General features: G+C 45.4%; 1 protein-coding gene across 3 annotated transcripts; it reads right to left on the bottom strand.

The window, feature by feature from the left end:
• Nucleotides 1-1,043: 1,043 nt before the first annotated feature.
• On the bottom strand, nucleotides 1,044-109,169 carry dpp6b (dipeptidyl-peptidase 6b). 3 transcript variants are annotated; one of them, XM_062993757.1, is made up of 26 exons: nucleotides 108,669-109,169; nucleotides 53,445-53,559; nucleotides 43,966-44,064; nucleotides 38,878-38,972; nucleotides 38,268-38,342; nucleotides 36,346-36,398; nucleotides 35,536-35,617; nucleotides 33,215-33,335; nucleotides 27,057-27,211; nucleotides 26,788-26,885; nucleotides 26,384-26,510; nucleotides 25,638-25,676; nucleotides 25,276-25,383; nucleotides 25,053-25,144; nucleotides 24,188-24,235; nucleotides 23,995-24,107; nucleotides 21,770-21,823; nucleotides 11,401-11,499; nucleotides 11,218-11,287; nucleotides 10,298-10,492; nucleotides 10,113-10,167; nucleotides 8,596-8,713; nucleotides 7,562-7,620; nucleotides 7,376-7,448; nucleotides 6,043-6,116; nucleotides 1,044-5,165 (listed from the first exon to the last, which is right to left on the bottom strand). In XM_062993757.1, exons 1-26 carry the CDS (start codon nucleotides 108,834-108,836, stop codon nucleotides 5,016-5,018), a joined length of 2,535 nt encoding a protein of 844 aa, XP_062849827.1. In that variant the 5' UTR covers nucleotides 108,837-109,169; the 3' UTR covers nucleotides 1,044-5,015. The 3 variants fall into 3 exon arrangements, with proteins under 3 accessions (XP_062849827.1, XP_062849829.1, XP_062849828.1); XM_062993759.1 differs by lacking the exon at nucleotides 108,669-109,169 and adding an exon at nucleotides 68,854-69,130; XM_062993758.1 differs by lacking the exon at nucleotides 43,966-44,064.
• Nucleotides 109,170-115,018: the final 5,849 nt, after the last annotated feature.

Below are 115,018 nucleotides of genomic sequence, written 5' to 3'. Positions count from 1 at the left end.
AGAGGAGTTCAGTGTCGATAGGGTTGATGTCAGAGCTGTTAATGCAGTCGTGTCTTAATAGATATTACATCAGACTGACAGATAGACGGATAGAGAGATAGATAGACAGATGGATGAATGGATAGACAGATATATAGACAGACAGACAGATAGATTTTATTAATCCTGTAGGGAAAGTCAGTTTTTACTGCAGCTCAAGATACATTAAAGCAAATCAGAGTACATAAGTATTATTGTACAACACTGTAATTAATTAAATAAATAGAATCAAAAATGTTTGTAATATAAAAAAATGATTAAAAAGTGTCACTGCAGTAAATATTATCGGATGAGATGTGTAATATATAATAAACTGTTGTAAGGACTGTAATGTAATATACACCGATTAGGCATAACATTATGACCACCTTCCTAATATTGTGTTGGTCCCCCTTTTGCTGCCAAAACAGCCCAGCAACTGTGCTGCTCTGTGTATTCTGTATATCCACCTTTCTATCAGAACCAGCATGAACTCCTTCAGCAGTCTGATCTACAGGAGCTCGTCTGTTGGATCGGACCACACGGGCATCGATGAGCCTTGGCCGCCCATGACCCCGTCGCCGGTTCACCGCTGTTGTTGGTAGATACTGACCACTGCAGACCAGGACACAGTTTTCTAGCCATCACAATCTGGCCCTCAGATCCTCACGTTCGCCCATTTTTCCTGCTTCTAACATCAACTTTGAGGATAAAATGTTCACCTGCTGCATAATGTGAACAGTGACCACTAACAGGTGCTGTGTCACTGGAGCGCCCTCTGGTGGTGGAGCAGTGTCTCTGCAGGACAAACAGACGGGTACATGGTCTCTGTACGTGGTACAGCTCTCCGAGAGAAGTCCATGACCAGTGTGGGGTGGTGCAGGCAGCAGAGAATTTGTGATGGGGAATTGGAAGTGACTTAAAATCCCCGTACGTGGCAGTAAAAAATATACGTGAGATGAAGGACCAGGACTGAATGTGGGATTGAATCATTGCAGGTGGTAAAAAACACACGGAGACGAAAGTGAAGCTTTGAAAATGTTTTATGTACAAGTCACACAGAGTTCCGTCATTTACACGCCTGCACATGAGCGGACCAGACGAGGAATCACGACAGTAATTACACAACAGAACCACACACACACACGTTCAGTCTGTCCCACGTCACAACACTCGGACACGTGATAGAAATCAAAAGAAAATACAAGCGTTTCCATCTCCAGCATGCCTGAACAAACGAAGAACACGCAGAGGAGCTTCATACCGAAAATACAGACGTGTACATCACCTGCTGGGTTCCATCAGACTGTTCAGCCAAAAGTATGTGGACGTGACACACTTTATGACCATTCATATGAAATCCGTCGGATCGTTTGAGTTCCTCCACATTAAACTCATCCGAATGGAATTTGAACGCCTCGCGAGGAAGGGCGTGGCTGAACCACCCGAACTTAATAGTCACAGGAGTGTCCACATACTTTTAGCTTCAATGCAACACTGATAAACAGACACCGAACACGTCCTGCTCGATTAAATACACAAAATACTGAACGGATGATTTTACCAAACTGAAGTAGGGCTTAGTCAGTAGGGCTGGCCGATACGATAACACGATATTATCATGATATATATGTAGCCAGTTCTTATGGGAGGAGCTTTACAAATGTGCAGGATCAAGTACTCTCGGTCATGGACCACATCACGGAAATACATGAATGCAGTTGTAGTGGCGAGCTAATCGAAGTACCTGGAGTTAATTGCGGTTTCATTCAGCAGTGCCACACGTCAAACAATCCTTCCCAAAGCAGCAGGACTCACAACTAAGGGCAATACAGGGCAGCCAATCCACCTTCTACATGCTTCCGGAAACGAGTGGGAACCCAAACTTCTACATTTACATTTTCATGTTCATTTTATCCAAAGCGACTTACACAATGATCTGAACACGATGAGCAATTGAGGGTTAAGGGCCTTGCTCAGGGACCCAACAGTGGCAACTTGGTGGTGGCGGGGCTTGAACCGGCAACCTTCTGTTTACTAGTCCAGTACATTAACCACTGAGCTATCACTGCCACTAGTCCAGACCAGCGTTTGCATCGACAGTCCCACATATAGAACGTGTCCACATTCAGTGCAGGAGGGCGGCACGGTGGCCTCACAGCAAGAAGGTTCTGGGTTTGATCCCCAGGTGGGGCGGTGCGGTGCGGGGTCCTGTCTGTGTGGAGTTCCTGTGGGTTTCCTCCGGGAGCTCCGGTTTCCTCCCACAGTACAAAGATACAAAATTGTTCATGACTGTGTTTGATGAATCTACCAAAGTGTGTAAAACATGACGTTAAAATCCTAATAAATAAATAAATAAATAAGAAATAAACATTCAGCGCAGGGCAGAGATGAAACACTCAATCTGGAGCCTATCCCAGCTTTTCAGTGGGCGCAAGGCACACAGTAATACCCTGCCAGTCCATCGCAGGGCACACACACATTCACCTGTAGGGCAATTCAGTGTCTCCAATTAACCTGACTGCACGTTTTTGGACTGTGGGAGAAAGGACCCGGACCGCCCCGCCTGGGGATCGAACCCGGGACCTTCTCGCTGTGAGTCGACAGCGCTACCCACCGTGCCACCCTTAGAGATGAAACGGTCTGAATATTTAATTCACTTCTGTAATCGATCTAACTGGATATTGTTGACGTTGTGTTACGGTGATACCGCGGCAGTATCAGCCAGCCCTGCTCCACAGCCGAGCGGATGGAAAACACCGAGACGCCGCAATACTGTCGCTCGCCGCGGCGTGACGTAGTCGTAGCGCTTTCTGTTCACGTCCAGCTTCCGTAAGGCACAGTGACTAAAATAATCACGTCGTCGTTATGAGCTAAAGTTCCACCTCACACGGTTCAGTCACTAACGGAACAGAACACAGAACGTCATTAGTTACTCGTTCAGGAAGCTAATTAACACGGACGGCTCGTTTATTACAGGGGATTAAAGCTGCTGCGCTGGAACGGAAACGCTCCACCCGACAGGAGGTTCCACGTCGTTTGGCTGGGATGGAGTTTTAGGATCCAAAAACGGCGCCTGAATTTATTCAAATTTTATTTTCCAGACTATAAAACACACCAGAGCACAAAAACATCCAAAACCTTCAACACTTCGGTTCATACGGACGGAGCAGCAGTGAGGAATCAGGGATTCGGACCGGTGCGACGGCATTCATGTCGATTTCTGCTCACCATGCCAACTCATCCACAGATTCAGTGGAATTTAGATTTGACTCAGTTCACCAAAGTGATTCGCCCTTTTTTTTTTTCTATTGTATTGATGCATTTTCTCCCATTTTCACCCCAATTGATCGTAGTAAATTTTCCTTCCGCTGCTGAGGATCCCTGATTGCAGTCGGGTGGGTATATCGCCGCGCTCTATCTGCTAATCAGGGTCCTTACACAGCGTTCGAAGACCCCACCCGCATAGTCCGGCCATCCCAATCGGCAGGCACTGCCAATTATGCCCGCTAGATGGCGCCCAGCCAACCGGTGGCAACGCCGAGTTTCAAACCGAGGCGCTGGTGTAGACAGCACTTCTATTTCTCAATCATTCACATATGACGTGTGTATAATGAAGTGAGTAATTTGATGTTACAAGTCAATCATCTCGGGTAAAATACACTGCAGTGGACACCAGAGCGTTATCCACAACCAAAGGGATTTACACCGAGCAGGCATAACATTATGACCATTAACAGGTGAAGTGGGGATATATTACGCAGCAGGTGAACATTTTATCCTCAAAGTCGATGTTAGAAGCAGGAAAAATGAGCGAGCGTGAGGGCCAGATTGTGATGGCTAGACGACCGGGTCAGAGCATCTCCAAAACTGCAGCTCTTGTGGGGTGTGTCCCGGTCTGCAGTGGTCAGTATCTATCAAAAGTGCTCCAAGGAAGGAACAGTGGTAGTAAACCGGCGACGGGGTCATGGGCGACCGAGGCTCATTGATGCCCGTGTGGTCCGATCCAACAGACATGCCTCGATGGGTCAGGTCAGCAAAAGGGGGACCGACATAATATTAGGAAGGTGGTCATAATGTTATGTTCCACAAGACCTCGACGTGTCAGGCACTCGTGTTGGAAAGCCTGGCTCACCATCAGTGCTCCGATTCACCCCAAAGGAGTGGTGTTGAGGTCATGACTTTAAGGATCTCGTCTTGCTAGAACAAGTTATAATAAATATAATTAATATTTTACACCCAAACTGACCTACTGAGAATTTCCTATGAATGAAAAGCTAATGGTTTTTTTTTTTTGAGGCACTGAGACACTTCAGGTGAAAAAAACAACAATCAAACAACCATCAAATAATAGATCAGATCAACATACACACAACACACATGAACATCGTCTCCAGAATGCACCCATCCAAACACCTGATCCTGTTTTTGCCTCCGAATGTCTCATTTATGCTTATTTATTTATTTATTTATTTCTGGGTAAACGTGCAGGTCTGAGAGCGGCTTTATAGTCTGGAAAACATGCTAAAGTTCTGACACCCCTCGCTAAATTCAGTTCTGCTCATTTTTAGATTAAATAAAGCAAAAGTCACATGTCAGGGTTACGCCGAGAGGAGCAGTGAAACGAGGGGTGTGAGAACTTTGGTCAGTATCAGGCGTTACAGTCGGACGCACGACGCTGAACGTCGTCATGTGATCACATTTGATTTTCCTATCGTACATCTTGTGCTATATACTGTATATATAAGTTTGTACCGTTCGTGTGAGCTGAGCGAGCGCCAGGGAAGGGCGTGGCTCAGTCCACACGAGGCCGCTTTACCAGCCGGGCAGCTCGCCCGGAGGGTCGGATGAAGGAGAGACGTTCGCCTCTTGGTTTCGGCGTGTCGGACGTGACGTGGGCTCGGTCCATGCAGATGCTCTGTCCCAAATCGAGATGAAATGAAGGGAAATGAGGGGCAGTTTGCGCGCCGAGCGGGTCGGGGTTTGTTTTTTTGTTTTTAGCCGTCGTCCTCGTCCTCCTGCGCCTCGTCCTCCTCCGAGACCATCTCCGGGGGTCTGAAGCACTCCTCGAAGAAGTTGACCAGACTCTGACCCAGGTGCTTGTGCGAGCTTTCGGAGCGCAGGTGGTGCCCCTCGTCTGGGTAGATCTGAGTCAGAGAGGGGGGCAGAAACGTGTGAGACTCCGCTCGGGTCAATCTATCTTCTCTACACCTGAGATACAGGGTCTGTCCCAAACCTAGTGACCCCTACCTGATCAGCTCCTCAGTACAGAGGATCCTAATAAGACCTGGAGCTCATGAGGCAGATTATTAACACAGTCGGCCTCAGGACGTCCGATGTACCGAAAACGCTTAAACCGTCCCTGACGAGCCCCAATTTACAAATAAACGAGACTTGTGCACCTTTATACAAATTAAACACCGATGAGAATTTATTTACCGCATTTATTTATCCTCTATATTCATGTTTGTCGTTGTTTGTGAGGAAAGTCGTGCCGCACTGAATGCTGGGATTGATTCAGTCAGATCGTCACTTAATGGAGCTAAGGATTTAGACACGCCCTCGTCTCGGGAGTGTGTGTATAGAGACAGACCCTCAGTGTGTAGGACTCTACTGTGCACGCTCTACCAGAAAACCGGACGACCTGCAGTAACCCCGAAGTTTACGAGACGTCATGTCACTTTGGGTCAGAAATATACACGCAGCACTTAAAAACGAAGCGTCAGCGTGTAGCTCTTTATACTTTTTGATAGCCGACAGGTTTCTAAAGAGAACAGACCCGAGCTTTCGGTCCAGCGTAAGTTCTGGACAGTGGAAGGACCAGCTCCTGTATTCATTTAATGGTCCAGGTCTACTGGTACTGGTATCAGAACAGCCCCAAAGTACAGCACTAGCAGCGGTATGTTTAACAGTAGGCACAGTGTTGTTGGGAATGAACGCCTCAGCTTTCTTGCTCATCGAGGTGACATAAATGAACCTTTGTTAGGTCTGTCAGTGTAGTAAAACATGAGGAATGATGGGTACCTGTAGCGTGTAGTTAGCGTTGTCGTTTATTAGATGAGTGATAAATCTGGCCGTGTGCTGGAAGTGAACTTTCTCTGCAGGGAGGAGAGAGAAACATCAGGAATCAGGAGATGCTCAGAAGTTTACATACACCGGTCACTGATGTTCTATTTTTAACCCTTTAACCGCCTCACCAGGAACATGATGTTTAAAAATTAATACTTTGAATTTCTTAGTTTCTTGGGATGATACCAACGACAAATAATGATTATTTTATTACTAGTGCACACGGCATTTGTTAATAAGACTCTACTAAACAGTTCATGCAACTTCTCATGGATGATTTTTCAGCTGCAGCTTCAAGTTGACATTTAGGTTAAAATCTTCTACTAATATTTTTAATACACACACGTCAAACAAGCAGTAGATACGACCCAAACAAAATCATTTAAATACAGCTTATTTTACCCAAGTGTTTAGACTCAAAGTAAGACCATTAAAGGGATAAAGGAATTAAAATCACTTTGATTATTAATTTTGAGGTGTCGAAAGGCAAGTTCATGCCGTGTGGAGTTTTAAAGCTTATTATACAGACCATACACCGATCAGCCATAACATTAAAACCACCTCCTTGTTTCTACACTCACTGTCCATTTTATCAGCTCCACTTACCATATAGAAGCACTTTGTAGTTCTACAATTACTGCCTGTAGTCCATCTGTTTCTCTCTGCATGCTTTGTTAGGACCACCACAGAGCAGGTATTATTTAGGTGGTGGATGATTCTCAGCACTGCAGTGACACTACCATGGAGGTGGTGTGTTAGTGTGTGTTGTGCTGGTATGAGTGGATCAGACACAGCAGCGCTGCTGGAGCTTTTAAACACCGTGTCCACTCACTGTCCACTCCAGCAGCGCTGCTGTGTATATGGTAAGTGGAGCTGATAAAATGGACAGTGGGTGTAGAAACAAGGAGTCAATTTAGCCTTATTTGTATGGGCACAGAGAAGCAGGAATTTAGTCACCAGTGCACAAAGCTTCCTGCAGTGGAGAACTGAGGGTTTTTCTAAAACAATAATAATGAAATTATTGTAATAATTATAAATAATAATAATTAAATAAGCGTGTACGTGAACGCCCCCTTGTGGAGACTTCGTGTTATATTTTGTATAAAGAGAAATAGATGCATTGTTTGTGTTGCCTGGGTGGCTAAAATGCCTCAACAAACTTTAAAAACCCCTGATGTACATCACAGTACGTTTGTTTATAATATATTCAGTCACAGAAAGAAAACGGTTGCAGAAAAGTCATGGAAAAACACTCGGCTTATCACGACAGAAACAGAACTGGACCCACCGTCGGCTGTGGGGTGAACGAGCAGGAACTTCTTGTCTCCTAGTTGGCTTGTACGATGAGCTAAACTGGACATCTGAACACACAGAGCATTCACATGGGTGTGAGTTCACGAGAAATCACTCCGTGTGTGTGTGTGTGTGTGTGTGTGTGTGTGTGTGTGTGTGTGCAGTGGAGGAACAGAATCACCTCATAAACCCTCCGATTGGTCTGCGGTGACCCTAAATATCGCTCCGAAAACGCCGAGGCTGTGAAAACAGAGATAACCGGACAGAGTCAATAAAACCACACGCAAGATTAACTCTATACTACGTGGCAGAAAGTATATGGACACCCACTTAAAGACGCATAGGCATTTATAACAGGTGAAGAAAATCAAGCCGTGTGCCCTCTACAGACAAACCATATAAGTAAAGGTCCATGCAGACCAGTTTAACCATTTCAGTGTGGACAAACTCCACCTCGACCCTATTGGGACTCTTCGGGATGAATTGAAACGCTGGCTTTCTCGTCCCGAATCTATGCCAGACTTTACAAATGCTGGGTGCAGATCCCCACAGACCCACTCCGAAATCTTGGGCAGGTGTGAGCAGAATGCTACCTGCCAGAACGCATCTGTGTGCAATGCTGCATAATGATCTCAAGCTGCTTAGTTCCAGTAAATATAGATCATACTGCAGGGTTTATGGAAACACTTTAGGGAAGGACCCTTCCTGTCTTGAGCACTAAGCTGCTTTTCTGATGGTTCTTGGATTACATTTGACCATCTGAATGGGCAGTTGTGGCTCAGTGGTTAAGATACAGGACTAGTAATCAGAAGGTCGCTGGTTCGAGACCCACTGTTGGGCCCTTGAGCAAGGCTCTTAACCCTTAATTGCTTGAACTGTATGTAAGCTGAAAATGTAAATGATGGGTTCTCCTGAGGACCTTGGCAGGAGACCACTGTTGCACAAACCAAACTAGCCTTATTTATATGGACGCATGGTCCTAAAGGAGGAATTAATTCAGCGTAGAGGGACGTGATTGAACCGAGCTAAAGTGAGCTAATGAAAACACTGAGCTAGTGTACGTCTACAAGCTACACGGTGAGAAACGTGCATCAGATTAGTATCCGCCCTTCAGCTACTTCACTCATTAAAAAGCAGGATATTCCACTAGCACACCAGCGCCGAGATTCTAAACCCCTCGGTTCGAAACTCGGTCAGAGTGAGTGACGACGTTACCGTAGAGGCTGAAGTCGGTGATGGGAGACACGGCCGCTCCACATTTAAATCTGAAGTTGTACTTGAGCGGCGTGTCTTCGTTGCTCAGCAGCAGGCTGGCCAGGTACCCGCCGTACACCTGCGCCCGAAAACAAAACAGGGTCAGAAATATACACACACCACCAGAGACATGATCAGTTCACAAACACTCGACCTGTCTGATCCGCTGCTCCCCGGGGTCCGAGTCCCCAGCGGTGTTATCATCATCATCCTCATTACACGTTTTATATTCTGGGTAATGAGACACACTGGGTGGCACACAGCTTTTGGTGCACCTGGCACATCAAGTGCCTTAAAGTACCAGGGTCCTAAAGACCAGCGCTTGTTCTTTTCCTATCCATGTGTGTTTCGTTTCCTGTCCTTTTATGCGGTAAGGTACAGGACTAGAAATCAGAAGCTTGTCAGTTCAATCCCCACCATCGCCAATTTCCCACTGTTGGGCCCCTGAGTAAGGCTCTATATCTTCAGTTGCTATAGTTGCATTAAGTCATACTCATAAGTAAATGCTGAACATGCCACAAAAACCACTCCCATCACAAATTAGTGAGCTAATTAAAACACTGAGCTAGTGTACGTCAACAGGCATGGTGAGAGACGTGCATCAGATTAGTATCCGCCCTTCAGCTACTTCACTCATTAAAAAGACCTGATTCAGGTTGCGCAGCGGGATATTCCACTAGCACACCAGCGCCGAGATTCTACACTCCTCGGTTCGAAGCTCGACATTGCCATCAGCTGGGCGCCATCTAGCGGGCATAATTGGCAGTGCCTGTTTGTTTGTTTGTTTATTTATTAGGATTTTAACGTCATGTTTTACACTTTGGATCCATTCATGACAGGACCGGTAGTTACTCATTACACAAGGTTCATCAGTTCACAAGGTTATATCGAACACTAACAGTCATAGACTGTGGGAGGAGACCGGAGCACCCGGAGGAAACCCACGCAGACACGGGGAGAACATGCAAACTCCACACAGAAAGGACCCGGACCCACTTGGCAGTGCCTGCGGCAGACACTAATAAAGCAGGCACCGTGTCTGCTGGGGTGGGATGACCGGACTACGTGGGTGGGGTCTTCGAACGCTGTGTAAGGACCCTGATTAGCAGACAGAGAGGCGCCTGGGCGAATAAGAAAGTGTGCGCTGGGGCTGCGTGTGGGTCGGAGGAGGCGCGAGCAGCAATATACCCTCCTCGAATGCAATCAGGGATCCACCAGCAGCGGAAGATAATTCAGGATAAAATGAGAAATAAAATAGAAAAAAGACTATCGTATCTGGACGTATTTGGATCATAACGGTGCGTCACTCTCCAGCTCACGGCACCTTAGAGGAACGTTTCAGTCTGACGGGACTCCTGGCTGTAAATCCCCAGTGTGTTTAGTCTCCGAGTAAGAGCTTTTTGTGCTGACGGATGAGGACAGGGATGAGAGGCGCTCTCTGAAAGCGCTGAGTGAGCGTCCGCGTGTGCCGAACTCACCCGTCCGTAAACTCCCATCCTGGTTTTGTCGACGTACGGCTTCTTAGCTATGAGACTGAAAATAAACAAAAGTAGATTTTAATATTGGGGTTCATGTGAATCTATCATTCACTGTGTGGACAAAAGTATCGGGACGGCAGTAGCAGAACCGGGACGTGCAGGCTGTCCTGTTCATTAGTGCGTACCTGAGGGCCTCGCACTGGTCGTGCTCCTCAAACACCCCCAGCTTCCGGTAGATCCGGTGTAATAGGTTGGTGCCCTGAAATCCGCTGCCACGCCCATCGAAGCGCATCACGACGGCGCTGTAGGAGCTCACCAGGACTGTCGCCCAGTCCATCTGGAACTGCTCCGTCACCACCTGACCACCAGGGGTGCCATCCCTAACACACACACACACACACGACCAGATCTGAACAAATCTAAACACACCTCATCATTATTCATCATTTTATTTTCATTTAGACATGTCTACTTCCCTAACCCCAGCACCCTGTCATTGTAGTAGATTCCTACACAGAGCTGTAACATGCATGGCACACTATACTTTGATATCCCTCCACCACTTGTACAAGGGCCTTGACTGACTGACAGTAGGGGTCGCTGTTGCACTGGCACTTTCCTCCCTCAGACACAGTGGATCGTGTCTGTAGAACACTTGACTGACAGTAGGGGTCGCTGTTACATCAGCATTAGGCGATACCACGTCCGGCCTTTCCTCCCTCAGACACAGTCGAATGCGTCTGTAGAGCGCCAGACCGAGTCGGTCACACTTAAGACTCCGGGTTCGTATCTCAGCGGTGCTATCCGCCAGCTGGGCGTCTACACAGACATCACGGCTATGCTTGTCACCCTGTCCTGGGTGCTCCTGCCTTGTGCCCACTGTTTCCCAGTAAAACCAGACCGGCCACGACCCTGACCAGTATAAAGCGGCCGATAAAAATGGGGGAAAACTCCCATGTCCCACGTCTTCCTAATTCCACATTATTAATTGTATGTTGACCTACAGCTGGTGACTCCTCTGTGCCCACATAAACAGGGCTAGTCTGACAGCAGTACTCATTAAAAACGGCTGCAGAGATCCTAATTCCCGGGGTGTAGGGCTTACACCAGCAGCAGTAGGGGGTAGTGCGCCGTCTCCACGAAGCCTGCAGGTTTCAGGATCTGGATGGTCAGAGCTGTGGAAGGAGAACATCATGCAGTAAACGTGAGTCCCGTCCTGACCTCTCTCTCTCTCTCTCTCTCTCACTCACTCAGAAGCTCTAAGGTTATAACAGGAAGCAGAACCTACAGTAATCGTCGATGGTGATTTCTTCATACTCCACTTTGGGCATCTGCACGTTGCTGATGGTTATGTTCAGGAAGTCGTTCGTCTCCACGTCCAGCAGCTCTGAGCACAGGCGAAGCAGAAAGAGAATCAGCGCGAGCAGAGCAGAGGTTCTCAACCTGTTCTGATCCACCTCATAACCACATGAACAGAACAAGTCTGGGATCTAAGGTATCGTCTGGATGTTGTTTTCTGCACATGTGAATCACGCAATCACGTTTAATGCCTCTCTCTATTTCCTCGGCTGCTCCCGTTCGGCACAGTTGTTACGCCGGATGCCCTTCCTGATACGACCCTCCCTATTTATCCGGGCTTGGGACCGGCACTACAATGCACTGGTTTATGCATCCTAGTGGCCGGGTACCTATAGGACGATTCAGTGTCTCCAATTAACCTAACCTGTGGGAAGAAGCCTACGCAGACACAGAAAGGACCCAGACTGCCCCACCTGGGGACCGAACCCAGGACCTTCTTGCTGTGAGGCGACAGTGCTACCCACCGATCCACCGTGCCGAGTTAGATGTGCATGTCCAAAACAAACAGATCTCCCTTAACAATGCTGAACTCAAATATCTCATCCTACACGATTTTATTACGATGAAAATGTGCAGCAGTCTTCACCACCTAGTTATTATGTGCTGTGTATTTACACCGCTCTGCCACTAGATGGTGCTTAATGCACTGCGGCTGTTTGGGACCCGGTCGTCTGTTCATAACAATCTGGTCCTTATTAATGTCAGATCTGCTGCACTACTGTTATTAAATAAGCATCACCATGCACTTCTTGGGTGGTACGAATGGTTTTTGGTTGACTGTGTGACTGATCAGTGAATCCAGTCATTTTTGTCTTCTCTATGCACCCAGAACAGGAATCTGAGATTCCAGTTAACATGTTCTAATAATAAATTCTAATTATTGTTCCTAAATATTAACGGGCATTAGCGGAGGTGAGCAGTACCATGGTGCATCATTTCCATAAACGTTACAGCGCTGGGAACCAATCATCTCTTCTAATTTTGCATTTACATTTTTAGCATGTAGCAGACGCCTTCATCCAAAGCGAGTGACAGTAGAGCGACAGTGTACAGTACGAGCAATTGAGGGTTAAGGGCCTTGCTCAAGGGCCCAACAGCAAGCAGCAACCTGGAGGTGGTGGAGCTTGAACCAGTGACCTTCTGATTACTAGTTCAGTACCTTAACCACTAGGCTACAACTTGGCTTTTGCATGTTACACTTATTTTAGATCAGGTAGAACAGAATAGGGGCGGCACGGTGGCTCGGTGGGCACAGCGAGAAGGTCCTGGGTTCGATCCCCAGGCGGGGCGGTCCGGGTCCTTACTGTGTGGAGTTTGCATGTTCTCCCTGTGTCTGTGTGGGTTTCCTCCGGGTGCTCCGGTTTTCTCCCACAGTCCAAACCAGTACAGAGCGCTTATAACCAGTACAGAGCGCTTATAACCAGTACAGAGCACTTATAACCAGTACAGAGAGCTTATAACCAGTACAGAGCACTTGTAACCAGTACAGAGCACTTATAACCAGTACAGAGTGCTTATAACCAGTACAGAGCGCTTATAACCAGTACAGAGCACTTATAACCAGTACAGAGAGCTTATAACCAGTACAGAGCACTTATAACCAGTACAGAGCACTTATAACCAGTACAGAGTGCTTATAACCAGTACAGAGCACTTATAACCAGTACAGAGCACTTATAACCAGTACAGAGCGCTTATAACCAGTACAGAGCGCTTATAACCTGTACAGAGAGCTTATAACCTGTACAGAGCGCTTATAACCAGTACACTTATAACCTATACAGAGCATTTATAACCTGTACAGAGAGCTTATAACCTGTACAGAGCACTTATAACCAGTACACTTATAACCTATACAGAGCATTTATAACCTGTACAGAGAGCTTATAACCTGTACAGAGCGCTTATAACCAGTACAGAGCGCTTATAACCAGTAGAGAGCTTATAACCTGTACAGAGCACTTATAACTAGTACACTTATAACCTATACAGAGCATTTATAACCTGTACAGAGAGCTTATAACCAGTACAGAGCACTTATAACCAGTACAGAGCACTTATAACCAGTACAGAGCGCTTATAACCAGTACAGAGCGCTTATAACCTGTACAGAGAGCTTATAACCTGTACAGAGCACTTATAACCAGTACACTTATAACCTATACAGAGCATTTATAACCTGTACAGAGAGCTTATAACCTGTACAGAGCGCTTATAACCAGTACAGAGCGCTTATAACCAGTAGAGAGCTTATAACCTGTACAGAGCACTTATAACCAGTAGAGTACTAATAACCAGTACAGAGCACTTATAACCAGTACAGAGACACTTATAACCAGTACAGAGCGCTTATAACCAGTACCGAGCACTTATAACCTGTACAGAGAGCTTATAACCAGTACAGTGCCCTCATAACCTGTACAGAGCACTCATAACCAGTACAAAGAGCTTATAACCTGTACAGAGAGCTTATAACCTGTACAGAGCACTTATAACCTGTATAGAGTACTTATAACCAGTACAGAGCACTTATAACCTGTACAGAGCACTTATAACCAGTACAGAGCTCTTATAACCAGTACAGAGCGCTTATAACCAGTACAGAGCGTTTATAACCAGTACAGCGTAGCACTGTCGCCTCACAGCGAGACGGTCCTGGGTTCGATCCCCAGACGGGGCGGTCCGGGTCCTTTCTGTGCGGAGTTTGCATGTTCTCCCCGTGTCTGCTCCGGTTTCCTCCCACAGTCCAAAAACATGCAGCCAGGTTAATTGGAGACACCGAATTGCCCTATAGGTGAATGGGTGTGTGTGTGTGTAACTGCCCGGCGCCCCGTCCAGGGTTTTACTGTGTGCCTTGAGCCCATTGAAAAGCTGGGACAGGCTGGGATACTGATTTTGGGTTCTGGGATCAGGGAAGGGTTTGGGTTGCTGTTATTAATCGTAACTTGTTGCTGTGGCCGTGTGGATGTGAGACTCTCTGTCTCTCTCTCTCTCTGTCTCTCTCTCTCTCTCTCTGTCTCTCTCTCTCTGTCTCGCTCTCTCTCTCTCTGTCTCTCTCTCTCTCTCTCTCTGTCTCTCTCTCTCTGTCTCGCTCTCTCTCTCTCTGTCTCTCTCTCTCTGTCTCGCTCTCTCTCTGTCTCTCTCTCTCTCTCTCTCTGTCTCGCTCTCTCTCTGTCTCTCTCTCTCTCTCTGTCTCGCTCTCTCTCTGTCTCTCTCTCTCTGTCTCTCTCTCTCTCTCTCTCTCTCGTGCGCATGTGCGGGTGTGAGCGGTGGAGCGTGGTGAGCGGCGTGGTGAGCGTGAGTGGCGTTATTTGCCAAAAACTTTTTCTTTAGTTTGTTTTGATTAAATTAATTTTGAAAGTTGCGTGTAAGTGTTTGAGTGAGAGCGCGCGTGAGTGTTTTGTGTGTGTGTTTGTGTGTGTGTGCGTGAGGTGCACGGGGAGTCTGCTACCGGCATTTTTGCTGGAAGCATGGCTTTCCCAAACACCCGGTGCTTTGAAAACTTGACACGCCGGCACGGTGTTAAGGTGGAGTGTCGGGTGAATGTGGAGGAGTGCTGTCTGGCGGCGGGGGTCGCAGTAGGCTATAATAATGTATTGTCTGCATCACGAATGAACAATGCAGTGGTTATGTTTCTGTCTTCTGTGGAGAAAGCAAGTGAGCTGGTTCAGAATGGAATTGTGATTAATGAGAGACTTGTGCCTGTTTTACCCCTCAGTACCCCATCTAAAAAAATTATCATCTCCAATGTACCCCCGTTTATTTCTGATGCGCTAATAGCACAGGAACTGTCAAGGTTTGGTAAACTTGTCTCCCCTATTAAAAAATTACCCCTAGGCTGTAAATCACAACTAGTTAAGCATTTGGTGTCATTCAGAAGGACGGTGTTCATGGTGTTAAGAGATGGTGAAGATGAACTAGATCTGGTTTTAAAATTCAGAGTAGATGGTTTTGATTACACTGTGTTTGTAACTTCTAACACTAGTATGAAGTGTTTTAGGTGTGGAGAGTTTGGACATCTTGTCCGTAATTGTCATCATAGTGCTAGCAATAATGGTAAAGATACTGAGTTAGGGGATAGGAGTACTGGTGAAACAGGGCCTAATGAGACTGAACTGGCAATGTCTGTTCCCACTACGGCTGCTGAAAGGATGACAGTGCAGGACACAGAGACGTTGTCGCCAGCTCAGATACCTGTAGGGGATGAACTGGTCGAGGTTGAGAATGCTCAGGAGATGTCCGCTGAGGCTGCACCGGCCGAGGGTGAGCCTGTCCAGGCATTACCAGCGGCAGGAGAGCCCGTTGTGGAAAGGGCCCCTGTGGAGCAGGAGGTTTTGAACTTAAGGAAACAGGGTGATCAGATTTGTGATGACTGTAATGAGAACACCTCAGTAGAATCAGTAGTGAAGGATGGAATGGAGGTACAAATGGAGGAAGAAAATGTTTTTAAAATTCCAATTAAAAGAAAAAAGCGAGCTCGAGGAGAAGGTAATAAACAAGCTAAAACCGAGGTTAAAGCAGTGAGTGAAATGGAATCAGAGAGTGACGGATCTCTCTCAGACTCAGGCTGGTCCGTGTGCTCGCAGGAGGAGAGCATGCCTGTACTGTACAAAGTTGAAGAAATTAAACAGTTTTTAAAAGTCACTAAGGGGCGAAGAGGTATTCGTGTTGAAGATTATTTCGCAAACTGTGCTCAATTTGTACATGATGTCAAGTATTTTAGGAAGGAAAAGGCTTTTACTGAATTAGAGTTTTTTAGGTTGAAAAAAATACTGACTAAATGTAATAAAGAGAATATTGAAGCGGATGTATAAGATGAGCTGCTGTTCCTGGGTCCGAATGACCTTTATTTTAAGCCATTTTTATTTAATTTTATTAATGGGTGATATTAGAATTGCAACTCTAAACATGAATGGGGGAAGAGACTGTGTAAAGCGAGCGAAGCTGTGTGAGCTGGTGAAAATGAAGGGGATTGATGTTACCTTTCTACAAGAAACACACAGTGATGCTAGTAATGCCAATGACTGGGCTAAAGAGTGGGAGGGGCTTGTGTTTTTAAGTCATGGCTCTTCTACCAGTACTGGTATTGCTATTCTTTTATCTAAAAATTTTATACCTTGTTCTTACAAAGTGGAAGAGATTTTAAATGGTAGACTTTTAAAGGTGACAGCAGACTTTGAAAATGAAACTTTTGTTTTTATTTGTATTTATGCTCCAACTAGGGGAGTGGATAGGATGCTGTTTTTAAACACACTGAACACTGTCATTGCAGGCTGTAATTCTACTGACTTTTTAATACTGGGTGGGGATTTTAATTGCACAGCAGACAATATAGACAGAAATCATTCAGAACCGCATGCCGCATCCCGTAAACGTTTGTGTGAGCTGTTAGAGACTCATGACTTGTGTGACATCTGGAGGAACTTTCACAGCAGACAAAGACAGTACACATGGGCTCATTCTAAAGACAATGTACTCTCATTGGCAAGGCTGGACCGTTTTTATGGTTTTAATTATCAACGTTCTGCTTTTACACACTCTTTTATCTCACCAGTTGGTTTTTCGGATCATTCTATGGTCCAGTGTACAGTACAGAAAAGTAATGTGAAGCCACAGAGCGCGTACTGGCATTTTAACACTGCACTTTTAAATGATGTTAATTTTATAGAGTCTTTTACTTTTTTTTGGAAGGTTTTAAGCTCACAGAAAACAGCTTTTACCTCAATTCAACAGTGGTGGGATGTAGCAAAAATACAAATTAAAATGTTTTGTCAGCAATATACTTTTAATGTCACTAAAGATACAATCAGATCGCTTAAAGCTCTGGAGTGTGAAATAGTGGAACTGCAGTCTTTAGCAGAGACCACAAGAAATAAGGAACACATTGAAGCATTAAAAACAAAAAAGACAGCTCTAGCTGACTTTTTGGACACAAGAGTGCAAGGGGCTCTGGTCCGATCAAGATTTCAGTGTGCGTCGGAAATGGATGCTCCTTCTAAGTTTTTCTTTGGTCTCGAGCGGAGTAACGGACAGAAAAGATTTATGCATGCAGTGCGAATAGAATCAGGAGATCTCTTATTAGATCCTTCTGAAATTCGCAGGCAGACAGTACAGTTTTTTTCAAAACTGTACAAGAGCGAGTGGACTGAGGTTAAACAGGTCGAAGAACGATTCTTTAACGAACATAACCAGCTTACACAAGAGTCTGCTGAATGGCTTGATGAGGAGCTATCCCTAGGAGAGCTCTTTGAGGCTCTCCAGGGAATGGAGAATGGTCGGGCGCCAGGTATCGATGGCCTCCCAGTCGAGTTTTATAAAAAGTTCTGGTCAGTGTTGGGTCAGGATGTCTTGAAAGTTCTTCAGAGCAGTATAAGGGACGGAGTGCTACCGTTGAGCTGCCGGAGGGCAGTCCTGACCCTGCTGCCAAAAAAGGGGGACTTGACTGAATTAAAAAACTGGCGACCTGTCTCCCTGCTATGTACAGACTGTAAGCTGCTGTCAAAAGCGTTAGCCTCGAGACTGGGTAAAGTAATGGAGCAGGTGGTACATCTTGATCAGACATATTGTGTGCCTGGAAGGTCAATTTTTGATAATGTGTATCTAATTCGGGATGTTTTGGAAGTCTCCAGACTGTTGGGCTTGAAAGCTGGTCTAATTTTTTTAGATCAAGAAAAAGCATTTGACCGAGTTGAGCATGAGTACCTGTGGAAAGTATTGGAGTACTTCGGTTTTAACTCAGGTTTTATAGCAATGATTAAAGTTTTATACAGTGACATTGAAAGTGTAATTAAGGTTAATGGGGGTTTATGTGCTCCTTTTAAAGTTTTTAGAGGTATAAGACAAGGCTGTTCCTTGTCAGGCATGTTGTACTCATTAGCAATTGAACCACTATTGTGTAAAATAAGAGAATGTATTTCTGGACTGGTGGTGCCTCCTTGTACTGTTCCTCTATGTGTTTCAGCATATGCAGATGATTTAGTTGTAATAACAAGTACCCAGACTGATGTGGACATTTTAACTGAACTTTTAAATGATTTTAAGGTTTTATCATCGGCTAAGGTGAACTGGAATAAAAGTGAAGCAGTTTTAGTTGGTGAGTGGGATGGTGCAGAACCTACACTCCCATATGAGTTGATGTGGAAGAGGGGTGGTTTTAGATACCTGGGAGTGTACTTGGGGGACAATACTTGTACTGAAAAGAACTGGGATGGCATGGTTGAAAAAGTTAAAGCACGTTTAAATAAATGGAAATGGATAGTCCCCCAAATGTCCTATAGAGGAAGGGTACTTGTTATTAACAACCTGGCAGCATCATCACTATGGCATAAATTAGCATGCTTGGACCCCCCAACAAATTTTTTAGCAAAACTGCAGGCTGAGTTGGTGGATTTTTTTTGGGACCGCTTGCATTGGATCCCACAAGGAGTTCTATACCTGACAAAGGATGAAGGAGGACAAGGACTTATTCATCTGGCCAGTAGGGTTGCTGCTTTCCGTCTCCAGTTTATTCAGAGACTCCTCATGGGACCCAAAGAACTGGTTTGGAGGGCAGTGGCTTGCAGGATTTTGCACACAGCGGGAGGTCTAGGGTTGGACAGAACTTTGTTTTTAATGAACACTAAGGCACTGGACTTTTCTGGGTTGCCTGTTTTTTATCGTGGACTTTTTAGAGTTTGGAATTTTTTTAAAATACAAACAAAAAATGACTCGTCTTTGCACTGGCTTTTGGAAGAACCTCTGGTTTATGGAACACGGCTGGATTTAACTGGAGGAAACACCCCTGCACTGACTAAAACCCTTGTTTCAGCAGGAGTCACAACTCTACGTCGGCTGGTGGACATTGCAGGACCTGATTTCACGCAAGCAGAGAATGTGGCCACACGTTTGGGAGTAAAGTCCATCCGTGTTGTGAGTAAGGTCCTCGAGAGATGGAAGTCTGTCCTTTCACCTGAGGAGCGGGAGCAGATGCAGGAGTACAGTGCGGGGGTGGTTTGCCCTACAGAAGACGACCCCTTCCCAGACATCACAATCATGCCAGATTTACAGGACTGTGAAGGCCCTCTGTTGGAGTCTAAGGAGGAATCCAGCATAGATTTAAAGACTGCATCTGGTAAAATGCTGTACAGAGCCTGTGTAAAGGTTCTAAACAAGAAAAAACTGAATGGAAGGACTGACACACCATGGCGTGATGTTTTTAAGTTAAGTGATGATGTTAAGCCAGAGTGGAGAGCACTATATAAACCCCCATTAACTAAGAAAGTTGCTGACATGCAGTGGAGAATTTTACATGGTATTATCTCAGTTAACGCTTTTATCTCTGTTTTAAACCCGGAGATTTTACCACACTGTCCATTTTGTAATCAGAGGGAAACAGTGTTTCATGCTTTTATGCACTGTTTTAGGCTGCGTCCCTTGTTTGAGGTTTTAAAGAATGTTTTTAGGTATTTTAATGTGACTTTTACAATCCAGACTTTTATCCTTGGTTTTAAATATGTTAAAAGAAAAAAGTCTGAATGTCAGTTGATAAATTTTATCCTTGGGCAGGCAAAAATGGCAATATATATCAGTCGTAAGAACAAGGTGGAGACTGGTAATGACTGTGAAGCCACGAGGATTTTATCAAGACTTGTTAGATCAAGGATTTTAATTGATTTTAAGTTCTATAAAAGTATGAAAAACCTGGAGACTTTTAAAGAAGTGTGGTGCTGTGAAGAAGCAGTGTGCTCAATTAATGATGATGAGCTCTGCTTCACACTTGATTTCAGTTAAGCCAAAATTGTTTGATTGTACAAATGCTTTTTATTTTTACACAGTGAATTATTTTGAGGTGTTTTAATATGATAGAGTGGTTCAGATAATTTTTGTACTGAAAAGACTGGTTTAAATAAAGAAGTGTAAAAAGTCAAAAAAAGTCTCTGTCTCGCTCTCTCTCTGTCTCTCTCTCTCTCTCTGTCTCTCTCTCTCTCTCTCTCTGTCTCTCTCTCTCTCTGTCTCTCTCTCTCTGTCTCTCTCTCTCTGTCTCTCTCTCTCTCTCTGTCTCTCTCTCTCTCTCTCTCTCTCTCTCTGTCTCTCTCTCTCTGTCTCTCTCTCTCTGTCTCGCTCTCTCTCTGTCTCTCTCTCTCTCTGTCTCTCTCTCTGTCTCTCTCTCTCTCTGTCTCTCTCTCTCTGTCTCGCTCTCTGACGGTGTGTGTCCCTCAAGGAGGGCGACCGTAACCTTGTTTCTATGGCGACCGTATCTCGGCGCTCCCGTGCCTCTGTACAGGTGATTGGAGGAAATGAGATGGACTGGGCTGAGAGAAGCCATCAGAGATGTTCGTCATGGTGCTAGAATGAGGAGGTGTGTCTGAGCAGTGATTAATAAGAGCAGCTAATCACACACACACACACACACACACACAAAGCGCAGTCCAAACCACCTCCTAATCCCATTTATCCCACTACACATTTAGTGTCTCCAGTTCACCTCACTTGCACGTCTTTGGACTGTGGGAGGAAACCGGAGCACCCGGAGGAAATCCACACAGACACGGGGAGAACATGCAAACTCCACACAGAAAGGACCCGGACCGCCCCACCTGGGAATCGAACCCAGGACCTTCTTGCTTACCCACCGAGCCAGTGCAGACACTTCTCTTAAAAGCAGCAGAGCGATAGTACTAGTAATCAGAAGGTTGACGAGTGAAGGTTCGAGCCCCATCACTGCAAAACTGACACTGCTGGGCCCCTGAGCGAGGCCCTTAACCCTCAATTGCTCGAGTTGTATTTGGTCACACCTGTAAGCCACCTGTGCTTTAGCTCTCCATTACACACTCACTCACACACTCATTTACATTTTCGGCATTTAGCGGACGCTTTTATCCAAAGCGACTTACGTTACAGTTACATTATACAGTCTAAGCGAGTGAGGGTTAAGGGCCTTGCTCAAGGGCCCAACAGCAGCAACCTAACCCTAACCAGCGACCTTCTGATTACTAGTCCAGTGCTTTAACCACTAGGCTACAGCTTGCCTACAACTCATGCATGTTATGGAGGGTAAAAGGCTACAGACGCAAGGAGAACATGCCAAACTCTTTACATGACTCTAAAAACACTATAGATCCAAAAGTAAGTGGACACCCGACCATTCCGTTCTAAAACCACGACCACATGATGTGGGAGTGTGTCTGTGGGAATTAAATCAGATGAGTATCTGCATGGATTTGGCCATGAGCGTTCCGATTCATCCGTCCAGTGGGGTTTGGGTCAGGGCTCTGCGAACCAAATGCTTCATGCGTGTCCACTATGAAGCGTACACTCACTCTGATAGAGTCGGTCCTCCATGCTGTAGACGGCTGTGTACGGCACTCCTGCACCTGTAGACAGAACACAGACGCCTCAGTTTCATTACCCACATAATTCCACAGAATTAATGATCAAACCGCTGATGAAGCGTCCAGGTCAGACTGGCGTAATCCGAATCCCTGATTCGCTCCCGGTCTGTGATTAGCACGCACCACAAGCAAACATCTTAAACATCGCTGATACACCACCTCCTCGTTTCTATATATAGAAGCACATTGTAGTTCTACAATTACTGACTGTATGCTTTGTTAGGACCCCCACAGGACCACCACGGAGCAGGTATTATCTGGGTGGTGGATCATTCTCAGCACTGCAGTGACACTGACATGGTGGTGGTGTGTTAGTGCGTGTTGTGCTTGTATGAGTGGATCAGAACACCTCACTGTCACTGCTGGACTGAGAATAGTCCACCGACCAAAAACATCCAGCCGACAGCGCCCCGTGAGCAGCGTCCTGTGAGCGCCGATGAAGGTCTAGAAGATGACCGACTCAAACAGCAGCGATAGATGAGCGATCGTCTCTGACTTTACATCTACAAGGTGGACCGACTAGGTAGGAGTGTCTAATAGAGTGGACGGTGAGTGGACACGGTGTTTAAAAACTCCACTCATACCAGCACAACACACACTAACACACCACCACCATGTCAGTGGTCCTGTGGGGGTCCTGACCCTTGAAGAACAGCGTGAAAGGGGGTAACAAAGTATGTAGAGAAACAGATGGACTACAGTCAGTAATTGTAGAACTACAAAGTGCTTCTATATGGTAAGTGAAGCTGATAAAAAGAAAGGGCCTTCCCTAAACTGTTGCTACAAAGTTTTAGCTGATTTATTACACGTGTTTGCATGTAAATCCATCATAAATCCTGTTTTCTGACAGACCCCAATAATGAGAGTGTGTGTGTGATGTGTGTGTGTGTGTGTGTGTGTGTGTGTGTGTGTGTGTGCAGTAATTTAATTACTCCAGCACAATATTAAGGTGAAGCCCTGTGGAAGAGCACACAGGCCGTGATACAGCGTGCACCGCTTCACACCCCCTGATTAACTCCACGCCGTGCTCGTCTTCGTCTCCGAGGGGCCTCGGATGGTCCAGATTTCAGCTGAGCGGCCCATAATCGTTAGCGAAAGGCGGCGCTCGGGGCTAATCCGATTAATAAACCCGACCGGGGGGCGGCAGGTCCTGCTAAACAGATCAGCAACCATGGCGACCGGGCTTTATCGTTCCGATGAGAACCAGAGCCCAGCCGAAATGGTTGTGATTGAGGTCGGAGCCAGACGGGCCATCCATCCATCCAAGACTCGTGCTGTAAACGTAAAGCCTGCTTGACTGCTGACATTATAAAGAGAACAATATAAGAAATTCTCACTTTAAATGGAATTTGGCCAGCGGGGGGGGGGGGGGGGGGGGGGGGGGGGGGCATTAAACTATATAAAAATAACATTTATTCCCCTGACTTTAACTTCGAGTCCGGATGGCGGGCGCATGGATTATCGCCTTGCTGCCTGTGCAACAGCGACTCCTACTGTCTGGTCGAGGATACTCACGAGCACATTATTAGGAACACCGATCTGGTACATACATGTTACCTTTTCTAAGCTTCACCTACCGTACAGGTACAGATGAACTTTGTGGGTATACAATTACTGACGCACCATTTATGAACTGAAAGTATCTCAGGCAATGCTCAGGTAGTGTGTGTTGTTCTGGCGTGAGTGTAGCAGGTACAGCAGTGTTGTTGGGATTTTTAAACATCTCGGTGTCGATGCTCCAACCAAAAATACAAAGCCAGCAGCGTCATGTGATCAGAAAAGACTAGAGGAAGATAAACACACACTGTGTCTATATTGGATGAACAAATAAGCAACAGTCAGTAATTGTACACCCACAAAGTTGAACTGTAAGGCAGGTGTAGCTTATAAATGAACGAATGAATGTCGGTACCAGATACGCAGTGGAACCTCAATTTAACGGACTTCCATTGAACGGATTTACCGGACGAAATCTGGACAACCGAATGTCCGGTTCGATTGTCCACTCGGAGGCACATGACCAGTGCTCCCCCCTTTTAGTCCATTAAGTCGAGGTTTCTCTCTCTCTAAATATACATACATATACTGTATATATACACCTCTGCACTACACGTTGCTTATATTAAAGTGTGTTTCGCTCTGAACTCACTGACCTTTACAGTTGAGGAGGAAGTAGTTAGCGTGCGAGCTGAAGGAGCCGCTCACGTAGCTGCAGCTGAACTCGCAGGACAGGCAGCGGCGATTGAACGAGCCCGTGGTGTCCGCGCTGAAACACACAGCGGAATTACACACAAACGGACGCTCAGGAGTGACCGGACAGTGACGGAACGGAGGGGTGGGACGTACCTGTAGAGGTGTCGTAGTTTCGGGTTGTCCTCGGTGCTCAGGAAATATCTGCGAACGCAGCAAACCGTGTTAGAACCAAGTCGAGGCAAGGGTGAGCACACGTCTGCACCTTTCAATGCACAGTTACTGCTTATGCACTACATTATGAGGCTGCGCATAAATGTGCTTTTCTGGTACATATCTATGTGGTTGTTTTTCTGGTTTAAAATCCCACATAGTGCGCCACCTTCAGGCTGTTCCAGATGTACTGAACTGCCCTTGAAGGGGCCAGACGTGCATTTTCAGCATTTAACGGACGCTTTTATCCAAAGTGACTTACAGTACTGTGACAGCATTTGAGGTTAAGGGCCTTCCTCAAGGGCCCAGCAGTGGCAGTGGTGGGGTATGAACCCGTGTCCTTTTGATTACTACTCCAGTATCTTAATCACTAGGCTACAACGGTCCTAGATCTTGAGGTCTGGCCAGGAAGGGCTTGAACCAGCGACCTTTTGATTACTAGTCCAGTATCTCAACCACTAGGCCAGGCTACAACTCAAGGTCTGGCCAGGGGGGGGATTAAACCAGCGACCTTTTGATTACTAGTCCCATACCTTAACCACTAGGCCAGGCTACAACTCAAGGTCTGGCCGGGGGGAATTGAACCGGCGACCTTTCGATTACTAGTCCAGTATAACGAGGTCTGGCCAAGGAGGGGCTTGAACCAGCAACCTTTCGATTACTAGTCCAGTATCTTAACCACTAGGCTACACCAGCCCTAGATCTCAAGGTCTGGCCAAGGAGGGGCTTGAACCAGCGACCTTTCGATTACTAGTTACACATGAGAAGATGCAGATCACCGATTAAAACGTCCGTGATGGACACTCACATCAGCTGTTTGTCCTCATCGTAGGCCAGAATCTCGGTAACGTCCCAGTCTCCAGAGGTCAGCGACTGCAGCGTGTCTGAACTACTGTTGGCCTGGAACACACACACACACGCACACACACACACACACACACACACACACGAACACACACAGTTTGTTTGACTGCTCGACTGTTAATAAATAATTACTAGCTTCAGGGAGGTAGAGAAAGAAGCTGAGGTACCTGTGAGGTGGACATGGAGATGTGGAAGAACTTTCCTCGACCTCCCTGTGGCACCGCACGCGTGAAGAAGAACCTGAGGCCGTCTCTGGAGAACAGCGGCGCTTCGTTCTGTACAGAGAATGTGGACGGTAACAGGATTAACCTGGACAGGTGTCATCTCCGAGACCGGACCGTTATGTCCCGAGGTGTCCCGATACTTTTGTCCATGTATTGTACGGACTAAACATTGTGCTGTTCTTCATAAAGAAGGAAAAGAACGCCACCCCTTGAAGTACTAAATCCAATGCTAAGCCTATTTAAGAAGCACGTAATTTAAGGACATGGTTGTTAATGTAAATAAGGCTAATGCGCCTCTGACTCACCTGTCTGTGCAGCCAGCTCTCACTCTCGTCCTCATGTTTCTGAAAACACAACACGCTGTTAGCAGATCGTCCTCTAGACACACATTTTTCCCTACCGCACACAGCGCAGACGCAGCACATGTGCAGACTCCCTACACGGAGCGCAATACTCGCTGCATTTCTTCAACCAGACAGTAGGAGTCGCTCTCGCACAACTCGGACCCCCAGGACTTTGTCAGAACCATCCAAAACCACATGAATTGTCAGGCGGAATCACAGAACTGCTTCCAAAACTGATGAACCCTCAGGCAGTCTTGGTTCTTCTTGGCGTTGCTGGGTTTAAATGCTTTAACTATTTTCCTCTCCAGCCAAAAGGTCTTTCTTGTGAACGGAGCCCTACAATGGATTTGACACCCTGTCCAGGGGAAAAGGAAAAGGGGTCCACCGTGACCCTGACCAGGAAAAGCGGGTTAATGCGCGTCAATACACTCAAGCTGGTATGAAATGTCATGCAGACTTGTAATGGTTTGGAATAGAGGTATTGGTATTGTATAAACACTGACTGTCGATGGACTGGCGCCCCGTCCAGGGTATTACTGTGTGCCTTGCGCCCATTGAAAAGCTGGGATAGGCTCCAGCAGGGCCGACCCTGATTGGATAAGCGGTTAAGACAGTGAGTGAGTGTTGAATAAATGACCAGGAGTGGCTTGTTTACATGAACATGATGATCTTGGTGTGTGTGTGTGTGTGTGTGTATCTATACTCACCTTGGTACAGATACCTGTGGTGGCCTCACACAGGGTGAGGATGGAGTTGTTCTGTGCCCGGTTCAGCCAGTTGACGGCCAGTTTGGTGCTGGTGGCCCATTTCACCATGGTGATGTAATACTCCTTCCTAAAACACACCCAACAGTTATAGGTGAGGGCCCTTCATTATACATTGACGGGCCCTTGGGTGGCACAGTGGTTTGTTACACCTGTGTTATAGTGTTTTCCCCACAACCCTGACCAGGATAAAATAGTACTGATTTAGAGGCCCCTGTACTAAGAGAGGGCTTTTTAAAATAGATTAGATCAAGCAGGCCTCCGTAAACCCACCCACTCACCCACCCACCTTTAAGCTTTAGGTTGTTTTGTTAAGTTCCACAGGACCGGACGAGGATGGTACTCACCCGATTCTGGGATCCTCTGGTTTCTTCATCCTGACGGTGTGGAGAGGACCGTTCAGACTCACCACTGACAGGTAAATTTCAGGGTTCTCCTCACCGGCCTGCACACATCACCAGGGAGCGGCATGCGCATTTCCAGAACATTGAACATTTATTCAGTCTAACACAGCATTATTTGGGCTCGGGACCTGGTCACATGATCATCAGCCACCTAAATGATGGTTTGAAATGCTAGTTAGCCGTGTGTGAATGTGTGTGTGATCCTGACTTACTTTAGGGTAGCGGTACTCCTGGGCACTCGGGTACAGGTTGCCAGTAAACATGGGCATCTCCATCTTGGGCACCAGAGTGTCGTCGATGGTGGCGTAGGCGAGCCTGAGGCCGTCCGGTGACCACCAGTGAGCCGTGTAAGACTGGAAGATCTCCTCTGCAGGACAGACAGCGGTACGGTAAATACATTTAAGTCGCCGACCGCATGTTTTCACCTGTCAGCGGTAGAGGACCGCACCCCATGACTAGTGCAGGCGCTGTTGATTTGATGCACCTGTTAGCAACTGGTGTATCTGAACCCAATGAACTACAACGATTCGTCGCGGTGTCCACATACTTTTGGCCACACAGTGTACTTCTGGCTGTGAGATTTGTGAATGTGGGCCTGAAGCTGATACCTGGTGTTTTGGGGACTGATTATTTTCTCTAAGCGGACGACCTTTAGACATCTGACGTGGCATTTGGAGCCAGCGCCAGCAGCAGGTGTCCTCCTGAAGGTCAGGGTTTCTGAGGATCTCCAGAGCTCCTGACTCAGTCCTGCACCCCGCTGTGTGTGAATCAGAGGAGGATGCAGCCTGTAAACACGGGCGGAGGCGCCAGGAGCCGGGAGGGTGTGATTTATGGTGGCTGTTCGATATTGCTCCTTTGCCTCAGGAGTGCCATCCATCACTCTGTAAGCCTGAGTGCTTGGCAGCAGCCTTGGCCACACGCCCCGGTCTGTAAAACACTACTGTGTGCATCACGGGCAGCGCGGCGCCGTGCAGCTTGTCAGGTAATTATGGACCGATTAAGGTTCAGAGAGCACTGAAAAAGCTCGGCTCGGGAAAACGTCCGAGGAGTAAAACGCTTCGGTTCTGCTTCACTGGTTCTGCGTCAAACACTGAACACTGGTGCTTCATTTCAAACACTGGTACTACTTCTGACACTCACTAAAGATCCTAACATTCAGTACTGGAACTGGGTTTAAGGGTGGTGGCCAGCCAATCGAGTATTATGGTGCCATAACTAACCAAAAACTATTCACCTAGCTGCCAACCTACCTACTTACAACACCTACAACCAACACACAGAGTGATCTACCTACCTTTCAAACTCCCATCCCACCAGATTAACAGTAGTTTAAAAGCAGTTTAGCCCCAGTTTAACACCAGTTTAGCCCTGGTTTAACTCCAGTTTAACACCAGTTTAGCCCCAGTTTCACTCCAGATTAGCTTCAGTTTATCTCCAGTTTTGCCCCGATGTAACCTTGGGTTAACTTAACCCCAGTTTATCCCTGGTTTAACTTCAGTTCAACACCACCTTAACCCAGGATTAACTCCATTTTAACCCCAGTTTAGCTCCGGTGTAACTACAGTTTAACCCCAGTTCAGTTAATTACAGTTTAACCCCAGTTTAGCCCCAGTTTAGCTCTGGTTTATTTACAGTTTAACGCCAGTTTAGCTCCGGTGTAACTACAGTTTAACCTCAGTTTAGCCCCAGTTTAGCTCCGGTGTAACTACAGTTTAACCCCAGTTTAGGTCCGGTTTAATTACAGTTTAACCCCAGTTTAGGTCCGGTTTAATTACAGTTTAACCCCAGTTTAGCTCCAGTGTAACTACAGTTTAACCCCAGTTTAGCTCTGGTTTAATTACAGTTTAACCCAAGTTTAGCCCCAGTTTAACCCCAGTTTAGCTCCAGTGTAACTACAGTTTAACCCCAGTTTTGCGCCAGTGTAATTCCAGTTTAGCCCCAGTTTAACCTCAGTTTAGCCCCAGTTTAGCTCCAGTGTAACTACAGTTTAACCCCAGTTTAGGTCCGGTTTAATTACAGTTTAACCCCAGTTTAGCTCCAGTGTAACTACAGTTTAACCCCAGTTTAGCTCTGGTTTAATTACAGTTTAACCCAAGTTTAGCTCCAGTTTAACCCCAGTTTAGCTCCAGTGTAACTACAGTTTAACCCCAGTTTAGCTCCAGTGTAACTACAGTTTAACCCCAGTTTTGCGCCAGTGTAATTCCAGTTTAGCCCCAGTTTAACCTCAGTTTAGCCCCAGTGTAACTACAGTTTAACCCCAGTTTAGGTCCGGTTTAATTACAGTTTAACCCCAGTTTAGCTCCAGTGTAACTACAGTTTAACCCCAGTTTAGCTCTGGTTTAATTACAGTTTAACCCCAGTTTAGCTCCAGTGTAACTACAGTTTAACCCCAGTTTAGCTCTGGTTTAATTACAGTTTAACCCAAGTTTAGCTCCAGTTTAACCCCAGTTTAGCTCCAGTGTAACTACAGTTTAACCCCAGTTTTGCGCCAGTGTAATTCCAGTTTAGCCCCAGTTTAACCTCAGTTTAGCCCCAGTGTAACTACAGTTTAACCCCAGTTTAGGTCCGGTTTAATTACAGTTTAACCCAAGTTTAGCTCCAGTGTAACTACAGTTTAACCCCAGTTTTGCGCCAGTGTAATTCCAGTTTAGCCCCAGTTTAACCTCAGTTTAGGTCCGGTTTAATTACAGTTTAACCCAAGTTTAGCTCCAGTGTAACTACAGTTTAACCCCAGTTTTGCGCCAGTGTAATTCCAGTTTAGCCCCAGTTTAACCCCAGTTTAGGTCCGGTTTAATTACAGTTTAACCCCAGTTTAGCTCCAGTGTAACTACAGTTTAACCCCAGTTTAGCTCTGGTTTAATTACAGTTTAACCCAAGTTTAGCTCCAGTTTAACCCCAGTTTAGCTCCAGTGTAACTACAGTTTAACCCCAGTTTTGCGCCAGTGTAATTCCAGTTTAGCCCCAGTTTAACCTCAGTTTAGCCCCAGTGTAACTACAGTTTAACCCCAGTTTAGGTCCGGTTTAATTACAGTTTAACCCAAGTTTAGCTCCAGTGTAACTACAGTTTAACCCCAGTTTTGCGCCAGTGTAATTCCAGTTTAGCCCCAGTTTAACCTCAGTTTAACTCCAGTTTAGCCCCGGTTTATCAGCTTGTTTAGCATCTCAGCATGAAGACGATAATACACAACACTACAAAGGGAAACACTCTCCTCACATACAACATCTACAGTAGAAGTTCTGACTCTAACTCCACCTCGATCACATCTGAGAACATCCAGGACCTTCAGTCAGGCCTGATAAAGGAGACGTGAGCAGAGAGCAGTTCCAGCCACAGGGTGGCAGTAGAGATGTGTTATGGTTTAATCCTGTGGCAGTGACGTGTGAAGAGCAGGATCAAAACAACTGTACACATTAATAGATCCGGGGGAGAGGGGGTGTGGGGGTGTGGGGTGAACCCTCGGTGGTGTATTATTACATAAGAACTGTCTTCTGTGCCCCTCAGTCCCAGTAAAACACATTTAATACTTTCATTTATCATTTCTTACTGTTTGATGCTTTAAATGTGCGTTTCCCAAAGTTTATGGACACCTGAACATCACCTTCAAACCCATGGGCATCAATATCTATTTCATCTCTCTTTTTCTGCTCTCACTCCTCTGGAGATGACCTTTAGGCTTGATTTAGCAAGGTTTGGCTCTTAATCTTGGGCTGATTCATCCCAGAAGCCCTGGATGAGGTTACGGTTATGTTACCACTGCTTCAGAGTCCAGCAGTGGTGTGCTTTACACCAGTGATCCCCAACCTTTTTAGCACCACTATAAGATATAATGTCACGCACCCCTGGGGGTCGAGGGATTTAAAATGGAATAACGATACTACTCACAAATGATGGAAAACGAGACACGGCTCCCACCTAGTGGTGATAGGAGGGAATAACATCCGGAGTGTGTTGGAAATTGAAGTGTTTTCACTGCTCTTGTATTGTTATCTAATTATTCATTCATTCTGTGCATCCTGGTAATAAATGGAGCACTGCTTTACACCATTCCATCCAAACTGCAGCGCTGTACAGAATTGTGTGTGGCTGCTTTAGCATAGAAAGCTAATCTATGAAGCTCCTGATGAACAGTTCTTGTGCTGATGGTGGAACTGGGTAGAGAACTGGGTTCACAACAGCAGCTCTAACCAACCGGGCGGCTCTAGGGGCTCTCCTAGTATACAGAGGTTACATGACTGGATGCTTGGTGATTACCCAAAAAGGTCACCAAAGTTTGTTCCACAACAATACGTCTTTATAAATGTGCTTCAATATTAACTAGGGATGTAACGATACACTCTACCCACGATGCGATACTATTTACGATACTGGGCTCACGATACGATTATTTAAACAAAATGAAATTTAAAACTTATTATGACAAAGTTCTTTTTATTATTTCTCTTTAAAAATGAAATAAAATCTTTTATTTATCTAAATACTGAATGCCCTTTTGGCCGGCACAGTGGCTCGGTGGGTAGCACCGTCGCCTCACAGCAAGATGGTCATGGGTTCGATCCCCAGGCAGGGCAGTCCAGGTCCTTTCTGTGTGGAGTTTGCATGTTCTCCCCGTGTCTATGTGGGTTTCCTCCCACAGTCCAAAAACATGCAGTCAGGCCCTATAGGTACCTGGCTGCCAGGATGCATAAACCAGTGCATTGTAGTGCCTAGGGAGGGTCGTGTCAGGAAGGGCGTCCGGCGTAAAAACGGTGCCAAATCAATAATGCGGATCACGATCCACCGGCAACCCCAAACGGGAGCAGCCGAGGAAAAAGAGAGAATAAACGCCCTTTTATTTCTGAGGTTAGTACAAACTATGCAAAACAATGCTGCACATTTCCCTTTTTGAGTAAAAACAATTTTATATACTGTATATATATATATAAATAAATGAATAATACAAATAAAGAAAGTATCCTCACATAAATACATTTGGCTGGAAAATTCAGAACCTGGCAACCCTGTAGTGACGTCAACCAGGCAAGGTGAATAGCACCAGCGCCCTCTGCTGTTTAAAGTGAATATCGATTCATTATACATGAATTAGCTATTCGAATCGTGGCACATGTGCACTGATTTTTAACTGTCATGTGGTGCATCGTTACATCCCTAATATAATAATACAGTTATTGATCTGCAAAAAAAAAGGATTTGATTCATGGGATTGATTTATTCCCCCTAACGCAGCATCAGGATTTTTGCAGAGGATCCGAGAGCCATCGTTTACACTCAGCCTTTAAAAAAACGGCCTAAAGAAACGATACAAGGCACCCGAGGTCCCGGCTGATCTGGTTTGTGTCTCTAATAAAATCTGGATGGTTTCCGACGCTGCGGTGCAACGAGTCCAGGCTGCGGTGTCATTATTAAGGCCGAGGAACGAACCTCTGAAATCCTTGACATTTGAGTGGTCTGCTGTAAGTGCGGGACAGGAAGAGCAGCAGATCCTCTGTAATCCCGTCTCGGGGGGTGCGTACAGAGGCCAGAAGTGCGATCGAGAGAGGGGGGACGGGGGGAAACTGAGTGAGTGAAAAAGCTTCAAAACAGGAGGATTTATGAGGCGTGTCTGATCAGATGAGAGCCGCCGGGGGGGGGGGGGGGGGGGGGGGAGAACAGGAGGGTGCACCCCGGGGGCTCGGATCGGGACCGCTGGGCCGAGTGATGAGAAAAAGAGGACGGAGAGATTCAGGGGGCGCGTTTGGGATGCTCGTCGTGCCTCGGATGGCTCTCGCTCCCCTATTTCGGAAACGACACGTGAAATATGATAAATAAATCAAAGAAATGAAACGATTTTTTACTGAGATTTATTAGACTGGTTACAATCCAGCGCTGCTCACACCGGTGATCTACAGAGAACACAAGGCGGAGCAACTGGTAGCTACGTGAACAGCACCCCTGCTGGCCAAGAAGAGCCGCGGACTAGCGCGAGACGCCCTGTGCTCTTCATATTCCACTGCAGGCGACTCCCAGTCCAGCCTTTTCTCCCTCTCAGACCTGAGTGTCCACGTATACAGTATAACTCTGAGTTTAATAAGAGCAGTATTATCAGCACGCCATCGATACCAACAACACTGCTGCACCTGCTACCGTCAAACTAACTCGGTGGCATCGCAATGCTGAAAATGCCCACCATCTGGTCCTTAAGGGTCCTGTTGGGATTCCTTCCGACTGATGAACGGGGTACGGTGGGGTGTCAGATTGTACATTACAGATGGGCTCCAGTCAGTAATTGTATACCCACAGTTCATCTGTATGGTAGGTGTAGCTTTATTAAAAATATTCAATGAATGTACATATCAGATAGGTGTTCCTAATAAAGTGCTCGTGACTTCCTACCTTCGTAGAGCCAGTCGCCGAGTCCGTTAAACACCACGCCCTCCTTCCCGGTGGTGACCAGGCGAATGGGTTTGTCGGTCACCGTGGCCTGGTAGTAGATGTTGTTCTCAAAGATGAAGATCTGGACGGAGGCACAGACATCAATCAACGTTATTCAAACATCAAGATTCTTCTTTATACTGGTCAGGGTCGCAGTGCTTTCTGCTCAGCTGTTTTGTAGTTTTGATAAGCTGGAGCCTATCCCAGCTCTTCAATGGGCGCAAGGCACACAGCAACACCCTGGACGGGGCGCCAGTCCATCACAAGGCACCAGATCTCTTAGCGCGTCCAATTTCTACCCAATTGCGTTATGCTTCGTCTCTACTGGTGCTGACCCCCGCCCTGATTGAGGAGAGCGAACTGACACACGCCCCCTCCGACACGTGCGCAGTACCCGACTGCATCTTTTCACCTGCACGAGGCGAGTTCCTAAGCGGAGAGCCACACCCTGATCAGCATTATTCCTCGACTCTGTGCAGATCTGTGCCATCAATCAGCCAGCAGAGGTCGTAATTGCATCGGTTATGACATTTACATTTACATTTTCGCCATTTAGCTGACGCTTTTATCCAAAGCGACTTACATTACTGTGACAGTATACAGTCTGAGCAATTGAGAGTTAAGGGCCTTGCTCAAGGGCCCAACAGCAGCAACCTGGCGTGGTGGAGCTTGAACCAGCGACTTTTGGATTACTAGTCCAATGCCTTAACCGCTAGGCTACAACTGCCCTGTTATGAGCTCCCTATCCGGCTCCCACCCTGGATGAACAACAGCCAAACTTTGTTCATGTAGTCGCCCAACCCAGCCGGATGGCAGAGCTGAGATTCAATACAATGTATTCGAAATCCCAGCTCTGGTGTGCTGGCGTATTTTACCGTGCGGCACCTAAGCGGCTCGATGGACCCACATAGATAGGCTTCTAGTTTTTTTCTAAAGCCAGTCTGGAGTCATTTAGTTTCTCTCAACCCTACGTGTAAGATCAAATCCCCTCTAAAAACCAGTCACAATGCATAAAGGATCAAGATCGCACACTGTGCGACCCGTGTGGCACAGTGGTCTAAGGTCTAAGACCTAGGTCTAAGTCCCAGCTGTGCCACCGGCATGGTTGGCGCTTTATGGGGAGTACAGAGAACATAGTGTGCAGGTTATTCTCCTTTGCACGTTTGCACCACTTTCCGGTGCAGAGGAAAGCAAGGTTGTGAGTACAGTGGGGAATTGGGTATGACTAAATAATGCAAAAAAGAAAGAAAGACAAAAAAAAAAGGTGTGTTTCTTTCAGCAGCACTGGTGCCGGGACAGAATGTCGTTTTCTTTCATTTGTTTGCATAATTACTGAAGCGTTATGAGACAGACGAGGACCAGATGCTGAGAGCGAGTGAATATTACGGAGTGAATTTTTTCTAATGAGCTGATCAGAGGGACTGAAGTTTATATGACGATAGCTTTATCGTTAGATCCAAACGGAGGCGGAGGGCTGCACGAAAATAACGAGCAGGTGCAGAACACCTCCACCGACATCATGGAAACACTCTGTGTGTGTGTGTGTGTGTGTGTGTGTGACAATGGCATTAATCAGAGCTAACCGGACCTCCTCAGTCGTTTGATGTGCTGACGGTGTGTGTGTGTGCGTGCCTGCTCTGCATTTCCAGCGTGCGCATGTTGACCTCCAGGACAGCAGGGGGCAGAAGCTGCTAATCAAATTCTCATTGCAATCTAGGCCTGATTTCTCTAGTTCTTTCTAGTGCCCCGCCCTGCTCGTTCTACTCCCTACCTGATCAGCTCCTCAGTAGAGGATTCTAATGCGACATGGAGCTCATGAGGCAGATTATTTAGACGCTCTACTTCTACGTCACCGCAGTTTTAGCTTACTAAGCGTCTCCCTCCGTGTCCCGAAAACACAGAGGGGTTAAACCGTCCCTGACGCCCCAATTTACAAATAAACGACACTTGTACAATTACACCTTTATATACGTAGATTAAACATCAATCAGAATTTATTTACATTTGAGAAGAACTCTGTTGGTTGCTCCACATTTATTCGTCCGCTATGTTCACATTTGTCGTTTTGGTGAGGAAAGTCGTGCCGCACTGAATGCTGGGATTGCCTTCAGCGCTGAGGAGGCGTCAGGTGCCTCAGTAGGAGCATTTTAAGGGATCTAGGACTTTAGCCACGCCCTCTTCTGTGTCCGTGTACAGACCGTGTGTCACTGTCTGCTATTCTGTGTCCACATAAATAGGGTTTGGTTAAAAGTCCATTAAACCGATGAAACCATGACACGTACCAGCTGCTGGCCTTTGGGTCCCCACCCAGCGTACTGCAGTGTGGTGATCTCCACTTCGGGTGCAGTAAGAACCCTGGTCTCCCTGTGAGGAGAAACACACCAAACGTGGATGGTAAGATGAACCTTATGGCCAGGTCACACCACAAACCTGCCATTCACGTCGTTTAGCAACACCCTGAAGCCCGATCTAAGTCCCTTGCTGATCACATGGACAAAAAGAGCAGGACTAGTGGTGGAGTGTTGGAACACGCCTGGTCAGGCGTCCATACAAACACAGCTGGGGATGAGATACGAGAGTTCTGGGACCGGTCTGGGCTGGGATGGAAGGAAGCGGGGTAGGTGATAACCCAACACTGGTAGGTGATAAGAAGCGTCTGGTGACTGAATCCAGGAGACAGAAACAATCTAGTCCCACTGTGGTTTACAAGATGTAACATAAAGCCTCCACAAGGGGGCGTTCATGTACAAGTTAATTCAATTATTACTATTACTATGTTTCAGCGCTCACTGGCCAGAACGGAGTTACAATCAGGACTCGACTGGGAAAGAACAGGTGGAATTAGGAGCCGAGGCTTCTTCCTTCTAAAGCTTGTCTGACTGTGGACAGCAGCGCCTTCTAGACACAGGAGAAGCCGCACGGGCTCCTTAGAATAAAATGCGTCTCTGATCACAGCTCGGGCCTCTCTGTGGCCAGCAGGTGGCAGCACCAACCGCACAGTACCCTGAACCAGCCTCCATCCTCATCACCCCCCCCTGCTGAGAGATGATTTGGTTTGATTAGATGAATTTCATGCTTTACGATTCACTTACGGAGTTTTCAGGCTGCAGATGATGTACGAGGCCGTGTAGGAATACTGATACATCTGGAACAGAGAGAACAAACCAAAACACCGTCCAGAAGTGTTAACACCCCTCAGCGTACTCACAACAAGCTCAGATATTGATCAGAGAGACGAAACAAACCAGTGTTATATATATATATATACACTGTATATAGCCATAACATTAAAACCACCTCCTTGTTTCTACACTCACTGTCCATTTTATCAGCTCCACTTACCATATAGAAGCACTTTGTAGTTCTACAATTACTGACTGTAGTCCATCTGTTTCTCTACATACTTTGTTACCCCCTTTCATGCTGTTCTTCAATGGTCAGGACCCCCACAGGACCACCACAGAGCAGGTATTATTTAGGTGGTGGATCGTTCTCAGCACTGCAGTGACACTGACATGGTGGTGGTGTGTTAGTGTGTGTTGTGTTGGTATGAGTGGATCAGACACAGCAGCGCCGCTGGAGTTTTTAAACACCTCACTGTCACTGCTGGACTGAGAATAGTCCACCAACCAAATATATATCCAGCCAACAGCGCCCCATGGGCAGGGGTGGTGGCCAAGGCCACCATAAATAAATCTTCGGTCCCCCCCACCACTTTGCCGGCAACTTTTTATTGCGGAAGCATTTCTGCACGCAGGTGTTCCCACAGGGACGCAATTCAACAGCGCACCTCAAACAAGTAGTTCTTCACCAAAACAGCGTAGTAATACACTCACATAAATGTCCACCACCAACACAATTACAGAAGAAGTACTAGTACATAGTAGTACTACTACTTACCACTACTACTACTTAGTAGTAAATGTGGCGCACTACAAGTACAGGCGCCAACGGGCTCTGCGCGTTCCAGTGTTGCCAGATTGGGCAGATTTTGTTGGAACACAATTTAATAGCAGTTAAATAACACTTCTGTTTAAAAGAAAATATTCAGTTTTAAGAAGCTCCAGCATTGTAGAAGGCTATTAAAAGTAAAGCCAATTTCAATGCTGATTTGGCTTAATAGTGTTGGTCAGTCTGTATCATATTGTTGAAAGAAAATTAAAATTTGTTTTCCAGTTGTTTTCACACTAGCATGTTCTGGGGTTCAATTGAGTGTCATCATTACACACAATTTGGCAGCCAAATGATAAAGTACTGCAAAGGAATATCTTTAAAATTCTGCCTCATAATGTTAAGGCTGCTATATTTTGGTTTTTCACTTGTCAGGGAAAATGAAGAGAGAAAAGCTTGTTATGCAGGTCTTTGTGATGTAATTCTACATGGCAGTGAGTGAGTGACCGCATAAAAAAAGGTATCAGTTTCTGCGCCACCCCTGTGTGAGCAATGGTCTCAGTCTGGCCACCGCTATGAAAATTGTCTGGCTGTGACCACTGATGAAGGTCTAGAAGATGACCGACTCGAACAGCAGCGATAGATGAGCGATCGTCTCTGACTTTACATCTACAAGGTGGACCGACTAGGTAGGAGCGTCTAATAGAGTGGACAGTGAGTGGACACGGTGTTTAAAAACTCCAGCAGCGCTGCTGTGTCTGATCCACTCGTACCAGCACGACACACACTAACACACCAGCACCATGTCAGTGTCACTGCAGTGCTGAGAATCATCCACCACCTAAATAATACCGGCTCTGTGGGGGTCCTGACCATTGAAGAACAGCGTAGAGAAACAGATGGACTACAGTCAGTAATTGTAGAACTACAAAGTGCTTCTATATGGTAAGTGGAGCTGATAACATGGACAGTGAGTGTAGAAACGAGGAGGTGGTTATAGTCTTGTCTTGTGAGAAGCCTTCTCATAAAAGTAGCTGATCACACACTACTTTAATGCTGTTTAAAATGGGACGTCCAGCAGGCTTGTGGTCGGGCGTCTACATACTTCTGTACCTGTACTCACCTGTACGACGTTGTAGACCAGCAGCACGTGGGTCAGATCAGGAGACACCTGGTATTTGGTGGCTTTATAGGTTTCCTGAAAACAAACATACATAAGATTTTGTAGTAACAGTCAGTAACTGTTTGCTCATCCAGGGTGGCACTAATGTGACGGTTAAAAAAGTGGCGCAATAATCGCTGAATTGCCCAAAAAGGATAAAGAGTGCCGGCATCTGCACTGGCATCACAGTTTCAAACCAAGATATATAGAAGAGCTTCCACCTGGAGCGGATCAGCACTTAACGAGGTGTTAGAATAACCTAACCGACATGTCAATCATCTGCGCCTCCATGCCCCATCTAACCACCATACATGGTAGGGCAGAAGGACATCATGTTCTGTTGCCTTCACAAAGTCCTGAGACGTGTGGACTAAAAACCAACGTGTACGTTGGAACGCTAACAATTTGAAACAGCTTGAAAGGCCGGATTGGTGTTATCTCAACAGCGACCCCTACTGGCTGGTCAGGTGTCGAGAATTCTGCGTTCTGTATCGATGCAGAGGGAATGCGAAGGGCATTGGGAACTGGATATATCCAAACAGGGACGAAGTTAAAATGATGATAAACGTACAAACATCTTGTTCTCCACCAGAACCTCGGTGGTGTTGCTCTCCACGTCGAGTTGGACCACATCGCCGTCGCGGTCCCGGTACATCAGCTCAGTGTCTGTGGTGGGAAAAGGAAAACCTAGGGTTGAGTGACAGCAGTGTTCACAGCCAAGCAAGCTTTACATCTCCATGCGTTTAGGGACATTCAGGCAGAAAAGACAGATAGAATTGAAGCTGGAGGAATTTGGGGTTGAAGTCACGCCGGATGTTTATGATTTTAATAAGCTCATGGTCATGTGTCCACATATTTTTGGTCACTGGCAGTAAACCCACCTCTCTTAATGTTTTCTTTATATTTAATATTCATTTAAGGCTTCAAATCAGGACTATATTGGATCCTTGTCCTGCTGCACGAGCCAATTACATCTATGCTGCAGCTTATGGACAGATGACCTCACATTCTTCATACTAGCTAAGTAATTACCGCCTGGACCTCTGAACCTGTCGGTCCCTGTGAAGGGGGGTGTATCCTCCGTACCTGCATCAATTATTATGTATCAGATTTTGTAATAAAAAAAAAAGTACATGGGCATTATTACACCATTATTACAGGTAGTTCTGAACCTCATGCAGTTATAACAGCCTCCACTCTTCTCTGAAGGCTTTCCAGGAGATTTTGGAGTGCCACTGTGAAATGTCATGCCTATTCAGTAAACAGGGCGTCTTTACGGACCTCGCTTTGTGCTAGAAGGCATGTCCACATATTTTTGGCCTTCTACGAGACCTGGAGGTAAAAAAAAACCCTGAATGAGAGTCTGAATGGCTGCTTTCGTGCAGCACAGGTGAACACCGCCCTCATTCACTCCGGAGTAAACCCGACCAGCTTCTCTCCTCCAGTTTCACGCTTCAGGTTTGTTTATTTCACGTTGGTTTCTTTTATTTCCTCCCGTGTGAGGCGAGTGCCAGTTCTGCGCCTCTGTTTTGTTTGAGTAATGTTGTTCGCGCACAGCGAGTGCACCACGGGGCCGCTGCAGATGCTTTTCACGCTGATAAATAATCCAGACGAGTGATTGGTTCCAAAAAAACACGCCGGGCGCTACAATCAGAAGCTGCCGAGCGTGACGGGCTGCAAATAATAGACTGATACAGACCGTGCAGCTGAACTCGCTCTCGGTCTCTCGGCCTCACGGTTCGTTTTACTCACTCGACTCGTACCGATCGAACCGCCCGAATCACGTCCTGCTACCGTAGAGAACCGATGCGGGGGGTGGTCACCTCGGGCCGAGGCTCAGGATGGAACACGGCGGCTAAGAAGATAATGAGATGAACCCGAGTGCAGAAAACTTTAAAAGAAAAGAAAAGAAATAAAAGCTACAGAATGAAACGAGAAAACAAGAACTAAACTGTCCAGATCAATCAATAAAGTGGGGCTCGAACCGCAGCGGGAGAGAACTAGAGACCAGCGCACTAGAGACAGGACTAACAGACATCACCGACACCAAGGGGAGGAAAGAACCAGAAGGTCGGCTGAATTACAGGAGCTCTGAACACCAGCTACTCAGTCCACCGGCAAGTTAGAACCCAGAAGATGTGAATTCTCTGCAGGTAAGAAGGTGTGGCACCACTTTGGACACAACCGTTACCATATTTGGACTTGGTGCAGTATATAAATGCAGCGTTCACTATTCAACAATCAAAATTGTGCATATCAGCATTTAGCAGACGCCTTTATCCAAAGCGACTTACAGTACTGTGACAGTACGTTATCTAAGCAATTAAGTGTTAAGGGCCTTGCTCAAGGGCCCAACAGTGGCAACCTGGCTGTGGTGGGGCTTGACCCAGCGACCTTTCGATTACTAGTCCAGTACCTTAACCACTAGGTGATGGCAGTGGATGGAGTCACGTACTGCTGTCATCCAATACGTTCATTCATTCGTTTTCTTATCTGCTTATCCAATCAGGGTTGTGGGGGGTGCTGGAGCCTATCCCAGCTTCTCAATGGGCGCAAGGCACACAGTAACACCCTGGACGGGGCAACAGTTCATCTCAGGCCAGACACACGTACACACACACATTCACTTATAGGACAATTCCTATTCCAAGTCTCCAATTAACCTGCCTGCATGTTTTTGGATTGTGGGAGGAAACCGGAGCTCCCGGAGGAAACCCACGCGGACACGGGGAGAACATGCAAACTCCGCACAGAAAGGACCCGGACCGCCCCGCCTGGGGATCGAACCCAGGACCTTTTTGCCTCGAGGCGACAGTGCCGCCCTCATCCAATACAGACTCTTTTAAACAACCTTATGAATGTTCATTTGACTAAATGGACACAGATTCCCACAGACATACTCCAATATGTTGTTACCAGTCGTAAATAGGGGGCTGGGAATGATATGGTGCCCAGACTCCTGGGTTCGTTGCCAGCGGTCGTCTGGGCGCCACCTGGTGGGCATAATTGGCAGTGCCTGCAGCAGATACTAATTGGCTACCGTCTCTGCAGGGTGGGGCCCGGACTATGTGTGTGGAAGGGGGGGTGGGTGTTCATACGCTGTGTAAGGATCCTGATTGGCTGAAGAGGCGCCTGGGCAGAATGCAGGGGCGAGAAGAGGAGGGCGTGTACAGCGACGTGCTCTCCTCGGATGCAAACGGGAGGAAAACGCATTAAAAAATAAAATAAAATAAATAATAAGGTCTAACAAAGTCTATGTGTCCGTATACTTTTGGCCACATAACTAATGACCTTTGTTTACATTTGGTTTTGGTTTTCCAACACTTAACTGCCTGATTGTTCCTTTGTGAAGTCGTGCATTTGAATCACTGAGTATTTAATCCTCTATATGTTTGAGATGTGGTTTGTAGATCTGGGTGGACTTAGCCTCATCCCCGACCCGCTGCGGGCTCTCGGGAGAATTCGAGAGACCGCGCGCGCATCCTCGGGCCCGCCCCTCTCCCCCGCGCGTCGTGCGGAGCTCGGCGCGAGATGCTAATGCGGACGCGCTGTGCCCGGGTGCTGCCAGAATGCTAATGCGGCGTTAGAAAGGAAATGCTAATTCCCGGAGCCTCGGGATCCCGAACGTCCTTGTGGAGGATTTCGGCGGGCTGAACGGAGGCGTGAACTTCCACTCCGGTGGTTAATTATCTTGACCCATCTGGTAGGGCACGGGCTCACCGTTTCCTCCTGATCAGCCCGGAACATCTGGCTACAGCTGGAACATCTGAATCGGCCGGAAACTAAAGTTCTGCCGTTTCTCCCCAAACTGATCAAATTACCGTTCCAGTTTATAAGAACAGGGGTGAGAGCAGGAGGAGAAGTTCTCAGAGGGGCCATTACATTAGCATGTAAATGTACATGGCAGCGCTTATCAGTAGCACTGGTGCACGTGAGGGTGAGGGATCTAACGGATGTTGGGCTGATGATGGTTCCTGGGCGTCTTTATGGACCTCGCTTTGTGCTAAAAGGCATGTCCACATATTTTGATTCAGATTTTATTCTAATTAGACCCATTCGCTTACACTGAGGAGCCAAAACATTAGAACCACTCCCAAAAAATGTGTGCGTGAGGGTGTGTGGTCTAATGTGTGTTGGGCTGATGATGGTTCCTTCCTGACCAGCACAGAGATCTGAAGACTGTGATTAGGACCAAACTGTTATGGCCAGACGACTGGGTTGCAGAAACAGCAGGGTGATGGTGAGTACCCCCCGACACTGGTCAGAGAATGTTAGGCAACCAAAACTCATCGAGACTCAACTGTGTGAAAACAGACAAGAAGCGGGCGTGTCTAAATTCTTAGCTCCCTTAAAATGCTCCTACTGAGGTGCTTTAATTCTGAGTGATGATCTGACTGAATGACAAGGGAGCGTCCGACGCCTCCTCAATCCCAGCGTTCAGTGCGACGGTACACGAAGGGAGACGTTAGCCGGCGTGCTAGCTGGTCGTGAGGCTAACTGTGTAATCATAATCGGTGTATCTCTGTATGAGTAGAGCGTCTAAATAATCTACCTTACGAGTTACAGAGGCAGCTGATCAGGTAGGTAGTGGGGAGCAGGTCTGGGGACAGACCCATAGATGCCAGAGGACATAATAATGATGCATGATGACTTAAGTCTGTAATTACTGACATGACAGAAAATAATCAGGTGTTTCAGCCACGCCCATTGCTAACAGGTGTATAAAATCAAGTCTGTAATTACGACGGCAAGACTGTGCCCGTGCGCGCAATGGTTTAGGAGGGCTGGTGTGGAGTAGCTTGTTGATGAACTTGGACACTGATTGCGATTTGTGTAGAAATTCCCACAGACATGCTCCAAATTCTTCCCAAAAAAAAAGGTTGTTAAGAGCAGGTGAGAACCTGAAAATAAATGCCTGTTCATTTTGAAAACCCGGGGACGGCGACGCTCAGATGGCGCAGCGGTAAAAACACACCGGAACACCAGAGCTGGGATCTCGAATACATCGTATCGAGTCTCAGCTCCGCCAACGTTTGGCCCGTTGTTCAGATAGGGGTGGGATATTAAGCCGGATAGGGTCTCCTCGTAACTGGTGCAACTACGACCTCTGATCAGGGTGTGTCTCTCCGTACACAGTGCAGTGTAGGTGATGAGATGCATACGTGTCGGAGAGGGCGTGGGTTAGCTTCGTTCTCCTCGATCAGAGCCGGGGTCGGCATTAGTGGAGAGGAAGCGTGACGCAATCGGGCAATTGGACGCGCTAAAGTCGGGAGAAAACGCATAAAGAAAATATAAAAAACACCACAGGGACGTGTTCGGGTCCAGGCTCGTGCTGTCGGCTTTACTGTGCTTTTATTCGGCGCTTTGATTTGATTTCATATTTAATAACCCAGGGATAAATGACCTTCTGTAATAAATAACCCAAACGGAGGTGGTGGCCGGCAGGAACCGAGCTCGGTGCGGCTCGGCATCTCGATCAATAACGATTTCACCTTCCGTCTGAAACAGCAGCTCCATCAAGAGCAGGATTCAGCCGTACAAGTGATGCAATCACTCACATCACCTTCATACAGCGATCAAACACACACACACACACACACACACACACACACACACACACACACACACACACACACACACACACACAGGGAGCACGTACCGCTGAGCCACTTGGCCCGGGGGTCGTGAACCTGCAGCTCGGCGCTGAACAGATCCTCGATGGTGACTTTCTTCTTGGAGGCCAGACTGTCATCTTCACCTAGAGCAACACAAACACATCAGCATGTGAGACAGAGCACAGCGGCGAGGGTTCATCTCACACAGAAATCAAACGAAAAGGAGAGTGGAGTGGAGTGGTGCGCACTAAGAACAACCTACAACCAACCTACAGTACTGATTCCACTTCTAGAAAAGACTCAACAGTGACTCCTGCTGTCTGATTAAGCAACTGCTACGAGCGGCGGAGGAATACATTTGACATTTTCAGCATTTAGCGGTCGCTTTTATCCAAAGCGACTTACACAATGAGCTGAACACGATGAGCATTTGAGGGTTAAGGGTTTTGCTCAGGGACCCAACAGTGGCAACTTGGTGGTGGTGGGGCTTGAACCAACAACCTTCTGTTTACTAGTGCAGTACCTTAACCACTGCGCTATCACTGCCCTAGTCCAGAGAACTAAAACACCAGAGAATTTAGTGTGATCCTCTGTAGGCATTAAAGCCTACAGTTGTAGCCTAGTGGTTAAGGTACTGGACTAGTAATCCAAAAGTCACTGGTTCGAATCCCACCACTGTCAGGTTGCCACTGTTGGGCCCTTAAGCGAGGCCCTTAACCTTCAATTACTTAAACAGTATACTGTCACAGTACTGCGAGTCGCTTTGGATAAAAGCGTCCACTAAAAGCCGAAAAAGGACGCTCGTGTGGTAAGTGTTGTAATAGGGCGGGTAGCACTGGTGCTTCACAGCAAAAAAGGTCCTGGGTTCGATTCCCAGGTGGAGCAGTCTGGGTCCTTTCTGTGTGGGGTTTGCATGTTCTCCCCGTGTCTGTGTGGGTTTCCTCCCACAGTACAAAGACATGCAGTGAGGTGTAGAGGAGATACAAAATCGTCCATGACTGCGTTTGATGAATCTTGTGTCCGTCTCTTTTGCACTTCACGATAACCTTCGGGACCAGGCTCATGGAAAGGCATCATCCAATCACAATCTTTCTTTTACCGTCACGTCTGTGATGATGATGTTTCGGGTTTAGTGAGATCGGAAGACGCCTGACATCAGCGCATCATCTGCTGCTCATGATAAACCTCCAGCCTTCCACTCACGCTTCATCTGAGACAGACTGAGATCCTCAGCGTGGAGATCTTCCTCTCAGATCTCAGATCTCTGTCTGACATCAAATCCCTGCTTCCTGTCTTGTTTTTACTCTGAGTTTCCTGTTTCCTGTCTGGAGTTGTGAGGTGGAGGGAATATTGCAGAGGGTCTCAGAGCTGATCTCTGTCACAACTGACGGATCCACACGGAACTGAAACTGAAATTACATTCACGCTGCTGCACGACGTACACAGAGTTTCTGTTAGCATGATCACACAACAATTACACAACAATTACACACACCTACACACAATTACACAACAATTACACACACAACAATCACACAATTACACACACACAATTACACACACACAACAATTACACACACCCAATTACACACACCTACACACAATTACACAACAATTACACACACAACAATCACACAATTACACACACACAATTACACACACACAACAATTACACACACCCAATTACACACACCTACACACAATTACACAACAATTACACACACAACAATCACACAATTACACACACACAATTACACACACACAACAATTACACACACACAATTACACACACCTACACACAATCACACACCTACACACAATTACACAACAATTACACACACAACAATCACACAATTACACACACACAATTACACACACACAACAATTACACACACACAATTACACACACCTACACACAATTACACACACCTACACAAGACAAGTTTCTGTCAGTGTTTCACCTGTGTGATCACTGTGCAACACACAATTACACATAATTACAGTTACACAACAATTACACACAATTACACACACACAACAATTACACACAATTACACACACACAATTACACACAATTAACAATTACACACAATTACACACACAACAATTACACGCACAACAATTACACACAATTACACACACACAATTACACACAATTAACAATTACACACAATTACACACACAACAATTACACACAAAACAATTACACACAATTACACACACAAAACAATTACACACAAACAACAATTACACACAATTACACACACACAACAATTACACACAAACAACAATTACACACAATTACACACACACAACAATTACACACAATTACACACACACACAACAATTACACACACAACAATTACACACAATTACACACACACAACAATTACACACACACAACAATTACACACAATTACACATAATTACACACACTCAACAATTACACACAATTACACACACAATTACACACAATTACACACACAAAACAATTACACACAAACAACAATTACACACAATTACACACACACAACAATTACACACAATTACACACACACACAACAATTACACACAATTACACACACAACAATCACACAATTACACACACACAACAATTACACACACACAACAATTACACACAATTACACATAATTACACACACTCAACAATTACACACAATTACACACACAACAATTACACACAATTACACACACACAACAATTACACACACACAACAATTACACACAATTACACACACACACAACAATTACACACAATTACACACACAACAATTACACACAATTACACACACACAACAATTACACACAATTACACATAATTACACACACTCAACAATTACACACACACAATTACACACACTCAACAATTACACACAATTACACACACAACAATTACACACAATTACACACACACAATTACACACACACAACAATTACACACAATTACACACACACACAACAATTACACACACAACAATTACACACAATTACACACACACAACAATTACACACACACAACAATTACACACAATTACACATAATTACACACTCAACAATTACACACACACAACAATTACACACACTCAACAATTACACACAATTACACACACACACAACAATTACACACAATTACACACACAACAATTACACACACACAACAATTACACACAATTACACACACACAACAATTACACAAAATTACACACACACAACAATTACACACAATTACACATAATTACACACTTTCACAACAATTACACTTTCACAACAATTACACACAACAATTACACACAATTACACACAATTACACACACTTACACAACAATTACACACACAACAATTACACACAATTACACACACTTACACAACAATTACACACAATTACACACACTTACACAACAATTACACACACAACAATTACACACAATTACACACACACAACAATTACACACACACAACAATTACACACAATTACACACACACAATATCACACAACAATTACACACAATTACACATAATTACACACTTTCACAACAATTACACAATTACACACAATTACACACTTTCACAACAATTACACACACTTCTAACAGTGCCGGAATATGAACACAATCTATCATGGAACACCCGTGTTAGTAGCATGTAGAACACACTCCCCTGTGGAACACCCGTGTTAGTAGCATGTAGAACACACTCCCCTGTGGAACACCCGTGTTAGTAGCATGTAGAACACACACTCTTGTGGAACACCCGTGTTAGTAGCATGTAGAACACACTCCCCTGTGGAACACCCGTGTTAGTAGCATGTAGAACACACACCCCTGTGGAACACCCGTGTTAGTAGCATGTAGAACACACACCCCTGTGGAACACCCGTGTTAGTAGCATGTAGAACACACACCCCTGTGGAACACCCGTGTTAGTAGCATGTAGAACACACACCCCTGTGGAACACCCGTGTTAGTAGCATGTAGAACACACACCCCTGTGGAACACCCGTGTTAGTAGCATGTAGAACACACTCCCCTGTGGAACACCCGTGTTAGTAGCATGTAGAACACACACCCCTGTGGAACACCCGTGTTAGTAGCATGTAGAACACACACCCCTGTGGAACACCCGTGTTAGTAGCATGTAGAACACACTCCCCTGTGGAACACCCGTGTTAGTAGCATGTAGAACACACACCCCTGTGGAACACCCGTGTTAGTAGCATGTAGAACACACTCCCCTGTGGAACACCCGTGTTAGTAGCATGTAGAACACACTCCCCTGTGGAACACCCGTGTTAGTAGCATGTAGAACACACACCCCTGTGGAACACCCGTGTTAGTAGCATGTAGAACACACACCCCTGTGGAACACCCGTGTTAGTAGCATGTAGAACACACACCCCTGTGGAACACCCGTGTTAGTAGCATGTAGAACACACACCCCTGTGGAACACCCGTGTTAGTAGCATGTAGAACACACACCCCTGTGGAACACCCGTGTTAGTAGCATGTAGAACACACACTCTTGTGGAACACCCGTGTTAGTAGCATGTAGAACACACACCCCTGTGGAACACCCGTGTTAGTAGCATGTAGAACACACACCCCTGTGGAACACCCGTGTTAGTAGCATGTAGAACACACACCCCTGTGGAACACCCGTGTTAGTAGCATGTAGAACACACACCCCTGTGGAACACCCGTGTTAGTAGCATGTAGAACACACACTCTTGTGGAACACCCGTGTTAGTAGCATGTAGAACACACTCCCCTGTGGAACACCCGTGTTAGTAGCATGTAGAACACACACCCCTGTGGAACACCCGTGTTAGTAGCATGTAGAACACACACCCCTGTGGAACACCCGTGTTAGTAGCATGTAGAACACACACCCCTGTGGAACACCCGTGTTAGTAGCATGTAGAACACACTCCCCTGTGGAACACCCGTGTTAGTAGCATGTAGAACACACACCCCTGTGGAACACCCGTGTTAGTAGCATGTAGAACACACACCCCTGTGGAACACCCGTGTTAGTAGCATGTAGAACACACACCCCTGTGGAACACCCGTGTTAGTAGCATGTAGAACACACTCCCCTGTGGAACACCCGTGTTAGTAGCATGTAGAACACACACCCCTGTGGAACACCCGTGTTAGTAGCATGTAGAACACACACCCCTGTGGAACACCCGTGTTAGTAGCATGTAGAACACACACCCCTGTGGAACACCCGTGTTAGTAGCATGTAGAACACACTCCCCTGTGAAACACCCGTGTTAGTAGCATGTAGAACACACACCCCTGTGGAACACCCGTGTTAGTAGCATGTAGAACACACACCCCTGTGGAACACCCGTGTTAGTAGCATGTAGAACACACACCCCTGTGGAACACCCGTGTTAGTAGCATGTAGAACACACTCCCCTGTGAAACACCCGTGTTAGTAGCATGTAGAACACACTCCCCTGTGGAACACCCGTGTTAGTAGCATGTAGAACACACACCCCTGTGGAACACCCGTGTTAGTAGCATGTAGAACACACACCCCTGTGGAACACCCGTGTTAGTAGCATGTAGAACACACACCCCTGTGGAACACCCGTGTTAGTAGCATGTAGAACACACTCCCCTGTGGAACACCCGTGTTAGTAGCATGTAGAACACACTCCCCTGTGGAACACCCGTGTTAGTAGCATGTAGAACACACACCCCTGTGGAACACCCGTGTTAGTAGCATGTAGAACACACACCCCTGTGGAACACCCGTGTTAGTAGCATGTAGAACACACACCCCTGTGGAACACCCGTGTTAGTAGCATGTAGAACACACACCCCTGTGGAACACCCGTGTTAGTAGCATGTAGAACACACTCCCCTGTGAAACACCCGTGTTAGTAGCATGTAGAACACACTCCCCTGTGGAACACCCGTGTTAGTAGCATGTAGAACACACACCCCTGTGGAACACCCGTGTTAGTAGCATGTAGAACACACACCCCTGTGGAACACCCGTGTTAGTAGCATGTAGAACACACACCCCTGTGGAACACCCGTGTTAGTAGCATGTAGAACACACACCCCTGTGGAACACCCTGGTTGGTGGAAATCAGATTTGGTCCCCTGTAGCTCGCAGTACAGACACTCGGTCCAGAAATCGAATGTGGTAGGAAGTCCAATCTGGCCTGCAGTCGGAACCATGTAGCGTTTATCACCAGGAGCGGGACGCTGGATGGAGCTACCGCGCCCAGCACTATTAGCACTGAATTAAGTGGGAGGCGTGACGCGGTCGATATTCTTTTAACTGAAACGTTTCTTCGTCCTAAAGCTGAATGAGCCCCCGAGGAGGAGGAGGAGGAGGATTTGGGAATGAAGAGTCGGACTGAACGTCAGGGAACATGCTGCTAAATAGCTAATGATGCTAATCCAACCGTCCTAACCTGACCAAGGCTAATGAGTTCCCGGGTTCGAGACGTCTGGGACGTGGAAGTGCAGCAGAATCTGCAGAGTGGAGTTCCACAGGAGCCACTGTTGGGCCCCTGAGCGAGAGCCTGAAGGGCTCGGCTTTAGATCTGTACCCATAAATCTCTCGTGTAAAGCGAAGGAATGAAAGACTTACTGGCATGCTGAGCGAGCAGCGCCCTGAGGAACACATTTCACCCTTCAGTTATTTTAGCTTCTTCTGGTAGATGGGCCACATGTTTCCACCGGTGAGGCGACGCTGACGAGGCCGCCGATGGAAACGTGGAGGAACGAGGCGTCTGCAGCTCGGAGCTGGAGGTGTGAAGGACGGGTACGTGAGGGGTAACTGTGGGTATTTACGCCTCTTAAAGGGGAACGGTCGTGTTGGGGGATTTTTAATGCTACAAAAGCTTTAAAGAACGTTCAGGGAAAACAGACCAGTGACATCACTGTGTCTATACCAGGCAGTGGAAAAACTATATTGGACCCTGATTGGATAAGCGATTAAGACAGTGAGTGAGTGAGTGAGTGAGCATTCCTCAAATGAATTAGGCCTGGATCTGGCTAATAGTTCGGACCGCAGACGGGTCAGCCACAGATCCACGCCGACCGCTCCGAGCGACACGGACGTTAGAATTTAATAGACACGACCGTGTCGGTCCGGACGAGACAAACGACATCAAATCTGCCCTAATAAATCAGCGGCGTCCTGCAGTACGGCGTCACTTCTGAGGTTCCTTCCTCTCCGACGGGTTCTGCATCAGACTCGCATCCCAGAATAATGAAGCCGGCGCCGATATCATTAAAGAGCCGCTAGATTTACCAGATTAAAGATTAATGTTCCGTCACGTCGCTCTTTTAATATTAATCAGACGTCGGAGGCGTCGCTGCTCTTAAATCAGCGCATTCACACCGTCGCTGCTCGCTAACGTCTCAGCTCAGTTATACTGGGGGGGGTTTACATGCTCAAAAATATATATAATTCCTGTTATTAATTGGGTTCTTGTACCAGTTCCACCTACTACACAAACATCCAGGGCTCACTGTATGCCCAAAAGTATTTGGACGCCTGACGCCTGAGCTCTCAACAACAAACGCTATATCATTTAGGTCAAACCGACTTACAATTGTGACTAAATACAGTTCAAGGGCCTTGCCCTCAGGGGTCCAACAGTGGCAGCTTGACAGAGGTGGGGCTTGAACTGAAAACGCTCTGATTACTAGTCCTCAGATCACTTTAACCACTGAGCTACCACTTCTCCTGACACACTGAATTTGAGGTACGTCTGTGGGAATTTGTGCCCATTCAACAGAGTCAAACGAACGTCTGTACGGCTGGGCGCTGATGTCGGTGTTCCGGTTCATCCCAGAGCTGGTGAAGAGCTCAGAGCTTCGTGTCTTTATGGAGCTCGATTTGTGCACAGGGGTGCGGTCACGCCTGGAATAGCCGTTTTGGTCTTCCCTAGACTTTTGCTTCAAAGTCGGACGCATATTATTCCCTTTATAGAACTGATTCATCACACAGGTTAGCAATTCTGCCTGAAACGTGTGAGTTCCGTGATTAGAAGGGGTGTTCCGATATATATTTTTCCTGTATAAATGAGCTGTAATTACGTCCGTGCTCTTCACTCGTACGGCGGAGAACACCTGAATTAAGAAATCGCTTCATCCGCTCCAGGTTGATGCAGATTTTGATCTACGGCGCATGATCGCACTGCTGCGGCGGACCAAATTGCCGATGAAAATGATGGACTGTGGTATGATTACACCCGGGATCAGGACGAGCGCCGCTCGGACCGCCGGACGTCTCCGGTCACTGACCATAAAACACGAGGGAGGAAACGACACCCGGCGAATGGGACCCGCCAATTTCATAAATTACCCCGACTATTAGAGCGCGATCATGGACGGCGCTCGGTCGCGCCGGATCGTTACCGCCATCGACATTAAAGCACCGTTAATGCAGGAGGGACGAGAAAAACCCCGACCCAGAACGTCCAGCTTGTTCTGAGAGCACGACTGACGTGTCGTCGGGTGCCGGGTGCATTTTTGCACCTCACGCTATAATATCCACGCTGTTCTTCAATGGTCAGGACCCCCACAGAGCAGGTATTATTTAGGTGGTGGATGATTCTCAGCACTGCAGTGACACTGACATGGTGGTGGTGTGTTAGTGTGTGTTGTGCTGGTACGAGTGGATCAGACACAGCAGCGCTGCTGGAGTTTTTAAACACCGTGTCCACTCACTGTCCACTCTATTAGACACTCCTACCTAGTCGGTCCACCTTGTAGATGTAAAGTCAGAGACGATCGCTCATCTATTGCTGCTGTTTGAGTCGCTCATCTTCTAGACCTTCATCGGTGGTCACAGGACGCTGCCCACGGGGCGCTGTTGGCTGGATGTTTTTGCTTGGTGGACGACTCTCGGTCCAGCAGTGACAGTGAGGTGTTTAAAAACTCCAGCAGCGCTGCTGTGTCTGATCCACTCATACCAGCACAACACACACTAACACACCACCACCATGTCAGTGGTCCTGTGGGGGTCCTGACCCTTAAAGAACAGGGTGAAAGGGGGTAACAAAGCATGTAGAGAAACAGATGGACTACAGTCAGTAATTGTAGAACTACAAAGTGCTTCTATATGGTAAGTGGAGCTGATAAAATGGACAGTGAGTGTAGAAACAAGGAGGTGGTTATAATGTTATGGCTGATCGGTGTATATAGACGTGTTTGCTGAATTCCTAATGGAACTGTCCTCCACTCGTCTTGAAGGACGAGGTTACGAGTGTGAGCTCAGAGCCGGGTGCAGTTCTTGTTCTGACGCTGGTTTGTTGCACACGTTTGGGACCCCACAGTCCTGCTGTTTGATCTTGTGTGGCTTTGTGACCGAGCTGTTGTTGCTCCTAGACAGCACCAGCAGTAGACCTGAGCAGCTCTGACAGGATAAGGAGCAGCCGGTTCTGACTTTCACTTTGATGGTCCGTTATTAAATAGATCCGCAGGCTGAACGGGTTTGATCGAGTGCTGCCGGGTGGAATTGGAACTCACCTGGAGTGAGGAGGATAACGGAGGTGATGATCAGGGAGCAGATGAAGAGGATGACCAGCAGGGCGATGGCGATTCCTTTCCAGTTCCTCTGAGGGGGGGCGCTTCCCACCAGCTCCTGTTACACACACAATTATGAAGCAGTTTAACATCATACAGAAGGAAAGAACACAAATCACGCAGTTACAGTACAAATTCCCTAAACTCATCTACAGAGTGGAGAGCAGATCTCACAGTTAATCATTTCAAACGGAGCTTTAAAAAGCCAAAACAGTATGCCATGCCCAAAAAAGGCAGTGTCTAACTGGTAGCACTGGTACGTGTGGATCTGATGGTGAGGGTGAGGGATCTATTAGATGTGGATCTGATGGTGAGGGTGAGGGATCTATTAGATGTGGATCTGATGGTGAGGGTGAGGGATCTATTAGATGTGGATCTGATGGTGAGGGTGAGGGATCTATTAGATGTGGATCTGATGGTGAGGGTGAGGGATCTATTAGATGTGGATCTGATGGTGAGGGTGATGGATCTATTAGATGTGGATCTGATGGTGAGGGTGAGGGATCTATTAGATGTGGATCTGATGGTGAGGGTGAGGGATCTATTAGATGTGGATCTGATGGTGAGGGTGAGGGATCTATTAGATGTGGATCTGATGGTGAGGGTGAGGGATCTATTAGATGTGGATCTGATGGTGAGGGTGAGGGATCTATTAGATGTGGATCTGATGGTGAGGGTGAGGGATCTATTAGATGTGGATCTGATGGTGAGGGTGAGGGATCTATTAGATGTGGATCTGATGGTGAGGGTGAGGGATCTATTAGATGTGGATCTGATGGTGTGTGTGAGGGATCTATTAGATGTGGATCTGATGGTGTGTGTGAGGGATCTATTAGATGTGGATCTGATGGTGCATGTGAGGGTGAGGGATCTATTAGATGTGGATCTGATGGTGAGGGTGAGGGTGAGGGATCTATTAGATGTGGATCTGATGGTGAGGGTGATGGATCTATTAGATGTGGATCTGATGGTGAGGGTGAGGGATCTATTAGATGTGGATCTGATGGTGAGGGTGAGGGATCTATTAGATGTGGATCTGATGGTGTGTGTGAGGGATCTATTAGATGTGGATCTGATGGTGAGGGTGAGGGTGAGGGATCTATTAGATGTGGATCTGATGGTGAGGGTGATGGATCTATTAGATGTGGATCTGATGGTGAGGGTGAGGGATCTATTAGATGTGGATCTGATGGTGAGGGTGAGGGATCTATTAGATGTGGATCTGATGGTGAGGGTGAGGGATCTATTAGATGTGGATCTGATGGTGAGGGTGAGGGATCTATTAGATGTGGATCTGATGGTGAGGGTGAGGGATCTATTAGATGTGGATCTGATGGTGAGGGTGAGGGATCTATTAGATGTGGATCTGATGGTGAGGGTGAGGGATCTATTAGATGTGGATCTGATGGTGTGTGTGAGGGATCTATTAGATGTGGATCTGATGGTGCATGTGAGGGTGAGGGATCTATTAGATGTGGATCTGATGGTGCGTGTGAGGGTGAGGGATCTATTAGATGTGGATCTGATGGTGAGGGTGAGGGATCTATTAGATGTGGATCTGATGGTGAGGGTGAGGAATCTATTAGATGTGGATCTGATGGTGCGTGTGAGGGATCTATTAGATGTGGATCTGATGGTGAGGGTGAGGGATCTATTAGATGTGGATCTGATGGTGAGGGTGAGGGATCTATTAGATGTGGATCTGATGGTGAGGGTGAGGGATCTATTAGATGTGGATCTGAGGGTGAGGGATCTATTAGATGTGGATCTGATGGTGCATGTAAGGGTGAGGGATCTATTAGATGTGGATCTGATGGTGCGTGGGGGGTGAGGCATCTACTGTATTAGATGTGGATCTGGTGGTGCGTGTGAGGGTGAGGGATCTATTAGATGTGGATCTGGTGGTGCGTGTGAGGGTGAGGGATCTATTAGATGTGGATCTGATGGTGCGTGTGAGGGTGAGGGATCTATTAGATGTGGATCTGATGGTGCGTGGGGGGTGAGGCATCTACTGTATTAGATGTGGATCTGGTGGTGCATGTGAGGGTGAGGGATCTATTAGATGTGGATCTGATGGTGCGTGTGAGGGTGAGGGATCTATTAGATGTGGATCTGATGGTGCGTGTGAGGGTGAGGGATCTATTAGATGTGGATCTGATGGTGCGTGTGAGGGTGAGGGATCTATTAGATGTGGATCTGATGGGGCGTGTGGTGGAAGAATCCTCTCTTTGGGGGGTAAAACTAACAGAATTGCAGCCTTTAGCTAACAGATAAAAATAGCTGGTTAATGTCAGCCAGGTCCATTAGATGCTTCATGATTAGCCTTTAGGCGGAGAGGAGAACAGGATAACCACGAGCTGTCTGTCTGTCTGTCTGAGCGAGGGCCGCGGGACATCGGAAGCGCGCCGGCTTATTTTAGAGACGAGAGCGAGCACGCTGAGAGGAGATTGGATTGACGTGAACGAATCAGCGGGGAAAAGGGAAATGGAAAAGCAGGAAATGTGCTATGTTTATATTCGGAGCCGCTGGTGTTTACAGCAATCATCTAGTTCACTGAAACGGACTAAAGTGAACCTGCGGGGTCTCACCCGAATTACACAGGCACTTATTACTTTATTCAGTCGGCTGGCAAATCTGAGCCCCGAACGTCCACGATCTCAGTCGTCATGTGATAGCTGGAGACTGAGCTAACGTCGCTCTGAGGCACCAGATGTAACCACGTAGCTCCGGCCCCGCTAACTTCACGGGAAAATGTCTTTAAATTCATGAACCTCGTTTTCAAGAATCACAAAAATCTCATTTTTACGGATTTTTTAATTAAAGAGCCACATTTCACGTTATTAAATTACACTCATAGATTTAATGATTGGGCGGCACGGTGGCTCGGTGGGCGGCACTGTCGCCTCACAGCGAGACGGTCCTGGGTTCGATCCCCAGGCGGGGCGGTCCGGGTCCTTTCTGTGCGGAGTTTGCATGTTCTCCCCGTGTCTGAGTGGGTTTCCCCCGGGAGCTCCGGCTCCCACAGTCCAAAAACGTGCAGTCAGGTTAATTGGAGACACCGAATTGCCCTATAGGTGTGTGTGTGCCCTGCGATGGACTGGCGTCCCGTCCAGGGTGTTACTGTGTGCCTTGCGCCCATTGAAAAGCTGGGATAGGCTCCAGCACCCCCCCCCCCCCCCCCCCGACCCTGAATGGATAAGCGGTTAAGTGAGTGAGTGAGTGAGTGAATGAATTAAACGATAGAATGAATAGAAGCTACAACAACAGGACAGCGACCTGTAGACCATGTAGAGAAACAGATGGACTACAGTCAGTAATGGTAGAACTACAAAGTATGGTAAATGGAGATGGTTTTAATGTTATGGCTGATCGGTGTATTTGCTTGTATTGTATTTATAGGCTGCTTATCTCCTAAATGAGTTAAATGTGTCCATATTAATAAAGAAAATGAGCTCGTACATTAAGGACACATAATCTGAACAAGCTGGTTTCTTCTAGATTTATGTTGAGAAGATTAGATGAGACAGATGAACCTGATCGTTCTCCTTCATCTCCTCGGGTTACAGGCTGCGTGTTTCCTTACCGGTTTAGATCCTATTAGAACTGGTGTTAGCACCCACAGCTATGAGGTGTAGCAGTAATCCTGTGGGATCCTAATAAGATCATCCCATGATCCCAATAAAGCTGTGAGATTAACAGGTGCTGGATTAAACCTATTTAGAGGTTAGAGGTGCATGAAGGTCTCGGTCTGGATCCTTCAGCGCCTCTTTGGTTACAGTAAACTGATATTTGTCCTTTTGTCTCTCACGTCGAGCGTCGTTACTGTTTATAGACACGTTACAGAACGAGATCCGCACTCTTAGGTTGCAAGAAAAGTGAAACCATCAGCTGCAGTGAAACTTTTCACTCTTTGCTTCTGTCCCAACTTTACTGGAATGTGTTGCTGAAATCAAATTGTAAATGTGTTTAAATCAAGAAACTACAATGAAGTTGATCAGTGAAAATATTAGAAATCAGGGCTGAAACGATTCCTGGAGAAACTCGAGTGATTCGATGACTAAAAATCTTTTTTCGCATCGAGGCGTCGTTTAATCCACACGACTATATACAGCTCACGGTGTTTCACACGGACGACTTTACGCAGGTGACGCGAAGAAGCCGCTGGGCTCCTCTCGGCCTGAATGATCTGGAAGAACTCCTGAAGCGAGACGAGATCCGCGGACGAACCCTCTCGGGGCGGTAACGTGATCCTCCCAACAGCTGCTGGACCATAATTGAAAGTTTATAGATTGTGCAGATGACCTTTCCGCGAGCTAATTGGACGGTTTGACAGACGCTGGAGGGTTTCGCGTGGCCTTTCCTCTGGCATTCACAGGAGATTCTGAACCTTGTCTTGTGGATGTTTTGTGCTCTGTGAGGTGAGATGTGTGACGGTGAAACATTCTAATAGAGAGAATTCTGAATTCATGCCCTGCTGTCACTTCCTGTTATATCAGGTTTACATTAAGTCACTTCCTCCTGCTTGGACATCCTCTCTGTTTTTGGAATCATCAGTCAGTAAGAGCTTCACACAAAGTCAAAGTCGGATGAGAAGGTCCGGCTCACAACCGACGTTCCAGTTCATCATATTTAATTGGGTCGAGGTTCTGGGCTCTGTGCAGGTTATTTGACTATGTCTTGATGGACCTTGCTTCGTGCACAAGGGGCACAGTCATGCCGGAACAGGAAACACGACCATCAAATTTAGAATTATCGTGTAGCATTAAATCTAGAAATGTATCAACATTTTGTCTTTTAGGCACCCAGGTGGCGCAGCGGGATATTCCACTAGCACACCAGCACCGAGATTCTGAACTCCTCGGTTCGAAACTCGGCTGGGCGCCATCTGGTGGGCATAATTGGCAGTGCCTGCAGCAGATACTAATTGGCCACCGTATCTGCAGGGTGGGTGGGTCCTCATACGCTGTGTAAGGACCCTGATTGGCGGAAGAGACGCCTGTGCAGGATGCAGGGGCGAGAAGAAGAGGGCTGTGTACGTGTCGGAAGAGGCGTGTACAGCGACGTGCTCTCCTCGGATGCAATCTGGTATCTCTCAGGAGCGGAAGACAAAAAATTGAGTCGCTAAATCAGGAGAAAATGCGGAGAAAAGGTATTAAAAAATGAATATTTCGTCCTTTAAATGCAGGTTAAAAAGAATTTGCGCATCATCGCTGTCGGTTTTTATTTACATTTCTTCTACCGTCCAAACTTTTTTTGGGATTAATATCCACTATATTTTATTCATGACTGAACTATTGTGCCTACACTGGTGCCCTGACTTCATGGCTTTGAGCTTTTGTTTTGGAAAACGACTCACTTCAGAATTTCATATCGAAGCGTCTGGAGCTTATTAAAAATAAATAAACACAGTCGGCGCGTCGGCACGGCTGAATCTTAACGAACGGATCAGAAGCTCATCCCGCCAGACTGCAGTGTTTATAAATAACATCTCTGCCAGCGTTGGCACCGGCGGGCGTTATCTCTCCTCTCACTGTTGGGAGTTCGTCCGTGTCCGTCAGGAGGGACCGTACGAAGGAAATGAAGCTTCTCGGTTGACAAGATCTCGCTCCGCCGCCGCTCGTCTGAACGAAACGTTTCACGCTCGCGGTTTAGAGGGACTGACAGAGACGTCTCTGAAAAGGGACGAGGGCGACTGGGGCGACCGGGGCGCTGAAGGGTGCTTGGTAAGCACGACGTCGAGTTAAGGCTTTAATAGACCGATTAGTGTCCTTCGACTCTAGTCTCAACTGTGAGCCGGCGAATCAGCAGCCGCTTCAGCACCACGGTCAGAGCTCACAGACCCAAACTAAACAAACGTACACGTGGACGAGACGAGACCGGAGCTCTTCAAAATAAAAGAGTCACATTTCACGTCAGGCATTAAATTACCATCTTAAACTGAATAACAGAATAAATGAAGCTAGGAGACACAGCACAGCGACATTAATAATCGAATGTAGAACCCAGAACATCCAGCGACGGTGCGAGGCTTCATGTTTTGTCTCAAATACCAAAATTCTCCTCCGTGTTTTGACGTCCACAGAATCAGTCGTTAGTTTCCAAACTAGTCGTGTTTTCTGCTGCTTTACACTCCACATCTTGGACGTTTTGACTAAACGATTGCTAACTGAATTGCCGTAGGATTGCTAGGACGCCTCATAGTGCAGATTAATCAGTAAACGTGAGGCGCTTGAACACTACACAGATGAATAACGTTAAATCGATAAACACAAACCGTACATTTTAAATCGCGTATCACACAGGAAACGCCTCATTTTACGACCTTAAGTGTGACTATTGGGTGTGTTCGAAAACCTAGTGAGCTGCCTTGCTGCCTAGAGAGGATTCTAATAAGTCATGGACTCATAAGGCAGGTTATACAAACGCACTACTTAAGAACACAGTTAGTCTCATGCCATTCAAACACCAATGGGATGAGGTGGCACAACGTGCTAGCATGTCAAATAACGTCTCCCTCTATGTACCGAAAACGGTTAAATTCGCTGACGAGCCCGAATTTGCAAATAAAAACACTTGTGCAAGTTTATACGAATTTACAATCAATAATAATTTGTTTACGTCTGAAAAGAATATTTCGCTGTGTAAGGACCCTAATCAGTGTCGCCACCGGTCAGCTGGGCGCCATCCAGCAGGCTTAATTGGCAGCGCCTGCAAAGATACTCCCTCATTATTCTGTCCAAATACCGTTCAATACCGAGCATATTAAGGCATCTAAGAATTCGAACTGCCTCCTTTTTGGGAACACGTGTAGGATGACGTAAATGCGTCTATGTAGAGAGATCACTAGGTTTTCGGACACACCCCATGGGACAGGGCAAGATGAGGACGAATGATCCGCTGTGGCGACCCCTAATGGGAACAGCCGAAAGAAGCAGAAGTAGAGCCCTTTTTCTGATTATAGATTATTAATGAACCCTGACTGCCTGTGTTTTCACGCTCAATACGACCTACATCCATGATTCTTGGATTAGTCTGAAAACCAGAACATTCTGAACAGCCTTCAGCCCTGCTGTAGCGTCTGCATGATGATGGACTTTCTTTAGGAGCACTACGCAGATCTAATGTAAAGACGAACAGGACATAAAGGCACGTGAGGAAACGTGAACACGGATCTCAGGATCGGCACGGACATCCGGACGTAATTACAGCTTCGTTAATACAGCATGATCACAAAGTAAATGAGGAAGAGTTTCATCAAGAAGATCTAAACGTTCTCTCTCTCAGTCTTGTATTTGTACTTATATAGAGTAATAACACAACATAAATGATATCAGTTTTCTGGTTGAACTGACCTTTGGGGAGAACATGTTATGGTTTTAATAAACTGCTACCAGATCCTGAGCTACAGAGGATCTAAATATAGATGTGTGTATTAGTGGAAAATCGAACACTCGCGCTCTCGCTCTATATGTGGAGTTTTTTCTCACTTCAGTCCTCACTGTGCTGCTGATAGACGTGAGGAATATCCGGCGGTAACGATGAACCCACAAAGACGTGGTTGTTCTGGTTAAGACGGCGATGGTCGATCGGATCTGAGAGCGAACACGCCAACACACCCGTCCTCCGTCAGTGCTCATGCTCCAGGGACGTCTAGAACCTCATTCGGAGAATAAACGCTGTTCTAATTCAAACAGTCGTGTGTAAATAACAGTTCCTGGCCAGGCTGATAGCACCGCCCGGATTAGAGTGCTGAATTTCCTCCAGCTACAGGCGGCGGAACAACAGCGCTGTACAGAAACGCCCGCGTGTCATTTCTCTTCCCTCGTTTCATTACGGCTCTCCCGGTGGAAACATGAACAGGTAGAAACGAATCCACAATAAAGTCCATCATCCGTGATCACGCCGGGCCCGAGGGAACGCGCGCCGGCTGGTATTTTAAGCCGGATACGGTTATTATGGTATGGAATTGAAACCTGGATTCTCGATCTGCCGCAGTTCTCGTGTTTTGTAAGAAATCCGAACCTGTTTTTATTCTGTTCACACCACAGTGATGTACGGCAGGTTTCCATCGCTCTTCCTTTCTTATTACATCTGGGAGATCTTCGCTCCGTTTGAGCTTTCTGGGTCTTTCTGCTAAGCTCACGTCTTCTCTTCCTACGATCTGCTGTAATCCCACAATCTGGTGTTGACCGGGGGAGGATGCACCTCCTTTTTTCACTCTTTGTTCCTGTCAGATTTAGGATTTTAGTCCTGATATTTGTGGAAGGTTTTATTTCTCACTAGGGGTCCAGACCTGGATTCATGTGGAGCTGTTTTGTCGTGAGGACTGATATCAGAGCTGTTAGGAAATAAAATGTCAACTATTGTGACCATCACCCCTCTTTATTTTCACATCACTAGGGACGGAGCGAGCAGACATTTGGAGGTCGATCCCAATTGCAGGATTATCTTCAGAAAGATCGGACGATGCACGATCCCTCAGTTGATGAGAAGCTTTGAGGTTGCACAATGTGAAGATCTTGCAACAAACAACAAACAAACCCGTAGGACGTAGCGCAGTGTCTCCGTTCTGTGCTGAAACACTGCAGGGTTTGAACCTGTGCAACACCCACACACTCCTGCTCCATCGGCTTTGCATTGTTTTATACACCGATCAGCCATAACATTATAACCACCTCCTTGTTTCTATCAGCTCCGCTTACCATATAGAAACACTTTGTAGTTCTACAATTACTGACTGTAGTCCTTTCATCCTGTTCTTCAATGGTCAGGACCCCCACAGGACCACCACAGAGCAGGTATTATTTAGGTGGTGGATGATTCTCAGCACTGCAGTGACACTGACATGGTGGTGGTGTGTTAGTGTGTGTTGTGCTGGTATGAGTGGATCAGACACAGCAGCGCTGCTGGAGTTTTTAAACACCTCACTGTCACTCCTGGACTGAGAATCGTCCACCAACCAAAAATATCCAGTCAACAGCGTCCTGTGACCACTGATGAAGGTCTAGAAGGCGTCTTGAGATGTCAGCACTGGTGTGCTAGTGTGTTTTACCGCTGCACCATCCGACCAGACGTCAATACAAAAATCCCACATCGGTCGTGATCTGACACACTAACGCTGACGTAAGCTGCAGCTCCCAATGAATTCAGGCTAGTGGACTTACTTTATCAGCACGGCACTCCAAATATAGCCACGTCTCTCGAACCGATTCCGTCGGCGCCTAAACCCCTAATCGCTATCATCGCCGAGACCTACTTTGGGGCTTGAGGGCGAGGAGCAGCTTGAGAGGCTGTGATGAGCTCGGCTTCTTTTAATCACTGTGTGTGTGTGTGTGTGTGTGTGTGTGTGTGTGTGTGTGTGTGTGTTTTATCCCCCGTGCTCATTAATTCCGTTCCAGACGTGTACGACTGTGCACCAGCTTTCCGTCCCACGCTAACGTCGGTGGTTTCGGAGGACGCGCTCGTTCCGAACAGACGAGGGGTCAGGTTCGAGAGCAATAAGAACAAGGCCGATCTGAGTGGTGATTAATCGAAGGTCCAAAAATGAATCAGCCGACGACAGATGCGCCGGTTTGGGTTAATTGATTTTAATGAGGAGAGGAGCAGGTCGCCTCACTGTAGCGCTGATGCTCATGCTAGCTGGTGAGTGGGGTGAAGTAGCGAAATAAAGAGCCGCGGTTTATGTTCGCCATCTGTCCGGTTTAGCTAGTGGGTGCTCATGTGCGGAGTCGGACGTTCTGTGTTAATATTTCAAGTGGAAATGGACTGCTGGCGGGGCGTTAAGCTGCTCGCTAACGGCGCATTCGCATGAGAGGCGGCTAAACCGCGAGCTTCAGTGCAAATCACCGCTTTGTTCAGCGCTCGGCTTGTGCAGCGCCGTAAAACGTCATTAAAGTGTGAATGTGAGAATAAGCGTCAGATCCAGGGTTACAGCTCCACGTGTATCTGTGTGTATCTGGATTCTCCTCCCTGTTTCACTTTTAAACTTGTGTTACAGCTCCAGCTTCTGAGAAACGCTGAGAATCAGAATCAGCTTCTCCCAGAGTCTAAAACGCTTCTGGTTGAAAATAAAGCTTAACGTGGTTTAATGTAGTAAAAGAAGGAGACAGGAGCACTAAACTTCTCTTCATTATTACTGCTCATAAGTTCCTCCACTAGTTTTGTTCACGTTAAGCCTGAGTCGCAATCTGGCCTTAGCTACATGAGCATGTTTTATCTGTCTGAACCTTCATGTGAAGGACACGGTAACTAAGACGCTGAGGTAAAGTCACGAGGAATTTATTCTTCTCTTATCGTTTATCTGAATATGATGCACAAATGACCTCGAGTCGTTGTGGAAGGAGCTGCTTAATTGGCGCATCACGAACTGTGGCTGAATCTAACAGCCCTGCGTGATTCTAATTTAACCCAACAGCCCCACATAATTATGACTAAAACATTTCTTTTCACCTTTCACCTCATATTAGAGCAATTATTTTTTCGTCGGATAACTGACAGCCCTTCTAAAATAAAACTACAGCCAATTAAATACACTAATGCAAAACCGAGCTCATGCGGTACAACTGTAAATCGTGTCCCTCCCTACACGCAAGAACTGAAAATAAACCCAACATGCAGGACGCTCAACAATCCTGGTGGAACAACACTGAGGCTAAAAAGCTCCAAATGAAGAAAAAAAATAACAGCGTTGGCCAAAATAACCCAAACAAACAAAGTACCGAATGAAAAACACAAACATCCGAAACAGCAGCGGAGAAAATGAAGAAAAATGCTTCTCACAACATGGCGGCTGCTCAGAGCGTCTGAACCAACCAAGATCTAAAATAAAGGAAATAAAGGAAATCCAGAAGAACATCTCCAGATAGGGGAAATGAATGGTGTTCCATGGGGGTTGAGGTCAGGGCTTTGTGCAGGCCACTGAAGCTCCTCCAAACCAACCTCATCAAACCAAACCATGACCTTGACACGCTGAAACTGTTAACACAACACTGGGAGCATTTACTTAATAAAAAACGGCTCTCCTGGTGTTTAAGCATCGCCATCATGGATCTGGTCAGCTACCCTGATTTAGACACCCATCCTGACACAACCCTTCTTGTTTTAGCCTTGGGCTTGGGACCAGCACTGAGAGCTGTGTAGAAGCCCGGCCGGTTGATAGCACCACTAAGATCCCAACCCCAAATCTCTTAATAGATTTGTCTTAATAATATTTAACTTGAATGAATAAAAGTTGATTGATGTGACGTTACGGCCGTGTAGAATCCCGACCGGCTGATAGCACAGCTGAGAATCAAACCCCAGCAGATGTCTCAGCAGTTGTTGGCTTGTTCGTTTTACCACTGCACAACCCGAGCGCCTGGGCGGGCACGGTGGCTATGTGGGTAGCACTGTCGCCTCACAGCAAGAAGGTCCTGGGTTCGATCCCCAGGCGGGGCGGTCCGGGTCCTTTCTGTGTGGAGTTTGCATGTTCTCACCGTGTCCATGTGGGTTCCCTCCCACAGTCCAAAGACGTGCAAGTGAGGTGAATTGGAGATACTAAATTGTCCATGACTGTGTTGGATATAACCTTGTGACCTGATGAACCTTGGGTAATGAGTAACTACCGTTCCTGTCATGACTGTAACTAAAGTGTAAAACATGACGTTACAATCCTAATAAACAAACTTGAGCACCTGGTAGCATGTAATATTTTATTTTATTTTATTTAATAGATTTGTCTTTTTCATTTTGATTATGTTCGCATTGTAAAATAAATGAATGAATAACAGTTGACTGATGTGATGCTACTTCGTAGCCGCTTGGTTTGGTTCGATGCTTTACGCTACGTATTTGAAAACGAATATGAAACTGACTCCAGAAGCAGAGCTGCGTAAAGCTTCACTTCAGAGATTTTAAGACTAACACGTCCATGAAATTGGGTTGAACCGACGTGCACGGGCGTGGGGAGTGAGTGGCCGGCGTGGCCGGCGTGTCTGCGGCCCTCTATAACTCGAGCGAGCAGAGAACGTAAGAAACGTCGACACTCGGTATATAAAATGATTAAATGGAAAAGGTGCCCGACACGTTTATATCAGCGGGAGCCTCGCAGCGTACAGGCTGCACACCCAGCACACCCAGCACAGCAGAGCAGAGCTGCCGGCTTCCAAAATCACTCCCGTATCCTGCACAGTGTGCTCAATTTCATTTCAAAACCAGCCGTGAAGCTTCGATTCTGAGAGGACCGTATGGGATTTTGTGCACTGCCGTCCATCTTGCCTCTCCGCTCCGATGCAGTCAGATTTAAATCAAATATTACAAGTCCAGTTGATTTGATTTGGATCATTTTGTTGCCAGTTTCTTCAATCGGACGTCGCTTTAGAGCCCAGATCAAACACGGTGTTAAAATATGTGTTTAATTTATAATAATTCTGTTTAATACAGTATTGTTTTGTATGTACTGTAGGGGCAGTTGTTTATTTGGTTACGTACATGACAGGAACGGTAGTTACTCATGACACAAGATCCATCAGGTCACAAGGTTATATCCGACACAGTCATGGACAATTTAGTATCTCCAATTCACCTCACTTACACGTCTTTGGACTGTGGGAGGAAACCGGAGCACCCGGAGTAAACCCACGCAGACATGGGGAGAACATGCAAACTCCACACAGAAAGGACCCAGGACCTTCATGCTGAGAGGCGACAGTGCTACCCACCGAGCCACCGTGCCGCCCTTAGGGGCAGGTGTAGCCTAGCGTTTAAGGTACTGGACTAGTAATCGAAAGGTCACTGGTTCAAGCCTCACCACTGCCGGGTTGCTGCTGTTGGGCCCTTGAGCGAGGCCCTTAACCCTCAATTGCTTAGACTGTATACTAGTGTCACAGTACTGTAAGTCACTTTGGATAAATGCCGAAAATGTAAATGTAACAGTAAACAGACCAATCAAGGATGATCACGCCTACAGTGCCCAAGTGGTTTCTGCAGTGTTTACAGAGGTTCAGATAATAGTGACTTCAAACTTCATTGTAAATCACTTGAATACAGTAAATATTTTAATTTCTTATCAGTCACTTTATCCCGGTCAGGGTCACAACAGGTCCACCAGGAAACCCTAAGTGCGAGGCAGCAATACCCTGGATGGGGCGCCAATCATGTCTGTGTGGACACCAGGGTACACAATAGCAGTGCTGAGATTTGAACCTTGATCCCAGCGGTGGTGGTGGGTGGGTTAGCATAGTACTGTAGATTAACTGTAATGCGAGTGCACCGTAAACATGCTGAACAAACTGGATAGAACATCCATCTTTAGAAGCTTTGTTAACAACAAAGCACAGCACCAGTGTTTATGTGTGTGTGTGTGTGTGTGTGTGTGTGTGTGTGTGTATTGCATCGTATTGCTTCCCTACTTAAAACATCTTCCTGCCCACCCACAAACAAGTAAATAAATAAGTGTGAAATGAATGTTGAAGGTCATCAAATGTCATCAAATAATTATAAATATTAGTAGGTTTATTTTATTTATATACACAGTTGATTTTAACGTGACATGTTTTCACCATGGCAACCTTCATTCATTTATTTATAATAACCACTACATCTCCGGCGGGTCACTGGGTGCTGGACAGGGTGCCTGCCCATCGAAGGGCAACCACACACACACACACCACACACTACACACTACACACACACATACAATACACACTACACACACACAAACACACACTACAAATACACACTACACACACACATACAATACACACTACACACACACACACTACAAATACACACTACACACACACTACACACACACATACAATACACACTACACACACACTACAAATACACACTACACACACACATACAATACACACTACACACACACTACAAATACACACTACACACACACATACAATACACACTACACACACACTACAAATACACACTACACACACACATACAATACACACTACACACACACACACTACAAATACACACTACACACACACTACACACACACATACAATACACACTACACACACACACACGCACTACAAATACACACTACACACACACATACAATACACACTACACACACACACACACTACAAATACACACTACACACACACTACACACACACATACAATACACACTACACACACACACACTACTCACACTACACACACGCACTACAAATACACACTACACACACATACACACACTACTCACACTACACACCACACACTACACACACGCACTACAAATACACACTACACACACACATACAATACACACTACACACACATACAATACACACTACACACACACACATACAATACACACTACACACACTACACACACTACAGACACACACACACCACACACACACCACACCACACACACACACTACAGACACACACACTACACACACACTACAGACATACACACTACACACACACTACACACACTACACACCACACACTACACACACGCACTACAAATACACACTACACACACACATACAACACACTACACACACATACAATACACACTACACACACACACACACTACACACACTACAGACACACACACACCACACACACACCACACCACACACACACACTACAGACACACACACTACACACACACTACAGACATACACACTACACACACACTACAGACACACACACCACACACACACTACACACACCACACACTACACATACACTACAGATACACACTACACACACACTACAGACACACACACACACCACACACACTACAGATACACACACACTAGACACACACACACTACAGACACACACACACCACACAGACACACACACACTACAGATACACACTACACACACACTACACACACGCACTACAAATACACACTACACAAACACACAACTCACACTACACACCACACACACACACTAGAGACACACACACTACACATACACTACTCACACACACATATACACACACATAATCGTTTAATCACCAACATCTAGGGGCAATTAAGAGCTTCCAATCCACCTGCTGCGCGTTTTCTGGGGCAGGCGAAAACAGAGCACCTGGAGAAAACTCCCACCAATACAAGAAGGAACTGGCAGGCATTGGCCAGAGGCAAGGATCGAACCCTGAACACTGCGTTGCGCCACTTCAGAACCGAACACAAGCACATAACGTTACAGTACAAAAGTACCTTTATAGCGGTTAGTTTTCGCGCATGCGCACCGCCACTTTCCAGCGAGAAGGTAATGACAGGTTATCACCAGGCTAACGACTAACGTTACAGTCACATGAACGCGTTATAACGCTGATAAAACGAGAAATAAAGCTAAAACGACTGATTTATTTCCTACCTGATCCTGCTGCTGAGAGGGTTTAACCGTCCCGCTGCGATCCTTAGCCGAAGTCATCGAGATAGGGAGCGAGGTGAGAGGAATACAGACGGGAGAGAGTGTGTGTGTGTGTGTGTGTGTGTGTGTGTGAGTGAGTGACTGACCGACACGGACAGAGAAACGGACGGACGGACGGACGGAGGAACCGACAGAAAGACCGACCGACCGACCGACTGACTCCGTGTCAAGGCGCTGAGGCGATGTGACCGTTATCCCTCCCTCCGTCTCGAGCCGAAATGGAAACGGCGCGTGGGCTCACGCTTGAATGCTTGGTTGCCTAGCAGAGCTGCGCGAGCTGAAGCTGCGCTCCTGCAGGTGGGCGGCGCCAAAACGGTTCCCACCGTTCCCGCGCTTTTTAAACCGTCGTTGTGGTCAAAAGTTTACATACATGTACATAATATAATCAAAAGTTTACATACATGTACATAATATGATCAAAAGTTTACATACATGTACATAATATGGTCAAAAGTTTACATACATGTACATAATATAATCAAAAGTTTACATACATGTACATAATATGATCAAAAGTTTACATACATGTACATAATATGATCAAAAGTTTACATACATGTACATAATATGATCAAAAGTTTACATACATGTACATAATATGGTCAAAAGACTACATACATGTACATAATATGATCAAAAGTTTACATACATGTACATAACATGATCAAAAGTTTACATACATGTACATAATATGGTCAAATGTTTACATACATGTACATAATATGATCAAAAGTCTACATACATGTACATAATATGATCAAAAGTTTACATACATGTACATAATTTGGTCAAAAGTTTACATACATGTACATAATATGATCAAAAGTTTACGTACATGTACATAATATGATCAAAAGTTTACATACATGTACATAATATGGTCAAAAGTTTACATACATGTACATAATATGATCAAACATTTACATACATGTACATAATATGATCAAAAGACTACATACATGTACATAATATGATCAAAAGTTTACATACATGTACATAATATGATCAAAAGTTTACATACATGTACATAATATGGTCAAAAGTTTACATACATGTACATAATATGATCAAAAGTTTACCTACATGTACATAATATGATCAAAAGTTTACATACATGTACATAATATGATCAAAAGTTTACATACATGTACATAATATGATCAAAAGTTTACATACATGTACATAATATGATCAAAAGTTTACATACATGTACATAATATGATCAAAAGTTTACATACATGTACATAATATGATCAAAAGTTTACATACATGTACATAATATGATCAAAAGTCTACATACATGTACATAATATGATCAAAAGTCTACATACATGTACATAATATGGTCAAAAGTTTACATACATGTACATAATATGATCAAAAGTTTACATACATGTACATAATATGATCAAAAGTTTACATACATGTACATAATATGATCAAAAGTTTACATACATGTACATAATATGATCAAAAGTTTACATACATGTACATAATATGATCAAAAGTTTACATACATGTACATAATATGGTCAAAAGTTTACATACATGTACATAATATGATCAAAAGTTTACATACATGTACATAATATGATCAAAAGTTTACATACATGTACATAATATGATCAAAAGTTTACATACATGTACATAATATGATCAAAAGTTTACATACATGTACATAATATGATCAAAAGTTTACATACATGTACATAATATGATCAAAAGTCTACATACATGTACATAATATGATCAAAAGTTTACATACATGTACATAATATGATCAAAAGTCTACATACATGTACAGTGGGGGAAATAAGTATTTGATCCCCTGCTGATTTTGTAAGTTTACCCCCTTACAAAGACTTGAACAGTCTATAATTTTTATGGAAGGTTTATTTTAACAGAGAGAGACAGAATATCAACAAAAAATCCAGAAAAAAAACATTAAATAAAAGTTATAAATTAATTTGTATGTAATTAAGGGAAATAAGTATTTGATCCCCTACCAACCAGCAAGAATTCTGACCCCCACAGACCGGTTATGTGCCCATGAGGCACACAAATTAGTCCTGTCCCTGTAGAAAAGACTCCAGTCACAGAATCAGTTTCTTCCGTTCAAATCTCTCGACCACCATGGGCAAGACCAAAAAGCTATCAAAGGACGTCAGGGACAAGATTGTAGACCTGCACAAGGCTGGAATGGGCTACAAGACCATCAGCAAGAAGCTTGGTGAGAAAGAGACCACTGTTGGTGCGATCATTCGAAAATGGAAGAAATACAAGATCACAGTCAATCGCCCTCGCTCTGGAGCGCCATGCAAGATCTCACCTGGTGGGGTAAGAATGATTCTGAGAAAGGTGAGGTCAGTCCAGAATTACACGGGAGGAGCTTGTCAATGATCTCAAGGGAGCTGGGAGCACAGTCACCAAGAAAACCATTAGTAACACACTTCGCCATAATGGATTGAGAAGGCTCATGTACAGGCCCGTCTGAAGTTTGCCAATGAACACCTGAATGATTCAGAGAAAGCTTGGGAGAATGTGATATGGTCAGATGAGACCAAAATTGAGCTCTTTGGCATAAACTCCACTCGCCGTGTTTGGAGGCAGAGAAATGCCCGGTGGGGATGGTGTTCTTGGGGTCATATCCAGCATTTCTCTGCTCCCAGCTCCCTTGAGATCATTGACAAGCTCCTCCCGTGTAATTCCTTTCGCCATTCCTGCTTGACTGTGCACAATGCAAGGTCCATAAATACAGCGGTACCTGGTTCTGTGGCGTTGAGTTTCAAGGTATTTTTTCCCATAAGGATGTTTGGGAAACCTGTTAATGCGTCCATGGTCCCGTGGAGCTGCAGATATTTTAGTCTCATGTAAAATAATGAGGTTGTTTTTGACACTTAAACACTGAAAATAACACAAATATAATATAAACACTGAAACATAGTAAACAGACATAAACAGTTAAAATCAATAAAAGTACAATAAAAGCTGCACTGTAGCTTTACTTCTTTATTGTTTCCTTACGCTTCTTAATCATGGAGATGCTTGTTCTTGGAATACCGCATTCCGTTCAGCACCGGCGCATTCACACGAGAAGTGACAAAATAGCTTTTGCGCCAATGCACCTTCAGAGATCAAGCATCTACACGATTAAGAGGTGTCAGGAAACAATAAAGAAGTAAAACTAAAGTGCACCTTTTATTGTATTTGTATTGATTTGTAACTGTTTTTCAATTGTATTTCAGTGTTTACACCGACCAAACATAACATTCTGAGCACTGACAGGTGAAGTGAATAACACTGATTATCTCTTCATCACGGCACCTTTTAGTGGGGGGGGGGGGGATATATTAGGCAGCAGGTGAACATTTTATCCTCAAAGTTGACGTTAGAAGCAGGAAAAATGGGTGAGCGTGAGGATATGAGAGAGCTTGATGAGGGCCAGATTGTGATGGCTGGACGACCGGGTCAGAGCATCTCCAAAACTGGTGTTCCCGGTCTGCAGTGGTCAGATCTCAATCCAATCGAGCATCTGTAGGATGTCCGATCCATGGAGGCCCCACCTCACAACTTACAGGAGTTAAAGGATCTGCTGCTGACATCTTGGTTGACCTTCACCTGACTGAACACTTCTGGGAATAGTTTGAGCGTCAGCCCCAAGTCATGCTCCAAAACCTTGTGGAAACCTTCTCAAAACAGTGGTGGCTGGTCATGAGCACGGGGAATTCAGTTCTGACTGATCTGGCCTACATTCCCCACAGATATACTCTTCATACTTCATACTCTTCATTTCTGCCTTTACTTACAGCTGGAGAGAACTATTATTATCGTACAGGGTTTTAAAATGGGATGTCCAACTAGATCATGCTCAGGTGTCCACATACTTTTGGTCATGTACTGTATTTCAGAAGAACTATGTTTTGATTAGAAGTAACGCACATCAAAACCAACATCAGTAGCAAAGTGGGGTCCTGAAGGTCTGTGTTGTTCTACCATGAGGACGTAATTAACGTCAGTGCACATTGATTTCCACACGATCACTGTTTGGCTCAGTAAAGCACCCAGATCCCTAATTTTAGCACGGATGCCTGACACCCCCCCCCCACACACACACACGTTCCTCTTCCTGTGATGTGTCACCGCACCTTCCTTCTTCTCTCCTGCACAAATTAAGTGAACCCTGACTAATGAACGACGGCGTACAGTTTACACCACGGTATCCAACCCCACGACAGACGAAGGGTCTGTCCATCAAAAAGTAATTCCACCAGCCCAGTCACTGATTCGACCTCCGCCGGCTCCGATTCGACCGGTAATATCGGCGCTGTGGTATCACGGCGTGTTAATGAGAGCCGGGCGGCGGCGTGACGACAGAGCCGTTCTGTCACATCTTCCGTTTTAATGATGAACAGCTGACAGTTTCACGCCTCGTGAATCAGATTCCTGGAGACCATGAGGAACATCCTGTCTTCTGTCTGAACATCCTGTCTACGCTACATGGTCTAAAATATTGGGACACCATAACACACGCTAGCACACCAGAGCTGACATTTCAGACTCGTCCGGCTGGGCTAAGCAGCTACATGAACAACGATTGGCTTGTTGTTCATATAGGGAGGGAGCTGGAGGGGACCTCATAACTGATGCAATAAATGTGATCAGGGTGTGGCTCTCCGTACACAAAGCTGATCCGCATATGAACTCGCCTCATGCAGGAGAAAAGATGCAGTCGGTACTGCACATGTGTCGGAGGTCAGAAGTGGAGATCAGCATCAGTAGAGAGGAAGTGAAATGCAATCAGGTAATTGGATATGACTAAATTGGGATAAAAATGCAAAAATAAATAAATAAATAAAGTATTGGGACACCTGACCATGAGCTTGTTGGACATCCCATTCCAAAACCACAAATGCTTATATTGATTTGCTTCGTCTTTCCTTTGTAGCTTTAATATCGTCCACTCTTCTGGAAAGCTTTTGTGTCTGTGGGAATTTGTGCTCATTCAGTCAATAGAGTAAGTCACATCAGGCACGGATTTCAGAAGAGAGGAGAAGGCCTAGCTCACAATCTGAGTTAAATTCATACCCAAAAGTGCTGAGTTGGGTCAAACCATGTCTTATTAGAGCTCGCTTTGTGCTCAAGGGCGTAATAATGCTGGAAGAGTGAGAAGACTTCCCCAGAGGGTACTGTACCCACAATGCTTACAGAATAATATTTACCTTTTATCATGAATGTGGCAGGAACCACTACATATAACAGAGATGTTCACAAGTCACAAAATACGAGTCTGAGTCGAGTCACGAGCCAATATAATCTAAACAAATCATATATTGGAAATGTAGCGACAACAACAACAACAACAGATTAGCCGTTTTACTTCATGCCTTTACTTTCCTAGGTTCAAGTTAAAAGCTTCAACTGATACGTTTTGTTTTCATTACAGAACAAAAGCGCTCAATAAATACCGGCACAGCGGCCAAAATCCCAAACACAGCAAAAACAATCATAACCGCTGCTTACCTTAGCTTCTGTTCTTCCAGATGCTATTACATTTATAAGCGTGCGTCCCATTAGGAATAGAATCCGTTATTTTGTAAATGTGCTTATAATTAAAAACCTCCAAACTTTTCCCGGTGGTGAAGTAAAACAGGAAGTCGTTAGAAAGCCGATCGACCGTTTCATTACCCCGTCATCTGTGTGACGCAAACTGAATAAATGCAAATAACAGCATTTCTTACTAACAATTACAATCAGACGCTCTGATTGGTTCAGAAAGCGGTTCTTACAATCATTAGCACCGATTCTGTAGGAGCAATCCATTCACCCCGGCTGTTCCTGTGAAGTGCACTAGGTAGGGTATTCCACCATTTTAAGTGAGATTCCAATCCAAAAGAGGGAGTAGGGAGCGACGCTTCATCACTACGCCGGAAGCTGGCGGGAACATTTACACATTGTGTGTGTTGTGGGTTAAGACGGCCGGAGTGTTACTATTATTAGAGAGCAGAAATGACTCTATATATATAAAATTATCACACGTAACTAATGCTGCTGACACAGTGACTTGTCCACAAGTCATTTTTTGCGAGTTCGAGTCGAGTCTGAAGTCGCTGTGTGTGCGACTCTGGCTGGAAGAGAGAGAAGGCTTCCCCAGAGGGTACTGTACCCACAATGTTTACAGCATTATATTTACCTTTTATCATGAATGTGGCAGGAACCACTACATATAATCATTATAACAGAACAGCTACGTTTCTGGCAAATATTTGCACTAATAGATGTGATTTTATTTGCATCACCTAACTGATAAAAACGTTTTTATAAAACGGATAGTTCCGGTCCTAAAATCTGATTGGCTGAGCCGAGTCCGAAGCCGTTGTAAAATCCCCGATAAACGCACACCTATAGGACCACCTCACATCATTCCATATTAATACGCCACTGAATCGAAAAAGTTAATGTTATTTTCGCCCTCATGTTGCCTAGCAACACCGTTAATCGAACTATTTTGCGTTGCGGAAGAATGCTTTATTGTAAGTTTATACACATTTATGAATTAAACATTGTTGTATTTATTATATTTTTTGTTGACCGCCGTTTTATAAAAGCAAAAAGCCACTCGAGACCGTGCATTACTGTTATGATTTTAGCACGGGGAAAGAAGTTTTAGGCACTCCGCTTCGCGTCGTGCCAAAAACGTCATCCCCGTGCTAAAATCACAGTAATGCACGGCCTCTCGTGGCTTATTGCTTTAGTTTGACTGTTGTCTTGGTTTCACTCATCATTTGTAAAGAAATATAAGTACATGTACCCAAGACGTTCCAGTTCCTGGTACTGAAATGAGAGTCTTTTATCGGCATGGTGTATAAACTGCTTCGAAAATATGTTTTTGCTGCCAACCAGAGCTTGGATCTGGAATACATCGTATCGAGTCTCAGCTCTGCCTACCGGGTGGGCTGAGCGGCCACATGAACAACGATTGGCCTGTTGTTCAGATATGGGCGGGACTAAGCCGGATGGGGTCTCTCTCTCTCCCATGACTGGTGCAATTATGACTCTGCTGGCTGATTGGTGGAGCCTGCACAGAGACGGGAAAAGAGTGCTCTCTCTCAGGGTGTGTCTCTCCGTACACAACACTGAGCTGCACTGCACTCATCAAAGTGTAGGTGATGAGATGCACATGGCATGCTGCCCATGTGTCGGAGGGGGCGTGGGTTAGCCTCGTTCTCCTCAATCAGAGCGGGGATCGGCATTGGTGGAGAGGAAGCATGACGCAATCGGATGACGTTAAATGCGTCTATGTAGAGAGCTCACTAGGTTTTCGAACACACCGCATGTTACGTGTTTTATAACCAATGTTTATGTACCAGCGGTGCTCAACTACCTACATGAACTGACTGTGCTCATCTGATACACACCAGACCAAGCTTTATGGGTCAGACTGCTCCAGAGAAAGTGTCTTTTTCTGCTCCGGAGTCCAACAGTGCCTTGCTTTAAGCCACATGTTGATGTGAAACCCTAACCATGACGTTCTCATGAGTTCTGGTACTGATACAATAACAAAAATACAGCCGCCAGAGACACAAAGGAAACAATTCAGCGTAACGTTGGGTCTCAGGGTAGTTTTATATCCATATGTGCATACACACACACACACACACACACACACTCGCGTCTTCACACGTACTGAACAAATAATCAATTTCACACAATCCATCAAGCTGTTTTCTCAGCCAGGGTGAACAAACAGGAAATTAGAATCCCATCCGAACAGGCTAATTGATTCCCAACACCTACAGCTATGCGGTGTTCATTTGGCATGCTAATTGAGTCCTAATTCCTTTTAATAGAACGCTACTTCATTTTCTCTATTACTTTACAACGCCGGTCGTCATGGCAACTAAATGCGGAACGGCTCGGCTGAAAAGAGCAGGAGAATCAATCCCATCTCTCCTCTGGTTCTGCTATATTTATGTAATACGCACCAAGGGCACGAGGAGTTACTCAGTAATGTAGAAACACTGATGCACCTGGCAGCCGTGCAACGTTCAGCAGAAATAACTGAGACGATACGGCGGAAATCAAAAGTTTACATACACATGTACATGGGGGGGGGGGGGGCTACTGTTCACAGTCAAGCAGGCATGACATTGCCATGGTCCCTGGAGGCTCCTGCGCAAGAAAGACGCTCCTGCTCCAGAATCAGCATCTTAAAACACGACTAAACAAGAGGAAAGCTAGCTCGCATAACATCATGACCACCTTTCTAATATTGTGTTGGTCCTCCTTTTGCTGCCAAAACAGCCCTGACCCGTCAAGGCATGGACTCCACTAGACCCCTGAAGGTGTGCTGTGGTATCTGGCACCAAGATGTCAGCAGCAGATCATTTAACTCCTGTAAGTTGTGAGGTGGCGCCTCCATGGATCGGACTTGTTTGTCCAGCACGTCCCACAGATGCTGGATTGGATTGAGATCTGGAGAATTTGGAGGCCGAGTCGACACCTCAAACTGGTTGTTGTGCTCCTCAAACCGTTCCTGAAGCATTTTTGCTTTGTGGCTAAGAGGAAAGAGGCCACAGATATCAGGGAAGCGTCTCCATGAAAGGATGAACATGGTCTGCAGTAATGCTTAGGTAGGTGCCACGTGTCAAAGTAACATCCACATAGATGGCAGGACCCATCGCAGAACATCGCCAAAAGCATCACACTGCCTCCACCGGCTTGCCTTCTTCCCATAGTGCATCCTGGTGCCGTGTGTTTCCCGAGGTAAGCGACGCACACACACCCGGCCATCCTGGGCACCCTGACTGGTCTGCGGCTATGCAGCCCCATATGCAACACACTGTGCTGCTCTGTGTATTCTGACACCTTTCTATCAAAACCAGCATGAACTTCTTCAGCAGTTTGAGCTACAGTAGCTCGTCTGTTGGATCGGACCACACGGGCCAGCCTTCGCCCCCCACGTACATCAATGAGCCTTGGCCACCTAGGACCCTGTTGTCGGTTTACCATTGTTCCTTCCTTGGACCACTTTTGATAGATACTGACCACTGCAGACCGGGACACACCCCACAAGAGCTGCAGTTTTGGAGATGCTCTGACCCAGTCGTCTAGCCATCACAATTTGGCCCTCGTCAAACTCGCTCAGATCCTTATGCCTAATATATCCCCCCCACTAACAGGTGCCGTGATGAAGAGATATTCAGTGTTATTCACTTCACCTGTCAGTGGTATATCCACTTCAGACTTGGTGGTGGGGCTTAAACCAGCTACCTTTAGATTACCAGGCCAGTACATTAACCACTGATTCACCACCACCCTAGTGCACCAATCTGAGCACTGATTTGACATACCACTTAGTACAGATCAGCATTCGCATGTTTTCTTTTTTTAGATTTACGGAAAAGTCAAGATGAAAGGTCCTGTCTTATGAAATATGATGCTTATCTCAGTACATTCCAAAATAAAGAGTCGGTCGTCAGTCTAATATACACTATATTGAGGTCAGGACTCTGTGCAGGTCAGTCAAGTTCTTCCACACCAAACTGGCTCATCCACGTCTTTATGGACCTTGTGCTTTGTGCACTGGTGCGCAGTCATGTTGGAACATGAAGGGGCCATCCCCAAACTGTTCCCACAAAGTTTGGAGCATGAAATTGTCCAGAATCTCTCGGTATGCTGAAGCATTAAGAGTTCCTTTCACTGGAACTAAGGGGCCGAGCCCGACTCCTGAAAAACACCCCCACACCATAATCCCCCCCTCCACCACACTTTACACTCGGCACAATGCAGTCAGACAGGTACCGTTCTCCTGGCAACCGCCAAACCCAGACTCGTCCATCGGATCGCCAGACGGAGAAGCGTGATTCGTCACTCCAGAGAACACGTCTCCACTGCTCTAGAGTCCAGTGACGGCGTGCTTTACACCACTGCATCCGGTGATGTAAGGCTTGGATGCAGCTTCTCGGCCATGGAAACCCATTCCATGAAGCTCTACACACTGTTCCTGAGCTGATCTGAAGGCCACATGAAGTTTGGAGGTCTGTAGTGATCGACTCTGCAGAAAGTTGGTGACCTCTGCGCACTATGTTCCTCAGCATCCGCTCTAACACTTGGTGGCTGAGTTGCTGTCGTTCCCAATCGCTTCCACTTTGTTATAATAGCACTGACAGTCGACTGTGGAATATCTAGTAGTGAGGAAATGTCACGACTGGACTTGTTGCACAGGTGGCATCACGGTACCACGCTGGAATTCACTGAGCTCCTGAGAGCGACCCATTCTTTCACTAATGTGAAATGTTGGTGGTGTTAATCTGGGTTATTTCTGACCAAAAGATGCTGCTGACTGGACATTTATGGCAGACAGATCGATACCGCTCAACCCACAGGTGACATAAAGGTGGTAAAAGAACCCAGCATCACATTCACCACCACAATACCTACAGCTAATCCTCAACCTGTGAGCCTGAGTTCAACTCCACGTCCTTTTACGATAAGCAGTTATCGGGAACGTTTACCACCTAACTCTATTAAAGAATAAAATGGGGAATCCCAGCAGGAAATGGACCTGGACATTCAATAATCAGATCTCCTCATTAGACCTCTTTGATTCAGCATGTAACCTTTGAGAAGAGACCCTGCAGCAGTGATTTAAAATGCTATTATCCGGCCTGCTAGCTAAATAAATTCAAAGGTGGACGGAATTGCTATTGATTGTGAGATGACCAGAGTTAAGATCGCCGCTGAGATGAGAGAAAAATCATCAGAGGAAAAAATCAGAGCCAAAGAGCGAGCAAAGGGTCATCCGAGTGTACGGGATTCCACTCCTGGGTGGTGTCTGAATCTTCTTCCTGTCCCAAAAGTTTAAAAACATGCAGTCAGACCAACTGGAGCTGCTGGATGAGAAGATCTGGCTCCTAATTAGAGTTTCCAATTCATCCCAGTGGTGTTTAAAGGGACTAAGGTCGCCGCTCAGGTGGCACATCGGTAAAAACACACGCTAGCACACCGGAGCTGAGATCTCAAATACATCGTATCAAATCTCAGCTGTGCGGCCACATGAACAACGATTGGCGCCGACGAGGGGCAGGGAAGGAGTGTGGATCAGGGTGTGTCTCTCCGTACACAGGTCTGATCCCCATTAGCACTCGCCTAGTGCAGGTGAACAGATGCATACTGCAGCTGCCCACATGTCGGAGGGGGCATGGGTTAGCTTCGTTCTCCTCAAATCAGAGCGGGGATTTGCATTGATGAAGAGGAAGCGTGATGCAATCGGGCAATTGGACGAATGCGTAAAAAAAGGAACTAAGGTCAGGTCTGTGTGCAGGCCACTGCAGTTCATTAACACCAAGGGGTACAGTGATGCCAAAACAGGAAACGCTCGCTCCCAATCCGCTGCTACAAAGCTGGAAGCATAATTTATTTCATACGATTGCTTCTATACACCTGCTAGCTCCGAATGCTCCCGAGGTCTATAATCAGAAGGGGTGTAGAAATACTCCCGGTCCTGTGCTGTGTTTCCAGCGGCGTCAGTGCTAACATTAGTCCGAGCTGTGGACAGAACATTGGAGCTGACAGGGCAGTAAATCGTGTCCAGAACCCGAGCCCAGCTTCAGGTCTCTAAGGGTCGACCGCCCACTACAACAATCTGAACCAAAATAAAGCCAATCTAGCTCAGTGTCGTTCAAGGGTAGCTTTATTAGCCGCGCTTGTTTGTGGTTGTGAGTGAGGCTGCTTCAAACTGCGAAAAGAAGCAAGAAAATTGGTCATTAAAGCGGAAAGGTGACCGGAGCGCTCGTTCCCTGCTGCCCTTCAGGAGACCTCTGAAAGATTCATCGTATCAACGTCTCGCTCAGAAACGACCACAGAGAATCAACCACAAACGTCAGTAAATTATACACCATATAAACGAAAGTATTGGGGCTGGAAAAGCTCGGTTTGAGTCCCGACCTCAGGTCCACTCAACAGCTCTGGAATGAACCAGAACATCAACTGATCGATCAGTGCCCAGACATACAAACGCTGCCATCTTTTGACTAAACAGGCACAAATTCCCATACACAGACACACTTCAAAGTCGTGTGAGAAGTCTTGTCACAGTCAGCCCTCCATTTCATCCCAAAAGTGCTGGATGGGCTTGAGGTCAGGGCTTCGTACTGGGTGTTTTTAAGTGCCTCCATAAATGCTGGATGGGCTTTAGGTCATGTGACTGTGTCCCTTACTAAATCTAGCTCTGTGTGATGTATAAACCGATCAGCCATAACATTAAAACCACCTCCTTGTTCCTACACTCACTGTCCACGTTATCAGCTCCACTTACCATATAGAAGCACTTTGTAGTTCTACAATTACTGCCTGTAGTCCATCTGTTTCTCTGCATGCTTTGTTAGGACCACCACAGAGCAGGTATTATTTAGGTGGTGGATGATTCTCAGCACTGCAGTGACACTGACATGGTGATGGTGTGTTAGTGTGTGTTGTGCTGGTATGAGTGGATCAGAACACAGCAGCGCTGCTGGAGTTTTTAAACACATCACTGTCACTGCTGGACTGAGAATAGTCCACCGACCAAAAACATCCAGCCAACAGCGCCCCGTGGGCAGCGTCCTGTGACCACTGATGAAGGTCTAGAAGATGACCGACTCAAACAGCAGCAATAGATGAGCGATCATCTCTGACTTTACATCTACAAGGTGGATCAACTAGGTAGGAGTGTCTAATAGAGTGGACAGTGAGTGGACACGGTATTTAAAAACTCCAGCAGCGCTGCTGTGTCTGATCCACTCTAAATAATACCTGCTCTGTGGTGGTCCTGTGGGGGTCCTGACCTTTGAAGAACAGGGTGAAAGGGGGTTAGCAAAGCATGTAGAGAAACAGATGGACTACAGTCAGTAATTGTAGAACTACAAAGTGCTTCTATATGGTAAGTGGAGCTGATAAAATGGACAGTGAGTGTAGAAACAAGGAGGTGGTTTTAATGTTTTGGCTGATCAGTGTACATGCAGATTAACTAGATCCAACCCCAAAAACGGTCCTCAGACCAAGCTTTGAGGAATGCCAAGAGTCTAGGGTTTCATTCCTGTTATGCCGCCATATTTAGGACGAAATTTTTGTCTTTGCTGCTCTGCATGATCATAAATCGAGGTGAAAGCCGGCTACCTTACTTTCAAAATGGACAAAATGGACTGTGATCCTTAAACGCTTTCTCCGAACTCCTGATCGGACTTAAACCAGCAGAAAATCCAGCAGATGCGCCTCTTCCTGGAGTTTATATTTATCTCAGATATACACAAAACCTCGCTCTGTACTCCGGAGAGTCTCTCAAAGAATCTAGAAGCCCAGAAGCTGAGCGGCTCTTCACGTCCGGGGGGTTAAAGGATCCCGGAGTGTTTCATACAGAGAACGAACTCTTTATTTTTCTCATCATAAGAAGGGTTATCATTTAGCAAACTCTCTTATACAGAGTGACGTACAGAAGAGCTTCCATAGTGAACATTATATTACTCTAGTTTAAGTAAAATAACAGTCCAAGAACACAAATCTGCTGAAACCTGTTAGAACCAAAGCTTTTTTTTTGTTTGTTTTTTTGAATAAGAAATGAAAAAGAGCATTAGTTAGTAAGTCAGTACAAGTCAGCTTAAGTGTTTGGTAAAGAGGTGATGAAGGTTTTTAATAGTTTTTTAAAGACAGCAAGAGACTCAGATGTTCGGACAGACAGAGGAAGTTCATTCCACCACTTGGGTGCTGGTACAGAAGAAAACCTTGATGCTCGTCTTCCTCGAGTCCTGGGTGGAGGATCAAGTCGAGCGAGACTAGTGGCTCGGAGGTTGCGTGGTACAGAGCGGGGTTTGACTAGACGTTGAAGGTAGCTTGGGGCTGGTCCATTTTTGGCTTTGTAGGCGAGCATCAGTGTTTTAAACTGAATGCGTGCAGCTACAAGGAACCAGTGAAGAGAATGCAGCAGTTGGGTGATGATGTGGCAGCAGTGGGGTGATGATGTGGCAGCAGTGGGGTGATGATGTGGCAGCAGTGGGGTGATGTGGCAGCAGTGGGGTGATGTGGCAGCAGTAGGGTGATGATGTGGCAGTAGTAGGGTGATGTGGCAGTGTTTAGGTTGGTTAAAAACCAGACGGGCAGCTGCATTTTGGATGAGTTGCAGGGGTTTAATAGTGGACATGGGAGCTCCTGCCAGGAGGGAGTTGCAGTCGTCCAGCCGTGAGATTACAAGTGACTGGACCACAATCTGAGCGGCTTCCATGGAGAGAAATGGTCGAATCTTCCTGATGTTGTAGAGGAGGAACCGGCACCATCTTGTCATGTTGGCTACATGAGGAGAGAAGGTCAGCTGGTTATCCAAGGCTTCTTACATTATCAGATGGTCATCAAGAGAGATCAGCTAATCACAAAGACGTGAACAATGTTAGCAGTTAGATAACTCAGGCTAATGTTATATAATGCAGCCGAGAGATAAACCGTTGTGCTAAAAACGTAGCTATTTACGGTTTCTGGAGATTTATGTCGTCTGAATGGAGAATCGTGGAGGTTAAATATAAAACTGAGTATAAAAAGCTGTTTGTACAGGATGTTAGTGAATACCCGAGTTCCACACAGCACCAATCCTGCAACCGCTCGATCACACTGCATTATTTTGGTCTCTCTGATGAAAATGTCGTATATTATTAGCCGCTGAGCTGTACGAGGTGAAAAACACAGAGAAAAACACTCAACCTGGTGATTTAACCCTTTGCTGCCCATCCATACAGCGATCTGAAGGTGTTAACGCAGTCCGTCCCCAATTCAGTCCTCACAACAAGCCGATTACACAGTGCAGATTTGTTAATCACATGACTCCAAATCATTGAATTCAGGTGTTAAAATCACTTCCATGGCCACAGGTGTATAAAACCGAGCACCTCGGCATGCAGACTGCTTCTACACACATTAGTGAAAGAACGGGTCGCTCTCAGGAGCTCAGTGAATTCCAGCGTGGTACCGTGATGCCACCTGTGCAACAAGTCCAGTCGTGAAATTTCCTCACTACTAAAAATTCCACAGTCGACTGTCAGTGCTATTATAACAAAGTGGAAGCGATTGGGAACGACAGCGACTCAGCCATCAAGTGTTACCACATAAAATGACAATGGGTCAGCGGATGCTGAGGAACATAGTGCGCAGAGGTCATCAACTTTCTGCAGAGTCGATCACTACAGACCTCCAAACTTCATGTGTGTAGAGCTTCATGGAACGGGTTTCCATGGCCGAGCAGCTGCATCCAAGCCTTACATCACCGGATGCAGTGGTGTAAAGCACACCGCCACTGGACTCTAGAGCAGTGGAGACGTGTTCTCTGGAGTGACGAATCACGCCTCTCCGTCTGGCGATCCGATGGACGAGTCTGGGTTTGGCGGTTGCCAGGAGAACGGTACCTGTCTGACTGTATTGTGCCGAGTGTAGAGTGTGGTGGAGGGGGGGATTATGGTGTGGGGGTGTTTTTCAGGAGTTGGGCTCGGCCCCTTAGTTCCAGTGAAAGGAACTCTTAATGCTTCAGCATACCGAGAGATTCTGGACAATTTCATGCTCCTGACTTTTGGTAACAGTTTGGGGATGGTCCCTTCCTGTTCCAACATGACTGCACACCAGTGCACAAAGCACAAGGTCCATAAAGACGTGGATGAGTGAGTTTGACCTTAAACTGATAGAACACCTTTGGGATGAATTAGAGCGGAGACTGTGAGCCAGGCCTTCTCGTCCAACATCAGTGTCTGACCTCACAAATGCGCTTCTGGAAGAATGGTCAAAAATTCCCATAAACACACTCCTAAACCTTGTGGAAAGCCTTCTTGTTGAAGCTGTTATAGCTGCAAAGGGTGGCCGACATCATATTAAACCCTATAGATTAAGAATGAGAGTCACTCAGGTTCATATGTGTGTGAAGGCAGACGAGCGAATACTTTTGGTAATATAGTGTGTGTATATATTTTCAGGATTAATGCTGGACTCGGTGCTTCTTCAACACTTTGTGCAACTTATTAATTGGTCGTAACATCAAACCTCATCACAATCATCGGTCTGTCATTTAAAAACACACCTAGCTGAAGAGAGGACTGATGTTTTTTGCTGCATTTGCTCGTACTGGCACATTTTTTATACCTTCACATTGTGTTTTATTCATGAATCTTATGCGCACACGCAGGTCCTGAACGGAGCCCCGAGAAACGCCAAACGTGACAAATTGGTTTGGCAGTTGCCAGCAGAAGCCGGTGTTAGCCTCTCATATGAGCAGCATTTATTTATGATCCATTCTGAACTAAATCTGGTTCTGTCTCCTCTGGATGGATGATGAGCTGATTATCAGGTTTTATTGTTGTTTTGAGGTTGATTCTGTTAGAAACTGGAATTAAACGCGGCTGATAAAACGTCATGGCGTATTAGCGGATTAACTTTATTTTATATCCACAACTGGCTCTGTTCCTGCTGGCGATGAGCGAAAACGGGCCTCCGGTCCAGCCCTGAGGAACGCCAAGTATTGCTGTTTGTCCAGCAGTTGCCAGCTGCCGTAAATCCGGTCCTTATATTGAACCCTGAGGGACATCAAGTCTTGCAACAATAGTTTAGATTTTATCTGCACATGCTGTGATTTAATTAGTCATCTGTTGTCTTACTGGAATAGTTTGGGTGGCGTGGGGTGATATTACACCTGCCCTCCATACCCAGATTGGGCATTAAATGAACAGAATTGGGGCTATTAGCCAGACATGTTTGGCTGTCTGATGTGACCCTGACCAGAATAAAGCTCTTGATGAAAATTAAATAAACATAAATGTTTGCTTACTGTTAGATCAGTGGCTGAATCTACAATTACAAAATAAACAAAAAAGGTCCTTGAATCGAACCCTGAGGAACGCTGACTGCTGCAAATCTCTAACAAAGTTATTCGCTCCTCAAGGCCCCTCGGCTAAGTAAACGAAGCACCCAGATCCCAGAAGGGAAGTCACGAACGCTGAAAAAGTTCCCCTTCTGGAATCCGGATGATTCGGCTCGCATTAAACAATCATTAAGTCCGACGCTGCCGTCACGCAGTCTCAGGCATCGATCGCTCTTTATTATTATCGTTTCCCAATCAATTCTCCTCCTGATGGCTTTACAGCAGGGACAAATGGACTCGGAAATAAAAAGGCATTAGCGTTAGCAGTCATAACCACTGCAGTCTAGCAGCAGCAGGCACGGACACAAACCATAATAAAAGATGAATTAGGCACAGGCGGCCAATCTCAGAGCAAATTCCGTCTACACCAGAGTCAAAATGATGCTCTCCGGTGAGGAGGAGGAAAGCAAGCGTGACATACGGAGGCAGAAACGAGTGTAATTTACACAAAGTATGAAAAAACCTCTTTTAATTATTAAGTTCAGATGATTTAGCCACACAACTTTATCAGTTCTATCAATATACACGGCAAACATCAGGCATAACATTCTGACCACTGACAGGTGAAGTGAATAACACTGATTATCTTTTTATCATAAACTGGGGTATATAAACTGCTGAAGAAATTCATGCTGGTTCTGATAGAAAGGTGTCAGAATACACAGAGCAGCACAGTAGCAGGGCTGTTTTGGTAGCATAATGGTCATAATGTTTTGGTCATAATGTTATGCCTGATCAGTGTAATCACACATGTAACCCCTTCTGACCAAAATGGAACGGGTTCTATTCCATTTTACACATCTTATGAGGTTTTGATCCAGAACTGGATGGGGTTTTTTTTAAACAGGAGGGTTTCGGTAAGTTGGATCAGCCAGACTCCTCCGTATCGATGTGTCGACGCAGCGCATTATTATTGCATATTGACCCACGTGCATTTACCAGCGCGGCCTGGAAGCCAAACAGCCGAGTAAGCATCGTCCGACTCCGCTTAAATACAGCGAGCGTTAAGTGGAGGCTTCTCGCTCACAGAATACTGCAGGAAGTGTGTCGACGTGAGCCATTAGAGGACATCCTTAAGAGCTAATGGAGACGAGATAAACACACACACACACACACACACACTCACGTTTCACAAAGATTTAACTAAAACAGTGAAACTGAAGCGCTGAACTAAATACAGAGGGGCTGGAAAACAGATCCGTCTCACTCTCACTCACTGTCTTAACCACTTATCCAATCAGGGTCACGGGGGGGGGGTTGAGCCTATACCAACTTTTCAATGGGTGCAAGGCACACAGTAACACCCTGGACGGGGCGCCAGTCCCTCACAGGGCAGACACACAAACTCACCTATAGGGTAATTCAGTGTCTTCAATGAACCTGACTGCATGTTTTTGGACTGTGGGAGGAAACCGGAGCTCCTGGAGGAAACCCACACAGACACGGGGAGAACATACAAATTCCACACAGAGAGGACCTGGATGCTCCGTGTGTAAGGTCTAGACCTGGCGTACTCACACTGGCCAGCAGGTAGGGGACAGGTTGCCAGAAAGTGTAGTTCTACACTTTGATCTACACTTCAAAGCATTCCCTGCACCCAGTTAGAGTTACTCACTACACCTGGAGTCAAAGCTTCAAAAGTGTACCTGGACTCAGCTCAGGGCTCCGAGTCCTCTGATGTCCTACTGACACTTAGACTCCTACTGAGCATTTCTTCAGCTTAGGTTTCCAGGAACTCAGTTGGTAAACTTTAGCTTTTTTTTTTTAGTAGAAGTTCCAAGTGTTTCGGGTTTTTAGACCCCACTGGAGCTCCTCTGTCCTGTTCCTCTGGTGAGCGTTTGGGTTCCACCTCAGCATTCTTTTGGTTCGGTTTGTGTCTGCCTTGTGTCCAGCCTCCTGATGATGGCTTTCAAGCCACAGTGTTGTTCTACCTTGGGTAAACCTGCCGTTGGGTTCATCATCCATTATCACAGGGTTACACCCGGTTCCTCGCCCATTGATGTTGTCCTGACTTATATCATTAAAAATATAATTCTGTAAAGTTTTGACCTTTATATATTTTATGCTTTTTTCCCTATTTTCTCCCAATTATAGCGTAGTCGATGTGTCTTCCACTGCTGGGGATCCCCATTTGTTTGCAGTCGAGGTGGGTATACTTGCTGCTCACGCCTCCTCCGACCCTTTATCACCCATGCACTCTGTACAGGCGCCTCTCTGTCCAATAATCAGGGTCCTTACACATCATTTGAAGACCCCGTCAACATATTCCGGTCATCCCTCCCTGCAGGCACTGCCAATTATGCCCGCTAGATGGCGCCCAGCCGACCGGCGGCTCAGAATCTCGAGTTCAGAATCTCGGCGCTGGTGTGCTAGCGGAATATCCCGCTGTGCCACCTGGGCGCCCTTGGTTCGGGTTTTTTGACTTGCTTCTTGGGTTTGATTATTCGTTTTGATAATTCGATAATTGTGGTTGCTCTTTCTTTTATTGGTGTGGCTTTCAAACCACAGTATTGTTCTACCTCGGTTAAATCTCCAGGCGTTGGGTTCAGCACCCATTATCGCAGGGTTACACCCGGTTCCTCACCCAGTTACATTGTCCTTCAAAGTTCTGACCTTTAATATATCGATTATCATGGACTGTATTGGACAGTTTTGTCCTTCAGAGTAGATCCTTCACATAAAAAACAACCAAAACGATCTAACCACGCATCAAGCCTTTTTTCTGTACCAGCACAGAAAACGAACTTCCTCGGTCTGTCATCCGAGTCTCTTAACGTCTTCAAAAGACGATTAAAAACCTTCATCACATCTTTACTGAGCACTAGTGGTGTGCAATACTGCAAAATTTGGTATCGATCCGATACCAAGTAAATGGAGGGCCAGTATCACCGATACTGATACCGATACTTTTTACTTATAAAGCAGCTTATTAACTTTCATGTAGAGAAGAGCAGTGTGTCATGATGTATGAGGTGAGTGTATCATCAGTATGCTTTGACGACTAAATGATTTTGTGTTAATTAGTGAATCATGTGAAGTGAAAACACACTACAGGTTTTAGGCGAATAAAAAGTAATTTTATTAGTGTAATAAACTATAATGAAGTCTTGGTTTTTGTTTAGAAACAATTATATAATCCTAAAACATAATCCCCCCTCTCATTGCACTCTCTGGCTTTTTGTAAAATAAATAAAGTACACAAAAATATTAAAGAACGTCAATTCTTTTTTCAGAGTAAGGTTTTTGTTCATAAACAATAATATAATAAAACTACATTTATTTCCTTTTCATTGCACTTCTCTGGCTTAAAACAAAGTACAGTACAACATTATAACTGAAGAACAAATGTATTAAATGTATTAAAACTTTAAAACTCTTTTTTTTATTTAATTAAATTATTTTAATTAACTGACGGAAAATATCCACTTTTTCTCTCTGCCTTTCACTTACCGCTACAGTACATGCACGACAATAATACACAGCGGAGCAGGGAGGAGCGAAGTGTGCATGTTAGATGTAAAAGAGCGGTGTTTGCACACACACACACACACACACACACACACACATCTACTTTTTGATAAAACGGGAGGAACGTACTGAATGTAGCGGAGAAAAAACTGAAACTATAGTATCAATCTCATCACGCTAGTGTCGATCCGATTCCAATACCAACGTTGGTATCGATACTATGGATATTTGGATCGATCCGCTCACCACTAGAGCACTTAAACTGAGAACCTTAAACTGAGAACCTTAAACTGAGAACCTTAAGCTGAGAACCTTAAGCTGAGTTCTAACAGGGTTCTAACAATTGTGTTCTTGGACTGTTGTTTACTTAAACTAGAGTAGAGTAAGGTAATGTTTACTATGGAAGCTCTTCTGTAAGTCACTCTGGATAAGAAAATCTGCTAAATGCAGCTGGTTCAAGCCCCACCACTGCCAGCTTGCCACTGTTGGGCCCCTGAGCAAGGCCCTTAAGTCTCAGTTACTTAGACTGTATACTGTCACAGTACTGTAAGTCGCTTTGGATAACAGCGTCTCCTAAATGCTGAAAATGTAAATGATAATGATTCAGTTTGCATTAAATGATCATTAAGTCGGACGCTATAATCACGCAGTTTGATTCGTCTTTATTATAATTGTTTCCCAAGTCATTTATTTATGGACTGTATTTGAAAGTTTTGTCCTTAAAAGTGGTTCATTCACCAACAAACAAACAAACAAACAATCAAACTACTTTCCACTCGGGGTTTTGCACTATAGTCAGTAACCGATACTGAATTAAGGAGGCGTTCCAAACGTACGTGCATCCTACCTACTAAGAAGTGAGTACTAAGAGTTCTAGAGAGAATATTCCCAACATAAATGCTAGTGTGAATGAAGCTGAATGATTCAGTAAGATAATGAACTTCTCTGAGGATCGAGACGAAGCCGCCGTCTGCTTTTAAATAGCAAAAATAATGAAGTGCAAATCATTCAATTCATTACTGGTCAGGGTTGCAGAAAACCCTGGACCCACAACCCACAGCACCAATCCCTCCGGCCCAAACACAGCCGTTCGTGTCCGTGTGGATGCCCGTGTGGATGCCCGGCCGGTCGGTGGGTAGAGTAACGGACCGCTGCGCCACCCAAACACCCCGAGTACAGAAAAACAAAGTGACTCTGAATCTGAAGATGAAACGTCATAATAAAATAAGACAGACTTACTCTCCACAGACGGGCGGCCCGGGACAGCTTGCGTCTCTTCATGTCGTGTCCGGACGAGAGCGAGCGGAGGACTGGACGAGTGTGTGTGGTGGACGGTCCGGGTCGAGGATGATGATGGCTTTTTTATGGAGATGCTTTAAGTGCACCTGGTCAGGATCCTGACCACACACACGGCGACTCAGCATTCTCCAACCACAAGCTTACATTACAACAACTTTCCCCACTCGAGTGTGTGTGTGTGTGTGTGTGTGTGTGTGTGTGTGTGTATAAAGTTCTAGACTGCTCCAACTATTTCCACCTAGAATCAGGAAGGCAGCGTGGAAACACCTTCACCTGCAGAGTCCGAAAACACCTCATAAAGAACCGTGTGCTTCTAAATGTATGGTAACAGTTTGGGGAATCACGTTTCCTGTATTAGTGAAGCACAGATGTGTAGCGGGGCGTGAGGTGAATCCTACCAGGGATCTTCAAAAAGTTTCCTCACTTTTATATTGTGGTTATAAGCGGTGAGGGTGGAGGAGGGAGGAGCAATCGGGCGTGTCTGAGAGACGCTTATAATCCGGATTTAGCTCCAGCTGATATCTGTCTTTTTGGTTCTGTTCTGTTTTGTTCTGTTCTCTTCTGTTCTGTTTTGTTCTGTTCTGTTCTGTTTGGTTCTGTTCTGTTTGGTTCTGTTCTGTTTGGGCAGTGATAGCTCAGTGGTTAAGGTACTGGACTAGTAAACAGAAGGTTGTCAGTTCAAGCCCCGCCACCACCAAGTTGCCGCTGTTGGGTCCCTGAGCAAGGCCCTTAACCCTCAATTGCTCATCGTGTTCAGCTCATTGTGTAAGTCGCTTTGGATAAAAGCGTCCGCTAAATGCTGAAAATGTAAATGTAATGTGAATGTTTGGTTCTGTTTGGTTCTGTTCTCTTTGGTTCTGTTCTGTTTTGTTCTGTTTGGTTCTGTTCTGTTCTGTTCTGTTTGGTTCTGTTCTCTTTGGTTCTGTTCTTTTTGGTTCTGTTCTCTTTGGTTCTGTTTGATTCTGTTCTGTTTGGTTCTGTTTTTGGTTTTGTTCTGTTTTGTTTGGTTCTGTTCTTTTCTGTTCTGTTTGGTTTTGTTCTGTTTGGTTCTGTTCTTTTCTGTTTGGTTCTGTTCTGGTTGGTTCTGTTCTGTTTTGTTCTGTTTGATTCTGTTCTGTTCTGTTTTTGGTTTTGTTCTGTTCTGTTTGGTTCTGTTCTTTTCTGTTTGGTTTTGTTCTGTTTGGTTCTGTTCTTTTCTGTTTTGTTTGGTTTTGTTCTGTAGTAATCGCTCGTGTCTGAGAGATTAAGATATCGTTATAGTCCAGATTTAGCTCCATCTGATTTCCACCTTTTTGGTTTTTTTCTGTTGAGTTCTGTTCTGTTCTGTTTGGTTCTGTTCTGTTTGGTTTTGTTCTGTAGTAATCGCTTGTGTCTGAGAGACTGAAAGATCGTTATAGTCCGGATTTAGCTCCGTCTCATTTTTACCTTTTTGGTTCTTTTCTGTTGAGTTCTGTTCTGTTCTGTTTGGTTTTGTTCTGTTTAGTTCTCTTGTGTTCTATTAGGTTCTGTTCTGTTTGGATCTGTTCTGTTTGGTTTTGTTCTGTTCTCTTTGGATCTGTTCTGTTTTGTTCTGTTTAGTTCTGTTGTGTTTTATTGGGTTCTATTAGGTTCGGTTCTGTTTGGATCTGTTCGGTTCTGTTTGGATCTGTTCGGTTCTGTTCTCTTTGGTTCTGTTCTGATCTGTTTGGATCTGCTCTGAACGAAATGTCAGGATACGACCGTCTGCGACAACCCAGCCCTCAAATACAAAACAGACTGAGAACCATTCATATTTGTGTCAGTGTATACATATTTGTGCTTTAGTGTGTTTATTCTTATTCTTATTCTATTTTTATATTCTTCATTTATTCTAGGTTTATTGTTTAATTAATGTTTAATGTTGCACCATGGGTCAGAGAGTAACGCAATTTCAATCCTCTGTATGTCCTGTACATATTGCAGTTTTTGACAATAAAGCAACTTTGACTTTGACTTTGAACCTGCCGGCTCGGCTGTGAACCAACGGAACCCCTACCCTCCCAACTGGCACCTCTCATGCACAAAGTGGTTTTATGTCTCCCTCACGAGGCCTAGAACACTGCAAGACTGGGGGCAGGTCTTATAAAACGAAAGAATTGACGTCAGCAGAAAACTGGACCGAGTAATCCGGCATCACGGTTTCAGAGAGAAGCGAGTCCAAAAACAATCTGGCAACAAAGACTGTGATATATAGTGAAACTTCCACCTGGAGCAAATCAGCTCCTGAGGCGCAAGGGATTGACAGATCTCACACAACTGCTCCCCCGTGCCCGATCTGCCAACCAAACTAGGCAGTGCAGAGGGACTCGACTCCTAACGTTAAGCAGCTCTTAAACAACTGCAACAGTTTGTGGAATTTCCAGCCTCGCTTTGAAGCTTTGTGTACAGGAGGAGTAAATTTGGTCTTTCAAATTTCAGCCGTACAAAATGTCACACAAATCAACCACAATCAAAAGAAGGGATTATTTTTTATACAAAAACACACACACAGGATTCACGAACAGTATCAGGTCACATTACACACACACACACACACACACACACGCACACACTCACGTTCTGACCACCGGTATCACTTACCAATCCATTAGCTTCCACTCACACTTTACTGTGTATCGGCTTTACAAAACCACACACACACACACACACACACACACTGTTTACAAAACTACTTACAAGAATTGAAGTAAAAGTCAAATTAAAGACCCACCGACCTCAAAAACAACAACAAAACGTCACGCTGGGTAGATTAATATACGCATTTTGGGTCTCATTGGTACCCCTCACCCACCCCCTGTACCCCTCAGTCCTAATAAAGGAGGCGTATCCTCTGTACCCCTCAGTCCTAATAAAGGAGGCGTATCCTCTGTACCCCTCTGTACCCCTCAGTCCTAATAAAAGAGATACGCCTCTTTTATTAGGACTGAGGGGTACAGAGGGGTACAGAGGATACGCCTCCTTTATTAGGACTGAGGGGTAATAGGAGGATACTCTGTACCCCTCTGTACCCTTCAGTCCTAATAAAGGAAGCGTATCCTCTGTACCCCTCAGTTCTAATAAAGGAGGTGTATCCTCTGTACCCCTCAGTCCTAATAAAAGAGGCGTATCCTCTGTACCCCTCTGTACCCCTCAGTCCTAATAAAGGAGGTGTATCCTCTGTACCCCTCTGTACCCCTCAGTTCTAATAAAGGAGGTGTATCCTCTGTACCCCTCTGTACCCCTCAGTTCTAATAAAGGAGGTGTATCCTCTGTACCCCTCAGTCCTAATAAAAGAGGCGTATCCTCTGTACCCCTCAGTCCTAATAAAGGGGGTGTATCCTCTGTACCCCTCTGTACCCCTCAGTTCTAATAAAGGAGGCGTATCCTCTGTACCCCTCAGTCCTAATAAAGGAGGCATATCCTCTGTACCCCTCTGTACCCCTCAGTCCTAATAAAGGAGGCATATCCTCTGTACCCCTCTGTACCCCTCAGTCCTAATAAAGGAGGCGTATCCTCTGTACCCCTCTGTACCTCTCAGTCCTAATAAAGGAGGCGTATCCTCTGTACCCCTCAGTCCTAATAAAAGAGGCGTATCCTCTGTACCCCTCAGTCCTAATAAAAGAGGTGTATCCTCTGTACCCCTCAGTCCTAATAAAGGAGGCGTATCCTCTGTACCCCTCAGTCCTAATAAAGGAGGCATATCCTCTGTACCCCTCTGTACCCCTCAGTTCTAATAAAGGAGGCGTATCCTCTGTACCCCTCAGTCATAATAAAGGAGGCATATCCTCTGTACCCCTCTGTACCCCTCAGTCCTAATAAAGGAGGCGTATCCTCTGTACCCCTCAGTCCTAATAAAGGAGGCATATCCTCTGTACCCCTCTGTACCCCTCAGTCCTAATAAAGGAGGCGTATCCTCTGTACCCCTCTGTACCTCTCAGTCCTAATAAAGGAGGCGTATCCTCTGTACCCCTCAGTCCTAATAAAAGAGGCGTATCCTCTGTACCCCTCAGTCCTAATAAAAGAGGTGTATCCTCTGTACCCCTCAGTCCTAATAAAGGAGGCGTATCCTCTGTACCCCTCACATTTCTGCTGCACATTTACAAAATATTGAAGCCCAGTGCATTATGGGAGGTCCTCTAATGTGTAGACTGGCTGAGAAACAGCCTGACAGGAGGCACATGGGCTCTGTTCTGCGCCCCACTGGTTCCTCCTATCATTTCTGAGTCAATAAAGCAGAAGCTCAATGACACGACACATTACCGCCGCCTGGATTCACCGTACAGACACAAAACACACGGCGGCCGAGGAGAGAACAGCGCGTTAACACGGTGTGACCCTGACGGAGCGCCGAGGAGCGAGCAGAGGAGCACACAGAGGAGCGAGCAGGAGAACCAGATCATCTCGTTTTATCTGGGTTTAAATGAGTAAAATCTGCATGTCGTTAGCGTGTGGTTTGCATATTCAGTCCTTCACTGCCTGGAGAAGCTAGTCGCGGTGTTTACTCTCCTTATTGTGCCGTTAATGCGCCACTATTAGCGCTCAGCCTTCAGGGAGCCGTAAATGTTCCCGTTAATCCCGCGGTACGAACCCGGAGATGAAGACGGGTCACCGGCAGCGTGCCACGTTCCTGTCGGCGATATGAGAAGGAAACGGTGTCTGCCGCTCAGAAGGAGGGCTGCTGTGCCCCCTACTGCCAGCACTGTAGGCATCACTGATACAGCACACCACCAGCCAAGTACATTTCAAAATGATTGGATATTCTGCGGATGCTACCAGGAGTAGCCAGTCCACCTACTGGCATGTTTTGAGGAGTACCTGGAGAATGTGTGTGTGAATGAGTGAGTAAATAATGAGTGAATTAATAACTGTGTAAGTGTGTATGTGTGTAAATGAGTAAATGTGTGAGTGTGTGTGTGACTGAGTATGTGAATGAGTGAGTGTGTGAATAAATGAGTGTGCATGAATGAGTAAGTAAATGTGTTTGTGTTTGTCTTAGAGAGAGATAGTGTGTGTGTGTGTGTGTGTGTGAGTAAATGAGTGAGTGAGTGTGTGTGTCTGTCTCTGCGTGTGTGAGTGTGTGTGAATAAGTGTGTGTGTCTGAATAAGTGAGTGTGTGTGTGAATAAGTGAATAAGTGTGTGTGTGTCTGAATGATTGAGAGTGAATAAGTGTGTGTGTGTGAATAAGTGTGTGTGTGTCTGAATAAGTGAGTAAGTGTGTGTGAGTGAATAAGTGAATAAGTGTGTGTGTGTGTGTCTGAATGAATGAGAGAGTGAATAAGTGTGTGTGTGTGTGTGTGTGTGTGAGAGAGAGAATGAATAAGTGTGTGTGTCTGAATGAGTGTGTGTGCGTGTGTGTGTTTGTGTTTGAATGTGTGTGTGTGTGTGTGTGTGTGTGTGAGTATTTGAGTTTTTATTGCCGGTAGAGTTGAGGATGATTTCTGGACTTTGAGCGCCTCTGCTGGTCAGTGTGAGGAACAACAACAAGCACCAAAATAAAAACATTCACAGAATCAATCAGATCAAATCTGGTGTGATCATCTCCAGATCTTCACTCTGCTCAGGGTTCTGCTCCTAGAGGAACTGAGAGAGATCCCAAGGTGCCAAAAGTTTATGGACTTTATAAAGAAATGTACATTTTCAGCCTACACCTTTATCCAAAGCAACTTACAGTTGAGACTGTTTACGTTACAAGCACTTGAGGGTTAAGGGCCTTGCTCAAGGGTCCAACAGTGGCAACATGGCAGATGTGGGGCTTGAACCAGCGACCCTCCAGATACTAGTTCTGTACATTCACCACTGAGCTACCACTGCCCTAAATGTTTGGGTGTGGCTGGTCTGGAGGACACACTGAGACCTGAACTCAACATTTAAAGAGCTCTGACCCATACAGACACTGGACATGGGACTCCACCGGACCTCTGAAGGAGTCCAGAGGTATCTGGTACCAGGACGTTACCAGCAGGTCCTTCATCTTCTGTGTGTCATGAGGAGCCGGACCGGTCGACCTTCTTCTGACCTTCTTCTGTTGCTCCGATGTCCAGTTTGGATGCCTTTGTGCCCATCATAGGTGCTTTGGACCACGGGAACTGTAGGGGTTCGATGCAAACCCTTGAGATCTTCTGTTGGTCCATACTAGACACCAGACCCATCATGTGACTCGTCCCTCCTCGGACCGTTGTGGATGGGAACTCACTCTAGCTGCTCATGAACCCAGCAGTCATGGTCCAAAATTTATTGCCAAGCCTTCTAGAAGAGCGGAGGCTGGTGTAGCATCGGTTCATATCATCATTGACGTTCGTACGTTCACCAAGCACGTCGTTCCAGACGTGTAGTTTAGCTTAGCATGATTAGCGGGATGTTCTCTCAGGCTGCTTATCGTTACCGTGACGATTACAGAAATGTTTGTGCCGCGCGGCCGGGCGACCGTTCCAGCGTATCTTCGTCTGCGTGTGGAAAATGTTCCTCTCCAGTCTCTGACCCTTCTGTGTTTGGAATATCTGGGCGTGTTTACTCCTGTCCGCTATGTAAACGAGATCAGGATGAGGAGTCTGCACAGTTCGGATTGCGCAACAGTCCACGGGCTTTAACGCTGTCCGAGCTTAACACACATCTGGGTTCACATCTGCGAGCTTAACGTCGGCGATCCGCCAAGAACGTCCCGCTAATCTGAGTGAAATAAAGTGTTTAACTGAGACGGAGAGAGTCAACCACTGACTGACGCTCAACACATCGCTGAGGAACTGTGGGAAACTCGGCTGTGTCTGAGGGAGGGAGGTCCACGGGGGACCTCTGCTGACCTCAAAAGGTTTCACGTCCATCATCTCATCCACGTTACCCAACACGTCCAGCCCTCCTGCCGTCGTGCCTCAGCTCAGCGTGAATGCGCCTGTGCTTTCATGTCAGAAGAGCAGAACATCGAGCTACATGAAGTACACGAAATAACTGTGAGTCTGATTGTGAGCTTGTCCGTTCTGAAGAAGTACGTCTGTGGGAATTTGCACCCGTTCAGCATGTGTATGTCTCGACATTGATGTTGCGCCGGTGCCTCGACCAGAACACAAGGTCGCAATCGACCTGAGACCCGGTGTTACACTGCTGCACCATCGATACCCCGATCACACGTCTGTTTGTCCAGTCTGTCACACACACACACACACACACACACACACACATGAGTAAACACGACACACTCAAAGTCGATACAGCTCATCACACACTCCTGATCCTCTCTGAATGTCACTCAGGATGACCCCCCTCAGAGGGGTAAATAAGGTTCCGGTATAGACTCACTGCCGCACCACCGGGGGTCTGGAGTGTGTGGTGAGAGAGGAAATGAGGTGCAGTCTGGCCGAGACTTCTGCACTATTAACGGACGATTTGCAGAATGTCGAGTGTGGCTCTCCGTACGCGATACGGCTCTCTGTGAGACTCCGAAAGAAAGAGTCGGCTCATAGAAAATATATAATTAATTTTATAGAGCTGTTGTATATATTTTATATAATTTTATATAGTTTGTTTTATAGACCTGTTATATAATTTTATATATTTTATATAATTTGTTTTATAGACCTGTTGTATAATGTTTAGGGCTGTCGAAGTTAACGCGATAATAACGCATTAACGCGACCTCAATTTAACGCGATTAAAAAAATTAGTGCCATTAACGCAAATTCTAGTTCATGTTGACACTTGACTGGTAGAACAAACGTTTTAATGTCGGACTTGCCACCGTTTTTCATTTGCGGTTTGTTAACATAATGTAACCGATCGTGGTAGTGATGCACTTGCATAATAAAGAAATAAATACACGCTATATTCACAAGTTGTCGGGAGCAGAACACTTTATTACACTTAATTAACTTCTTCTTCTGTACCGAATACCGGAAAGCTGAGTCGAGCACGTTAGTTCATGAACTATGGAAGCCCCAAAGGGTCAAAACACACTCACTTCGTGTAGAAACGTCCATCAAACCATCGTCACGATACAACCACAGACAAGTCTGATACAATAACTACGCCTTATCCCACCTAAAGCACCGCTGATCTACAATGTTTGCTGATGGAGAAATTCTAACCTACAATCTGACATTTACTGCCTAATATGTGAGTGAATAAACTCCCTTACAGTTTTCTCTTGTCCCAGCAGTTTTTAACATAAGTACATTTAGCATAAAATGTGTTCACCATTTTAATTGTAACATTTCACTTAAAAATCCTTGTTTTCTATAACATTTACACAGATTTTTTTTAATGCGATTAATCGCGATTAACTATATGAAATTCCGAGATTAATCGCGATTAAAAATTTTAATCGTTTGACAGCCCTAATAATGTTATATATAATTTTATATTATTAGTTTTATAGACCTGTTGTATATATTTTATATAATTTTATATCATTAGTTTTATAGAGCTGTTATATAACTTTATATAATTGTATATAATTAAATGTATAGGCCTGCTGTATAATTTTTATATAATTTTATATCATTAGTTTTATAGACCTATTGTATAATGTTATATAATAATATATCATTAATTTTATAGACTTGTTGTATAATTTTATATAATTTGTTTTATGGACCTGCTGTATAATTTTATATAATTTTTATATAATTAGTCTTATAGACCGGTTATATAATTTTATATACATTTTTATATATCATTAGTTTTATAGACCTGCTGTATCATTTTATATAAATTTTTATATATCATTAGTTTTATAGACCCGTTGTATCATTTTATATATAATTTTATATCATTAGTTTTATAGACGTGTTGTATTATTTTTATATCATTAGTTTTATAGACGTGTTGTATTATTTTTATATCATTAGTTTTATAGACGTGTTGTATTATTTTTATATCATTAGTTTTATAGACGTGTTGTATTATTTTTATATCATTAGTTTTATAGACGTGTTGTATTATTTTTATATCATTAGTTTTATAGACGTGTTGTATTTTTTTTTTAAATCATTAGTTTTATAGACGTGTTGTATTATTTTTATATCATTAGTTTTATAGACGTGTTGTATTTTTTTTTTAAATCATTAGTTTTATAGACGTGTTGTATTTTTTTTTTAAATCATTAGTTTTATAGACGTGTTGTATTTTTTTTTATATCATTAGTTTTATAGACGTGTTGTAATTTTTTTTATATCATTAGTTTTATAGACGTGTTGTATTTTTTTTTAAATCATTAGTTTTATAGACGTGTTGTATTTTTTTTTATATCATTAGTTTTATAGACGTGTTGTATTTTTTTTTTAAATCATTAGTTTTATAGACGTGTTGTATTTTTTTTTATATCATTAGTTTTATAGACGTGTTGTATTTTTTTATATCATTAGTTTTATAGACGTGTTGTAATTTTTTTTATATCATTAGTTTTATAGACGTGTTGTATTTTTTTTTAAATCATTAGTTTTATAGACGTGTTGTATTTTTTTATATCATTAGTTTTATAGACGTGTTGTATTTTTTTTAATATCATTAGTTTTATAGACGTGTTGTATTTTTTTTTATATCATTAGTTTTATAGACGTGTTGTATTTTTTTTTATATCATTAGTTTTATAGACGTGTTGTAATTTTTTTTATATCATTAGTTTTATAGACGTGTTGTATTTTTTTTTATATTATTAGTTTTATAGACGTGTTGTATTTTTTTTTATATTATTAGTTTTATAGACGTGTTGTATTTTTTTTTATATTATTAGTTTTATAGACGTGTTGTATTTTTTTTTATATTATTAGTTTTATAGACGTGTTGTATTTTTTTTTATATTATTAGTTTTATAGACGTGTTGTATTTTTTTTTATATCATTAGTTTTATAGACGTGTTGTATTTTGTTTTATATCATTAGTTTTATAGACGTGTTGTAATTTTTTTTATATCATTAGTTTTATAGACGTGTTGTATTTTTTTTTATATTATTAGTTTTATAGACGTGTTGTATTTTTTTTTATATCATTAGTTTTATAGACGTGTTGTATTTTTTTTTATATCATTAGTTTTATAGACGTGTTGTATTTTTTTTTATATCATTAGTTTTATAGACGTGTTGTATTTTTTTTTATATCATTAGTTTTATAGACGTGTTGTATTTTTTTTTATATTATTAGTTTTATAGACGTGTTGTATTTTTTTTTATATCATTAGTTTTATAGACGTGTTGTAATTTTTTTTATATCATTAGTTTTATAGACGTGTTGTATTTTTTTTTAAATCATTAGTTTTATAGACGTGTTGTATTTTTTTATATCATTAGTTTTATAGACGTGTTGTATTTTTTTTAATATCATTAGTTTTATAGACGTGTTGTATTTTTTTTTGTATCATTAGTTTTATAGACGTGTTGTATTTTTTTTTTTAATCATTAGTTTTATAGACGTGTTGTATTTTTTTTTTAAATCATTAGTTTTATAGACGTGTTGTATTTTTTTATATCATTAGTTTTATAGACGTGTTGTATTTTTTTTTATATCATTAGTTTTATAGACGTGTTGGCAGCAGTGTTAATTTCGTTGACGAATGATTTTCGTCATAGTTTTCGTCAACGAACCTTTTTTTCATGACGAAAACGAGACGATGACTAAATAGAAACTACAAAAAAAGATAAAAACTATGACGAAATGAATCGACACTTTCGTCAACGAATAAAAACGAGACGAAAATGTTTGGCAGGGACGACATCCAATCAGAACTGATTTAGTTTTGTGGAAGGTAGGGACAAGTTAGGAAGAGATCCAATCAAAACTACTTTAGCGTATGAGGAGGGGCGGGACAAGCCGATCAGTACTAATCTTTTGCAGTACCGCGTTAAGAGCACACTCGCACAAATTTGATCTGAACCCGGGAAGACCAGACTAGCCTGTGAACTTTCTTTACTCATGGAACCAGGTTAACTCCACAATGTCAACAGGGAGAAAGAGGAGAGTCGATATATCTGGACACATTTCTCATTTGACGTCATGAAAAACAAGACGATGTGTAAACCATGTGGGGCGATCTCGGGTAAAAACACAACACATCTGAAACATCTGGCACCGCTGGCAGTATAATGGCAACATAATGTCACAGCTGCTTTTACAGTACCCAGTTTTATAAAGAATGTAATATGCAATTTGTTATGAACAATGCATATATGTTTCAGGCAGAGCGGAACTACTGGTCATTAATATTTTGTTATTGTTATGCTCAATAAGCAGGTCAGGTAAATAAAGATGTTTGAAATAAGTTAAATCTGTTTTTGTGTGTATTGCACATTCAAACATTAATAATATTCCATAACTGGTTAAAAATGTGTCATTTTGTGTAAGTGTATATAATGACTTAAATAATTTAAGGGAAGTGATGAAAAAGCATTTACATTTTACACCCTTTATATTTATTTTAGGGCGGCACGGTGGCTAAGTGGGTAACACTGTCGCCTCACAGCAAGAAGGTCCTGGGTTCGAACCCCAGGTGGGGCGGTCCGGGTCCTTTCTGTGTGGAGTTTGCATGTTCTCCCCGTGTCTGCGTGAGTTTCCTCCGGGTGCTCCGGTTTCCTCCCACAGTCCAAAGACGTGCAAGTGAAGTGAATTGAAGATACTAAATTTGTCCATGACTGTGTTCGATATAAACTTGTGTAATGAGTAACTACCGTTCCTGTCATGAATGTAACCAATGTGTAAAAACATGACGTTAAAATCCTAATAAACAAACAAATATGTATTTTAGTCGACTGAATCAACTGTAGATTTAGTCGACTATATTCTTATGATAATTAGTCGACTAAAACTAGACTAAAACTAAAACAATTCAGATGACTAAATTATGACTAAAACTAAATTACATTTTAGTCAACAGACTATGACTAAAACTAAATCAAAATTTGCTGTCAAAATTAACACTGGTCTGAAACACCTGAACTGAATCATTATGAGTGTCCAGATACTTTTGGCCACATGTTGTTTACTGTATAGCTGATGATCAGACGCGGCGGTTTATGGTGAGACGGAGAGGAGCGAGGCTTAATGGATGATGTGGGTGGGGCTTAACGATCATTGATGGCTGTGTTGGACAGCTCTGGGGGGGCGGGGCGTTCAATGTGTGAACACACACACACACACACACACACACACACACACACACACTCATACGCGCAGAAGGTGCATGATGTCATCACTGCTCCTGCCAGGTTGACGCTGTGTGTGTGTGTGTGTGTGTGTGTGCGAGTGTGTGTGTGTGAGTGCGTGTGTGTATGTGTGTGTGTGCGAGTGTGTGTGTGTGTGCGAGTGTGTGTGTGTGAGTGCGTGTGTGTGAGTGCGAGTGTGTGTGTGTGTGTGTGTGCGCGTGTGTGTGTGCGAGTGTGTGTGTGTGAGTGTGTGTGTGTGTGTGTGTGTGGGTGCGAGTGTGTGTGTGTGTGTGTGAGTGTGTGTGTGCGTGTGTGCGTGTGTGAGTGTGTGTGTGTGTATGCGAGTGTGTGTGTGTGTGTGTGCGAGTGTGTGTGTGTGTGCTCTGCGTCAGACAGCAATCTGTGCCGAGGACAAAACAGCACAGCGGCTTAGTCAGTCACACACACTCACACACACACACACACACACGCACTCACACACACTCACACACACACACACACACACAGCCTCACCCTTTCAACCTTTGAAACCATAGCAACACCACGCAGGAGGCTGTCAGGACCTCCAGTCGGTCCCCGTGACTGAGGCGTGTCTGTTATCTGCACCTTATGAAAACATGCAGAAGGTGGCATGGCAATGAACTGGTGTCCTGTTTAACTGTAGTGTTTCCGGCCCTACTACCAGCCTGAATAGAATGATGGGAAAACAAATGAATGAATCAGTGAATGAGTTCGAATCTCAGCTCTGCTACCGGCCAGCCGGGTGCCTACACAGACAGTAATCGGCTCTTCTGAGGGAGGGAGGGTCGTAGTGATTCCTCATACATGCTGCAGTTACGCCCCCTGCTGGCTGATCGATGGCGCATCTCTGTGCGCCATACAGATCTCCAGAAAAGAAGCGGTCGGTGCTGCACATGTGGCGGAGGGGGCGTGTGTTAGTCGCGTCCCTCCTCGGTCAGGAGCGGAGGGGAAATATGATCAGGGAATTGGATACGACTCAATAAATAAAAAGCTGATCATGTAGACGCAGGACACCGTTCAGCCCGTCAGCTGCTGTTCCATTTCACAGACCTGAACTCACGACCACATGATGAATCACGCCGCCGCTGCCGCCGCCCTACACCGTGACGGATTTTTCCTCCTCATGTTTACGTTAAGCTCATCTGGGCAGATCTGAGAGCGGCGGCGCCCTCCTGGCGTACGAGGTGCCAGACGTGAGAGCGGCGGGTTCGGTTAAACGTTTGAAGCTCGACTTTAAATAAACAGAGATCAGACGGTTTCACGTCCATCATCTCGTCCATGCTACCCAACACGTCCAGCCCTCCCGCAGTCGCGCCTCGGCTCAGCGTGAACGCGCCTGTGCTTTCATGTCAGAAGAGAAGATTGAGCTAAAACAAAACGACACAAAATGATGTGAGCTCATCCAACATCCCGTTTCTCACAAGACTTAGACAGCGTTTATACAGCTTGCACTGATGATGCGCCGGTGCCTCAACCACAACACAAGGTCGCGTTTGAATCTGAGACCTGGGTCTTTGTTTGTCCAGTTTGTCTCACAAACACACACACACATCAATAAACACGACACACTCAGAGTCGATACAGCTCGTCACACACTCCTGATCCTCTCTGAATGGAATGTCACTCAGGTTTATTTGTAAATTGGGGTGTCAGGGACAGTTTAAACGTTTTTGGTACACGGAGGGAGACGTTCACAAGTCACAAAATACGAGTCCGAGTCAATATAATCTACACAAAACATATATTATAAATGTAGAGTAGAAATAAAGAAATAATCTGTAAGTTCAGATAAAAACAACAACAGATTAGCGAGTGTATTTAGCCGTTTTACTTCGTGTCTTTACTTTCCTCCTCATTGTGTAAATGAATGTAATTTCTGTAACAAGAAGGTTCCAGTTAAAAGCTTCAACTGATACGTTTTGTTTTCATTACAGAACAAAAGCGCTCGATAAATCACGGCACAGCGGCCAACATCCCAAACACAGCAAAAACAATCATAACCGCTGCTTACCTTAGCTTCTGTTCTTCCAGATGCTACTACATTTATAAGCGCGCGTCCCATTAGGAACAGAATCCGTTATTTTGTAAATGTGCTTATAATTAAAAACCTCCAAACTTTTCCCTGTTGTGAAGTAAAACAGGAAGTGGTTAGAAAGCCGATCGAGCGTTTCATTACCACGTCATCTGTGTGACGCAAACTGAATAAATGCAAATAACAGCATTTCTTACTAACAATTACAATCAGACGCTCTGATTGGTTCAGAAAGCGCTCTTTCAACCATTAGCACCGATTCTGTAGGAGCGTTCCATTCACCCCGGCTGTTCCTGTGAAGTGCACTACGTAGGGTATTCCACCATTTTAAGTGAGATTCCAATCCAAAAGAGGGAGTAGTGAGCGACGCTTCATCACTATGCCGGAAACTGGCTTGAACATTTACACATTGTGTGTGTTGTGGGTTAAGACGGCCGGAGTGTTATTATTATTATTATTATTATTATTATTATTATTAGAGAGCAGAAAATGACACGATCAGAATGATGTCGGATCATATATATACATACTGTATATATACTTATCACACGTAACTAATGCTGCTGACTTTTGTTGTCCACGAGTCATTTTTTTGCGAGTCACGAGTCAAGTTCAAGTCATTTGAAACGAGTCTGAGTTGAGTCTGAAGTCTCTGTGTGTGTGACTTACGTGCAACCCGGACTCGAGTCCCCATCTCTGACACGGAGTGAGATGTGAGACGTGAAAAAAAGAGTTGCTGGATGATGTGAAAGCAGCAGGAACAACAGCTGCACAGAGGACAATGAGATACTAGCTGAAGCCCAAACAAAACTCAACCCCGCTCTGAAGTACAATTAAATATCGTGTTAAATTCTGAGTGTGTGAGTCCATCAGAGAGACTCCTGGCTTTCGCAGAAAGGAACGAGTCAAAACTGAACCACAGCGCTGTGAAAGCACATGATTCTACATCGCAGACGCCTCGAAGCTGAGACTGGAACCAATAACCTGGTAAGGTACACTTAAATTCCTGTGTTTCAGCCACAACAGTCACTAACAGGTGAAATAAATCACTTATATAAAGGAAATGACGTGCTTCTGGCTCTGCAGCAACAGTTTAGGGAAGGCCACTTCAGTGTCCTGCACAGAGGCTTGACCTCAGCCCTACTAAACAGCTCTGGGATGAACCGGAACATCAACTGATCAGTCAGCGCACAGTCGTACTAATGCTGACACCTTTTGACTGAACGGGCACAAATCCCCACAGACATATTTCAAAAGTGGCTGTTGTTCTAGCTGAAAAGGTCACACAGAGGTCGCTCTGTTTTAATACTGTCTGCTTTTGAGGCGTCCGAATACTTTCGGTCACACGGCGTATTTTCTTTTCCTTCAGGTCTGTGAGGAGACGCAGAGCGCCGGTCCTGCGAGTGCCACGCCCATCGGCGGGTTCCTGTACGGAAAATTTCAAGGCGCTGTCGGTTACGAGGGCGACGCCTGCGCCTCCTCTGAACTCCCTCCTGGAGACGGCAGCTCCGCGAGCGCCTCCCACAAGCCCGCCAATTAAAACCTAATTACAATCTGGCGGGATGGAGCTCGTGCGTGGCGCCCGCCAGCTGCCGTGCCATGTCAGATCATCAGAACATGCTCGAAACATGATCCTGGTTATTATGCACGGGGCGGGGTCCAGCTCCAGAGAGACGAGGACCGCAGCCTCAGCACCCCCGACACGGTCTCCAGGAGGTTCTGCATGTTCCCTCTGTGCCCGTGTGACCTGTGTTATGAAAACTGGCATGAGGTGGCACAAGGTGGACAGGCTGTGTCATTGTGTCTTACATGTAGTGTTTTCGACTGGCATTGCACCCACTATGACCCTGACCAGGATGAAGGAGCAGGTCAAGAATGGCTTAAGGCTTTGTGGACTGATGGACACCGGGTTGCCAGGTTCTTCTGTTCACTGTGTGGTTTGGGCTTCGGGGATTGAAAGAAATCTGGCAACCCTGATTGAAAGCACATTTGATTATTTGTATGCGTAACATGACTGCTAGTATTTGGTTCCAATGCACATTTTAATCTCACACACCATCCATATTGGCCAAAGCAGGTCAAAGAACCACACACGCCTCGCCTGGCGCCACTTCTTTTCACCAGACAGCAATGAATTCTATTCCAGAGCTTTAACCCAACATGCTCTCTGTGTTCCTTCACCACTCACGGTGGTGCCACAACCAGCCACTAGGAGTCGCTGTTACAGCAGCAAGGAGGTGCTTCCCATTTCCCAACCTCTCTCCCTCAGGCACACGTCCAACCAGGCTGACGGAACCACCAAAACTCGAACCAAGGGCCTAACCTGGGCAACAGCGGGCACATCAGATCACTGCGCCACCCAGGTGGCACTTTATTAACAATCACATATAAATGTAGATTTTCCATTTTCAGTTCTGTTTGTGATGTTGTTAGTTGGTTTCCCCTCCAGCACCCCTCCCGAATCCCCCCGTGCCCCTTATCAGAGGCTGGTCTCGGCTAACTGTTGATGGTTTGTTGGTGAATAATTCAGTGAGAGACGGTGGCAGTGCCAGGCTTCACAATCCACACACCACGCTTCATTCCTCTCCGTAAAATCACCACATTCACTCACTCAGTCACCTGGTCAGGGTCGCAGTGCGTCTGGCACCACTTGTAAACACACCCTGCATTTACGTACCCACACACACGGGCATTGTGGCGTCGCCAATCTACCTTCTGCATGTTTGGGAGATGGAACAAACCTGAACAGTCCAGATTAGACCTCACAGACGAGGGCTGGTGGTGGTGAGGTTCGAACCCAGGTCTTTAGAACCCTGGAGTTAGGCAGCACTCTGCATTTCTGCAGCCAGGTCCAGTGGTGTTGTGCTTTACATCACTCTACTTGCTTGGCATTGCACATTGTGAGCTTGTGTGTAGCCATGAAGCTCCAGTTTGGGACTCAGTAGTGAGTGTTACAGTCAAACACACTAACATATACACTAACCTAACATACTAACCTCGTTATGTGTGTAGGTGCTTGTTGTTGATGAGTCCTGGTGTGTCACTATGGTGTGTATGTGTGTGTGTGCACGTTTAGGAGTGTGTGTGTGTGTGTGTGTGTACTCATACTCATGTTGATGAATACTGCACTATGATGCGTGTGTGTGTAGGTGTGTAGGTGTTTAGGAGTGTGTGTGAACCTGAGTTCGTTGTTGATGAATCCTGTATTATGATGTGTGTGTATAGGTGTGTGTGTGTGTGTGTGTGTGTGTGTGTTCATACACACCACTGATCCTGAGCTTGTTGATGATGAGTCCTGCACTATGAGGTGTGTGTGTGTGTGTATAGGTGTATGTGTAGGTGTACAGGAGTGTGTGTGTGTGTGTACTCATGCACACCTCTGATTCTGAGCTTGTTGTTAATGAGTTCTGCACTATAATGTGTGTGTATAGATGTGTGTGTGTAGGTTTTTAGGAGTGTGTGTGTGTGCTCATACACATCTCTAATCCTGAGCTCGTTGTTGATGAGTCCTGCACTATGAGGTGTGTGTGTGTGTGTACTCATACACACCTCTGATTCTGAGCTTGATGTGATGAGTCCTGCACTATGAGGTGTGTGTGTGTGTGTGAACCTGAGCTTGATGTGATGAGTTCTGCACTATGAGGTGTGTGTGTGTGTGTGTGTGTGAACCTGAGCTTGATGTGATGAGTCCTGCACTATGAGGTGTGTGTGTGTGTGTGTGTGTGTGTGTGTGTGTGTGTGTGAACCTGAGCTTGATGTGATGAGTCCTGCACTATGAGGTGTGCGTGTGTGTGAACCTGAGCTTGATGTGATGAGTTCTGCACTATAATATGTGTGTGTGTGTGTGTGTGTGTGTGTGTGTGTGTGCCAGGTTAAAAAAAGTCCATAAACTCTTACATCCTCATCGTCGCGCGCGGTCCCGCGCCGGTGCTCGTGCTGGCGCGGCTCGGGGCTCGTGCCCGGCACCTTGTCGCGCGCTCCTAGCAGGCGGCTGGCCTCGAGCACGCGCGGGAACGAGTTGCTGGTGTTGATCTTGCCGGAGACTCTCTGGTACAGAGAAGCCATGCGGGTCTGGTGAACGAACACTGGTCCAGAGAAGGGCTAGCGGGGGGTCCGGAGCATCAGCTCTTCTGCTGCTCACGCGCTGGCTTTATGTTCTCCTATAGAATCAGAGCACGAGAGGCTAATCCGGTGCGTCCTGCAGTTTTAGTCCGGTGATGTTTCCTCTCTGCAGCAGCAGAGTCGGACAGGACGAGTCGGAGCGTCTGATTGAAATTCCGCGCACGTCGCCGGTCTCAGTCCGTCTCAGTCCCGACGGTGCGCACCGGAACCGCGTCCCTCATACATCCAGTGCACGGTGCTGCAACCTGAACACCACCACTGACCCCTCAGCGTGCGTGTGTGTGAAGCACAAGGGTCGGTGCTCAGATGTCCAGGACACGCGACGTGCACCAGAAGCTTCCAGCTGCGGAGAACATCTGCACCAATCACCGCACACGCTTTAATAAACGCGCAAAAACGCACAGTGAGGGTGAGGAACACGGAGCTGATCTCCAGGTCCAGACGCTCAGATCTCACATCCACTCTGGTGTGTCAGCTTCTCCTGAACGATTCTGCGCTTCACTTCTCAGCTCAGCAGAAGCCGAACTTAATACAGGACGATTTGAGATGCTGCAGCGCCACCCAGCGGTTAAACCGCACAACTGCGGAGGCTTCAGTATACAGCGCTCATTTACTCGAACCGTTTTCCTAAATGTCTCTTTAAAGGTACTGGACCAGTAATCGAAAGATTGCTGGTTTAAACCCCACCACTGCCAGGTTGCCACTGTTGGGCCCTTGAGCGAGGCCCTTAACCCTCAATTGCTTCCATCCAGCAGCGTTCGATTATGACTGCGGAAACTGATGTTTCATGAACATCTCAGCCGATTTATTTCTTTATTTATGATTATTAATTATTTTGTTTTCTTTTGATCTTCATTACATTTATTAGAAAGACTTAATCTTCACATTTTACATTTTTTATATATTCTTTTCTCTATTTTTATATGTTTTTCATATTGTTTTTTTTCTTTTTTATTTATTTATATTTCTTTTTTTCTTTAATTTTTTGGTGTCTTTTGTTTTTATTTACCTATTTAGTTTTTATTTCTTGTATTTTCTTATTTTTTTCCTATTTATTTTTTCTTATTTACTTTTATTTCCATTTTATTCGTTTTTTAATTTAATATCTTTTTTTTCATTTTCCTTTCTATTTCTTTTTTCTATTCTTTTTCAGTCATTTATTATTTATTTATTTATTTATTATTATTTTTATTTATTTATTTTAGTTATTTGTTTATTTATTTATTTTAGTTATTTGTTTATTTATTTTAGTTATTTATAAAAATTTTATTTATTTGTTTTATTTATTTATTTATTTTAGTTATTTGTTTAATGATTTTTAGTTATTTTATAAATAATCAACTGCAGGTGGTCAGCAGTTCTATATTCTGTTCCTTGTTCCTTGACAGTTGTAGCCAAGCGATTAAGGTACTGGACTAGTAATCAGAAGGTCGCTGGTTCAAGCCCCACCACTGCCAGGCCCTTAACCCTCAGTTGCTCAGACTGTACACTGTCACACTACTGTAAGCTGCTTTGGATAAAAGCGTTTGATAAATGCTGAAATGTAAATGAGCTACGACTGTCATAATCAAGGACAGATTAAGGACAGTCTGGGCCCCTGGGCAAAGAGTTGAATCACATATTTGAAACAAAACGTCTGTTATGAAATATGGTAGCTTGCCTGGCAATTTGTAGGTCCATAGAAAGTCAAGGAGCCATGGTAAACGACTTCTATGGAAGTCAAGGGCCCCATAGCAGGGGCCCTCGTGATTAAGGGCCCTCTAATGGTATGCCCTGCTCTTCTCTAGGGCCCCCTGGTAGGGGCTCTCTTAACCAGGGCCCTCTAAAAATATGCCCCCCTCTTTCCTAGGACCCCTAATAGCCAGAAGTCGAAGTCAGAGCAGTGCCACAACGCCTCATCCATTTTCATAAGGGGCCCAAAAGCATGGCTAGGGCCCCCAAAAGCATGGCTAGGGCCCAAAAGCATGGCTAGGGGCCCCAAAAGCATGGCTAGGGCCCAAAAGCATGGCTAGGGCCCCCAAGAGGCCCTGGGGTCAAAGTCCCTAATAGTCAGAGGATCCTTAAAATGGAGGGCCCTCGGAAATAAAAATATATTGTATCATAAATGTTGATAGGCATCGCAAAATGTTTTGGGCCAGGGCCCCCCCGGGGCCCCCTGACCTCAAGGGCCCCTGGGCGCTGGCCCCACTGGCCCGGTCAGTAATCCAGCCATGGTCATAATCCTACATCCTTCCTGATGTCCCAAACTGCATTCTGCTGCCAATAGCAACTACTCCCAGTTTTAGTCATTTCCATTTCCCCCCCATATCCTGCGACATTCCCGCCTGTGACACACATGCAGTTGTTGGCTGCTAGTTTATACCTCTCAGAGGTGCAACCTCAGCATACCATGATGCCTCCACCAGCCAGCAGAGGTTGCATTTGCAGCAGCAGCCACCCTCCCTCAGACACAGCCAATCATGCCTGTTAGACCCGGGCCAGTCCTCGAGATCTTGGGCAGTTGTAGCCTAGTGGTTAAGATACTGGACTAGTAATCGAAAGGTTGCTGGTTCAAGCCTCAATCCTGAACCCTCAATTGCTCAGACTGTACACAGTCACACTGCTGAAGTCACTCTGGATAAAGTGGCAGCCTGGTGGGTAGAGCTTTGGGCTATCAACTGAGAGGTTGAGGGTTCAAATCCCAGCTCTGCCTTGCAGTCACTGTTGGGCCCTTCAGCAAGGCTCTAAACCCTCTCTGCTCCAGGGGCGCCGTACAATTATTCTAAACTGACCGGCCAATAGCAGAGTAGAGATTTGTGTGTTTTAAATCAGTCATTAATTCACACGTCATGAAGACACACCCGCTGATCTTACTTATTTGAAGTAAGATTACGTTTTTTAGACTTGAGGTCATCAGACGTTCCTCATCATATCAAGCCGGACATAAAACGATCATTTTCTCCAGAAAGCCGCTCCCACTGCGCCTCAGATGTTGAGGAGAGGGGTTCTGATCACATCCCACATCCCCCCAGTGCACGGCTGCATCATCACCGTTCCACTTCCACTTAATCCCACTTTTGCTGAGAGTTCCCGAAAACACGGCCCCTCTAAACCGGGGTGGGGTGGAGGGGGGTCGGCGACGCCCCGCATTACAGATGCGCCACTCGCATCACGCGCTCTCACAGGAATTGATTTTTGTCTGGGGCGTGAAGGAAGCCAGGCTGAAGGGATTAAAGAATCTGAACGCTCATCAGTGCGCAGTGAGGGACGCCTGGGAAAAAAAGTAAGTGCCCCCTCCATTCAGTCTGACATGAACAAACAGCAACAGCGCGGAGGAGCTCACGAGGCAACTAACAGAGTTCTGAAGAGGCAAAGTTACGGGTGCTATAATTACAGGTGCAGAACAGCATCAGAGAAGAGGAACAGCAAACACATGATGGTGTTAGATGACAAGACCCGGCCCAAAATCAGACTGGAACAGGAACGGACCTTCCCCAAACTATATACACTATATGGACAAAAGTATTGGGACGCCCCTTCGAATTTATTTAATCTGTGTATTCCAGCCACAACAGTCACTAACAGGTGTAATAATTCGATAATAAAGGAAATTATATTCCCAAATTTGCAGCAACAGTTTAGGGAAGGTCCTTTCCTCATCCAGCATGATCAATCAGCGCCCAGCCATACAAATGCTGTCACAAATTCCCACAGGCATACTACTTCAGTAGCAAGACTACTACTAAGTGCATACCCTAATCTCCCCATAGCTAATGCCCCCACCCCCTACCCCCTTACCGGACATAAGCCATTAGCCACTCAAGTCCACACAGACGCACGACCGGTCGATAGCACCGCTGAGGTTCGAACCCTGGATCCCAGATCTCAGCAGTAAGGGGCCAACATACTTTACTGCAGCACCACTCAAGTGCTTCACAATTCAGACCATAACGTTCATTCATTCATTCATTCATCAGGCTAAAGGTAGGAAACCCTCCGGACAGGTCACAGGTCAGTTCATCAGAGACGTCCGTACCCAATCATGTCTGTGTGTAGACGCCCGACCGGCTGATAGCACCGCTGAGATTCGAACCCTGGATCCCAGTGGTGTTACGTTGGCGTATTTTACCTCCGCGCCCCCCGAGCGCCCTGCGTATTATATAAATGTTTAAACAGAGCTGAGATTTGGGGCGTGGCGTGATGCGCCCCCTGTTAAAGCTCTCGTCCCTTCAGCAAACAGCGGAGAAAAAACGGTGTTTATTTTGGTCCTCTAATCTACCGAAAATATACAGACGAGAGACGAGACATAAAGGCCAGCGGGTCAGAAACTCAATTCTGTTCGTCTGAGAGTCCCAACGGAGACAAAACACACCGAGACCAGGAGAGAATATCAGAGAGAAATAAAGAAAACAGAGGAGTCGATACGAGCGCTGAGAAACCTGCCGGATTAATGAATGCAGCACAGAGATAACATGTTTAACATTTATAATGCTGTAAAAAACACTGCTCCTCACAGCAAGAAGGTCCTGGGTTCGATTCCCAGGTGGAGCGGTCCGGGTCCGTTCTGTGTGGAGTTTGCATGTTCTCCTCACGTCTGTGAGGGTTTCCTCTCACAGTCCAAAAACGTGCAGTCAGGACAACTAGAGCAACTAAAGTCCTTCTAAGTGTTTGTGTGTGTGTGTGTGTGTGTGTGTGTGCCCTGTGATGGACTGGCAATCTGTCCGTGGTGTGTCCCACCTTTCACCCAATGAATCAAACCCACCGTGACCCTGACCAGGATAAACAGACCATGAATGACTGAATTAATAAACTCATTTTTCATGCAGAAGGTGGATTAGCTGCTCTGAAGTGATTCTGTGTGTGTGTGTGTGTGTGTGTGTGTGTGTGTGTGTGATGTCTTGCATTCCATCTTGTGATTCCAGGTGGCTCAGGACCCACTTTGTCTCTGATCAGGATGACATGGATGCTGAAGATGACAGACACACTCATACACACTTACACACTCTCTCATACACACACAGTCACACGCACGCACACACACACACACACACACACACACTCACACACACACACACACACTCTCGTACCTTGGTGCTGGTGTTGATGTGAAGCTGAGCACACACACTTCACACTCACAAACACACACACACACACACACAGACTTACACACACTTTCTCTCTCTCTCTCTCACACACACACACACACACACTCACACAGAGACTTACACACACTCTCTCTCTTTCACACACACACACACACACTCTCACACACACACACACTCACACACAGACTTACACACTCTCTCTCTCTTTCACACACACACACACACACACTCACACAGAGACTTACACACACTCTCTCTCTTTCACACACACACACACACACACACTCACACACACACACACACTCACACACAGACTTACACACTCTCTCTCTCTTTCACACACACTCACACACACACACACACACTCACACACAGACTTACACACTCTCTCTCTCTTTCACACACACACTTCACACTCACAAACACACACACACACACACAGACTTACACACACTTTCTCTCTCTCTCTCACACACACACACACTCACACAGAGACTTACACACACTCTCTCTCTTTCACACACACACACACACACACTCACACACACTCAAAAGAAGCTTTATTGGCATGACAAATAAGGACATTCGTATTGCCAAAGCAAGTTACAGGGAAATATAAACAATAAAAATAAGAAAGAACAAAAATATACAAACAGTTACATGTGCAAAAAATATAGAATAGAATAAAATATTAATAAAAACAGTGCAAAATAATAACAATAAAAAGTATAATATTTACAATAATGAGGTAGTAAAACAATCAGTTTGTGCGTGTGTGTGTGTGTGTGTGTGTGTGTGTGTATGAGACATGGTCACCCACTGTCCCTCACCTGGTGGCAGGTGTAAGTATAGAGTGCTGCTAGTGTGCAGCTCTCTCTGTGCTCCCCCAGTAGGTGGGGCAGTTTGTCGGGGTCTGGGAGGGAGGTGAAGTTGGGGATGATGTTGTTAAATTTAGGGAAGAATTGGGAGCGGACGTGGTGGTACTTGGTACACCGGGTGAGGAAGTGCAGCTCCGTCTCTACTGTACTGAGAGTGCAGTGC

The sequence above is a fragment of the Trichomycterus rosablanca genome, chromosome 4 (genome assembly GCF_030014385.1).
Source record: "Trichomycterus rosablanca isolate fTriRos1 chromosome 4, fTriRos1.hap1, whole genome shotgun sequence".
NCBI classification, from domain to species: Eukaryota; Metazoa; Chordata; class Actinopteri; order Siluriformes; family Trichomycteridae; genus Trichomycterus; species Trichomycterus rosablanca.
This window is presented reverse-complemented; position numbering and strand designations above follow the sequence as displayed.

Coding starts and splice junctions, on each gene's coding strand:
- dpp6b (XM_062993757.1), bottom strand. CDS start 108,836: ATGGCTTCTCTGTACCAGAGAGTCTCCGGCAAGATCAACACCAGCAAC. Junction 27,212..33,214: donor CGGCGACTGGCTCTACGAAG/GTAGGAAGTCAC, acceptor TCTGTCCTGCAG/AGGAGATCTTCCAGTCTTAC. Junction 26,511..26,787: donor CCAGAGGATCCCAGAATCGG/GTGAGTACCATC, acceptor GGTGTGTTTTAG/GAAGGAGTATTACATCACCA.